The 144,179-nt window shown below is 34.3% G+C and overlaps 5 protein-coding genes, 1 long non-coding RNA gene and 1 pseudogene across 8 annotated transcripts; 3 read left to right on the forward strand and 4 right to left on the reverse strand.

The window, feature by feature from the left end:
• Positions 1 to 12,586: 12,586 nt before the first annotated feature.
• Positions 12,587 to 14,136, reverse strand: LOC133182663 (uncharacterized). Its single transcript, XM_061317517.1, has 3 exons — positions 13,942 to 14,136; positions 13,647 to 13,827; positions 12,587 to 13,503 (listed from the first exon to the last, which is right to left on the reverse strand). Exons 1-3 carry the CDS (start codon positions 14,134 to 14,136, stop codon positions 12,587 to 12,589), a joined length of 1,293 nt encoding a protein of 430 aa, XP_061173501.1.
• A 650-nt stretch (positions 14,137 to 14,786) lies between these two features.
• LOC133183607 (putative nuclease HARBI1) lies at positions 14,787 to 16,446 on the forward strand (annotated as a pseudogene).
• A 150-nt stretch (positions 16,447 to 16,596) lies between these two features.
• LOC133182664 (uncharacterized) lies at positions 16,597 to 18,733 on the reverse strand. Its single transcript, XM_061317519.1, has 4 exons — positions 18,444 to 18,733; positions 17,802 to 17,890; positions 17,440 to 17,684; positions 16,597 to 17,172 (listed from the first exon to the last, which is right to left on the reverse strand). The coding sequence occupies exons 1-4, from the start codon at positions 18,731 to 18,733 to the stop codon at positions 16,597 to 16,599; spliced, it is 1,200 nt and encodes a 399-aa protein (XP_061173503.1).
• Positions 18,734 to 25,673: 6,940 nt separating this feature from the next.
• Positions 25,674 to 41,352, forward strand: LOC133182239 (gigasin-6-like). Of its 2 annotated transcripts, XM_061316999.1 has the most exons (6): positions 25,687 to 26,196; positions 27,201 to 27,400; positions 27,781 to 27,951; positions 28,303 to 28,563; positions 39,302 to 39,561; positions 40,641 to 41,352. In XM_061316999.1, exons 1-6 carry the CDS (start codon positions 26,092 to 26,094, stop codon positions 41,219 to 41,221), a joined length of 1,578 nt encoding a protein of 525 aa, XP_061172983.1. In that variant the 5' UTR covers positions 25,687 to 26,091; the 3' UTR covers positions 41,222 to 41,352. The 2 variants fall into 2 exon arrangements, with proteins under 2 accessions (XP_061172984.1, XP_061172983.1); XM_061317000.1 differs by lacking the exons at positions 39,302 to 39,561; positions 40,641 to 41,352 and adding an exon at positions 28,767 to 29,721 and having other exon boundaries at positions 25,674 to 26,196.
• An 11,552-nt stretch (positions 41,353 to 52,904) lies between these two features.
• LOC133183608 (gamma-glutamyl hydrolase-like) lies at positions 52,905 to 61,316 on the forward strand. The gene is made up of 10 exons (XM_061318542.1): positions 52,905 to 53,102; positions 53,871 to 53,999; positions 55,374 to 55,488; positions 55,726 to 55,782; positions 56,072 to 56,156; positions 57,772 to 57,913; positions 58,017 to 58,123; positions 60,415 to 60,508; positions 60,619 to 60,756; positions 60,872 to 61,316. The coding sequence occupies exons 2-10, from the start codon at positions 53,918 to 53,920 to the stop codon at positions 61,009 to 61,011; spliced, it is 960 nt and encodes a 319-aa protein (XP_061174526.1). The 5' UTR covers positions 52,905 to 53,102; positions 53,871 to 53,917; the 3' UTR covers positions 61,012 to 61,316.
• Positions 61,317 to 63,403: 2,087 nt separating this feature from the next.
• On the reverse strand, positions 63,404 to 108,568 carry LOC133182240 (DENN domain-containing protein 4C-like). Of its 2 annotated transcripts, XM_061317002.1 has the most exons (37): positions 108,503 to 108,568; positions 106,145 to 106,443; positions 104,290 to 104,479; positions 104,120 to 104,176; positions 103,753 to 103,822; positions 103,459 to 103,628; positions 102,557 to 102,801; positions 101,056 to 101,122; positions 100,099 to 100,154; positions 99,755 to 99,899; positions 99,536 to 99,629; positions 99,007 to 99,088; positions 98,808 to 98,850; positions 98,476 to 98,616; positions 96,914 to 96,940; positions 96,113 to 96,254; positions 95,594 to 95,739; positions 94,753 to 94,808; positions 94,157 to 94,219; positions 93,882 to 94,023; positions 93,703 to 93,743; positions 93,319 to 93,463; positions 92,785 to 92,913; positions 92,250 to 92,565; positions 91,693 to 91,869; positions 89,417 to 89,545; positions 86,753 to 88,081; positions 80,876 to 81,095; positions 80,716 to 80,767; positions 80,204 to 80,504; positions 79,789 to 80,008; positions 78,425 to 78,575; positions 77,107 to 77,193; positions 76,174 to 76,276; positions 76,006 to 76,063; positions 67,604 to 67,776; positions 63,404 to 64,974 (listed from the first exon to the last, which is right to left on the reverse strand). In XM_061317002.1, exons 2-37 carry the CDS (start codon positions 106,438 to 106,440, stop codon positions 64,838 to 64,840), a joined length of 6,000 nt encoding a protein of 1,999 aa, XP_061172986.1. In that variant the 5' UTR covers positions 106,441 to 106,443; positions 108,503 to 108,568; the 3' UTR covers positions 63,404 to 64,837. The 2 variants fall into 2 exon arrangements, with proteins under 2 accessions (XP_061172986.1, XP_061172987.1); XM_061317003.1 differs by lacking the exons at positions 102,557 to 102,801; positions 103,459 to 103,628; positions 103,753 to 103,822; ... (2 more) ...; positions 106,145 to 106,443; positions 108,503 to 108,568 and adding an exon at positions 102,424 to 102,487.
• Positions 70,729 to 75,213, reverse strand: LOC133182241 (uncharacterized). Its single transcript, XR_009720527.1, has 4 exons — positions 74,743 to 75,213; positions 72,489 to 72,586; positions 72,097 to 72,184; positions 70,729 to 71,170 (listed from the first exon to the last, which is right to left on the reverse strand). It is a non-coding gene; the product is annotated as an uncharacterized LOC133182241 (long non-coding RNA).
• Positions 108,569 to 144,179: the final 35,611 nt, after the last annotated feature.

Genomic DNA, 144,179 nt, shown 5'->3' on the forward strand with positions numbered 1-144,179 from the left:
GTCCTCTTAATGGAGATTAGAGGAATTACAATCTCATATTCGTCATATAGAAAGAAAGAAAAAGATAAAGAAGAAGTCTTGTTAATTGCACAAATAGAGAAATTAGAGGCAGAGAATATATTGAATCTACAGTTAATAGAAGAGAAAAAAACAAATCTTGAGAATTTGAGAAAAGAAAAGCTACAAGGTCATGTTATAAGGTCTCGAGCCAGATGGGTTGAAGATGGAGAAAAGCCATCTCAATACTTTTGTAAACTAGAATCCCGTAACTATTTAAATAAGATTATCAAAAAGATTAAAACAGACAACGAGGTAATTTACAATCAATCAGAAATTTTAAACAGAATTAGGATGTATTACAAATCACTGTATACTTCTGCAGACGCAGAACTTCTCGATATAGATCTGGCAGAAATTATTACAGTTACTGAGGTTCCAAAACTTGATAATCATGTTGCCAAATCACTTGAGGGAAATATTATGGAAAATGAAGTCTTACAGGTGTTAAAAAATATGAAAAACAATAAATCACCGGGAAGTGATGGTTTCACTGCTGAATTTTTTAAATTTTTTTGGTCAGATTTGAAACATTTAATAGTACCTGCCATAAATGATGTATTTCAGAAAAAAGAACTCCCTATCTCTCAAAGACTAGGGATAATTACATGCTTACCAAAAGGTGATAAGCCAAGAGAATTTCTGAAAAATTGGCGGCCTATTACACTTTTAAATGTGTTTTATAAACTTATATCAGGTTGTATTAGTTATAGAATAAGATCCACCCTGGACAATATTATATCAAATACTCAACTTGGCTTTTTAAAAGGAAGATACATAGGTGAAAATACCAGATTTCTTTATGATCTTATGGCTTACACTGAATCTAGAAATATACCGGGGTTGCTTGTACTTATAGATTTTGAAAAAGCTTTTGATTCAATATCCTGGACCTTTGTGTATAAAGTATTAGAATTTTTTGGATTCGGTAAAAACATTATTGAATGGGTAACAATTTTAAATACAGAATTTTGTGCATCTGTTCTTCAATGTGGATTTTTATCTGAACAGTTTAATATCCAAAGAGGATGTCGTCAGGGAGATCCTGTAGCACCATATCTGTTTCTTCTTTGTGCAGAAATTCTTGCAATAATGATTAAACAAAATCAAAGCATTAAAGGAATTGTAATTAACAAGACAGAGCATAAAATATCTCAATATGCAGATGATACCTGGCTTGCCCTTGATGGTTCACCTGAATCACTTTTTGCAGCATTAGATACAATTGATTTTTTCTCAAAGTTCACAGGACTTAAAATTAACAGCTCAAAAACAAAAATTGTTTGGATAGGTTCAAAAAAATTCTCTAATCAAGTTTTTCACCATTCTCGTTGGAAACTTGAATGGGGTTGCACAACTTTCAATTTACTTGGAATTAATTTTTCAGTAGAACTAGATAAAATTATTGATATTAACTATAATGTTCAAATACCAAAAATCAAAGCATTAATTCAACAATGGAGAAGAAGAATTCTTACTCCTATTGGAAGAGTCACGGTGCTGAAAACATTGATTTTACCAAAACTTAACCATTTTTTTATATCCTTACCAAATCCAAATAAAGAAACCTTGTCACTATTGAACAGAGAAATATTTGAGTTTATATGGAAATCAAAATGTGATAAAGTAAAAAGAAAAATTATTACTCAAGATTTTTTACAAGGAGGATTAAAAATGTTGGATATAAATAACTTTATTATCTCTCTTAAGTGTTCCTGGATTAAAAGATTAACAAAAAGCAATCAACCATGGTTTGATATTTTTTCGACAATAAATGGTAAAGACATATTGACTAAACTTTTTGATTTTGGTGAAGAGTTTGTATCTTGTTTGATTGTAAAAAATAATGATTTTTGGAAAGATGTGTTTAATTCATGGCTATTTTACATGAAGACACTCGATAACAATTCATATATGAAAACTAAGTATCTGAATTTACCTGTCTGGTATAATCCCAATATAAAAATGGGAAATAAAGTAATGTTTATAAAAACCTGGTATAAAAATGGTGTTAAAAGTGTTTATGATTTCTTAAACAATGAAGAAAATTTTTTAACTCTCACTGACTTTGAAAATAGATTTCATTTGTTTAATGTTTGCATTATGCAATACAACAGTATTATCTGTGCTATATCCAGGTATTTAAAAACAATGTCTATAGACAAATCATCTGTTAAGAGACAATGTACACCTTTTATTCCTTTTTATTTTGAAAATATTATTGTATACGAGAAGTGCACAAAAATAATTTACAAATATTTGAATAGTAACCTTGTCACTCCTACATCAATATTTAGATGGAACCAGGAACTGTCAGTGTTTTTGGAATCTGATATTTGTGTTCAAGATGTTTTTAAGGTTTGTTTTAGAACAACTATGGATACTTCTGTTCAATGGTTACAGTATAGAATCCTTCATAGAATCCTTCCAGTGAAGTATTATTTGAAGAAAATAAATATTTTATCTGATGACCACTGTACTTTTTGTAAACAGGAGATAGAAACAATACAACATATATTTTTGAATTGCACAAAAATCTCTTCATTATGGAGTAATCTTAGTATGCACATTTTTACAAAAACTTCTAAAAGAGTTGGGTTTAACATGTGTAATATTATTTTTGGTGAAACTCCATTATTTTATCATAACAGGGTGATGAATTTCATTATTCTTTATACAAAGCAATATATATTTTCCTGCTTGAAGCAAAACAAAATACCTATGATTAATGGGCTGCTACATTTTTTAACTCTTAAGTACAAAATAGAAAAATGCATATCAATTCAACAATTTGAAATGAACAATTTTGAAAACTTATGGTCACCACGGATTAATATTTTTGAGTTATAAACATTTATTAAAGCACCAACAATAATTATTTTTTCAAATGGAATACTTGTACCTCATTGTTAATAATTTTCTTTTATTTCATTCTTGTTTAAAGTCAGAAGGGGAAGTGTGAATGTGTGAAAGAATGTGAAAAAAAAGTTTCAGTATGTTACTTGATATATCTCTTTTTTCTAATAAAAAAAAAAAAAAAAAAAAAAAAAAAAGAAAAAAAAAAAAAAAAAAAAAAAAAAAAAAAAAAAAAAAAAAAAAAATTCCTTTTGATGTGTTTTATGAATTGTTATTTTACAAATTCTTACCAAAGCTTTTGTTGTTTCACGGGGGGGGGGGGGGATGTGCTTACAGACAAAAACCTGCAAAAATGGTCATTTTATTACCGATTCCAAATAAGATTACAAATAAAACAAGGTCTTTTATCAATTTTTTGTGTTGAATTGTATATAGTTTAAACATACGAAGAGTTCTAAGAATTATTTATCCATTTCCATGCGTTTTTGAAAATCTAGCGATTTTAAAGCCTGATTTCAATGGATAAAATTTTCAACCCCCCTTTTGAAAAGAGTCGTAAAAAGAGCAATCAAGTTTTTGACGCTGGTTTTAAAATTATTAATCAATTAATAATGAACTCTTCTTTGCATTCAATCAAGTTTTAATGGCCAAACTGCCATTAATATTGAATTAAATGGGTGTAAAATGTAGGCGGGAATAGAGAGTTAGTGTGCGTGGTTCTTAAAGATATTAAGGGGTAGGGGGTAATGAAATTTCTGAAGGACTAGCCGATTACCTCCATATGCATAAACTTAAAATAAAACAAGGGATCCGTGTTACCTTGGAGAATACTATTTCATTTACTACATATATATATAAGGAGATCTCCCTCCCACACTCGATCTTCTTCTGAACAAAAGAAGTAAAAAGGCAGTTCAAACTAGAAAAGGGCGCTAAAGTATGGAGTGTAATCGTGTTCAAATATCCAGACTTGTAAGTTTGTAAATCCGAACTTGCAATCGTAGAAGCTTCTTAGTCTACACATGTAAGTATTTAATTCTGATTAATTTTAGCATGTAGTTCCGAACATATAACTTCAGAATTTGCAGTTATTTTGCCCCGCTTGATATCATATTTGTTCACTTCGTCTACTTGTAGTAAACAAGACCTTAAAGTTGCATGTGTTGTAAGTTATCCTTTCATCCCATTACATGTTTTCTACTATCTATATTGCCGAGCTCTTTAAACAAAAACAAAGATAATTCACAATTCTATAAATGTAAGTCTACATGTTTGTCAAATTTTGATAATGAGAAAGTATGGAGGAGTATCAGTACCGCATCTTTAATGTTTTATTTTCTAGCTATATTCTAACGTCTTGTTTTTCCAAATATCTATACCCCCTAAAAACGTTGTCACGAACCCGCATTTATTGGGTGGCTATTTTTAAAAATCTGATATCATTGCAATTAAATTAGTTCTTAATAACTGTGGCACTGATCACAGTAGCCTAGAGTCTATGGATGATAGCTTCGTAGGCCATGGGAGCTCAGCGTTCCATTGTCCAATCGTTGTGGTGCCGTGTCAAACCAAGATATTTTAACATACATGTAGGTAGTGACTATTCCTTTGGCATTTAAAGTCAATGGTCTGCTGGGACCTTAAAAACCGAAGCCCATCTAGATTCCCGCATGCCATGCATAAGCGGGAAATAATTCATATAATGAAATTTGGTGATAAAGAACAGCATTCAAGCTCAAAAGTCCATTCAAACAATAAAAATCAGGAGCAGAACAAACAAGGACCTCTTAAACATCAAAGATGGCATGAAGAAGTGAGCATCCCTGCCGACCGGTCACACACATCGGGAAATAACGGTAAATTCAATCGACAATTCAGTGTGTAAATAATGGCCTAAAAAATTGTATGAAAAACGTCAGTCAGCATTTGGCTTGATGATAGATTTTTTTGCTGACAAGGTCGTTGTATCGACCCTAGAACTTACAAAATGATGACTTTAAACGAGACTGTTGATACTCTTGTTTCATCAACTTGTTTGTCAATAACTAACCTCGTTTTAGAAATTGTTCATACGTAGATCATGCTCTTGCGAAACAAATCAACTGAGAGATATAAACCCCATATGCAGGGTATATTGCAACATAAGTAAGGGGATTGAAAAGTTAAAGTCATCACGTTTATCATGAAACTTTGTTGTTAGATTACCATTAACGTCTTTTTCTAGTAAAATATCCAGGTATGAAACAGATGTGTCAGACTTTGTGGTATCTTTAATTTCAAGCTCACTGGGTTATATCGTGTCGACATCTGAATGGAAATACATGTAACTATTGTTAATTGATAATCTAAATGTCGAGTTGATGGTCACAGCAAGTGTTTTCTTCTCATGTTTAAGATTTTAGATAAACTCTGCTTCATATGAATACAAAAATAAGTCTGCTAATAACGGGGCGCAATTGTTACCCATGGGATCTCAGACATATCGTTGGAAGACCTGGTCTCCAAAAACCACATAGATATAGAGTCAGTCAGAAACTCAAGTATCTCTTTAATATCAACATCAGAGTACTTGTGTTTACAATCAGAATATTTTTAACAAAATAATTTTGTAAATGACCCATGACAAGGTAAATAAATTCCATTTTTGTTGAGAAAGCAGCTGTCAATAATGTCAAAAAGCCTGGATTTTAATTTATCATTGGGAATGGTCATATATAGAGTTGAAAAGTCGTAAGAATGTATGTTATTTTGGTAAAATTTTGTTATTTAATATTTTTTCGAAAGTTTCTTGGAATTTTTAAGTATCCACATTTGATTTACATAACTTCTCGAATATATTGTTGCACGGTACTCCTGAAGTTTTTCATTTACTGCTGTTAATATTTTAGTGAGGAGTAAAGAAAGAGGTTTTGAAGAACCTTTACTGGAAGCCGCTAATCGTTAAATAAAATGACATTAAGAAAAAGATATAAAACTGGAAAATTTTAATCTAAAAGTTAGAATTAAAATAAGAAATAAAAATAACATTATTGAAACAAATTTGGAAAAAACAAGAAATTAGAAACTTTTTTAAAATTGTGGCACGGTTATCTCTCCATAATTTGTCATTATCAAATTCGACAAACTTGTAGAATTTACTTTTGTGAAATTGTGAATTGCGCGACTTTTTATACAGATACTGGAAAAATGTAGAGAACTGATCTGTAAGTTGCAACACAATGAACACATTCAAGTTAACATCTTGTTTTATACAAGTAGAAGAAATACATGTATACAAGTATGATATCAAGCAGGTCAAAATAAGAGTAAATTTTGAAGTAACCATACCATAGAAGCAAAGTTTACAACATAAAAAATACAAAAAAAGTCAGCTCAGTTGTATATCTGCAAAACCACTGACATAACTTTAATATGAAACTGAAATACCACTCTCTCTCTCTCTCTCCACTTTATCCCTCCACTCAGACTTACTACTTCTCTACCCACCCACTCTCTCCACTCAATGTCACTCTTACCCCCAGTCACTCTTCCCTGCTTTCTACTCGCTCTCCCCCTCGCTACCTACTCGCTCTCTCTCTCCCGATTCACTCCCACTCACCCTCTTTCTCCCCCCTCCCCCTCTTTCTCTCCCCACTCATTCGCTCTCTCTCCCTACTCGCTCTCTCTCTGTCCCCACTCGATCTCCATCTCTTCCAGCCTCCCTCCCCACTCTCTCCCTCTCTCTTTATTTATTTCTTGTCCGTCTGACTCAGTTACAATTTATCCTCGTAAAATAAATTATAGATATGCCTAATACTTAGATGTTTCATAGTTTTTTACAATAAAAATAATTAGGAAAATACTTATTCTTTAACAAAGAGAAAATTTTTATCGTTATTTTTAAATAAATTATAAAATGTTTATTCTTGATCTTTTTACTTTAAAATGGATTCAGCAGAAATGTTTATTTATGCAAAAAATTAATGCAATGTAAAAATATACGGGCGATAACTTCACACAACAGAAAATACTTCTTCCCAGTTCACAATTAGATCATTGCGTTGTTTGTTTGCGTATTTTATGAAGATATGTTTACTAACATGCAAGAAAGATGATATGTCAGCTTAAATTCCAGTTGGATATTATTTGTTGTACTGTTATGTAAAGTATCTCAATTATCCACAAGCTGAGAGGAGGTCTATAAAATATTCTTTATTTGACCAAGTATGTAATAAGGTTTTGACATTCACTTTCCCTTTCCCTTGTATGCATTCAGTTTACTTAAATTTTATATATTTATAATTTTTGTCATGTTCAGATATCGTGTCGTTGCGTTGAATGTTAACCAAAATGCATTTGCACCATGACTCCCTCGTTGTTCTACGCATTACGCGGCATGTCATATTTTCTCATTGCATATGAATGTTCGTTTGGTGCTTTATTCAAATGCGAACTGTTAATAAAACCTACATGTAACCTTTACTTGTTGCATGGGTTCTACTCTACATTCTACTCTACTAATCATGGCTGTTGAATGGATGGTGTTAAATGATTTACCGTTGGGCCATCAGTGTAATTTGAGTAATATTCACCTTATAACAGGTCTTAGCCATGCCTCTGGGGAAATTACAATCATTCCATTAAGCAGTATAGCCATTCAATAAAAAAGAGAATCATGCAAAATGTATGCTTAAAAATTGTTACAAGGTTGCCGCTGTCGCACTTACCGCCCTCCTCTAGCCAAGTAACATTATAGAGATAAAATTTATAAATCGTAATGAATTTAAAACAACCTGCATTATTATGCACATATGCATTCCTTGTAAGATTTCGGTGAAAGGGAAAAGATTCACTTTTATCCTAAATAGATTCACTTTCATCCTAAAAACCCTTTTATATTTTTAAACCTCGTTTAAACAAATTAAGCATTCTTGCTGCCTGAAACGATTGATTGATTGATTGTATGGGACGTAAAACAACATACAATCAATCAATCGTTTCAGACAGCAAGAATGCTTAATTTGTTTATAGGAAAGACGTACATGGCCAGAAGGGATTTTTTTTTCTATAGGCTACTAGTAAATTCAAAGAGTGGATTACAACCCCGTGACCCCTTCAAAACTCGCCACTATAGATAGGCTTATACGAATCTCGCATGATACTTAATTGATTCTAATACAATTTAATGTTTTACAATACTTATTTGTACAGGTCTATATTATTCCTATATTTTTTGCACACGCACCTTCGAATGTGCTAATATTGCCAATCATACTCAGAAAAAAAATTATGAAAATAAGAATAGGAAGCTTTTTTTCATAATGCAATGTTTTTAGCTCACCTGAGCCGAAGGCTCAAGTGAGCTTTTCTGATCACATTTTGTCCGTCGTCCGTCTGTCTGTCTGTCCGTTCACATTTTCGACTTCTTCTCAAGAACCACTGGGCCAATTTCAACCAAACTTGCCACAATGCATCCTTGTGTAAAGGGGATTCAAGTTTGTTCAAATGAAGGGCCACACCCTCTTTCAAGGGGAGATAATTAAGAATTATTGAAAATTTGGTGGTATCTTTTAAAAATCTTCTTCTCAAGAACCACTGGGCTGTAAAAGTTGAAACTTATGTGAGACCTTCATTACATAGTGTAAATTCAAGTTTGTTCAAATCATGACCCCCAGGGGTAGGGTGATGCCACAATGGGGGATCAAAGTTTTACACAGGAATATATAGGAATAAATCTTTAAAAATCTTCTCCTCAAGAACAACTTAGCCACGATTAGTCATATTGATATGAAATCATCCTCAGGTAGTGTAGATTCAAGTTTGTACAAATCATGACCCCCGGGGGGTAGGATTGGGCCACAATGGGCGATCAAAATTTTACATAGGAATTTAAAGAAAAAAATCTTTAAAAATCTTTTTCTCAAGAACAATAAAGCCACAATTAGTCATATTGATATGGAATCATCTTCAGGTAGTGTAGATTAAAGTTTGTACAAAACATGACCCCCAGGGGTAGGGTGGGGCCACAATGGGGTATCAAAGTTTTACATAGAAATATATAGGAAAAAAATCTTGAAAAATCTTCTCAAGAACAACAAAGTCACAATTAGTCATATTGATGTGGATTCATCCTCAAGTAGTGCAGATTCAAGTTTGTATCAAATCATGACCCCTGGGGGTAGGGTGGGGCCACAATGGGCGATCAAAGTTTTACATAGGTATATACAGAAAAAAAACTTGAAAAATCTTCTTCTCAAGAACAGCAAAGCCTTGTTAAGTCATGTTGATATGGAAGCATTCTCAGATAGTGTAGTTTGAACTTTGTTCGAATCATGACCCCCAGGGTTAGGGTGGGGCCACAATGGGGGATCAAAGTTTTACACAGGAATATATAGGAAAAAACTTTTAAAAAATCTTTTCAACAAGCACAGCAAAGTCATGTTCTGTCATATTGATATGGAAGCATCCTCAGGTAGTGTAGATTCAAGTTTGTTCAAATCATGACCCCTGGGGGTAGGGTGGGACCACAATGGGGGATCATAGTTTTACATAGGAATATATAGGGAAAAAAACTTGAAAAATCTTCTTCTCAGGAACAGCAAAGCCATGTTTTGTCATATTGATATGGAAGCATCCTCACGTAGTGTAGATTCAAGTTTGTTCAAATCATGACCCCTGGGGGTAGGATGGGGCCACAGTGGGGGGCATAGTTTTACATAGGAATATAGAGGGGGAAAAACTTGAAAAATCTTCTTCTCAGGAACAGCAAAGCCATGTTTTGTCATACAGATATGGAAGCATCTTCAGGTAGTGTACATTCAAGTTTGTTCAAATCATAACACCCAGGGGTAGGGTGGGGCCACAATGTGGGATCAAATTTTACATAGGAATATATAGGAAAAAATCTTTTCAACAACAGAAAAGCCATGTTTAGTCATATTGATATGGAAGCATCCTCAGGTAGTGTAGATTCAAGTTTGTTCAAATGATGGGAGGGGTAGGGAGGGTCCACAATGGGGGATCAAATTTTTAACAAGGGAATATATAGGAAAAAAATCTTTAAAAATCTTCTGCTCAAGAACAGCAAAGCCATTTGATATACATGTATTGATATGAAAGCATCCTCAGGTAGTTCAAAATCCAAGCCCCCCCCCCCTTTAAACTTTTCAATACTGAAGTGATTTGGGCTTTTTCCTAGCCAATGTGCTCAGGTGAGCGATGTGGCCCATGGGCCTCTTGCTTCTATTGGTAATTTTTTTTAAATAAATACATGTAACTAGAAAGGGGACAGACGATACTACCGTGTATAAACTTGTGTCAATTCTTGGTATACTAAACACCTCTTTTTTTAAGCAATCAATTTTTTTTATGTAAAAAGCCTCATTTTGTTAAAGATTTTGTTGACACTAACAAATAACAAAAGACATTGGTTAAAGATTTTGAGCTAATCACTTTTTGTGCCCCTGATATCGAAGGTAAGAGGCATGTTGATTTACACAATTTAATTTATCACAAATGTAATCTTCCCTATATCTTTATGAGAAGAAGTTTGAGACTTTATTCATAGAAAATCAGAGATATTTACGAGTTCGAATTTTCTTATCAATCTTCCATTTTTTATCACGCAAATTTATTTAGGTAGGGTTCTAAAACGTTAACCTATCTTATAACTTCTAAAGAAAAAACGAAGACTATATTTTTATTTGTTGCACATTATTTTCCCAGAGTAAAATCAAAGAGAATTACAATTATGGAAGCTATACATTTTTTTTTATTTATCTGTTTCTTTTTTTTACACCAGCTAAGAAAATGATCTTGATTTTTTAAGTAATTACAACTTTGGAAACTTATTTTATAAACTGTGATAAAACAAATCAAAGAATATACGTACATGTATTCTTGCTCTAATACATGTAGTAATAGAACATCATTATAGCCTTGTTAGGCTTTCCTTTAACAGGGATAAGACATCTTGTATTTTTAATGTAAAGTATAGTATAACCTTTTAATTTTAAACTTTAAAGCTTTTAGAAATGAACACTTCATATCATAAGGCTGCGTGATTTAACCCCTATGTATTTGCCTAACAAGAATTTTCCTACCAAAACCATGCAGTTTTTTTCTTTCTGGTATCAAAAAATGACACAGGGTCATTATTTTACAGGGTCATTTTTATACAATCCACATGGAGAAAAATGACCCCAAGGCCATAATTTCTACAAAAAAGTGGGTCATTTTTCTACGTAGAATATTGACCAAGGGGACAAATTTCTACGTAGACAAATGATCCCCGGTCAATATTCTACGGGGGTCACTCTTCGTCGTTACACCGGCCAATAGGAGAGGTACATCAGAATTCAAAATTCCCAGTCAAGAAAAATGGAAAGTTTATTTTCACACACATCAAAGACATTTCTTCTTTTCCTTTCACATTGTGTGGAAATGCCCTGAAATAAATGTTTCACTTTATTGATTGATTTATAGTTTGTTGCTTATCGCCGAGTCGGTAATATTTCAGCCATATTTCGGCAGATGTTCATAACTTAAAATGCATTATAAACTTTCATCCATATATACTTAAAACAAGATTTTTCACTTGCGAAATTAAATGAACTGCTTGATCTCTTCTACTGGGCTTTAAAGCCGTTTCCTAATAGCAATGGTAAAATAATAGTATAAAATTTTAAAAACTGGCTTCAAATACTACTGACTAGATCCGTTTAAGTATGATTAATACAATTGATTGTCCTATTTAAATTCCATGAAACGAAACACTATTTTTGTACTACATCTACTACATGTACATGCATACTTTGCACTACATTCTGCAGTAAATTTTCATTTCTCACCATAGGTATATCTTCGTGTAGAATACTAGTTAAGAATTTCATCTAATTAAAATTACATAATGAGTCAAACACATGTGTTTCTTTTACGATATCTGTATCATAAAGCAAAAGATTTATGAAAAATATGAGTATAGCGAAGATATGACAAACTCAACTACACTGTAAAGCAAGAAAAGACTGTATAATGTAAGTGCCAAAAAACAAAGGTTGTATCTACCGTTTCGTTGTCATCGTGCATGTCAAGGTCAACCACTTTCTTATTTTTAGCGTAAAATTGTAAACAACATTCAATTGGAGCATGCATAGGTGAGAAATATGTTCTAATAATCTTTTTTGAAGATTGTATCAAAATTCTTGGTCTACCGACATTCATTTTTTGGTACTTGAGACCATGGTAACGTCTACAACTTTTCTGCGCACGCGTACAATAAGGAGGAAGGGGTTTTTATATGTCTGACCACGCCATGTGCGTTTTTCCAACCTTTTCTATTAAACTGATTCATACACGAACATAACAAGACATAAGACAATACACATACAATCAAACGCATCAGGGACGCTGAGCGGCATAAGGTAAAAGTAGAATACATTACATCCTTCTCCTTAAGATAAATATTATTATTCAAATATAAAATTGATACAAGTAAGAAATTCAAATTTTGAATCTTAACTTTGATATAACCAGTTCAAAATACAATTAACAAAATGTTCTGAAGAATCAGAATTTTCCTCCAAAATTCCAGCTCCTGAGAATTTTGAGACTGAGACATCACTGAAAAACACATACACATATACGCTACACATATAAACACTTTTTCACTGATACACCAAATTTCACAACACGATCAATTGGCGAAGTCCTCGAATTTCTTTGGTGGCTTCACGACATGTCCTGATCTCGAAACAATGCAAGATGACGACTTAACTGTTTCAAGATATTTTGGTAAGTCTGATGATTGTGGTGTACTTCCGGCTTTCGGTAGAATTTCATCAGATGACTCTTTGGTTATTGTCAAATTGGATGAGTCAGAGATTTCTGGTTCTTTGGAGTCTTGATAACGTTTAAATTCAGCTGCTGTTGGTCTGATATGTTTACGGTTTCTTCTGTATATGGTTCCATCACTGGTCTTGACTAAATAGGACCTGTTGCTGTGTTTATTCATCACGTTTCCGGGTATCCAATCGTTTCCATGTTTCATGACTATTTTTTCACCTGATTCAAGTGGTCGAAGTTCTCTGCCTGCATGACGGTCAAAGTATACCTTCTGTTTGGTCTTTCTGGTTTCCATTCGCATCTTCAGATCACTTGACGATGTTGCTGCTGATAAAAGTAGAGAAGCAGTAGGGAGTTCTGTTTTTAGTCTTCTGCCTAAGAACATCTGTGCAGGTGATAAACAAATTTCTTCAATGTTGGTTTTACCATAGTCAAGCAAAGATTTGTATGGGTCTTTGGCTTTACTTAACAAGTTCTTGACTGTTGTAACGGTTCTTTCTGCTTGTCCACTGGCTTGCGGGAAATGAGGTGATGAAGTCACATAAACAAAACCGTATTCCTTGCTAAAATCTCTGAACTCCTTGCTGCTGAACTGTGGTCCGTTATCTGTAAGGACTTTATCAGGTAGTTCATTTCTGGAAAATTGGGACTTCAGACATTGTATTGTAGCATAACTGCTAAGTCTTGGTAACTTCACGACTTCTGGCCATTTTGAGTAATGATCGACTGATACCAGGTATTGTTGGTTCTCAAATTCAAAGATGTTTGCTGAAATGTTGCCCCATGGTCTGTCAGGTACTTCCAGAGGAATACATGTAAGTGGTTCCTTTGGGTTTGAGGTAGAGTGCTGTGCTCATATCTCACACTACCATTTTCTCGATGTCTTTAGACATTCCTGGCCAATACATTACATCTTTGTAATCTTGGTGGAGCAGAATGAAGAGACTTTCTGAATATGCTCTGTAAAGGTTTGTGATCACTTTCAACAACCATATGACGTCCAAAGATATATTGGTGAAGTTTGGTACAGCCAAAAGTGATTGCCAGTGTCTCCTTTTCTATTTGGGCATAGTTCTGCTGACTGTCAATGCTCTAGAACCATAAGCAATAGGCTGATTTTCTTGAAGAATACAGGCGCCAAAGTACCTTTGAACTTGCATCCACTGTTAGTACTAAGTCTTTCTTGAGGTTATAATATCTAAGTACTCGTGCTTCTGTCACTAGCTGCTTCAATTTCTCAAAACTCTTCATCTGTTCCTCTTCCCAGTGCCATGCAACGTCTTTGCTGAGTAAATGTCTCAATGGTGCACTGATTTCAGATAAATTTGGAATAAATTTTCCCAAATATTGCACAAATCCAAGAAATGTCATTAGTTCTTTCACATTTCCTGGCGGTTTCATTTCTTGTACTGCTCTTATCTTTTTGGATCTGGCCTCACACCGGCTTTAGAAAGTTCATGTCCAACATATGTGACTTTTTCTCTGCGAAATTCACACTTTTCTGGATTAAGTTTTAAGATGAATTTCTGCACACGATCCAGAACATGTCGTAGACGTTCATCATGTTCCTGTTGATCTCTACCCCAAATAAGAATATCATCTATGATGGCTTCTCATCCTCCAATGGCTTTCACCATGTCGTAGATAGCCCTCTGGTAGACTTCCGAAGCAGATTTGATGCCAAAGGGCATTCTGGTGAAGCTGTATCTCCCATATGGTGTGTTAAAGGTGCATAGCTTTGTGCTCTGCTCATCAAGCTTGCGTTGCCAAAATCCGGATGATGCATCAAGTTTTGTGAACATGCTCGCATCTCGAACTTGCGTAATTACTTCGTCCACTGTCTCGCATAATGGCTCTATTAAGGTCCCGTGGATCTACACAGATTCGAATACTTCCGTTGGATTTGATAGGTGTGACCATTGAATTCACCCATGGGGTAGGCTGATCCTGTCTTATTGAGCTTTTTTATCTGGAAACTCTAGTCTTGACTCTAGTTATAACAGGACGTAAACAATTCATGCGCACGCAACTCTCCAGATAAACGCGTTTTGCAGCAGAGTCTGTACTCGCAATATGGAAGTTATTTTGATGCAATACTTTTTGGACGAAAATGACAATGACATGACAGTATACCTTGCGAGAAATTTAACAATTGCTGCCTTGCTGAATCATAACCGAGTTATTCCGAGGATAACCAACTATGCCGAAAATATTGTGCCATTGTTTGATGCAGCATTATTTAGATCGCATTTTCGGGTAACACCAGCTGTGTATGACATTATACTTCGTGAAGTGCAAGGCTATATCGTATCAAAGCATGGCGGGGGAACAGAGCAGATCGAGCCAAGCAAACAGTTACTTATTTTCCTTGCATATATGGCAAGTCAAGAATCTTTGAGGGAAATAAGTGTGCAGTTTGGAGTTGGGATCAAGACGGTCCACGACGTGGTCAAATCCATATCATACGCCATAAACACTCTCTTAATAAGAGTAAGTAAATAAACTTGAAAATGATGGTCAAAAACCATGGGTACAGGTAACCTAAAGCGGATATATGTATACTGTAAATCAAAATTACAATGATATTGATAATTTCATGATATATATTTTTTTTTTATAAAAATCTCATTGTTATGTTTTATTCTTACCATTAACCGTTTACAGAAATGTTTCATTAGATTCGTTTTGCACACTGTTTGTTTTGCAGTTGACCCCCAAAACAGACTGAATATACTGTTTTGTTATATTATGCTGCATTCCCCCTCTAAAATTTTATATTTTGTTTTTATTAGATAATTGACTGACCTAGTATTCAAACGCAGCAAGCCATATCCCGTGATTTTCAATTACAAAGTGGAATTCCTGGCATAATTGGAGCCCTGGATGGAACCCATATCCGACTTCACTCAGCACCAAAAGGGGACCGAGATTACTTTAACAGAAAACAGTTTCCATCCATTCAGTTGCAGGTATCGTATATTTCCTGAATATTTAATTCAATGCTTATTTTTGGGATTAATTCTTGTGAATAATTTCATTACATGTAAATATCAAACTGATACCACTTATTTTCAGGTAGTATGTGACAGTGACATGGTCATTCGTCATGCATACACTGAATGGCCAGGCTGCACTCACGATGCCAGGGTTTTGCGCAACTCATCATTATTTGAGGATGAGGAGCAGGGAAATGCTATTGGTCAAGGCAACTTTATCATCGCAGACAGCGCATACCCCTTAAGAAATTGGCTAATCACTCCATTTAGGAACACAGGACACCTTACTCCAAGACAGCACAGGTTTAACAGGAGACTGTCGAGTGCCCGGCAGATAGTTGAACGATGCTACGGTCATCTTAAGGGGAGGTTTCGCAGGTTAAGGGAAATTACTGTCCGGAAACCACCTCAGATAATTGCAATTATTATTTCCGGATGCATACTCCATAACTTGTGTGTTCTTAGCCATGATGATGTGGAAGATTTTATAGAGGAAGATCATGATGTGAATGCTAATTTTTATCCAAACATATACCTGGATGGAGGGTGTGGAGCAGCCAGGAGAAATGAAATAATGAACGCATTACTGTGAATTTGAGAAATATTAAATAGAAAAACAACTGAAGTGTTTATGTTTTAATATTCATAACAAGTCAACGTAAAAATCAATACACTGCTTGTGCATAAATAACATAACAATTGTAAAAAAAAAGTGTAAACCACAAAATTAAAAAAATATCACAAAATAAAATACTTTGTTTTAAGTAATATGTATCAGTATATACCTATATTCTGAAAAAAAAAAAAAAAAAAAAAAAAAAAAGCAAAGTCTGACAATCATATGACATGTGAGATCAGTAAATTGTTATTTTTTGTCCAATGATCTTTCAAACAAATCGAGCATTCGGTCCATTCTCTCAAGTTTGTCTCTGTGCTGTGTTTCCATTTGATCCATCAGTTTTAAGTTCTGAGCATCCAACTTTTCAATTAAATCGCTTTTCAAATTAGATCTAATCTTCTTCTTTTTTGGCAATTCAGCTTTTGTCTCCACTGCTTCTTCCCCATCTCCCTTTTCAAGTTTTCTTTTCAAACTCTCATCACTTTTTGTTGACTCCTTTAGTCGACCTGTGTCAAAAGATGCACTTAGTTTTGTAGATGCCTTATTCCCATATGCCCTATCAAATGCTTCTTTATGTTTCCAGTCCATACGATCTGTCCCTGTTTTTGAGTTGTGGTCATTTATTTCTTTATATTTTTTCTTTAAACTTTTCCACTTGTTAATTATCTGCTGTTTTGTCAATTTCATCCCCTCACCATTCAATTCCTTTGTAATAGCTTGCCACAAGGAGTCGTGCGACTTGTTACTGCAAAAATCTTCCTCTTTTGATAATCGGCAGTCTATAAGGCGCTTTTCTTCTGCAATCGTCCAAATATGAATAGACTGAAATATACATTAATCTAAATGTAGCTTATCAAGTTTTTCAACAATAAGATTGTGAAATTCCTCCAAAGAGACACACATATCATTTGACACTTGAATACTTTCTTTTGACATATTTTTTTCTTCTTTCTCCCAAGGAGAATAAAGTTCAGAAAAACATTTTGTGCTTTCGGGTACTGAGTCAAAAAAAAATATATCTAAATTTTTTTCAGGGTAAAATTTATCCCTGTGATGTTGTTCTAAATTTGGCCAGAAATAGTCGTCTACCTGATCTGATGTTGAATTTGTTGATGATGAGGCACTGGTAGACTCTGGTGTGGAGAAACTTGACCTTGAAGAGCTGCAAGGTGATTCGTTTTCAACAGGTGTTTCATTACTGGTACATGGCCTTTCATTACTGATACATGGCCTTTCATTACTGGTACATGGCCTTTCATTACTGGTACATGGCGTTTCACTCCCAGTATTCTGAGCTCTTATGGCATCTGCTAAAACATTTCTAGTCTTTGGATCTAAAAATTGGGATTACATAATGAAGAAATAGAAGAACATATATTTTTCACATTTTAAAATATTCATATTTAATTCAAAATACAAATGTAGTAACTTGTAAAAATAATTTTTCTTACCACACTGGGGGAACCTGTACAGTTCTGCTAACTCCTCACTCATTAAGGCAGTGTAAGTGGTACCATCAATGTTTGCAGTTACAAGAACACTGAAAGTTATGACAATTGTTAATTATGATTAAAATGGAAAAGTTCATATCAAATATCAATAATAAATGAAATTGAGGCTTCGTTAATTATTTACTTTCTGATCAAATCTTCAATATTTTCCTGTATTACACTTATTAGTACAAGCACAAGCCTCTGAATTTCTATCAATATACCGTTAAATGTATGGGAAGAGATATCTATATATATTTTTACCCTATCTTTATTTTTTTATACTACAATAATAAATTCCAGTGGTGTCGGAAGCAAATTGAAAGTATGTACGTTGTTCCTTTGCCAATAAAAGTATGTGTGTATTGGGGGGGGGGGGGGGGGGCTAGCCTGGTAAATATTGTCTCGAAAGCTGACTGGAGTTACTTTTGATAATCTGAGTTGTGAAGTAAATGAAATTCTTTCGTCTTTTGACTATAATTAATATATTTTCGGAATAGTTGTAACTGTAGCAATGTATTATAAAGTAATATCATGTTCAATTCACAAATTCAGCCATTTTAATAACCTCTGTATTACATTTTCGATAATTTTAAAACTTACAGATTTTGACTGCTGCCGCCGTCGGCCATTTTGAATCCATACAAACCCTGCGCCAGAGCAGGGTCGACCTCGATATCAACCCCAGTCGGAACTCTCGCGTTTTTACCTGGAGAGCCTCGACTCGAGACGGAACTCGGGTCCCAGATAAAAACGCTCATTATGACACCATTTGCTTCCATCTTGTCCAGTTCTACTTTCACTTTATCTTGAAGTGATAGTAGTATCTGACGAGGTGCGTGAATGACCGGTGTCACATTTGGGTCCACTTTTATAGTGTACTCTCCCGGCATGCATCATAATCCTTGAAAAAGTTCACTGTACTTCTCTTGTATGTCACTTGATATGCCACTGTTTTCAAGTTGATATACTCTTGACACAAGACCAAGACTTTCACAGGAATTTACTCCAAGAATTGGTTTGACATCCATTTTCACCAAATGAAAATTTAGATCAATTGTTCTGTCTTTGTGTTTGACTGGTAGAGTCACAAATACTGCTGGCTTTATAGTGTGACCTGAATATGATCTCAATGGTACTTCAGATGGTTTTATAATGTCTGTGCAGTGCATCTTCTCTATTTCATGAAATGGCAACACATTGCACATTGCTCCAGTGTCAAGTAGGAAAGTAATCTTTCTCCCATGAATTTCCAATTCTGTAGTCCATCTGTTAGAGTGTTTATCTATCATGTCAACATCCAGGCTTCCCATGAATAGAAATTCACCTCCTCTTTGTGTGTCACTTGAATCTGAGCAGTCTTCTTCCTCCACTAGGCGAACAGACTTTGATTTGCTTTTATTGGTTTCAGTTCTACAGACTTGTGCAAAATGGTCTCTTTTGTGACGCTTCTTGCATATTTGTCCTATAGCTTGGCATGGTTTCCCATCATGTTTGTATCCACATCTAGTACACAGCTTTTCGTGTTTACTTTCACTGAACTTGTGATTGGGTTGTTGACTTCTATCAGATTTTGTGAAACTTCTACTGTGTAAAGATGGTTTTCCTTTGTGAACATAGTTAACTAAAGGGTCTTTTCCTGCCATAGATTTGGCTTGGGCCTGTGAAAGTTTGTGAGTGCGTGCTATTTCCATTGCCTTCTCTAGCTGCAGTTCTGAGCCGACTTGAATGAGTTTTTCTCTGATTTCGGGGTTACGAACACCTATCACAGTTCTGTCTCTAATTATTTCATCTGGCTTGTCATAATTAGTCTTTCACTAAAATTTTCAACTGAGTAGCAAATTGTTCAAATGTCTCACCTGTTTCTTTAATTTTACTGTGAAACTTGTAACGGCTGAAAATTACGTTTGACCTGGGCTTCACATATCCCTCGAACTTCTCTACGTAGTTTTTAAGTTTCTTCTGTTCCTCTTCTGAGAGTTTCCATGTGGAAAATATCGTCCTTCCTTTTTCCCCTACCCACAGCATAAGGTACGAACATTTCTCTGGTTCCGACTTTTCTTTGAGGGGTCCCGAGAACATGAAATCTGCATGCTGTTTGAACGTTTTCCAGGCGGATTCTAGATCCTGCGCCTCACAGTCCATCCTAGGAACTGCACCACTTAACATATCCATCATTTAATGGTTGTTAGGACTCTTTATTGGCTCTTAAACTTCTGACCACGCCATGTGCGTTTTTACAACCTTTTTTATTAAACTGATTCATACACGAACATAACAAGACGTAAGACAATACACATACAATCAAACGCATCAGGGACGCTGAGCGGAAAAAGGTAAAAGTAGAATAAATTACAGGGGTGAAGCAAAATTTTCGTCTTGGGTCATACAAAAGTTATTTTTTTTTCTCCATAAAGGTATATTTTTTAGGTTCCGAAACCTGTAATTTTCTGAAATCTAATACTTTCAGGGATTGAACAGAATTTGCACGGATCATGCAAAAATTCTATGTTTGTCAATTTCCCGTTTGTGCGTTACGGTGTCGCTTTAAAAAAAGATACCGTGTGGGTGTGACATGATCAATCTTTATATATACAAACATCAAGGTTAAAATAAAAATACAATTATGATGCTTTCTGGGTATTCATTAAATTACCAAGGAACCTTGTCAGCATTTCCCCACATCTATGTGAACGCCAGGAGACACATCTTGCGGGGACAACAAAAAGAAATGCTGGGTTTTGTTTTGACACTCAAACACCATCTTTAGATGTAGAGTTTACATGAAACTTTTCCTGACATATTAAACCAAATAACGTTGATGAAGAGTATACAAGTCATGGAATTTTGCAATGACACTGTACACTTTGTACACTTTTACTTTTAGGTGTTACGTGTCAGTGAGTTTTCCGTGAAATGGTGTACATGTTACATATATAACGTAAGTATAAAAGTAAAGGGTTGGCATATGCGCGTCGCCATTGAACGGTCGATGCCATGCATTCTGTGCTTGCACAATCGGAAGGCCTCGAAAACCAGACTAGGATGGATGAAATACACGCCTGAAAAGGTTGGATTTTAACATTCTTTTGCTTTGTTAGTTCCTTTTCTACTGTCCCTAAAGTAAAGAGAAGATTATCGAATTTCACATATATCTATCATTTGAAAAAAACACATTATACTTTCTTCAATGGAATGTATATACTCATATCCGCACTGACCTACAATATCTTTTTCACATAGAGGGACAAGATATTCAGAAAGAAGACCGGTTTCCGTTGTTATTTGTGTTTAAACAGAAATAAATTGCTTATTTGTATATGAATACGGTACAGCGAAGTCGCCAATTACAGGACGTCTCCAGTTCCGGGTCACTCATATGTATTTTATGCCATATTGTTTATATTAAAGCACAAAAAAAAAACCCTTAATTTTATACTGGTCGTGAAGAATTGGTCTTTCTGTCTGTAGTCAAGAACAACATTTTTAAAATCAACGTTAGCAGAGTCTCCAGCAAACGAAATTATATAACAAGCACATTGAATACGCAGATATTTGCGCTTCGTCGACAGAATATACTTTTGTTTTTGTTTACTGCAGCATGGCTGATATAAAAGTTGTAGATAAACAATAATAGCTGCAAAGTATGGCACATGCATTCTGTTATAACTCAGAAATCATTCATAATGATCATTGCTCAATAAATTTAAATGAGAAAAAGAAAACACTTGCTGTGGCCTTCAACTCGACATTTGGATATATCGAGGACGTGTTTTCAATGAACAATAGTTACGTCCATTAATATGTCGAATCGATGTATCCCAGTGAACTTAAAATAAAAGATACTACAGAGTTTGACACATCTGTTTCATATTTGAATATTTTACTAGAAAAAAAACTGTAATGGTAACCTATCGACAAAACTTGATGATAAACGTGACGACTTCAACTTTTCTATCGTCAACTTCCCTTGCTTATGTAGCAATATACCTTTATCACCTGCATATGGGGTTTATGTCTCTCAGTTGATTCGATCCGCAAGAGCATGCTCTACGTACGAACAATTTCTAAACGAGGCAAGCTTCTGACAAACAAGTTGATGAAACAAGAATATGAACAGTCCCGTTTAAAGTCATCATTTCGCAAATTCTATGGTCGATGCAATGACCTTGTCAGCAAATACAATCTATCATTAAGTCGAATGCTGACTGACGTTTTTCATACTAATTGTGAGGTCATAATTTACACACTGAATTGTTTGCGGGTTTTTTCTGTTTTCCCGATCATAACAAGGGGCACACGGCGGGTGTACCCGGTCGACAGGGGATGTTTACTCCTCCATGGCACCTGATTCCACCTCTGATGTTTTTAAAGGTTTATCCATTTATCCATTTCCATGCGTTTTTGAAAATCTTGCGATTTTTGAAAGCTTGATTTCAATGGATAACATTTTCAACCCTCCCCCCTTTTGAAAAGAGTCGTAAAAAGAGCAATTAAGAATTTTTGACACTGGTTTTAAAATTATCAATCAATTGATAATAAACTCTTCTTTGCATTCGATCAAGTTTTAATGGCTAAATTGCCATTTATATTGAATTAAACGGGTGTAAAATGTAGGCGGAAATCGAGAGTTAGCGTGCGTGGTTCTTTCTTAAAAAAACTGAGATATCCCTGTTTGATATTATATTTTATGTAGAAAAATGAATAAAATAATTAAGAGATACATGTGCAGTGTAACAGAGTGCTTGTTGAGAAAAATGATGTGCAACATGTAGGTGTCATCATGATGCTTAGCATATAGAGCTGTAAATGCGAAACTAAGACATGCTGTCAGTTGCCGAGGAAATTCAGCTGGAAAGCAGTAGGGCTTGGAAGAAGGTCTGCATCTCACAGGGAAGGTGAATGGGCCCAGATCAATTGGTGAATTTTCCTTAGGGCATGCATTCATCTACAGAATTCTGGGTGTTTTATCCCCCTAGCTCGGGACTGGGATGGGCTGTATGGGTGCGGATGAGGCCCAAATCATGGGAAAATAAGCCACAATCTGGGGAAGCCCCAAAGTCCATTTTCGGTACACGAGCACTCTATGTAGATTAAATGCTATATGTTGACATGTGTTTTGAGCTATTGGTATATAAAGTGCAATTCAATAACCCCCAAGAAACTGTCACCACGTATCTGTTTTTATTGACCTCTTGTTTATGCGTACCCCTCGGCACATGTTTGTCATTTTAAAAAAAATGTTCCCTGCCACCTGAATAAATACTTATTTGCATACTGTACATTCAGTAATAAATTTCTAAGTTGAACAGTTGCTGTTTCGGATGCGTGAGAAAGGACTGCAAATTGTGCAATATATACACTACGCTACGGATGACTCCATACCATATCATATTTATTTTTTAAATATCAGGTGGTTTATAACTGGGGGAAAATACCTTGTGATGAATATATTTATTTTGTATATGACCAAAAAATACTTTATCATATATGTAACAAGATGTGTTTGTGAAACACTGATGCCCCCGTATGGCAGCTTATGGCGAAGGTTAAAGTTTCTCAAATGTAAGTCAAAATCCAGGCCAAAAGTACCCAAAGAAAGGTCTTGTCTCGGGGAATATACCAGTGAAATTTGAAAGCCCTAGCTGCAACTGTTCAGAAGTTATGGCGAAGGTTAAAGTTTTTTTAAAAGTAAGTAAAACGTCAAGGTCAAAGTTGTTGGTATCCAAAGGAAGGTCTTGTCACAAGGATTACATATGTGAAGTATGAAAGCCCTAGCACCGACCATTCAAAAGTTATGGCCAAGGTTAAAGTTTTTCAAAAGTAGGTCAAACTCGTAGCTCAAGGTCAAAAGGTCAAAGTGGTTGGTATCCAAAGGAAGGTCTTTTCACAAGAATTACATATGTGAAGTATGAAAGCCCTAGCTCCAACCGTTCAAAAGTTATGGCCAAGGTTAAAGTTTTTCAAAAGTAGGTCAAACTCGTAGGTCAAGGTCAAAGGCTCAAAGAGGTTGAAATCCAGAGGAAGGTCTTGTCACAAGGAATACAAATGTGAAGTTTGAAACCCCAAGCACTAACTGTTCAAAAGTTATGGCTAAGGTTAAAGTTTTTCAAAAGTAGGTCAAAGGTCAAGGTCAAAAGGTCAAAGTTGTTGGTACCCAAAGGAAGGCCTTGTCACAAAATATACACATGTGAAGTTTGAAACCCCAAGCACCAACTGTTCAGAAGTTATGATCAAATTTAGAGTCTCATAAAATTTTGCAAATGTGGGTCAAACTCCAAGGTCTAGGTCAAATATGATGGTACCCAAAGAAATGTCTTGTCACAAGGAATACACATGTGAAATATGAAAGTCATAGCTCCAACCAATCAAAAGTTATGGGCAAGGTTAAAGTTGACAACAGACGGACAGAAAAACAGACAGACAGGACAAACACAATATACCCCCGGGATCTTTCGATCCAGGGGCATAAAAATAGATAAATTATGCAAACTAATAAAATCAGGGAAATATAAATACGACTATCATAATGTGTAAACGAAAATCAACTTGATTGATTGATTGTATGTTGTTTTACGTCCCATTCGAGAATTTTTCACTCATACAGAGACGTCACCATATACCGATGAAGGGCTTCAAATTTTGACCTTTACTCGGCACTTAGGGCCATTGAGCAATGAGGGATCTTTATCGTGCCAACGCCTACCGTGACACGGGGCCTCGGTTTTTCAAAGTCTCATCCGAAGGACCCGCAACTTTCACTTCAAAGTGCCGAGCGCATGGCGAAGGAACAGTCTGACACATCTGTTTCATATTTGGATATTTTACTTGAAAAAGACGTTAATGGTAATCTAACAACCAAGCTTTATGATAAACGTGATGACTTTAACTTTTCAATCGTCAACTTCCCTTACTTATGCAGCAATATACCTTCATCACCTGCATACGGGGTATATATCTCTCAGTTGATTCGATACGCAAGAGCATGCTCTACGTATGTACAATTTCTAAAACGAGGTAAATTATTGACAAATACGTTGATGAAACAAGAATATCAGCTGTCTCGTTTAAAGTCATCATTTCGTAAGTTCTATGGTCGATACAATGACCTTGTCAGCAAATACAATTTATCATTGAGTCAAATGCTGACTGACGTTTTTCACACTAATTGTTAGGCCATTATTTACACACTGAATTGTCGACGGATTTTTCCGTTATTTCCCGATCATGACAAGGAGCACACGGCGGGTGTGACCGGTCGGCAGGGGATGCTCACTCCTCCATGGCACCTGATCCCACCTCTGATGTTTGGAGGTCCGTGTTTGCTCTGCTCCTATTTTGTATTGATTAATGGACTTTTGAGCTTGAATACTGTTCGTTATCTCCATATATTTCATTGCTATCCATTTTTTTATCGACTTAGGTCAGTCGCGGCCGAGATTCGAACTCACGACCTCCCGAGCGCTCTACCGACTGAGCTACCGTGAACGGTAAAATCAACTTGACTTTGATACCAAAGAATAACACCACTTTTTAAACGTTACAGAAAATGGAAGTTGTTATACAAAGCTTTTATTTCAGCTGCATATTGTGGTAATCAAGATATCTGGTTATAATGCATCTGCTTTATATTGTATGGTGGTTTAATATGAGGTGTATTTTTTCTATCAAGGTAGATGATTCTTCCTTATTAAGGTTTTGCTAAAGGCAAACTTTTGTTTGTAGAAACAGTTTTAAGAGTGTCCAAAATTTTTTAATGTTCCTATAGTCTGTCCCACGACGGGAACGTCACCACTTTTTGCAAGATATCTCAAAATATATAAATACCTTAGCCTTCAACTTAGGTTCGATCGGTAGATTGATTTATTTTCCAAACTTCCTGCATTTATATAATTTTTGTGGCTTTTGAGTTTCACCCCAGTATACCTTCATAAACATATTTGAAATAACTTAATATCATCCTGCCTCTGAATACTCGTGGAGAAAAGGGCTAGATTTTTTTTTTAAAATTCCGTGCTATTGCAAAAGGCATTTTAATTTGTTATTTTGTACGTAGAATTTCTCTTTCTTGGCAAAAATATTAAGTAAAACAGTTTTTTGACAACTTCATTACTATAGTTTACAAGGGTGTAACTCTCAGGCTTCAACAATTAGGAACATCAACAAATTTTGGCCACTGTTAAAACTGTATCTACAAACAACAGTTTGCCTTTAGCAGAACCTTAAGACCGCTGATATTGGGACAAAAAAGATGGAACGACCCCTTGTTCTGTGTGTTGTGGTAATTCTATTTACAAGTATAAATGCTCTGACCTCATCTGAATTTGAAGCAATAATAGATGGTACCATCAATAAGGTAAGAGGGACGTATATTCAACTTGAGAAAAGATAGATTCATTCAAATATATCCGACACATATAAGGATGTGTATTTTGGGAGATATAATGTTTTTACAATAACTTCAACAACAAAAACAATTTTAATTTATTATCCCTCCCAATGACAAGTCTCACTGTGCCTACATTTGCCCCATTAGGTGGGCATTACTTATGGCATCAAATGCATGCTGATAGTCAAAGTAACCCTGACCCATTTTGAAAAGAACACTGGGGGACACTATTTAATGGCCCCTCTTATTCGACCAGTTTTGATGTCATGAAGACTGAATAACACAATCGAACAATCGTGTTTGCGAATTGACGTTTCTGTAATGTATTAAGGTCAAGATCTAGTAAATGATTGTAGACTGCATTTTTGATGCTAGATCCATTATGACGTCATAATCAAATTATACTTTCTTTTTTCCCGTACTTTACAGCTGTAATAGAATAATGTAGAAAATAAAGTATTTTCCTGGAATTCAATTTGAAATCATGTGAAAAGTAATCCCGAAACCTATATTCAATTTAATGTTATTTTAAAGAAGAGGCCAAGAACATAAAAATTACCGTTTTCTGAGAGACTGTAGGCAATCTGGATACATTTAATTTGTCTGATATGGAAAAAACTCCTATATTCATGACTGATTTTCTTAATTTTTCAACAAAAATGACAATTTAATATATGATTTTTCGTCTTGTTTACCTACAAATTATGCCCCGAAACACCTTATTTGACCAAGCTATATTTATAAAGCTTCATTCAAGGAATTTATTTCTCAAATTTGAGAAATCTGTAGGCTCCTTTTATTTACTAGATCTTGACCTTAAACTGTCCCATATTTCTAAAATGACTCCATGTACATTGTACGTTATAATTAATGTAGAATCATGTCAGCAGGTAATAAAGTGGACGATATATAAATGGGGCAAGTTGTGGAAAATATATATTCATTTAGTAAACTGATTATCGGTATTACAGGCACTAAAATGCCATCCTAAGAATCCAGGATTGACCATTAGTATCGTGAAGGATGGAAAGTTATTTTTTGCCAAAGGATACGGAGTCACAGACACCACCTCCAATGCTCCAGTTACGAATGAGACGCTTTTCCAAATCGCCTCCATGTCGAAAGCATTCGCTGCAACACTTCTTGTTAAACAACTACACCAATATTCGAAGTAAGAAACTTCAATTATTTAATATTTATTTAAAATCTCAACCTCTCTATTATTTATCAACTGTACCGAGTCAGTAAGCCAAAAATACGACACTTACAACGAAGAGGAAAATTTTTCCATCATGTTTTAATTTTTTTGCTAAACTTCAAGGACCGTGAACTTTCTCAAAAGTTGGCTTAAAATAACTGAGCATATAATTTGAAAATTCCTGATTGTTTTGCATTCGGTAATATTTTAAAAGACATCACATTTTCATGTGTTAGATTTTTTAAAAACAATGGAGATACAATAAAAAGATGTCACACCAATTCTGCATGCACGTACACAGCTTTATGAATGCCAACCCTGTTTTTAAGTATAACGGCGTCTTTACATTCCAGTTTAAGTATTTACACAAAAGTGAAAGACTTGATGGAACCAAGCTTCAGATTCTCCACACATGTAGGAACGGATAACGCTAATTTAGTGGATCTCATGTCCCATACTTTAGGCATTCCTAACAACAACTTTCTGAGATTTGACTCCAGTCTCACAAGCGATAACTTGCAAAGGTATGATTAAGGAAATTGTACTGCCATTCTCAGCTTGGTTGTCAAAAAAGGTTCTGCATCTGAAATATTCTGAATCAAAATTTTATGAACGAGCAAGGAAATATTATTGATCTAAAAGGATTAAAAATATCTTAAAGCTTAGAAAATTTGACACTTGTAATTCTAATTTGTGCACTTTTATGTTAAAAGTATCTTCAAACGAACGATAGAAATTTATCACAGCATAACGGGTATATACTCGTTTTCATTGTTACGATATACAATTTTTTTTATCAATTGCACATATTAACAAATCATTCTCTTCATTTGTTGTATTTTTTAAATCATTTCAAAATAACTTCATTTTTTTAGACGGATACCATATCTAAAGTCCATACATGCTTTTCGGACAAGTTTTATCTACAGTAACCTAAACTATGCCTTGGTTACTTACATATCTGAGAAGCTTGGTGGTAAGAAATGGGAAGATTTGATCCGAGAGGAACTGTTTCAGCCTCTGGGAATGGACAGTTCTAACTTTGTAACAACTATTTCTGACTTTTCCAAAGTGGCAACAGGATATGAGAATGGTCCGGGTTCTCGTATAGTTCCAGTCCAGCGTTCGCTTAGTCGGTAAATATATTGTAATGGCCATAGAGTAGAATTTAATTAATTAGTTTATTTTTTTATATGACTGAAATGTGTTATCATTTATTGGGATTATTATCAGGGTGGACTTCATTATGCATAAACTACACTGCTATCTGAATAATAACAGAACGTGGTATCGTCTATTTATAGCACATTTGACTTATTTGTTGCATTCATTTATACAGGAAATCCTCCATCCTATGAATTGAAGTACATACCTTTAAAACCTTTCCATGTTACTGTATTTTTCCAAATTATATTTGAATTAAATACGTGCCTAACATTGCCATAAGTGCACACGATTGCAAGAGTCATGGAAGTTGTTTACATCCCGCCGACATCTTATTTGTGTTAGCCATAGTTTCGTATTTGAACAAGTTCTACTTTTTCATGCAATTCGATGTTATAATTGTTTGTGAATATCCACAAAATTGATGTTTGAAGATGTTTTACTAAGATTTATCAGCGGTTTTACTTTAAACGGGATTTAATAGTAGTTACACATTTTTATTATGACAGAGCTATTTGAATATCGTCTGCTGTACGATTGCAGTTTTCTATCATGAAATATACGTTTAATTCACATGAAATGCTTACTTACAGTTGATGAAAACATCCTCCAGATCCATATCATATTATTTATTATTGCAAATGTAAATATTAATTCCGTTTTGTAGCTGTAATCCACATTGTACGGCAGCCTTGTTTGACGTTGTTTGGCACTGTTTGACAGATCTCTGTTTGTACGGCGCCGTACAATGCTGTGATTGGTCGAGCGTCACCGTACAGCTTTTTCATTCGTTAATTTGTGTCACATGACTACTTCAGAAACTTATAAATATAAGCGCCTCGCCAGTTTATGGCAGATAAGTTGCAGCAGCAACATCCAAATTCTAAATTCTAGGTGAGGAAAAACTGCCAATTATCTCCCAACACACTGGACACCTGATATTTGATATTTAGAGCTTTTAAATTCCAAATCAACTTTTCTACCCCTTTTACCCTTGAAAGTACGGTTGACGCCACAGACCATAACAAATATTACTTGATATATCTATATGTATCCAATATAGACTTTTGTTTACCATACTATCCTTTCCTGTTGTAAGATGAATTAATAAACCAATATTTGAACTGATACCAAGCTTTGTCCTTACTGAGAATCATGAACCAAGAATATAGGAGTGACCTTGAGAAATGTTGTATAAGTACATTGTATGCCCCCCCCCCATTTCAGGATGGCCATCCGTGGGGAGCTTACAATTTTTGGTGTCAGAAGTGGGATGCCTATTTTTCTAAGGCATCCAGTGATACAAACCCATTCACTGTTAAGTAACCGCTCAGCTGTCCAGTGTGTTGGTATTACCTGTATATAATATACTTGTTAATTTAATATTTATGGTTTCACATTTTAATTAAATATTAGTAAGATGGCAACGGCTCCATCTCCAGACCCTGAAGTGCACTTCCGTGTTGATGATAATGAGTTAGGTCAAGGTGACCAGTTCTTTGACTCTTCCCCCTCTCCTAAACGTCCAGAGAGACCTAGCCACACCCCAACTCCCAATGTTGAACCAGAACTTCCCAATAGAGATAGATTTGTACCATATCCTGAAAATTTTCCTCCCAGAATGCAATATGATAGATTGGTTGATGTGTTTAGACAGTCCCCCGATACCCATGTGGTTGTAAAGCCAGAGTCCTTTAATGGTAAAGATGATTGGGATGAGTACATCTCTCATTTTCAAGATTGTGCTGAATTAGGCCAATGGTCTGACCGCACTAAGTTACTTTTCCTTGCTGCAAGTCTTCGCGATCAAGCTAGAACTTATTATATGAGTTTATCCCCTGATGATAAAGAATCCTTTCAGTCTCTTGTTCACAAACTGAATCAGAGGTTTGGTAGTACTAGAAATCAGAACAGATGGCTTTCTAAACTTGAGATGAGGCGACGCCTCCCAGGCGAGTCCATAGCAGAATTGGGTGATGACATCCGGCAGATGGCACAAAGAGCCTACCATAATTTAGATGCCTTAGCTCAGGAAGCATTAGCTCTCAATCAGTTATATAAAGTTATCTCCCTTGAAATGAAGTGTCGGTGCATTGACAAAGATTGTCAGACGGTGGGCGAAGCAGTTGATGTTATCGAAAGGTACGAGTCCATTCTTGGTGACAGTTCCGAAAAGCGCAAGTTGAATGTTCGTGCAGTTGAGTCTAACGCGAGAGCAAAACGGTCTTTTGGTGAGCAGAAGCCTGAAAAAGAAGGAAACAATGAAATTAATTCTACCCTTCAGAACCTTATTACAAGATTAGATCGCCTGGAACACAGCTCCAATAAGAACCATAGACCCTTCCCAACACACAAAAACTGCTTTATATGCAATTCACCAAGTCACTTTATGAGAGCTTGCCCTCACAGATTCCAAGCATACCATAACCAATATCAGCAAAAATTTAACCAAACCACTGCTCCAAGCCAAAACCAAAAGACACAGGGAAACGAGAAACCGCTGACTCAATAGGCCCACAGCCAGCGGAAACAGGGTGGCCTACTTTTGACTTCGATACAAGAGGAGGCCATATTGGGGAAGTGGGTAGTCAATGGGACAATGGATTTTATACTTGTGCAACAGTCCATGGTTGTGAAATAAATTTTCTGATTGATAGTGGATCTACAGCATCCCTCATTTCCAAGAATTTCTATGATGAGCTGAATTCAGCTTGTGCAAGTGAACCAACAGACCTCCATATTGCAAATGTTAATGGGAACAAAATAAACACCTATGGTTCTTTGTGTCTGTCATTACTTTTAGGCAAAAAGACTTACAAACAAAAATTCATTGTATGTGACATCAGTCAAGATGGCATCCTGGGCCAAGATTTTCTCCTAAATTTTGTACAGAAAATAGATTACAAGCGTTCAGTGCTACACTCCTTCCAGCAAGATGAGATACAATGTTGGATTGGTAAGAAAGAGAACCATACATGCAGAGTCCTAGTTTGCCAGACAACCACAGTACCACCGAATACTGGTGCTATATTATCAGTCAAAATACCAGGTTCTGAATACCTAACAAAACTGGGACTAGTGGAATCCAATACAGAGAATTGTGACACCTATGTTATTCCAGGGATTGTTGATTTACATAAACAACATGACAAATTGACCCTCAATGTACTGAATACTAGCCCTGACCCTGTTACACTTTATGCCAATCAACAAGTGGGTACATGTGAGTCTTATACAGATCTGCAAATTGACAGTTCTATTAGAGCTGTAACACCCATGACCGATACCGGAAATACCTTGCCTTCTCATCTTAGGGAATTACTGGAAAGAAGCTCAATACATTTGAACAATGATCAAACTGGTGCCCTGCAAGACCTATTGACCAGATACAAAACAGTATTCTCTGAATCATCTGAAGACATTGGACACACTAATTTAGCTCAACATAAGATAAATACTGGAACAGCTCTTCCTATTAGACAACCCAGTAGACGACTCCCCATAGGAAAGAGAGAAATAGAAAAAGAGGAGTTACAGAAAATGATAGACAGGGGAATTATTGAACCTTCAAGTAGTCCTTGGGCTTCAAACATTGTATTAGTTGTAAAGAAGGATGGCAAGGTGAGGTTCTGTGTAGATTACCGACAACTAAATGACGTCACCATAAAGGATGCATATCCTCTCCCAAGAGTAGATGAGTGTCTAGACTCCCTTGCAAATTCAAAGTGGTTTAGTTCCATGGATCTCAATTCAGGTTTTTGGCAGATTGCTATGTCACCTGACGACAAAGAGAAAACAGCATTTAATACTAGCCTTGGTCTATACCAGTTCACAGTTATGCCTTTCGGCTTAGCCAACTCCCCATCTACCTTTGAACGTCTTATGGAAAATGTATTGAGAGGACTACAGTGGCAGGAATGTCTCGTTTACATGGATGACATCATAGTCCCAAGTCAAAGTTTTTCTGAAAATCTTGAAAGGCTTGAGCACATATTTCAACGTCTTTTGTCAGCAAATCTCAAACTTAAACCTTCAAAATGTACCTTCTTTCAAAAAGAAATAAAGTTTCTAGGTCATGTAGTGTCAGAGTCTGGCATATCAACAGATCCCGATAAAGTTCAGGCAGTTGTAGATTGGCCAATTCCAAAATCTGCAAAAGAAATGAGAAGTTTCTTGGGGCTATGCTCATATTACAGGAGATTTGTCCAGGGATTTGCCCAGGTAGCCCGCCCATTTCATGCCTTATGTGAAAAGAATGCCAAGTTCCTATGGTCAGCAGAATGCCAAACTTCATTTGAACTACTTAAACAAAGATTAACAGATACTCCAATTCTTGCCTACCCTTTACCAGAACTAAGTTTTATATTGGATACTGATGCCAGTGACAAAGCAGTAGGAAGTGTTCTTTCCCAAGTCCAAGACGGCTCTGAAAAAGTTATAGCATACATGAGTAAGGCAATGAATAAACATGAGCAACAATACTGTGTCACCAGAAAAGAATTACTGGCAGTCGTCATGTCCCTTAAAGCATTTCATTCCTATTTATATGGCCAAAAAGTACTTCTACGTACAGACAATGCTGCAATAACCTGGATGAAAAATCTTAAAAATCCTACTGGGCAAACAGCTAGATGGCTTCAGGAGATTGAAACGTATGACCTCACCATCACACATAGAGCTGGGAGAAAACACTCCAATGCAGACGCTTTGTCCCGTAGGCCTTGTCGTTCATGTGAACGCCAGGAGCTGAGAAATTCACAGATTGACAGTGATGATGAGGCCAGTCATTCCATTCCAGACATACAAATATGTGCCGTCACTAGAAGTGAAGCATTAAAGAATACCATTACCCCAGAAGGTGGCATAGTTCTTGATGGTTGGCAAGTAGATTCTATCAGGCAAGCTCAACTAGATGATAAGGATATTTCTTCTATTTTGGTAGCCAAAGAGTCCCATGATTCCCGGCCTGCTTGGAAAAAAGTCTCCCCTGGTTCTGGAAAATTAAAAACTATATGGAGGTTATGGGATAGACTAGAAGTAGAGAATGGCTTGCTTTATCGCAGATTCCTCACTGAAAATCATGATTTAGGTCAACTCCAGTTAATAGTTCCTACTTCACTACAAAATCAGGTACTAAAGCACTTTCATGACATTCCTACAGGAGGCCACTTAGGGGCAGAGAAGACCTTGGATAAAATAAAAAACCTTATGTAGTGGCCCAAAATGAAGGAAGATGTAGAAAGATATTGCTCACAATGTGACCTCTGTGCAGCAAAGAAACCTTCCAAAACATCAAATAGAGCCCCCTTACACCAGTATTTGGTTGGCGAGCCCATGGAGCGTGTGTCTGTGGACATATTGGGTCCTCTCCCTCTTACTGAAAAAGGAAACAGATATATACTTGTTATATGTGACTGCTTCAGCAAATGGACAGAAGCTTTTGCCATACCTGATCAGGAGTCTCAGACCATAACCAAAGTTCTAGTAAATGAATTTATATGTAGATATGGAACTCCTCTTCAACTTCACTCAGACCAAGGTCGCTCATTTGAAGCAAAATTATTCAAAGACATGCTTACCATGTTTAGAATACAGAAAACCCGCACTACAAGTCAACGACCTCAAGCCAATGGTACAGTTGAACGGTTCAATAGAACTCTCATAAACATGTTAACTATGTACTGCCTGAAAGACCAAAGGCACTGGGATGAGGTTTTACCACAGGTTATGATGGCCTACAGAGCTGCTGTCCACTCTAGTATTGGCGTTTCCCCTAACAAAATGGTATTTGGGAGGAACATAGTCATGCCTTTAGAAGCTGTTATTCCAAGACCCAAGGAAACAGATGAGAGTGACACTCCAGACACAGATGCATATGTATTAAAATTACAAGAAAATTTAGTTAGGGCACATGAAATAGCTAGAAAGTATTTAAGACAAAATTCAGTTTACCAGAAAAAGTATTATGATTCAAAAGCCGAGGTCAGAAAATTTCAGGAGGGTCAGCCAGTGTGGTTGTACGATTCCTCGAAGAAAGTTGGCGTCTGCAGCAAACTAACCTGTAAATGGAAAGGACCCTACGTTATTACAAAGAAAATTGATGATGTCACCTGTCTGGTCAAGAGGTCAGAAAAACAGCCAGCAAAAGTTTATCATACAGACAGATTGCTTCCTTACAAGGGTAGGAATCCACCGAAATGGTATCAGCAGAGGAGAATTGAACACTAAAAAAAGAAAAAAATCCCCAGATTTTGGAAACAGATACATACCTATGATTGAAACTAGATGCAGGGATATTTTAAAAAAAAAAAAAAAAAATTTTTTTTTTTACTTGCATGTTTTGGTGCTGGTGAAGGGAGGTGACGGATGTGTGCGGTCTATGGCCCACATCATGGGTGATGGGAGGGGACGGATGGTGCACCATCTAAGGCCCACACCTCTGATGTAGGGAGGTGACGGATGCGTGCAATCTATGGCCCTCACCAGAGGTTGATACCGAGATGTAGCTGGCCAGTGCATCTCAAGGGTGTAACCAGTGTTGTTGGTTTAAGTTTTACCTGCATCTGAATATTTGAAATTAAATTTTAGTGAATTGCTATAGTTGTTCTTGTTGTTTACTAAGCTTTGGTGGCATCCAATCTTTCCCTTGATAGAATCCTAGATCCTCCACTCATCAATCACAATTACCTCTGCAATCCCCAGTCCCTTGTACCCCGGCCAAATTCCTTGATGAGCCTAAGAAAGCCAAGATAAAACTATTAGACCAATCTAATTTTACTAATTGTTCTCACTTTAAAAATACAAGTTAGATGCAAAAATTTACATTTGAGTTGAAATAAAGTATTTACCTTACCCTGTGAGTCCTTTCCTATAAAATGTATATTGGCCTTGCAGAATGTCCTTCATATGTGTCCTTGAGGTGGATGGCAAACCATGTGGGCTTAAGTTCAACAGTAGGAGGAAGTTGAAGGAACATTTGGCCCCAGCCCCCCACCATGCCTTACGAGTTGTCTGCCCCTTTTGCACCGACAGGGAGGTTACCTTCAACAGAGCGGCTGACCTTAAGATCCATGTTTTGAAAAGACATAAGGATGCCGTAGCTTCTGCTAACGTACCAGCTGATGAGCTCCTGTCAGAGAATAACTGCTTCTGGCTCTCTTACCATCCAGAGCACTATCGGTTTCTTGTGGAACCAACTGACCGCAACACCAGGGCCTCCTCTCGGTTGCGTTCCTTGCTGCTAGAGTGGACCAGGAAAATTTTAGCTTCCTCTGCGGGGCCAAAGGTTCGGAAGACCAGAAGTGCATGGCTGGAGGGGTGGGAAAGTGCAGCTACAGATTTTAGAGCTCCTTCCGGCCCATCGGTTGACCAGCATGCAGTGTACAGCCCTTCTTCCCCTGGCATCTTCACTCCATTGACCATCAACTTAATACCGGGAGAGATCCAGGCAGTGCTTGAAGATGCTGATGTCTTCTTCAAAGTTGGACTAGATGACAAGGTCCTCTTTGATCCGAAGAGTGTAGCTAGTCTAACCAGGAAGATGGCCGTCCAGAAACGACATCTAGACCTTCAGGAGGCTCAGTTCTCCCAGCTGGAAGAGGGACAGTGGAGGCGACAGGCTCCTCACTTTGCCACCTCCCTTGGCATTGAGCCAGACTATCTGAAAGCTGTGTGGAGGGCTGTTAAACCGAAATTGCCTGAGGAACCGGAGATAGAGCTTTTTGCGGAGTCCGACCTGGAATCTTCACCTTCCCCTTCCACTGGCCGCAAGGTTGTAGAGAGGACACCACCCCATGTGACCATCGATCCAGAGCCGGCCAAGAAGAAGCTGAAGTTGGTTGAGGCCTCCATCCCCAGGTTACCTGTGAAACTTCCTCTACCTCCACCTGTAACCACAGTCCTCCCTCCATTAGACAGTATTCAAGTCACATCACTGGCCCAGACTTTATCTGCTTCCGCCACTCCTTTGACCGCCATCCTTGCCACAGCTCCCACCACCCCACTGGCTTCCATCCCTTTAGCCACTCCAACTACTCCATCAGGACCGCTACCAGTTCTAGCAGTTTCCATGGACTGTCAACCTTCTTCCCTGTCTCCTGTACCAACTCTTGGCCCACTAGCCACTAGAGCCCAGTCCCTCCTGGCCAGGGGCTGTATGCCACTTCTACCACCAGCCAGGAGGCAATGGGATAGGGAGGAAGCAGTTGTGTTAGCATCTGGAAGTGTCTCCATGCCATGGCCTCCCAAGGGATTTAAGTCCATGTCCCCTGATAAAAAGCTGATGGAGTTAGAGTTTGCGGCCCTCTCGCTACGAAGAAGCCAGCCGGGTGGATGTAATATTGAGCGCCCCAGCCTTTTAGACGAGTTCAATTTCATGGCCTTGCCTGGAACTCCCACTTTGTCTCCCAAGAAGTTGAGTGCGCCACATCTCAAAAGCAGAGTTTACCTATACAAGCACTTGCGGAACATAGCTACAGGGCATTCAACAGGGGAGGAGGATGAGGAGGTGGTGGAGTTTCTAGAGTCTGGCAGCAGTCGGCGGAAGAGGCGGTGGGATGATTTCATTCGTATTATCGACCAAGCTGGAATTCCACTTAGATTAAATGACTGAATTAAAAAAAGAAACGTTTATTAATAATTAATCTTACAAATTTAATTGTGTGTTCATTATCTTGTGCAAAATATTGCCTTAAATTTATATTTTTTTTATGCAGAAATATTTTGTACTTAATTCAGGAGAATTAAGAGTTTTGGGTGAGGGAAGTGTAATGGCCATGGAGTAGAATTTAATTAATTAGTTTATTTTTTTATATGACTGAAATGTGTTATCATTTATTGGGATTATTATCAGGGTGGACTTCATTATGCATAAACTACACTGCTATCTGAATAATAACAGAACGTGGTATCGTCTATTTATAGCACATTTGACATATTTGTTGCATTCATTTATACAGGAAATCCTCCATCCTATGAATTGAAGTACATACCTTTAAAACCTTTCCATGTTACTGTATTTTTCCAAATTATATTTGAATTAAATACGTGCCTAACATTGCCATAAGTGCACACGATTGCAGGAGTCATGGAAGTTGTTTACATCCCGCCGACATCTTATTTGTGTTAGCCATAGTTTCGTATTTGAACAAGTTCTACTTTTTCATGCAATTCGATGTTATAATTGTTTGTGAATATCCACAAAATTGATGTTTGAAGATGTTTTACTAAGATTTATCAGCGGTTTTACTTTAAACGGGATTTAATAGTAGTTACACATTTTTATTATGACAGAGCTATTTGAATATCGTCTGCTGTACGATTGCAGTTTTCTATCATGAAATATACGTTTAATTCACATGAAATGCTTACTTACAGTTGATGAAAACATCCTCCAGATCCATATCATATTATTTATTATTGCAAATGTAAATATTAATTCCGTTTTGTAGCTGTAATCCACATTGTACGGCAGCCTTGTTTGACGTTGTTTGGCACTGTTTGACAGATCTCTGTTTGTACGGCGCCGTACAATGCTGTGATTGGTCGAGCGTCACCGTACAGCTTTTTCATTCGTTAATTTGTGTCACATGACTACTTCAGAAACTTATAAATATAAGCGCCTCGCCAGTTTATGGCAGATAAGTTGCAGCAGCAACATCCAAATTCTAAATTCTAGGTGAGGAAAAACTGCCAATTATCTCCCAACACACTGGACACCTGATATTTGATATTTAGAGCTTTTAAATTCCAAATCAACTTTTCTACCCCTTTTACCCTTGAAAGTACGGTTGACGCCACAGACCATAACAAATATTACTTGATATATCTATATGTATCCAATATAGACTTTTGTTTACCATACTATCCTTTCCTGTTGTAAGATGAATTAATAAACCAATATTTGAACTGATACCAAGCTTTGTCCTTACTGAGAATCATGAACCAAGAATATAGGAGTGACCTTGAGAAATGTTGTATAAGTACATTGTATGCCCCCCCCCCCATTTCAGGATGGCCATCCGTGGGGAGCTTACAATATGTAATATTATTACAGTATACTGCAATTTACAGAATCAACAATTGTAGTAGAAGAAAGAAAAATATTGATAAAAATCTCTTACAATTGATGACTGTTTTGGATACAGATTGCAGGTTTATTTTTCCTGTTTTCACGGTCAAGTCGCAGACCAAAAAAAAGAATGAGAAACCATAGAAATAACCGCCTTGTCCTAGTTGTACACAGTTTGCAGAATTTCCCCCATCATTAAGCATATCCACCCCCCACCCCCTTCCCAATGTCCAGTAGAGAATAAAATCGCAATGTGTTTAAATGGAAGAAATCAAATTGCATGTAGTTGTTTCTCGGCAGAAAGTGCAAGTCAAACGAAGCTTAGGTACTGAATTTTGTAAAAACAATCTATACTGTACTCTTAAGATATGTATATTTTACAGACAATTAAGTGCCTCAAGAACTACAATACTTTTTGATTATTAATTGTTCCACGGGTTATCTTCTTGAAATGCAATGATTATTACACTGAACGTGAAGCTACGCCATTCTTAAAATGTATACAGATAGGCATGATCAAAGCCTAGCAGAAAATTTGGCTTTGGTCATTTGGTATTGAGTCACTGACCTTTTACATAATTTAGATATTTATCAGAAATTACTTCGTCCATTACTTTCAATTTGTTCGTTAAACTTAACAGAAAATGGGGTGTATGGGTCGCATCCAATAGTATCCTAACAAATGGCGTTGATTACGCTAAGTGGATGAACTTTCATCTGAATGGCGGCAAGGATAAAACAGGGTCACTACTAATGGATTTCCACTCATTTGCTTATCTGCATACCCCGCGGAATTTGATTCCGGCATCGGCAGTGGAAAGATACTTCCGACAACCCAAGGTCCCAGTGTCTACCAGTGAAACTAGTTATGCGTTTGCATGGAAGAATGGTCATTATAGAGGTATGCTCATTTATGGATTTCAGGTATGTTTTATAGCATTTTGCCTGCTGGATAGTTGGCTTAAGACTTGGGTTGGTCAGCTCATTACTTCTGGGATAAAAGTAATGTTCCTCTTCCAAATGCTTGGATAAGATTCAATAACCGAGACCTCTTGTCAAGCTAAGCCACAAAGAATGCCTCTTGCAAATACCAAGACACATGTTTCATTCCAAAAAAATATCTACGCAGTTATAATAACTTTGTAAACTCTCTGCAACCACATATATATAATCACATTTTTTTTTTACCTGAATTTGATATTTACTGACTATTTCCATTTTCTCAGAATAAACAAAAATTTAATGTAATATTTTCAAGAGCAAGATTGTTGATCGTGCTGCAATGCATAGATATTTTATGAAAATGACGCTTCCCCCCCCCCCCCCCCTTTACACCTTGGGGCCATGATTTGAACAAACTTGAATCTGCATTGTACCTGAAGATGCTTGCATATTAATGTGATTAATAACGTCCCTGCTGTTCGTGAGAAGATTTAGGATTTTTTACCAACATATTCCCGTGTAATCCTACCCCCCCCCCCTCCGGGAGGGAGCAATATCTGAACAAAGTTGAATTTGCACTACATGTACCTAAGAAAGATTTTTTCCTCATATATTCCCATGTAAAACTTTGATCCTCAATTGTGATTCCACTCTACCCCCGAGGCCGTGGTGTACATGTATATAATTAGAATCTACACTTTGTCAGGAAGCTTTCAAATACTTTTCATCTTTTCTGGCCCGGTGATTATATATTGAGAAAGACACTCCATCTTCTCTGTGCCCTTTTTACAAACCATTGGAAGGGACCTGACTCTTCATTTGAACAATTTTGAATCCCCTCAACTAAAGGAGATTCTGTGCCTCTGTGCCTTATGATTGAAATTAGCCAAGTGGTTCTAGGGAAGAAATTGAAAATGTGTAATATATTTACAAACAAACAAACGGACAGACAGCCGCCGGAAAATTGATGATCACTTGAGTTTTTATCTCAAGCGAACCAAAACACTTTGTATATATACATGTGGATATCTTTGTCAGGAAACCGGATTTTGCGGCATACTGGGAGTACGTTTGGTTACTGTTCATTGGTTACACTTTTCCCGGATCTCAACATGGGCATATTTACTTCGATGACGGGCGATGACGAACATTACATCTTCAGAAACCTGCTCCATAATTATATTTCTGACACACTTCTTGAAGTGACACCATGGTTAAATTCAACCACATTCTGTAGTTTTCCAAACCCATGGTATTCATCTATTTCATACGATCAGTATGTTAAAATAGAGGACTCCGTGTGTGCATTACGTCCTCTATCAGAATATGTTGGTACTTACCACAACGATGCATATGGGGAAGCACATGTTACCATGGGGAATGGACATTTAGTTTTAACATACGGTGTTGCTTCTTGGAATCTGTGGCCCAAGGATAGCCATGACCAGTTTCAAGGCGAAGGAGTTGGGATGCTGTATGAGTCCAAAGACATTCACCACATCAAGTTTCACACCAGTTACTCTACCATAGTCTCGATTGAATTGATTAGCTTTCAGTCCAGTGCACCTCCTATTTTTAAGAAAATATTATCTTCATCTTTTCCTTCAGTGGTAGGATAAAAACATGACAAAATGTGTTTTTAAAATAAATTCATAACTTTCTGGATTTTTTCCCGAGTATAGATAATTCGTATGCTGTACTAGAGGCAAAAGCATAATATCTATGAAGCTCTGAACTAAATAAACTCAAACAATTGAAGATATATTTGAAAATGTTCAATATGTTTATTTGGTGTACGCATCGATTCAATTAAAGATCTTTTCAATAATGAATTATATCTGTATTTCTGAAATTCAGTTGTTGATAGCATTAATAATTTGCTGAATTGTTGCGAGCAATAACTGACTTGCTCTCTTCAAGAAACAATGAATTATACGTGCAGTAATTCAATTGAAGAGAGCAATAAGTCAATTAATGCGTGCAATTTCTTGCTTTCTTCAATTAAATTAAAGTAACTAATTTAATATTTTTAGAAAGAGCATTAATTCTTTTCACAAACTTGTAAGATTACGATATCTTCAACTGAATTAAAGAGATCAACAAATCATTTATACCGAGCTCCAAATCAATTTTTGCAATAAATCCACCCCGTTGATGAGCTCAACTCAAATTGATGAGATCAATAATTGATTGATATCTGCATGTAATCAATTGTTAATCCTTAATCAAATTAATGCATTATCGGTTTTGTAGAATAGATTTTACCCCATGAACAGCCCCACCCCCCACCCCCCCAATATGTACTCTAGAGTAGGATTTCCCCCCGAGGGGAAATCTTAAAGTAGAGCCAAATTTTCCCCTCTTTCTTTCTCAGAGTAAGATTTCCCCTAATTTATCAATTGAGAGAAAATCATATATGCAATATTTTGGATAAACAAAAATTATGAAAATCAACTGATTTTTTTTCAATGGAAAAATGAGTGTTTTCGACTCAAAAATTGTTCTTTAGTATGAAATCTTAAAATGTGTAGTTCAAATCATTGCGTCTCAACCCAAAATTTTAACTCATATGAAATTATAAAAAATCGTAAGACTCGATATTTCAAAACCTCTCTTGGCGCAGTGGTACATGTACCCGTTTGTTCACGAATTTTAAAATGTATATAAGGCCAACTCTTGAGATTTACATGTAATTTGTTTGTCCTCTATCGGCCCAGTATTTTGTTTTGAACATATTTTATTGACAGTCAAAAGGACCAGAAACAAGTTCTATCAACTTACTAGTTCTTCTCCTTAATAAAACACATCACATATTAATAATTGTTATGCAAAATAATAACAAAAACTTAAACAAATAAAATTGTCAATTATATATCTATCTAAACCTACAGGATTCATTTATGAATTTATGGACAGCGCCAAAAATGCCAGTGTTTAACTCTAATGAAAAGTTTTTATTGCCCAGAGTAGTAGGTGTACATCAATGATGTCTAAATCAAGTCGAAAAAGGTAGTCAGAAAGATTATTTCGAGCATTAAGATATTTTTTTCAATCAAAGAAAAAATGGTAGGCGTCTTCTTGTTTACCACAAGATTGATTGATTGATTGTTTGTTTGTTGTTTAACGCCCCTCTCGAGATTTTTTCACTCATATGGAGACGCCACCACTTGCCGGTGGAGGGCTACAAATTTTGACCTATACTCGGCACTCGGGGCCATTGAGCAGTGAGGGATCTTTTTCGTGCCAGCACCTACTGCGAATGATATGTTCAACATAACATTTAATGAGTTTTTGAATCAATTTGTTATTCAAAGGGAAAAAACCAATAAACAAAAATAAACAAACAAGAAAAAACACAGGAAACATTGGTTTTGTAAGCTGTAGCATTTATAAGTATGTCCCCTCGACCCCTCGATCTTGATATTGGATTTGAAAGCATAGCGCAAATACTCTCTTAAAGTGTTGCAATATTTCATATTTTTAGGAATTGGCCTTTTATTTTATTTTTTTTTTTTTGTTCCATGGTAACGCAGCTATTTTGGATATTCAAACTCCAGAAACTTGGAGAGACATTTACACATCAATATCATGTACATGTTTGAAGCACAATCGCAGAAAAAAATCCATTTAAAATAAAATTCCTCTTTTTTCTATGGCTATAGTTTTTAAAAAATTCTCCAACCGATTACATTGTACCATAATTCATATATTATTATTATTTCATTTTATCTATTTATTTATTTTAAATTAATTAATTAATTTTTTGCAGAAACCAGTTTGACCCGATGAAAAGAATAAGACTTAAATGATTCAATAGAATTAGTTGGGCAGTTACTGAGAAAAATGAGATTTACGATTTCCAATTTTCATACTTCGTATGTTTCAATGGAACTGGTCGCCATTTTAAAAATTTAACACGTTGCATGCAAAAATTTTGCTTTGATTATAATTTTTCTGAAGTTTTATTAAGATTCTTAACTGCGAGAGCACCTTTGCAAAAAAAAATATATAGAAGGGACACTTGTAACAATATGTCGCCCCTATCCCCTCATATTTAAGTACTGGGTACAGGCATTATAATTTATTTGGGGTTGGGGGCACTCTATAACTATAACACAGTGTAGGATTATCCCCACCCAACCCCCTCCCCGGAAATTTGAATCTGATTGGGATTTCCGTAGGGGAAATCTTACTCTAGAGTCATTTTTCCCTGGGTAAATCCTACTTCATAGTCCATTTTCCGGGGGAAATCATACTCTAGAGCCATTTTTCCGTGGGGAAAGATTTTAGAGGAGAAAGCCTACTTTACAAGACAATGCCAAAATGACCATCACTGCTTTTAGTATATTTCATTTGAATTCTATTTTTTATAAGTTTGTAATTCCAACTTTCTAGTCGGTTATTCCAACTTTAATCTTGGTTTTTCGTATGAATAGCCATGCATAAAAAGTTGGAAAAGCCAAAATTAAAGTAGGAATTACCAACTTTAAAGTTGGAAAAGCAAAATTAAAGTCGGAAAAGCTAACTTTAAAGTTGGAATTACTAACTTAAAAAAAATATTACGTGGCAATTATACACTTCCGTAGAATTCTGAGGGAGAAAAAAATATTTGTGTATTTGAAATGTGGAATAAAGCTTATAAAAATTCTCAGATTTATAGACTTGAACTATTTTGAAAAATATAACAGTTAATGTCAGAAATTTGAAGGAAAGGGCGCACTTTTGTTGAAACTATTCTTTATTAGTGTTGAATTCAATTACTTGTAGTTAGAAACAATGGGAATTTGAATGTGAAAGTGCGCCGTCAATCTATACATGTATTTATTCTACTAAATGTAATAAATGACAGTGACAGGTGCCTGATTTGTCTTGAAGTCTATAAAGTTCAAGTTCATTTATTAAACTCGCACCAGCAATCAGTGATATATGAGGTACAGTATATACATAAGAAGTTGAGATTGGTGCAAAGCATCAAACCGGCCGAAAAAAAATTAGCATTTTCAGAGTATTTTCACAAGAAAGAGTCTAAGAAAAGCACAACATTTCCAAAGTAGACAAAAGTACAAACATATCTATTTCAAAACTGTATATAGAGCTTAAAATGAAAATACACAAATCGCAAGATAAACAGAAATGGCACGTAGCTACTTTCATATTTAGTACAGTTTTTAATCAAAATAAATTAATTCATTGAGGTGAAAATCATTGATAAATGATAAGAATGTATTATCATCAAAATGCAAATGTAATATACAGTTGTAATCAGATCGCCAGATGACAAAAAGGGTAAAATCTCCACGTACTAATTAATACCCTGGGGCCCGTTTTACAAAAGAACTTACGACTATGACCAAAAACTTAAGTTGATTGTAAAATTTTGCAAAATCAATGATTCTGTTGAAAATTGCTAGAATAAAAAATATCTTACTACATTCCTTTTAAAAAGATTAAAACCATGTTCAATATAATGTAAATTAAAAAGTTGTAAGCAGAATTAAATTTTGGTCTTAGTCGTAAGTTCCACTGGCCACTGGATCTTTGTCATGTGATGCTGCTGATGTTTTCTGCAGATTATAAACCCTGTCCATAATTTTCGCTTTGTCACAAGAAGATATCTGAAAATATATGGCGGACTTTCTGAAACTGAAACTTTCTCTAGTTTTTATGCGATGGAAATAAGTCCTGTCTAAAATTTTCACTTTTAACAGAATGATACATGCAATTGTATATCAAGAAAATTTCTCGAATACTACATTATACTACTAACATTATAGTGCATTTTAGGGTCCGCCTGAGATTTTCCCTAGAATTTTCACCGCATCACAACATAATTTATTAGGTCAAGTGAAGTTTACAATATGTTTGATATGTTCGATGCATGAAGAGCAGACGGGAGAGATAAAATTTAAAGGGGCTTATCGCCGACCCCGCCCCCCCCCCCCCCTTGATGTGCATTACATATTGCATCACTGAATTTTTTTCTTACCAATACCGAAAATATTTAATTTATATCATTACCGAAATCTCCGAATCAACACATGTACTACAATGTATATACATTTAACATTTTACATTTAGCAATGCTATAGCATTTCTGAAAATCGAACTTCAATAGTTTTGTATCCATGAGCCAGATTGTATCATCCCCCGAGCTTACCACGGAGAGTAAATCGGGACTTTGAAAAGGATATAATTTAAAAGAATTTTATTCGCTGATAGGCAAAAAAGATCACCAGACGTTATTATCTGATTACTGAAGGGCCCAACTGTAAATATTAGCTTTGTTTTCAATTGTTTAATATATGTTGGCAAAATAATAGCCCACTCCCTACCCCCGCCTCCAAAGTTCATACAGGCCTGAGATATATGAATGACTTGTATAAAACTGGGCATTGAAATACTACATGATAAATTATAGGTAATGAAATATTTCTTTGAGAATGAAATAAAATAATTTTTTGGTAATGATAAGTGACAAAATTTATCACTTTATTTATTTTACCCCTGTAATTGAAGATTTGGGGGCATATAGATTTTTCCCTGTCGTCTGTCTGTCTGTTTGTCCGCAAAAACTTGCCAATAACTTTTGATTGGTTAGAGCTATGGCTTTCATATTTCACATGTGTATTCCTTGTGACAAAACCTTTTTTGGGGTACCATAAAATTTGACCTTTTGACCTTGACCTTGGAGTTTGACCCACTTTTGCAATTTTTTTTCAGACTTTAACTTTGGCCATAACTTTTGAATAGTTGGTGCTAGGACTTTCAAACTTCACATGGGTATACCTTGTGACAAGACATTTCTTTGGATATCAACAACTTTGACCCTTTGACCTTAACCTAGGAGTTTGACCTACTTTAAAAAAAAACGTTAATCTTGGTCATAACTTTTGAACAATTGGTGCTAGGGCTTTCATACTTCACATGTGTAATCCTTGTGACAAGACCTTTCTTTCAATACCAAAAAACTTTGACACTTTGATCTTGACCTTGGTGTTTGACCTACTTTGAAAAACTTTAACCTTGGTCATAACATTTGAACGGTTGGTGCTAGGACTTTCATACTTCACAAATGTAATCCTTGTGACAAGAATTTCCTTTGGATACCAACAACTTTGACCCTTTGACCTTGGAGTTTGACCTACTTTTGAAAAACTTCAACCTTGGCCATAACTTTTGAACGGTTAGTGCTAGGGCTTTCATGCTTCACATATGTAATTTTTGTGACAAGACCTTCCTTTTATACCAACAACTTTGACCTTGACCTTGGAGTTTGGCCTACTTTTGGAAAACTTTAATCTTGGCCAAAACTTTTGAACGGTTGGTGCTAGGGTTCATACTTCACATATGTAATTCTTGTAACAAAACCTTCCATTGGATACCAACAACTTTGACACTTTGACCTTGACCTTTGATCTACTTTGGAAAATTTTAACCTTGGCCATTACTTTTGAATAATTGGTGCTAGGGCTTTCATACTTCACATATGTAATCCTTATGACAAGACCTTACTTTAAATACCAACAACTTTGACCCTTTGACCTTGGAATTTGACCTACTTTTGAAAGACTTTAACCTTAGATATAACTTTTGAACGGTTGGTCAAGGGCTTTCATATTTCACACGTGTATTTCTTGTGAGAAGGCCTTTCTTTGGGCACCATTAATTTTGACCATTTGAACTTGACCTTGATGTTTGACTTACTTTGAAAAACTTTTCCATATCTATTCAATGGTTGCTGCTAGGGTTTTCATATTTCACAGGTATATTCCTCGAGACAAGACCTTACTTTCGGTACCAACATATTTAATTTGCATTTGTGAAAGTTTAACCTTTGTTATGCGTTGCTATACGGGGGCTTCAGTGTTTCACAAACATATCTTGTTCTGGTAATACAATGCAGTCTGCTAGATTATTCATTGATCTGGCTGTAATCATAATGCACCTGACTGGTGTAATTTCTTTTTTTCTACTGACAAATTACAAATTCATTTCATATGTAGTTCATTATAAGGAGGACTGATATTTTTATAATAAAAATTTACATCTTCGATTACAATTTGATTCTGGTGTACGCTAGGAAAATTGTGTTACCTGCTGTTGTGGGCTGAAACATTACAAGTGTTTTGTTTCAATAGTAGACATAGACCGAAAATATGCAACATCAGGCAATTGATCCTTGCCACAAATACATCGCTAACTTATGGATTATAGACTTAAAATATAGGGGAAGTGTTAAAAAATGCAGGCATAATAATACGTTTATTTTTTCCTTATCTTAAAGTCAGTATTTTATTGTGAATATGTTTTTGTAAATATTTAAGGCCTAAAAAAATTAATAACTTGGTTCTCAGGCCCGCTCGCATCTCATTCAACAATGTAAAGTGTAGATATTGATTAAAATCAATTGTGAACTGAGGTGTCCCCTGAAATCCAAGATGGCAACTGTCATACCTTCACTCTTTTTATATACAGTAACATGATATTTTTTAAACGTGCTAATTTCAGCGATTTTGTAATTTTATTTTAATGAGTGTATTCAGACACACCTAGAAAAACACAAAATACACCCTCTAGAAACCAAGCGCCTATGGTCAACACCTGTATCCACAACTTGTACTGCATTAGATTCGGACTATTTTCTCGGCGTTTGTGACAAAACTTTTTATACAGTGCTAAAATTATTTTAATTTAAAAAAAAACTTACATTATTATTAAAAACACTTTAAATAACTTCCTTTGATTTCCTCAGATTTTTCGGAATTTTACTTAGGAAAGAACAACTACTCCCTTTGTTGCAACCACTACTGAAATAACGACCACTATTGAAATAATTATTTCAATAGTGCAACCACTATTGAAATAATTATTTCAATAGTGAACATTGTTTCAATAGTGGTTACAACCTGTGTTTGATTTTGAAATGCACTCTCAACCACTATTGAAATAATTATTTCAATAATGGTCGTTATTTCAATAGTGGTTGCAACATCCCTTCATAAACTGGTTCCCCGCCCCGAAATCTAGACGCTAATGGACGGCTTAACCATGTTAAATCCTCGTTGAATTTGAATTTGCCGCCGTGTGAATGCACTGGTTGACCTCAAGGGTTCCTATAAATGCAGGAAGTTTGGGGGGGGGGGGGGAACAATCTACCGATCAAACCTAGGTTGAAAGCCAAGGTATTTATACATTTTGAGATATTTTGCCAAAAGTGGTGAAGTCCTGTTCGTGGGACAGACTATAGTACTTGTCTGTGTTATTGCGCTGGAAAATATACATATTGCTATTTATTATATGACCTAAATATTTATAATCGAGAAACTGTTTCTTGCAAACTCCGAAATATAAGCAAATCCTCAGATTTCAAAGAAGAAAACTTGAAGCACAAGTTTGCATTATGGTGTTCTTCATTAAAGACATTGTTAAGATGTAGTCCCTGTTTTAAAATGTATGTCGTCATCCATGGTGTTGCATTGTAAAATGAATCAATTTTAAGAATTGAATAGAACTAAACTGTCGCAATGCGGATAAATAAGATTAAACAAAGTTTATCGATATATTCCTACTTCTGAAAAACTGTAGAGTTAAATTCAAAACTAGTTTCTTTGGTCTAACTTAATGGACAGTGTCAGATAAAGTCATCCAAGCCCAGTTTATCTGTAACTGTCCAATAAGTTAACAATGGGAGTGTTCGACATTGGTGAAATTTGGTGAGGGGAATAGTTAAAAAAAAGGATGTTCAACTGAGCAAAAAAGCACAAGGATGTGCGTAAGTGAAGACATGCACCTGATTCGTCTTTTGTGTCCTCGAGATTCTGTGAATATTCCATGTATCAATAATGTGAAATGAAAAATAATGAACGGCGAATTAATGAAATTTAAGATCGGTGCTACGGATTCTTCTACCAACATTCAGTTTACCGTGGATTCAATAGAATTATTTTTTTAATTGTGAATATTTATTTATGCTGCTAATTTCCTGCATTGCTCATATTAAATTGTTTGCTTTTTCAGTGCTGTTTATTTATCAGCATCGCCCTTTCTTTTCATTTCAATGTTACCTGTATCTGTCCAATAAGTTGAATCTTATTAGACACCTACATGTAACTTATTGGACGGAGTGCTGGATAATAAGAAATTTACTAGACCAGGTTTTACTAATGATGACGTCACAAAAATGTTTTTAGTAACGATTATAAGCCGAAAACTGTCCATTATGTCAAATATTAGACGGTTCGAGGCGTGTTAGCTTTTAAAATACTTAAAACATTTCACCAATGTCGAACACTTACTGGACAGCTACAGGTAAAGTCACGTTCTGCCTGGATGACTTTACCTGGCACTGTTCATTAAGTTAGGCCACAAGAATACTAGTTTTTGAATTTTCCTCTGGAGTTTTTCATACTAGGAATCATTAAGCAATGTTTTATATCGATAAATATGAATATTAACTTTGTTTAGTCTTATTCACTGTGTAGAAACGGACTAGGGTAAAGTGAGTTACCCTAGTCCATGATGGCGTCAGGCAAATACGCTTCGATTACTTTGCACTTAGTTTACGCATTATATAGGTTTAGATTATAAAATTGAAATATTTTAAACAGAAGTACGTAACTATTGCAAAAATTTTGCATGATCTGCGCTGATTAAAGCCAAATTGCGGGTAGAAAATTTGAACAAGATAAGGGTAACAAAAATTTACGACCATAGGATAAAGATTCTGTGACCACTTTGAATGATTAGGGTAACGTACATGCATATGTAAAATGTCATTTTGCTTGTTTCAGGGTTAAAAAGATGCTATTTCAGCAGACTCAAAACGAACTCTGTCATGCAGCCAATTCATTGCACCAAACACTATGTAATTGAAAAATAATCAGAGCGCTGACAATTTCAGAAAGAGCGCAATGGCGTACTTTTGTTCCAATCAGTTCATGTTCCTGTTTATAAAACAGATTGAGTCTGGAAAACAGCACTCTGTTTATTTAGAAACGGCGAAAAACTTGTCAACTATCTGCAGATCAATTAAAGTATCATCAATGACATGTGAAAAAAACGAACAGTAATCAGGCTCAGAATCCAATTTGAACAATACAAAATATAAGCAGAGCAAAGATGGACCTCTGAAAAGTGAAAACAGAAGTGGGATAAGGTGTCATGCCATGGAGGAGTGAGCATCCCCTGTCGATGGTTAAACCGCTCAAACTGTGCTCTTTGTCATGATCAGGAAAACGGAAAAATTGGCTTAATAACTTGTATGAAAGATGCCAGTCAACATTCGACTTAACGATAGATTGTTTTTGCAAACAAGTTCATTGTATTCGACCATGGAATTTGCGAAATGTTGACTTTAAACGAGATTGTTAACATCCTTGTGTCATCAACTTATTTGCATATTCACGAGAGAGAGAGAGAGAGATTGAGAGATTACTTTTTTGTATTGACATTTGCATATTGTACAGAAAATGTTATTTTACTAGCACTTTACGCTTAATCCTAGATGGAGAAAAACGGACAAAATTAACCTTGCTGTACCTATTGAGAAAACTTTGGCAAAGCATTTGCCCAAGAGTAATATAAATGCTGATTAACCTGGGCTTAGATTCAGAAAACATGTGCAAGTTTTTTTCATAAAACTTGCACTTAAGTACTTAAAATATTCTTAACTAAGAAAAAAACATTTGGTATTCCATCATTCAATAAATTATTCTTAGAAAATTAGAACATCTAAGTTAAATCTCCTTGGCAACGCATAGAAATTCTTTCCGAACAAAAAGTGCGCTCTTTTTGTGATGGAGGTGTTTAGTTCGACGACTATATTGCATCATATTTGTCAAAATAATTTTGTTGATAGAGCTATGTCGTCATAATTGCACATTGTCAATGCATGTATACTGTTTACTGGATTTTGTTTACTGGATTTATGAGATTGGTCAATATTCGATATCTTCACAATTTACATTGTTATACTTTAAAAAAAATCCGACACTTGTTTCCAAGTTTTCGATGCAGTGTACAAAAAGAAGTCTCTTGCTGTGGCCTTCAATTCAACATTTAGATATACTGATGATGTTTTGTCAATTAACAATATTCATTTTCATTCAAACATTGACTCCCATTAAGCTGGAAATAAAAGACATCACAGAGTCTGACACATTTCATATTTGGATGTTTTACTGGAGAAAGACATTGATGGTAAACTAACAACTAAACTTAAAAATTTATGATAAACGTGATGACTCCAACTCTTTTATCATCAACTTCCATTATTTATGTAGCAATATACCATTTTCACCTGCATATAGGGTTTATGTCGCCAGTTGATTCGATACGGAAAAGCATGTTTTCGTACAAACAATTTCTAAAACGGGACAGAAACCGTGTGTTCGATTTGTCATTGAATATTTTAAGTTTCATCTTCAGCGTAGCTGTAATCATTGGTGATTTGAGGGTACTTCTGTTCCCCGCCTTGTCCTGACATTTAGCAAGCTTCTTCTCCACTTTCGCATGATGGTAATATGTTTTTTTAATTTTTAATTTTTTGTTTTTGTTTTACCATCTGAGAAAATCCAGTTTGTTTTGTGAATCTTCTTAATTGGAATGGTTTCTCCCAACTTTTTCGATACTCAAGAGCATGCTCTGAGTGCCTGCAATTTTTAAAGCGAGGCAGGCAACTGATATATAAGTTAATGTTACAGGGATTTCAACAACCTCATTTAAAGACAGCATTTCTTAAATTCTGTGGTCGTTATAATGACTTTGTTAGCAAAAAAATTTCTCATTTAGTCGTATTTTGGCTGACGTGTTTCAAAACAATTGTTAGGCCTTTGTTTTTACACTAAAATTTGACTACGGATTGTTCCATCTACCCGATCAATACATTATAGGGCTCACGGTAAATACCGGTAAATATAGGGGATGCTTCCTTCTAGGCACCTAATCTCACTTCAGGATTTTACGGGGGTCCGTGTTTTATACCTGTTCACAGATTTGTATTGTTTGTTAGACTTTTTAGAGATCGATTACTGTTCGTCATCTTCACTTTTTTTCATTAAATCAACCAAGTATTGTATTTTTTAATTTTTTTTTTTAAGTTTGTTTTTGCTTTATTTTTATTTATTTATTTATTTTTACAAATATATTAACATGTCTTTATGTTTTCCAGTCTATATGTTTTATAGATCACTGTTGGGCTTGTAGTCGAAACATTTATAGAGAGAGTTAATAGAAAGACAAATTTTTCTTCCCTACTTTCACTTTAATGTTTTGATTGTTAACTATAAGATAATAAGTGAATTTTGTCCATTTATGTTCTAAATAATGACATGACAGTGAAATCTAACATGTAGGTTTCAGAGTTCATTCTTCAGTTCATGTTTACTTCTCCCCTTTGCCTGTTTACTTTTACGAACCATCGAATCAAGGCCAAAGGAGACAGAGCAATAGAAATCAGCTGGAAATTTGGGGGAGCCTGTTGCAACTGTAAATTAATATAGAGTGAGTCTGTTAAAGATCATTAAATGTTCAATGTATAATCTGTTACAGGGAAAAACACAAATAATTGGTGAATTTGTTTTAGGGATAGCTTGTATTAGTGTACATAGGGGGAAGTTTTGTAGGGGTGATTGTACAATGGTTCGATCTCGCTCTGAACAATACAGAAAGGAAGTTATAAACAATGTTTTTAAAATATGTGATTCTGTTGAATAAGTGAATGAGGAAGTACTTGGTATCATTATTTTCATTGTAATATTGAAGGATAATCTGCAAATAAAGGTAAATATATTGCATTAGTTAAAAGTAAAGATACATTTAAGGGGCCTTTCATTTATATTTCTTTCTTTGTGCCATGCATTAAAATATAGAATGTTACTAGTGACATGAATAATTCAGGAATAATTGTTCAGAATTTGGTTTGATGATGTGCTCACACAGTTTGCTCATGTGATAGTTTGCATAAACGCAGAGTAAAATCACAATGAGCAATTATATAATTAAACTGATCAGTGATCACCAGCATAAAACAAAAAAAAATTATTTTACTTTTCTTGATTCAAAGACATTATTTTTATGCAATAATTAAAAACCTAAGATTACAAGCGTCAGTATATTACTATGCTTCACACAGCAAGAAAGCTGTTCTCAATGCTGTCACATCTTATTTGTAGTTTTATCTCAGACAAAGACAATTAAAAATGTAAATATTGATGTACTAAAGATTTTAAAACATGATAATTTCCATTATAAACATTTGTTTTTCTTTAGTGCTTGTTGGATATCTTATAAAAGGGGTCTGATAATTCTGGAGGAGGATGTTTACAATCGTGTTGTCTATACTTGTACAGTTAAGTGTGTCATTATATGGTCACCCAATCAATAACAGACCTATTGTAGGTAAGTAAATTGTTATTCTGTTGACTATTAAAGTGTCTTGTTTCCTATACAAAGAAAGGGATCATTAAAAACAATCAAAAACCAGTAATACGAGGGTCATTCAAAAAATACGTAGACGTTGTCCCTCATCATATTATTTTTTTTACGAGATTTAAGATCAACACATTTTCATATGTAAAACATTTATTTTGTCGATGTGTGAAGTTTCATTCCATTTGATTAAATGGAACTCCTGTTACTCAGTTTTAAAAGCAACATGTTTTGTCACCATGGAGCACGCTTAACAACATTGTAACATCAAAAGCAACATCAAGAAAGTTTCTCAAAATTACTCTGCTTTTCTTTTCACACGCTTTGTAGTGTCTTACCCATTCATAAAAACATATCCTTAATACTTTGACACCTAGTTTACTTACAATTGTTCGAATAGCTAAAGTTAGATTGTCAGTATTTTCAAAATTTTTACTGCGTAACTCAGCTTTCACAAGTTCCGCAACAGTGAAGTGCACATAACGTTTCATGATGTTACTTACTCTTTTAATAGGATTTTAACTATAATCTGTTTCTTCGCAGACCGTCCATCATCCGATTCAAAGTCTCTACCACTCAAAAACTGTCTTATCCATGTATATACAAATGCACGGCTCATTTTTGATATATTTCCTGGTTCCTCCATCATTTTCAGTTTGTTTAGAGGTTTCCTGTATGCAAAATGAAATTTTATCGCTACTCGCCGCTCCGTGACATCCTTTGACGTCATCGTTTTTTGCTTTTTTTAATGAAGTCTATCTGTCTTTAAAAATTGATATCTTTTAAACGAAGCGATGTATTACATTACATTTTAGCATTTGAAGTAATAGAACAATACAAAATTTGAACATTTAAATTTTATTTCGTTTAAGCACCATTTATTAGAGATATGACTATAGACATATAAAGTGTATAATTATAAATAACTCAATTTTGACCCTACTCCGTGATCCCATTTTTGCTGTCTTAAATCTTTGATAGTTTAGATATATATCAAGATATATTCCAATTTTTTGACTCAAATTATTTGAATCTATTGTTAAAATAAGTGTACCAAATTTGGTTATAATAGGACGTTAAATAAAAAAGTTATGACAAAAGTCTACAAATTTTTTGAATGACCCTCGTACACTGGAGATGATGAGCTGAAGAGCACTACACACTTTTAAATGGTTGTTTTTCTCTGAAAGCTTAGTTTAAATTTACGCACAACAATAATTCAGCTATAATCTAAACTTGATAATTTCAGATGTAAGGGTGATTTATTTTGAATGAAATTAAATAAACATTGATTTAGCATTGTGTGTTGTGTCGGTATCTAAAATGTTCTATATTTGATTTCAGGTGTTTTGGCTCAGGAATCCTCTAAAGGGGCACCTGCTGCTACGTACATCCCTTCTCCTTACATTAAATGGCTGGAGTCTGCAGGAGCCCGAGTCGTCCCAGTCCGTTTATTCAGGTGGAATGCTGTAGTTAGAAAGTGTTAGATTAAAAAGTTTCCAATTTCTTTAATGATAAAAATAATACATGTATATGTACATGCAAGTGATCTTTTGACATTGGTGAATTTTTTTGTTTCTTTGTTGGCAGTCAATTAAAAAAAAATTAGGTGTATTTGACATATACCATCCATTAGGTCACTATAGTGTATTTGTTTTTGTCACTTAATAAATATGGTTGTTTTAATTCTTTCTAGGGAAAACAATGTAAAAGCCATTTGTTACTACAAGAAACTGTTCAGTTCTTTAAATGGGTAGGATACACATTTTTTTTTTTTATTTGAATATGAGCAAAAAGTGAACTGCATCTCATAATCATGTTCAAAAAGGAATGTATGTGACATGTATAAGGGAATATTGCTTTTCGTCATCTTATTATTATGGTTTTTCAATTTGGCTGGTATATTGAAACACATATACTTCTGCACGATATTCTATTTACCTTTTAGCTTACTGTGAAAGTTTGAATATAAACAAATTTATTTCAAATAAGAACACTACCAGGGAGTTTTCTGTATGGTGTATTCTTTTTTTACATTGAAGGATTTTATTTCCTGGAGGTGGGGTGGACATTCTTAAATCACAGTTTGCAAAGACAGCTATGATCATCTACAACCTGGCCATTACTGTATGTTTACTGCAATAAATCATTTATGTTTTGTTAAAATTGAATAAAAAGGAAGGAATGTACATATAATATACAGCACATATTTATAATCAGCAACAGTATAGTTTTTGTGGTCAATATGATGATTTAGCCACCAGAGGAGTACATTAATATTCACTGAGCCTGAAGGGTGAGATAAATATTGTACTTTGAGGATTGCTAAATCACCCTATTGACTGAAAAAAAAACAGCATTAATTGATTTATTACATGATTCAATGGTACAAAATTGTTAAGCACACCTTGCTTTTTATGCCCCCGGATCCAAAGATCCCGGGGGTATATTGTTTTTGTCCTGTCTGTCTGTTTATCTGTTTGTCTGTTTGTCCTTTTGTCTGTTTGTTTGTCTGTCTGTTGTCAACTTTAACCTTGCCCATAACTTTTGATTGGTTGGAGCTATGACTTTCATATTTCACATGTGTATTCTTTGTGACAAGACCTTTCTTTTGGTACCATCATATTTGACCTTTTGACCTTGACCTTGGAGTTTGACCCACTTTTGAAAAATTTTATGAGACTTTAACCTTGGCCATAACTTCTGAACAGTTGGTGCTTGGGGTTTTAAACTTCACATGTGTATTCTTTGTGACAAGGCCTTCCTTTGGATACCAACAACTTTGACCTTTTGACCTTGACCTTGGACTTTGACCTACTTTTGAAAAACTTTAACCTTGGCCATAACTTTTGAATGGTTGGTGCTAGGGCTTTCATACTTCACATATGTAATCCTTGTGACAAGATCTTCCTTTGGATACCAACCACTTTGACCTTGACCTTGACGTTTGACTTTTATTTAAAAAACTTTAACCTTCGCCATAACTTTTGCACAGTTGTATCTAGGTCTTTCAAATTTCACATTTGTATTCCTCGAGACAAGATCTTTCTTTGGGTATCAACATTTTTTTTCTTTTGGCCTGGATTTTGACTTGCATTTGAGAAACTTTAACCTTCGCCATAAGCTGCCATACGGGGGCATCAGTGTTTCACAAACACATCTTGTTTTATTTATTGTTTACATTTGTTGAGGTTCCTGTCAAACGCAGTAAGAGAAGTGGGATTAAAATAAAAATAAACCAGTTGTATTAATATCCAATTGAATTATAATTTAGCAGTTTAGTCCAATGAGAAAAAATAAATGCATGTTCACCTGGAATGTCTCATGCAGATGAACATAACTTAGTATGATATGAATGTCAGCCAATCGGAGGGCTAGGAATTATTCAATCATAGAATTACGTACTTTGACTTAATTCCAGTCAAAATTACATGTATGATCAAGACACAATATTAATATCTCATTACATGTGTCTTTGATAATGTAGATATGACCTTGAGTCAAGATCTTGTTACACCTTTAGGACTTGAGCATCAATATACTAAAGTTTGAATTTCAAAAGTTCAAAGATTATACAGCAGACACGATTATATTACAGACATCCTACTAAAACTAATGTCTCGTCCTATCGAGAGAGACATACATGTATTACATATCCTTACGCCCTGTAATTACAGACTCTCTGACAATATGAAAACTTTGCAATATTGTACAGTATTTGTCATTTATACATATATTTCAGGCAAAAGATAAAGATGGGGACAGTTTTCCTTTGTGGGGCACTTGTCAGGGTTTCCAGTTAATATCTGCTTTAGTTTCTAAGCAGAATTTGTTAACAGCCGTGGATGCAGAAGATCTTCCTTTACCACTGAATTTTACCACAGGTTAGATATACATCCTACATGACAAAGGGTCTCAGTGATTTCTGATTTAACCAGCTATAGTGATAGCTTGATAAATCTAATTATCATGTTTCTTTAATTGTAGAGGCTGCAAAGAGTGTCTTGTTTGGCAATTTACCAGAGGATGTGTACCAACCCTTGAAAACGGAAAATGTCACTGCTAACTACCATCACTGGGGCCTCACTCCATCAGTAAGTAGAGCAAAATTCATTCAATATACTGTAAATGTACTTACTTCAGTGGTAATCATATGTTCCTTGATTTATGTACATACTTAAACGATTTAAACAAGCACTTGTCATTTAATTTCAAGACTCAAATGTGCCATTAATTTATGATTGCCTAATCAGTTAAAGAGGAGGATTCCACTATTTTTGAGTGCGCTAATTTTTGTACACTTACAGTATACCATATGATGGGTATTTTCTGCGGGTGGAAATTTTTGTGATTTGACCCCTTAAAGGTAGCAAATTAATTTCTTCGTTTTTAATTTCTATGGTTGCAGTAATCCACAAAAATCATTTACTGGGTATGACTACCAAATATTGAAGATTTGGTTAAACACTGCAATGTTTTACGTATTTACTATAAAATATAATTGACATGCAGACTGTGTTTAGGGAGAATCAACTAAAAATTAGCCCAGCTGCTCTACTATCTTTAAGGTAGTATTCAAAATTACATATCAATAAGTATTAAACCAAGCTGCCATCAGGTATACTCCTACAAGTAAGAGCCTCGGTTAACGTCCCTACGCTCCTTAAATAACGCGGCAAGAAGTCAAAAGTATCTCGCCGTTAACCTCTAGCATGCTGGAGTACCATCAGGTACAATGTATTTCTAAATACAAATATTTAATACATTGTAGAAAAAACCTGTTACAACATGTATCTGAATTAAGACTAAATTTTTATCTAAATACACTTTCTCAAATACTTTCACTTGTCATTTTCACAGTCGTCATTTCTTCTCCAGATGCCAATACATGTATGTAAATCATCTAAACCATAAGGCCATTAATATGTGTCTAATTACAGGTAAATTGTTTACCAGTGACTGATACACAGTTGAAGTCTCATGAGCATAAGTTAACATACATAATGTACTGCTTTCTATATAAATGTTTTTCTGAAGGTTTATTTATGCACCTATGGTTGAAATGTATAAGAGATATTTCGAATTCATGTTCTGTACTTTTATGTATGGATGAATAAAAATTTCTTAAGTATTACATGGTTAAAATCTATAGATTTTAACCATGTAATACTTAAGAAATTGATGTGAAAGAAACATTGTGAAGTCAATTTTCACAAGACTCGGGTTTATGAGCATAGAAAATTCATCTAAATGTTTAAATTATAGGATTTTTAAGAACACTTTTGGTTGAGAAATGTACCTAAGTAAACTCCCAAAAGATTTAGGGATTATATCAACAAAATTTAGAATTTGTAACCACAGACTTCCCATCGAACCTGATAGATAGACTAATACTGACAGATCTTTAAGAATATGTAATTTATGTAATAAAAACACTCTAGGTTACAAATTCCATTATGTAATGGAGTGTACATTTTTTTTCCTCATTACGTATGAAACATTGGCAAGAAATATTTTCCTAATGTAAATTCTTATAAATTTGAGAATCTTATGTCCACCACAGATGTAGACTCACTGATAAAGTTAAAAAGATATTGGCATGTTTTCAGTAATACTTTTAGTTTATGATACTTTTCCTTACTTGACTTTGTATTTTGTATAGATGTAAATCTGTTCATGTACCTAATATACCATTGTATGGTTTAAGAGTTATAAACAAACAAACAAGCGATAAATCTTAATTATGCAATTTTGTGCAACCAAAAAATCCAATCATGAAAAAAAATTAATCATATTTTACATCAAAAGAAATTTCAAAGCATGTGGACATCTGTCTCCCAAATTACATGTATGTTAAGTATGATTGAATTCAAATAATTTATAAATTATCTACAACATCAAAAGAGGGTCTGAGCTATGACACCAATAGACCAGCTGAAGAAAACTCGAGATTTATTAATGACTACCGTATAAGTGGAATTTTTAGCAAGACACAGATTTAGCGGTTTTGCCTAAAAGATCAGTATTAATTTTTAGCGAGAAGTAATTTTTGCGATTTAATGATGCCTAGGAAGACAACAGTAACCTCCAATGCAGAATGAATTGTTAGCGATATTCAATTTTAGTGATCTCAATACCTTTGCTAAAAATGCCAAAAGTAAATCTTTGCTAAAATTTCTACTTATACGGTGTTAAAAAGCGCATATTTTTCAAGTGACTAAAAGTTAAAAAAATATTTAGTCGATAGTTGGTAAGACCAAGTGATAGTATATGTATATGAAGTATATGTGTATAGGAAGTGTTGTATATCACTATAATGAAGTGATAAAATTATTTCGTTCACCATTAATATTATTCCTATCATTGTTTCATTGTGCATTCCTAGACATTCTCCCAGAATAAAGAATTAAGAAGCTTTTTGAAAGTCTTGTCAACAAACATGGATAGAAATGGAAAAGAATTCATATCATCAATGGAAGGTACATGTAATACCATAATATGTGTAAATGTACACATAATTCAGAGAATGTACGTGCTCTGATGTTTACTGGTTAAAAATATCTTTAATTTGTTTTCTTACATTTTCCAGGTTACAGATACCCTGTATATGCAGTTCAGTGGCACCCAGAAAAGAATAATTTCATATGGACTCCAAAAGCTCATATAGATCATGATGCACATGCTATCAGGGTATCACAATATTTTGCAGACTTTTTTGTAGCCCAAGGTACACATAGTTTACTTTTTTATTATTTAATTGTGTTTCCTTTTTACCAGACATATCATATGTAATGCCAATATAGGCATGCTCCATTTCTACATTTTTTATTTGTTAATTTCAGCTCGAAAAAGCCAACATAGATTTCCTGATGCCAGAGCTGAAAGCCAAGCTGTGATCAGCAATTATCATCCACAATTTGATAGAAATAATTTCTTGGAAAATTACTATTTTGATTTTTTAAATGATACAGCCACCATTTGATATAAGTATTTAAAATCTATTTGCCATCAAGTGATATTTTTTTTTCCTACCAAAAAATTTTTTTTGTTAATTTCCAGTATTTAAATTTGTGAAATTAGGACTGTTCATGTATCAGTCTGTAGATTATGCAAATAAAGGGAACACAGAATGTATCTATAAACTAATATGTAACAGTGGACTCACTGCGAATTTTCTGTGATCAATGGATTGTATGTTGCATTCCATGAATATGTTCAGTTATATCAAGTTTATCATTTACTTAATGTGCTTAATGTGTAACTTTATACATTTTAGCAGAACTATCATTTCTAAGTTATTTATGTTTAACTATACCCACACTTCTTAACACACACACACACACACATATATATATATATATATATATATATATATATATATATATATATATATATATATATATATATATATATATATATATATATACATATATGGGTTTTTTTTTCTGAACTGTTAATGTTACAAATATACAATGTATATCTTCTTTAAAAAAATGAAAATGGCTTTGTCTTTATTCCAAAGTGAATTAACATCAAAAGACAAGAGAGTTGTAATCTTTTCCACTATTTGATATCAACAGATAATCACATTTAAAAACATAGGTAATCCAAGATTACCAAGCTCACCTCAACAAATGTTATTTAAGTAAGGCAAATTTAAGTCTCACACCAAACAGATGTTCTGGAATTGTGCATCCATGGATACAGGTATGGTCCAGGTAGGATTAATAGATATTTGAAAATGGACCTGCTCTAAAATCTTCAACTGTTCAATCACCCTGTGAATGTAGGTCAGATCCAGCTTCCAAAGCATATCTGGTAGTGTGCATCCCTAGTAAAATGCAATCATCAATGCAAATGCATTCACCATATCATCAACTTGAAATGGACCAGCTCTACTTTAACTAGTTTAGCTGGAAAATATAGGTCAATAGGTCAGATCCAGCATCCAATACAAGTCTGCATCCCTAGATGCATCATTCCTTCAAGTTTAGTCCACCATATCATTAACTTGAAATGGACCAGCTCTACTTTAACTAGTTTAGCTGGAAAATATAGGTCAATAGGTCAGATCCAGCATCCAATACAAGTCTGCATCCCTAGATGTATCATTCCTTCAAGTTTAGTTCACCATAGGGCTTATAGTTACTTAAGAAATAATTCCTGTGTTGTAGGAATTGCTGGATAATATACCCCGATAGTCGAGAGATTTTGTTGGCAAATAAAAACCAAGCCCAAAGGGCAAAATCTGGAGACTGAGGGGTATATTCTCCAACGATTCCGACAAGGGAATTATTTCCATTCTGCTATAGTGAATATTTAAACATCTATATAGAGAAATAAAGAAGCTAGATTTGGACGTCATCATAAGTGTCTTATGACGTAACAATTGAATGCTATCCTCGTTCATTTGTATCTCAAGGATTAGGAAAAATGCAATGTAATCCGAACCCAAAGTAAATTTTTTCCTAACAATTTGCATCACACAATCAAAAGATACCTCTATCCTACACACAAAAGTCACTGGAACTGTACACTTCAAATGTCAATGTTAATACAACCAACCACCTTAAAGAGCTCTCACTGTACTGTTACTGGTAATTATAATAAGGGATGGCAATCGAATACAGAATTGCCAATCGGTTAACCGCAGGACGTTCTGACCAATTGATTGGTTAATTGTATCAAAAATTCTCAACATATTTTATCATTGTAAACTCTGCTCAAATTAACAAGACTATAAAGATGTTACACATAGTAATACTATGTTTATATTTACCTGATATATGCATTACTTCAATTTTAATAGGAAAAAAATTAAGAAACCCTTGAAGTATCAGTTTAAAAAATTCAGAAGAAATGTAACGCAAGTTCATTCTGCATTGTAATCATAATCAAAACTCAGTCGGAACTGTCACTTAATTTACAATGTTTGTTTAATAATATAATTTGATAAGTAACTGCAAAGGATAGAAGAGGCAATCTACAAATTACAATCATTTCACAGTACTCAACGATCATTTAATTAAAATCATTAAAGAAACAAAGGACAAGTTGGGGTAATGACATGGTGTTTAAAGAACAATGAACATCTCTAAAACTGACCATTTACCCCCACAATGTCAATCTAGAGAGCCTTAAGTAATTATCTCCGAATATGCTTAAATAGATAGGTGAAAATGCTAATATTTTGGATATTTTTATTTGTATTTTTTTTAAGAAATTGTGTTGAAATTTACACATATTTAATTTTCACGACTACCCGATTACAGATTTTCTATCTGATTACCATCATTTCGATCATGTAACCGGTTAACCGATTACAAATTACCATCACCAATTATAATCTATTAATTTGTGACACAAATAATCTCTCAATATTTTTTAATCACCCAATATCTTATTTTATTCATCTGTGAATATTTCATACATAAAATATATACAATATACATGTACAACCTACCAAATTATATGTCATTCATGTACTAGTATTTACATAGTATGAGCCTGATCATAAAATATTACACAAAGCATAAGCACACATTGTAATTAAATACAAGTATTTAATGAGCATTTTGTATTTCTAATATAGCTTTCTCCCACTACAAGACATCTATTTAGCACAAGATCATCTAGAATTTTACATTATCCCTAAAATCTCATAATAAATTATGCTTTTTCCAATCTGTTTAAAACCGCACACCCACAAATAATTCTATTTACATGAAATCACACCTGCATAACACATATTTATGTATGAAAAGGAAAGCATCATTGAACATCATTAGCTCTGAGAAGACTGTAGAATTATATATATTAAACACACACAATAGATGTGTACCTTCTGGTAGACATAAAAAAATGAGAAGTCCGAGTTCTGGGCTCCTTGTTCACGTTTTCCTTAAATCATGTCTGTGTGATATTTTCAAGAATTGAGAATTTTTTCTTACATCTAAAAACATTTATCAGCAATTATTTACATGTAATATTTATATGTAACATTTGGAACTTTAAGATATTTCAGTAAAATACCTGACTTTTGTATAATTCAATGAATTAATGTAAATGTATATGTAGCAAATGACTTTTATTTTACTCTTTCTAAGTATGTTTTGTACTTGAATATATTAGAGATGTGCATAAATTATACTAAGTAACAGAATTAAACAATTACTATGTCTAAATACATGTATTATGATACATGTAAATACATGATTCCTTTATGCATTTCATAAAACATAATTTTAAACATATCTTTTGCACCAGGGGATGGGGGTTCAGATTATTTACACAATTATTTATATCGGTGAAATAATAAATAATAACACACCATAACAACTGTGACGTATATCTACTAAAAACATTCTATATTGTATGTAGTGTCAAACTTATCTTGTTGTCAGTAGAGGTGTGAATTATAATAAACTTGGACTACTATAACTCATTGTTCAAAATAAAATTTAACCACTAAATTGAGCAAACATCAACTTTTTTAAAAAAGAGATAAGCTATGAGAAACAATGCATATCCTTGCCAGTAATTATTCAATACATACACTTTGTTATAATACATTTTAAGTACATTACCTTTAATATATCTTCAGTCCTAATTCATTTGTTAATGAAGAGAACACATTTACATATTCAATGACCAATGATCTTTAAAAGATCCTGCATTACAAAACACATACCCCCAATAATTCAATAGAGTCCATGTGTGCTGAAGAAATTTACATCAATATTTTAGAACATGTCTGTTCCCCATACACACAAACACCCTCTATGAAACGGAAAACATCTTAAAAATATCTACACCTCTAGATCCCCAAACACTTTTCGACACCAGATGATCCTCGTTTTCCTTGGCCGATCGTCTCTTTGAGTGCGTTTTATTTCCATGTGGGAGAGCTTGTTGAATGCTTGTCTATATTCTCGATCAAAAGCATCTGTAATAAAGAAAGGAGCAATTAAGTGATGCAGATATTGATCATTTCTTTAAAAGTTCTCATTATCATAGCAATAAGGCATCAGGATATTATTTCCATCATTGAGATATTCGAAAATGAGGAAAAAAAATTGATTTCTAGAAAAAATCTAGTATCAAAGGGCTAGTATTATACATTTATTGACTTGTGTGAGACCCATAGTCATTTAGCTACTCCAGAAGGACAAGTACTCTCATGGAACATGAAGGGTGAGTTTAATACTTTTATACTAGATTAGCTACTGTAGATTCCTAAATATACGTAAAGAATTAATTATGTAATTTCGTGAGAAACACCACTTGCGAAAATAAATTACTCGCTTTTATTTTTTTATGCTAAAATCAATGCAAAATCTATTGATCAACCATCCACTAGCGAATAATTGTTCTCGAGATTTGACATTAAAGAGCCATTTCGAGATAAAAGTACTTGCCAAAATTAGAAATCTACCATAATTAAATGACTGCATTAACATAACAGAAGATGCTCAACAGTGTACAAATTGATCATATCATTTCTCCAAAGAGGAAATTTCGGCCAATATAGTGGAGGGAATCATTTATAAAATACTGTGAATTCACTCACTTTCAAAGGGGGGGGGGTTCGTTTTGTGGATTGAAGAGACCAACAAATTTATGTTGAAAACAACAGTATCATCAGTCACTCTAAAGCTTTTTAGCTATGAAATCAAATCCCATGGACCAAATTTTTTCCCAAAAGACAAAAATTAAGATTCCATAGAAAATAAGTGATTTTACAATAAAATAATAAAGTGCCCCGCCACAGCATGATACGCCCGTCAAATATTGTTCAATTATCACAAACAGTTTAGAGTGCAAGAAAATCAAGTCAACCTTGATACACGGATTTCCATGATTTTTCCATTCCTTATAATATTTGTTTATACATTTCCTGTAGTGTAGGCATGAATTATAACAAATATTACATTATAGATCCTCAACTGGTTGTGTTAGAGCTTGACAAATGCCCATCTGCAGCCCCCCCCCCCCCCCCCCCACACACAGTGACACACACATCTTTCATATTTGTGAGACATGATGCTCTGAAATTTGTCAGTTGATATTTTAAAAAAATTAAATAAAAATATCATATTAAACAATATGAATTTAGTCTTAACAACTTAATCTATACCAAATTAATTTTAAAATAAAAGACTGGCCATCAAATGAAATATGCTATAAACTGACCAGCAGTTCTGTTTAATTCCCAAAGGATACAGATAAGAACTGCTTCATCAGATATGCTCTAACAGAAATGATTGAGACAGCTAGCCTTCCTACACTGAACTCATTAATTAATCTTTAACTGGATGCATGTCCAGTCATTACTCCCAAGGGATGAATGGATCTGCGCTATCTGCTTTGCAGTGCAATTAAAATGCATATTTATGTCATACTGAAATTAAATTTGAAAACAAAGATTTTTTTTTCAATTTGTTACAAAGATTTATAAAAAGAAAAAAAAATTGTAATCTTGATGCAACATTTTTAATAAGGTTTCTGCTTGACTCTTAGATTTGTAGGGACTATCTACCATAATTAAAACTTTTTTTTTGAAATACTTGATTTTTTTTTTTTAGACTCAATGTCAGACTGGTTTTAAGCTGCAATTCATATGGACAACCGGCATGCTAATTCCAATATCCCCCCCCCCCTTCCGAGTATAATTAGTTTTAATAATTAGTTTAATATAAGATATCAAATTAGTTTATTATACAATATCAAATTAGTTTTAATTACTTTTCACCAAATTCATTTTAAAAGTTAGGCTAGCCCACAAAAACTATGTAATCCAACATGGCTGATTCCTCTGCCCAATTCCCAAGAGATATAGATAACACCTGCTTGATCAGAGATGCTCTACCAGTTAGCTCCTCACACTAAACTCATTAATTTCTCTCTAATTTGACATGCAATTTTCTGTTATCAAAATTCTCCTTGACCAGTGCTTGATAATTACACCTATGGGAGAGGTGGAATTTCTCTTGTAACATTATATTTGTTATAGATTGCTGTAAAGTATATAATGAAAAAAATAAGTATTTTCTTGATTTAACATTTTTTTAATAAGGATACTGCAACACTTTTACATTTTTTGGGATTGTGTAATTTAACAGTAAAAAGACAGGTTTTTTTTAAAATTTCACTTAAATTAAAGGTCACAGTGACCTTGAAATAGGTTGCGACACACCTTCTACCTAAGATGCATAAACTGGCCAAGTTTGATGATTCTAAGTCTTAATAGTTTTCTAGTTATGAGCCGGACGGGATTTTTCCATATTTGGCCATAGCATCTTAATTAAAGGTCAGAACGACCTACTTTTCGTGCGCGACACACCTTCTACCCAAGAAGTATCAGCTGACAAAGTTTGATAATCCTAGGCCTAATAGTATTAAAGTTATGAGCCGGACACGAGAAAAGCTAACAGACAGACAGACGGAAAGACGGACGGACATGAACGCCATAACATAATACGTCCCGTCTAAAGACGGGCGTATAAAAATATTAGAAGTTTGCCTGTTTTTTTTTTTTCAAAGTAGCTAAGGTGTACTAAATAGCACTTAATTACCATGATCAATGTTTTCCTTCCCACAGGCTACAAAAGCCAGGAACATAATGTCTCTGTACATGCCGCGATGACGTGTCTTTCTCAAACGAAGTCTTCGACGACAGTTCATCACCAGTTTGACAGGGGTCAGGAGGTCATTACACATAATGCTCTCAATGATCTGATGGAGAATTCTGCAATAATATGCCATATTGAAATACAGTCAAACCTTGTTATCTCAACTCGAAAGGACCAAGAAGAAACTTCAAGATATCCAAGGATTCGAGATATCGATGTTAAAATACATAGAAAAGATACACTGGGATTTCCAAAATATCCATGGTATTTGAAATATTAGTGAAATACCAAAGTTCAACTGTATAAAGAACTATTTGTTATCTAACACATTCTTTTGACATAAACTTAAATGTTTCAGCATACTGCATGTACAGACTACACAATGTCATTTAGCCACCAATTCACATAAACCAAAAAGAGGTTGTACCCCCAATACTCACACATGGCAATTCTGAACATAAGAATCATTGTGACTCCTAATTATCAGATGCTTACATGGTGAAAATAGACAGATACTGTAAATCAGCATTCCTGAGAACATTACTTGGCAAAATTATGCAAGACTATCTGCTCGTGAAAATTTTTATTCTCACATACATTTTTATTATTTAAGATTATATACAACAATAACCAGAAATTTTGACTTGATTTAAAATACCATATGACTTTCTCATGAAAATAAGGTGTTGGGAAAATTTGGTGATTTACATGCTCAATTGTCGAAATGATGTCTTTAATTCAATGGGGAGTTTTCATTGATAAATAAAAAGTCAGTTGTATACAGTAGACATAAGGATGACATTTCATTTTAGATGTGTGTCAGAATGACATGAAGAAAAAACAAAATGCACTCATTTTTGTTTTCTTTTCAAGTTTTCTTGAAGAGTACTTTTAAAGAGTCATTCTCTGTAAAAACCAAAGAATCCAAGGGAGCCGTTAAAACGAATGTCACCGAAATACGTAATTTTTTGTTTATAGAGTGTACTCAGGTGTCTAACTGAGAAAACCACCTTAGTTTATGTTTCGGGATGTCCGTTGCCATGGCAACCGGAACTTATGGAAATATGGTCATTTTGACAGGTTCTATTTCGTGAAATATATCATTTTTAACCCCTATATTTTCTTTAAACACGAAAAATATGAACACTTTCAATTATATAATTTATTTTAAGAATTCTTATATAATTGAAATGATTAGGATTTAAATCTTTAGTCTGAATTGTTTCAAGCTGATAGGAGGCTAAAAATATCAAATTTCGTCCTTTTTTCAAAATGCAGAAAAACCCATTTTACCCTCTATTTCAATTATATTTATCTTTAAATTCCAAGATAGGTTTTTAAAACTTCTTGTTTATTCAGAATATCTATACTATGGTTTGTCATTTCATTTAGATTTCCAACATGTGTATTTTAGTTAACTCAAGAAATATCAAAATGAAAATGTACCCTAATCCCGAATTTCCTCAAATACAGATTGGGAAATCTCTGTTATACATTGAAGATGGTATATTTTGTAGAGTTTGTTTTTCTCTTTTGAGGACATTTTTATGTAAAACAATCTTCAGATAGAATTTAATGATAGAAATGAATAAAAATGTATCATTTTAGGAGAGGATAGCAACATAGAAGGGGTTACCATGGCAACCATTCCTTGGAATATATTTTTCATTTCACGTTTTTTATCGGTACAAAATCACATTTGTGGCTGAATTTTAACAACACTGAAGTGTATATCAATCATGCTACTTATCCATTTTTAAAATGAAATGTAGGTAGTGAAGATATAAAAGTGAAACACAGATATTTCAATTTGACCCCCCCCCTTTTTATGAGAAAAAGACGGGGGGGGGGGGGGGGGGGGGGGGCGTTAATACCATGTTCAATGACTCAAATTCTATCTTCTTCAGGTATCAACAAACGTATTTGTTACAAATTTAGCTTAAAAACAAAAAGAGTCGATGAACAGTTAACTTATTGATTCTATCAAAACGTAAAGCTAAGGTCAAGATTCAAAGTAAAGTGAAGAATAGTATGCTTATTCATATTTTCAGGATATTGAAGGATGACATTTAGTCAGGATTTCAGATTACAGACACGGAATGCTCTGAAGTACAAAATGTTTAATCAAAAATGGTCAAAATGGACAAAATAACCAAGTGATAACTCAAAATCAATTTTAAAATTAGATGATATTTATTTTTTGAAGAAAATATGAAAGATCTGATGAGCAGAGGAAATTCGAGCTAATTTTTTTTTTTTTTTTTACTTTTTTGTATCAATACTTTTATTTCTTGGAATATGTCATTCATAAAGTAAATTTTCTATGTGTTTTAAAACACCATTTTGCAATTATTATGTATATTAAAGATCTCGTTTTTTTTTTCAAATGTTAGTAATTGAATGACATGCAATGAAGAATTTCAAAAATATACATGAACACAAACCATTCACAGTCAACATGTCTCAATAATTTGATTATTGAGCTCATATAATTTTAATACCAGTAGAATGTGGACAAGAAAAGTAAAATGAGGCTATAAATAATTAGAGTTCTTATCATCCATGTTTTCAAATTGATTACAGGCCTGTAGGAAGCAATTTCAGTGGTTGGGAGGGGGGGCACAGCCATACATTCTCAGTGAAAATTACCCAAAAATTCTTCAAAGCAAAAAAAAAGGTCAAATGGTCATTTACTGAGGGACAAAAGCATACAGTAGCTATGTTTTTAGAGTATTCTATATATCGGCAAAATTAATGGGGCGGGGGGGGGGGGGGGGGGGGTGCAAATATTGGTCATAGTGTGATTAATTGAGATATTTTCTGTGAAATACTCAGGAGCCACTAGCAGGAAAAGTAGATCACTGGCATACTTAAATGAAGATGAATTATTACACAATAATCATAGGTGTACAATACTTAATTTGTGGTTTTTCACTCTTATCATAGACCTAAAGCTGTAGCTCTATAATAATAGTCAGTTTTGACATAGATTTCTTTAATTTTTCTGTCAATTATATAAAATTCAACAATTGCAACTGATAATGTGTGACAAAGGATGAAATTGTACATTCAATGAGATTACTTTTATTAGTTTTATACACTTATTACATGCATATTTTATTTAAGAATGTACATTATTATAAGCTTTTAAAAAATGATTTGAAGCATATTGGAAGTAGTGCAGAGTGGAGTCATGTTTCTGAAGTTTGATATGCATGGCCATGGATCACTTTAGGATAAGTGGTCAAAACTTCCCTCAGGTATAATACTGGGCAAGACTTGAATTTTCTTCACATACTATAAGACTCTTCACTATTTCTTTGATGTTCTTTGGGAAAATAACAGCAGTCATTTTGGTCGTTATATTGTTGTACATGTAGTATGATTTAGCTGACTTAGTGTAGGAGTCCCACTGGTATCCCTCATCTTCTGAAAACTCTCTCCAATTTTCTTGAGATACCCATTCATTTGCTGAATGTCATGACTAAATGTAAAACTCTGGCTTTGGTTCTGTAATAAACAATATAAGTATTTAGATTTAGATAATACAAGACTTTAGTTTATATTAAACAATGACTAATGGAACCAAATGGAACATGAAAACTATTACATGTACAATAACAGAGCATACATACATCCTCTCTACACAAGTGCAAAATGTTTTTGTTTTTTTTTTGGATTTTGAGAAAATTATATTGAATAAAGGTGTAAATAATAAGTTTATCTATTTAATTTTCAATATATGGTACATGGCATTTACCCCGAGGAAAAATGTTCAAACACAATACAGTAACAGTGAACAGAAATCATAGCTATTTACTTCCAAGGAGAAGATACATGTAAATAACATCTTCAATTAATTTATCTTGTTCTTTTAAAATGTCAAGAATACTTGACTTGATTATAAATTGAGTAATATACTGTAAATTTCTATTTATTGAAATTTAAATCTAAGGGCAGATCACTCCTAACATTCTCTCACTAAACAGTAATTGTGTTTTGATAAAAGTTATGAAAAGTGGGTCCAAATTTTAGACAACTTTATGCTGTATCTTTCTTCTATCCTTCAAATGTTATTACCAATGTTTAATTTCTTGAAAGACATAGAAGTCAAGGCCATGGGGTCAAAATTATAGTTCATGGACATTAGAGAGACCTTTCATAGTGAATGTATCTGTGAAATATAAAAGCTGTATCTTCACTCAATCAAAAGTTTTGTTTCTGTGACAGACTGACAAACAAATGAGATTATGTGAAAGTGGTGGACAAGAAAGAAGTCCTTTATGTGCTGGGTTTTTTTTCAGGCCCATTAGGTCTTAGGATCCCTCCAAATTTTTACGAATTCTTGTATTATATCTCCCCTTGATCTTATTTGAGCCTTTGGCTCAGGTTTGGCTAAGGTGAGCTAAAAAATATATGTACTCTACTTTACTAACCTGAGAAAGGCATTTCATGCTAGTTTCAACACGTTCACAGGAACTCCGAGTCTTGCTAATTTTAACAAGGAAGGATATCTTCAATAATCTGAAATTCAATCTGAATCATTACAAATATGTAGCTCATTTGCATTTTCACAGGCAAGTAAAAAATTGATATTTTGTAAAATTGATAGTAGTGTGAAATTGTAAATGTCGAGGTAATATTTTAGGGATAAGTATTTTAAATGATATAAATGTAAAATTTATTTCAATAACTCCATTTCCTTAACTGTGTGAAGAAATCTATTTATAGTAACAGGTACTTTCCATTAAAACATGATTTAGTAGGCAAATTATTGGGAAAAGATGCTATACACTGTACCTCTTTATAATTTTGTTTTAAAACTTACCTCCTTGTTTGATGTTTTCAGAACACTCCATGAATGATCTAAATATCTTCCTCTTGAAGGCTCTTCCTTCTTCCACACATGGTGCATGCAGCAGCGTGCTACAATAAATTATATATTTTTATTTGAATAATTCAATTCCTTACTGGCATTAAAGCACAATTAAAGTGCCGCGCCACAGCATGATACGCCCGTCAAAAAATTACAATTTTCTTGAACAGTTTAGAGTGCAAGAAAATCATGTCAACCTTGATTCTAAGATTTCCATGATTTTTCCATTCCTTAAAGTATTTATCCATCCCCTGTGATGTAGGCATTAATTATAATATTATAAATATTGCATCATTGATAGATTTCTATGCTGGTTGTGTTTAGGAGTGAAACAGTTCACCGCGGTATCGATTCACCGCGGTATTTTTTCTCGGTTTGATACGCGGTGCAAAATCTCTAATTTTCGGTTTGGTTCATTTTTCGGTCGGGATCGTTATTCAGTCGGGTTTGGCATAAGGTAAAACACGTTACTCAGTATAAATAAGTATACTGTATAGAAAACGTAAATTTTTGATGACTGATAGATTGTAAAATAATTTTTGACAGTCAAATAATTTTAATCAATTTCTTCTAGTCAATTTGCAAATAAAATTCGTAAAATATGTGACTAGATTTAGAAAAAGAGAGCATAAAACAACGTTGAATTTGTTTCCTTCTATCAAAATGTATCGTATCGAAAATAACCGAACCGAGACAAAATTATACAATACGTATCGAACCGTGAAGGAGGTGTATCGTTTCACCCCTAGTTGTGTTAGACCTTGTCAAATGCCCATCATATTAAAAAATATCAAATTAGTCTTAACACCTTAATCTATACCAAATTAATTTTGAAAATAAAAGGCAGGCCATCAAATCAAATATGCTATAAACTGACCAGCAGTTCTTCTGTCTAATCCCCAAAGGATACAGATAAGACTGCTTGATCAGAGATGCTCTAAAGAAATGATTGAGACAGCTAGCCTTCCTACATTGAACTCATTAATTAATCTAAAAGTAACTGGATGCTTGTCTACTCATTACTACCAAGAGATGAATGGGTCTGCACTATCTACCACAAAATTTTTTTAAAACATATAATTCATAAAATACTCAAAGATTTTTTTTTGTTGAGATAAAATGTCCGACAGGTTTTAATATGTAGATCTAATTCATATGGACATGCTGATTCCACCCCACCCCATAAAATTAGTTTTTAAATTAATAATATTATATAATATCAGATTAGTCTATTATGCAATATCAAATTAGTTTTAATTACTTTTCATCAAATTCATTTTAAAACTTAGGCTAGCAAACAAGAGCTATTTTTTAATCCAACAGGCTTTAACCCATTTGCCCAATACCCAAGGGATATAGATAACACCTGCTTGATCAGAGATGCTCTGCCAGTTAGCTCCTCACACTAAACTCATTAATTTCTCTCTAATTTGACATGCAAATTTCTGTTATCAAAAATCTTCTTGACCAGTGCTTGATAATTACACTCATGGAAGAGGTAGGATTTCTCTAACATACATTATATTTGTTATAGATTGCTGTCAAGTATATGCTTAAAAAAATAAGTATTTTCTTGATTTAACACTTTTTTAATAAGAACAGTGCAATACTCTTACATTATTTGGGATGTGTAAATGAATAGTAAAAAGACACATTTTTTTTTTAAATTTCACTTAAATTAAAGGTCACAGTGACCTTGAAATAGGTCGTGACACACCTTATACCTAAGATGCATAAACTGTCCAAGTTTGATGATTGTAAGTCTTGTAGTTTTCTAGTTATATGCCGGAAAGGATTTTTCCATATTTGACTATAACTTCTTAATTAAAGGTCTGAGCGACCTACTTTTTATGCGCAACACACCTTCTACCCAAGATGCATTAGATGACAAAGTTTGATAATCCTAGGCCTAATAGTATTAAAGTTATGAGCCGGAAACAAAAAAGCTAACAGACGGACAGACGGATGGACATGAAGCCTATAGCAATATGTCCCGTCTTAAGACGGGCGTATAATAATTATATAGGAATGTGTTGTTAGCCATTCAACCACACATTTGACATATTTTTTTTATTTAGTTTTGTATGTTGACAGGTCTAAATAAACAATAATTGGAGAAACTCTTAAAGGGTACATTTGATTAGCATGATCATCTACTCTATAGGAATAAATATAACATCGTATATAAGAACATTTAGTTACTTACGTATAAATGGTAGCGTTGCACCAGCTTGACCAATAAAATGAAGGATTTCACACTTCTTCAAACCCCTGCTTTCACATTTCACGTGTTCTACTTGGAAGGGAATTCTTAGTCCATCTTCTCTTGGGTTTTCAATAAGTAAGTTGGAGCTAAGAAGACTTGGAATTTGACATAGCTTCCTTCTTGACTTCTTTGTATTTAATTTTAAAGAAAAGTCAAAATAACTCGTGCACATTCGATAGTCATTCACTGTATTTAGCAAGTGCAACACATGGCATATGACCTACGTAAGACAAACTGATACGAAACTGGTCAACTGTTGAATGTCTTCAGAACAAGCATTATCACATCTTCTAAGGAAGCTGAACTATATAATCTAGGCACTTTTGTATAAAAATATCAATAAAACACATGGTTTGTAAAAAGGAACTCCAGACGTCATGCTTACAAACTTCCGCCAGAGTTCGTTTGCTCTCTGTAGATGAGGCCTCGACGGGGAGTAAATATAGTGTTGTTTTTACCTCCTTTCACTGTTGGAACTAGAGAGTTTTACAAAGGGAGATAATATTAGGTGAAATGGCAGGTTTTTCTCATTTTTCAAATGCATTTTATTTTTTTAAATCAAAAAACACACCCCAAAATAATTATAAATAAATAATCAAGTATGTTTGCTTTCAAAATATTGTTAATATTTTATAAACCTATCTTGGGATTTTTCATAAAATGGCACTGAAATTATGGTTATTTAGCCTATTGGTTAAGGGTTAAAAAGGTGAGGAAATTTAAATTTCTTTAAAATAAAAAAGAGTGTTAATGATAAATCAAAATAATTTTTTATCTTTACTTCACACCTTGTTTTCACAATTAAATGCACTTAATCCAACCATAGTGCATTATTTATTTTGAATATTTGATGATAAATTACGAGAAAACTGGTCATTTCAAACATGGGGGTAGCCACAAAATGTGTTAGGGGCCATAACCTGGAGGATAGGTCACATCCCAAATTTTTTAATATACATAATTAATCTCATACACATTCATAATTTTTTCATATATGTTTTATTAAAACCCGTGATATTCGTTTGAACGGCATCCGAGGTCCTTACAGAGAATGACTCTTAATGCTCATCCTCTCTCATGTTTTTCTCACCTAAACAACCACTCAAACATGTAAATGTATTTTTATAAAACGGCTATAGGTACATTGCTGTATATTTGTATGTATAAGTTTACCAAAAAATTTACATTTATCAGAATACTTACGCCCTGTTGAAAGGCTGTGCCTCAGTAATTAATGCATCTACAGTATGTGAACTTTTTCCTATAAAATAAAGATTACAATTATATTAACCTGAGATCACCCTAAATAAGAATATAATCACACACTGAATCAGAAACATCCTCTCTACTTGGACAGTAGAAAATGTTTACCTTCATTCCATAATCTGTACATAGGTAAACCCACTTCTTCATGAATACGGACATTATCCCACAGGGGTCGTATCAAAACATGCTTACTGCTGTATATCCCAACCTGCAATTACAATAATTATTATTATACCTCTACACTTATTACTCTATATAAAATTAATAGCATAAAACTGTCTATTTCCACGAAAAGATACTATTTCCCCCATCTGAGGACTACTCCCTGAAAAATCAGAGCTACTCCCTGGGACTACTCCCTCATGAATATTTATTATTAATTTTAACCAATTAAAATGAACAGTGGGCGGAGCGTTCAAGGAATCTCGAGTCCGTGACGTAATGTTATTAGCAATGGAACTATGACGTCAAAATATTTCGACATGCGATGTCAAAATCATACTGGAATTTCTAAGCAAAAAGAGGACAACGATAATCCTTCGAAATGTTTGTGATATTTTTATTTTTTTAAATAATTTTATTTTTTCCGTATTGATGCATTACATATTTAACAAAATTGGAATCATTTTTGATTATTTATATAAATGCCTCTATATTGTTTTTAAAATGTCTAAATCTCTAGTTAATAAATCCCCTTTGTTTGTTTCGGTATAATAAAACAGTTATGGAATGGGTATGAGGGAAATAGCAAATTTATGGTTCCCAATGGGTATGAGGGAAATAGCAAATTTATGGTTCCCCGAGGGAGGAAACTATTTCCAGAGGCGGCGAAGCCGCCAAGGGAAATAGTTTCCTCCCTTGGGGAACCATAAATTTGCTATTTCCCTCATACCCATTCCATAACTGTATAATATTATACTGGAAATACGGTATTAAATCTACTATTGCACCTACTTTGAAAAAAAAAATATGGTGTGATACTGCATGGTTATATCTGAATGTAATTTTAAGCCTGAAAAACCCTGAGACAGAACTCACGTTTCCGTCCTCGCCATTGATAGACTTAGCAGTCAACAAAAATCCTGGTACGTGGCTTGGTACTTCCAGTCTCTTAAAGTACCACACCTACAATATATGTATTAAAAATACATGTATCACAATCTAAATGTATCACACATGCTTAATCAATCTACTGCTTTAAGTATGGTATTTAGAAGATCTGATTTCTTACCCAAGACTGTCAAAGAAACCCAGGGGCCACAGTGTTCACCTAAGTTACCATTCTTATCCTAATCAATGTATCCTGTAGATATACTTATTTCTTATTTTAATATGTTTTTTTTTTCAATTTATTTTAAGTACAAAATTCTGCACATTTTTATGGAGTTATAATTAAATACTTAGTAGATGTATATTGTACCTTGCAGATATTTACTCATTGTCAATACTAAATTACCGGTACTGTATGCCGTTATATTCTCTGTACTGGATATGAAATGTTCAATGTGCAATTCATTCTTTTCTTTTAAGTATTATCATGCATGCTTCCATTATACTACCAGTAATGAAAAATAGAGAAGATTTTTACAGAAATTGTGCATATACCAGTACATGTACTTCAATATTAATTTTAATATTTAATCAACCCTTGCCTCAGGAACTATGATTTGAACAATCATGAACCTACACTTATTACATGATGTAGCTTTTGTCCTTAATTGGTTTTGATGACCCTGTCTTATTTATGTATTTCTTTTTTATATTCCCTTGAAAAAGGGTGTGAATAAAAATGAATCCCGGCCGGCTCTTCAACCAAGAACACACAAGGGAGAGATGCCAGACACTCTTTGTTCAGAAAAGTTCACTTGAGCCTTTGACACAGGTGAGCTAAACATTTTACTTTCAATATCCAATAAACATTAGCATATTGACAAATAAATGAGAAATATACATATATTAAACATGTACCATGTGCAAACTGAATTCATTTCATTGCATTGATTTCAGTTGTCTCACAAAGTTTATCCTGTAAAGCCCAGTCCACAAATCCTACTAAGATTAAAAAGCTTAAGGAACCTGCAATGCATGTCACAACCTTGATTCTAGATCCCAATCAGATTTCTGAACCTTATGAAGGTTCATAAAGATATGTGATAGAAGAAGCCTCTGACTATTGGTGTGAAAGCAAGTCTCTTCCAATACAAATATGCAGGAGTCAAAACTGTTCACACTCTGTCCACCTGCAAGCTGGATACTCAAGATGTGTTTCACTATTTTTCATGCTCAAAGTTTTAATGAATTAAAAATGAATGTCCCCTACAGCAATTCCTTCTTGAGTTTGATAATTCAGCCTTACCAGATTCCAGAAGATGATTGGATGTTGGTCAAGGAATTCATCGGACCCAACCGAGAGATCTCCCTCATTGGCCAGAATATTATCCAGCTCCTTACGCAGCACCAAGGGAGATAAGTAAGGAACTGTGATAGGATCTACAGATGTTGTACATCTGTAAAATGTAGGAATCAAATTAAACATGTGAAGACATGACAAAATTGATGTTGTACATCTGCTATATATAGGAATCCAATTGATGTATTGAATGTATTGAAGACACAAAAAAAATGATTTAATTGCTAATGGCATCTCCGTGAAAGATTAAAATGCCTAAGGAACTCTTCTGCCAGAATGTACGCTAATTTGTATAACTATGCTTTAAAAACTGCTTTATAAACCCTAATTAAAGGTAATTATCTAGTTAACAACCACCAAGCCTTCAACAAGAGGCCCATGGGCCACAACACTCACCTGAGTAACTATGGCTTTTCTTGTTCTTCCTCAGCAGATTCTTTTACCTATATATTCCTATGTAATACTTTGATCGCCAATTGTAGTCCCACCCTACCCCCCCCCCCCCCCCCCCCAGGGGGTGGGGGGTGTGGGGGGGGGGGGCGTACATGATTTGAACAAATCTGAATCTTCACTACCTGACAATGCTTCCACATAAATATGACAGATCATGGCTTTCCTCTTCTTGAGAAGAACATTTTTAAAGATTTTTTCTATTTATTCCAATGTAAAACTTTGATTGCCTATTGTGGCCCCACCCTAACCCTGGGGGTCATGATTTGAACAAACTTGAAATCTACACTACCTGACAATGCTTCCATATAAATATGACTATTTATTTGTTTGCTTTTCTTGAGAAGATTTATAAAGATTTTTCCTTTATATACCCATGTTAAACTTCGTTCACTCAAAGTATCCCAACCCTACCGCTTGGGGGTCATTATTTGAACAAATTTGAATCTACACTATATCAGGAGGATTTCATAAATTTTCATCTTTTCTGGCCAAGTGGTTCTTAAGAAGATTTTTTTTAAATGACCCTACCCAATTTTTACTAATTCTAAATTATCTCCCCTTGGAAGACGATGTGGCCCTTCATTCAATAAAAGTTGAATCCCCTTTATCCAAAGATACTCTGTGCCAAGTTTGGTTTAAATTTGCCCTGTGGTTCTGGAGAGGAAGATGAAATTGTAAAAAGTTTATGATGACAACGCCAGTGACAACAACAACAACAGACAAATTTTGTTCAGAAATGCTCACTTGAGCCTACATATATGTACACTGTACATAAAGTAATATCCAATACCTCTACATATATGTACGTAAGTAATTTGTACAATACCTCTACATACATATACATAAAGATATCTCACCTTTCCATGAAGTCTTTCTTCATCTCAGGTTCTGGATCTGGTCCTACAGGTAACTCTACATCTTCTCCAATAGAAATACGAAGAGAAGACCTGAATCCCCCGTAATCCTCCATAGAATCAAACGACGACCCATACATCATGTTGTCTGTGGAGTTTGTGAAGCACTCACTGGCACAGCGTCTCCGAGAATTCAAAGCAATTCCTTCCAAGTCTAGAGAACCTGCAACATTGTGGAGAATGCTTGTACTTATTCATTGTGCTGTTTAACACTCCAGTCTCTTTTAAACATAGAAAATTTTGCCTCAATATTTGAAAGAAAAAAGAAGTGGACATACCATTATCTTTGTAGCATATATGTAATAAGATTTTACTTGAAAAAAAAAGAAAGAACTGGGACACAACATGATCTACTCACCAGAAGAGCGTGGACTAACAGTGTTAGAAAGGGCTGCCTTAGCCAAGTGACTGTCTCTCTTTGCCCTTTCTGGGGACTCTAGCACATTGAGTGGTCCCTCACCCTCCAGATGCTCTTCCCCAAAGAAGAAGTCCACATTGGAGTTTTCTAGACTAGAGTTGGAGTGAATCTTTTCTTGGAGAACCCATGGATCATGGTTTGAATGACTAGAGTGTACATCAGGGTCTGTATTGGTGGAGTGTTTGTCAGCATCATCATCTTTACTCTCTCCCACTGAAGAAATGTTACCACCTCGCCAGTCCTAAAATAAACTCATATTGTTCTCAATTTCATTTATGAATATTCCTATTTCCCCAGGAAAAAATTGGTGATTGTTTGGTTAAGTATGCTTGGACAATCTAATCAAAATAGCAAATGCATTTTGCATTATTAAGAAATCATTTGTTTACTGGGTTTTGCCCCCTAATATTACATGTAAGTGCACTAAAAAATAATTGTACATTAAATTTTACCTTCACATAAATCTGTAATTTTGGCACTAGTTTATTCTGGCAGAAAATGCAACTACAAAGAAACATTATCCAATTATAATTTTTAATTTCAATACATGTTTAGTCCTTATGAAGGAAAATCTTGAACTGAAAAGAAAAGATTTAATCTTGACATGCTTACGAAGTATTAAGATTTGAATCATCTGCTGACCATCCTGCCATAATTTCCTCATCATACAAAAGAGCTCGACACCTGTTACACCGGAAACAGCTACTTATCTCTATCTCCATGGCAATGTTTTGTAAAGTGTTTTCTAAACTGGCAAATGTGACAGATTTGTTTTCACCAAATTCTTTTAGAGGAACATACTGCTCCATAAAAGAAGAGGATGGTAAGCTACCTGCAAAATAAAACGTATCATTTTATGTTTTGTTTGTTGAAAATTAATGTTCATACATGCTTTTTGCATTAAAATTTCCTAAAATATACCTTTAAATTTGACTTTCATTTGAAGAGTATGTGATACTGAAACAACATATACATGTAGAGTATGAAGAATGACCTGTAACCTTATGACCTTCGTTTTCTCTATCTGTCCTTGAATACAATAATAGTCTATTAAGAAGAACAGTTCCACGTTGTACATCTAAATCATTTATACTGTGCATTTTAGTGAAACAAATTATTATCATTGTTTTTATCTACAGTACATAATTTTCATTAATTCCTATAACTACAGTTACCTCACATTATCATCAAGGAGTACTTGGTGTATAAATAGTTTTCATGGATAAAATGTGTTTTACAGAACAGTTTACATTTCCAAAACTTAGCCCTCATGGTTTGAAAAATATAATGGAATGTGTCAAACTTTGACATAAAGAACCAGAAGACATCAAACTTTCACTATTGGTTGAGGGTTCCTTGTTTATCACTGTCATGAAAGCAAATTGTCTGCTAGATGTGCAAGAGTAGAAATTTTGAAATTTGAATTTTTTTTTCCGTTAAGGTTTTTGCCCCATACCTGAGGTCTCAATATGGGCACAAGGAGCCTGAAGTTCACATTATTTTCATCTACCCCTAAATTTATAAAATTTAATTAAAATTGGCTTAAAAGTTTTAAAAAAGAGGGAATATGTCAAAGAGCTTAAGGAACAATAAATCTCCTGAATGACTCAGGTGACCTTAACATAAAGGGCAGATAGAGGGACAGAGGACACACACGTATGATATTTTGGTGTTGCTCAGCAAACAGTACAACAAGAGGCCCAAGGGCCTTGAATCGCTCTTCTGATAAATTGTACAACCTATCACTTCTATTTGATGCATCTAAGTATCCTGTATATTAAGATAAAGCCTTGAAATTCCAAAAGTAGGTCTTCATGACTTACATTTTGGTTAAAACACTCTGAGAACCCAAGATGAATCAACTGACAAAGTGTGATGATTCAAAGCCCCTTATTATCTTAAATATTTAAATATAGCCATGAGATTCCAAACTTTTCAGTAAACAAACTCCTAGACCCAAAAATGCATAAACTGACAAAGTTTGATGATTTTAAGACTCCTATTATTTGAAATATTTAGATGTTGCCTTGCAATTCTAATAGTAGGTCACTGTGACCTACTTTTTAGTTGACACATTCTGAGGACCCAAGATGCATCAACTGACAAAGCTTGATGATTCTTAGCCAATAAGGACCTGAGATAAATATAACCATAAAATTTCAAAAGTAGGTCATTGTGACCTAATTTTTAGTTGACGTTCTCCGATGACCCAAGATGCATTAATTGACAAAGTTTGATGGTTCCAATCCAATTTAGTTCTTGAGTTATATAAATATAGCCATAAAATTTCAAAAGTAGGTCAGTGTGACCTACCAAGATGCATTAATTGACAAAGTTTGATGATTCTAAGCCAATATGAACCTGAGATATTTGAATATAGCCATAAATTTCAAAAGTAGGTCACGGTGACCTAATTTTTGGTTAACATTCTCTGAGTACCAAAGATACATCAATTGACAGAGTTTGATGGTTCTTAGCCAATTAGGACCTGAAACTATATAAATATAGCCATAAAATTTCAAAAGTAGGTCAAGGTGACCTACTTTTTGGTTGACGTTCTCCGAAAACCCAAGATGCATCAACTGACAAAGTTTGATGATTCTAAGCAAATTAGTACCAGAAAATATTTAATTATAGCCATATAAATTGAAAAGTAGGTCACGGTGACCTACATTTTATTCAACCTACTCTGAGGACCCAAGATACATCAATTGACAAAGTTTGATGATTCTAAACCAAATAGTATCCAAAATATTTAAATATAGCCATAAAATTAAAAAAAAAAAAAGGTCATGGTGACCTACTTATTCAGTTGACGTTTTTTTTTGGAACTCAAGATGCATCAACTTACAAAGCTTTATGATCATAGGCCTTAAAATGTCGAAAATATCCTCTAAAACTCTTTGAAATCAAATGCCTGCAAAGTTCAAAAAGTAGGTCACTGTGACCCTTTTTTAATAAATATGTTTCATGGCCCCAAGATGCATCATCTTACAAGATTTAATGATTCTAAACCTCTCAGTATTTGAATTAATGACCTTAAATGTTTTGAAAAAGATTAGCCATAAAAATTCAAATTTTAGTTGACATACTCCAAGGACCCAAGATGCATCAACTGACAAAGTTTGATGATCATAGGCCTTAAATTGTTCAAAATATGCCTCTAAATCAATCTGAAAAAGAATGGCTGTAAATTTCAACAAGATGTGTTTGTGAAACACTGATGTCCCTGTATGGCAACTTATAACAAAGGTTAAACTTTCTCAAATGCAAATCAAATATGTTGGTACCCAAAGTAAGGTCTTGTCTCGAGGAATATACCTGTAAAATATGAGAGCCCTAGCAGCAACCATTGAATAGATATGGAAAAGGTTAATGTTTTTCAAAAGTAAGTCAAACATCAAGGTCAAGGTCAAATGGTAAAAAATAATGGTGTCTAAGGAAAGGCCTTCTCACAAGAAATATACTGGTGAAATATGAAAGCTGAAGCACCAATCGTTCAAAAGTTATTACCAAGGTTTAAGTTTTTTAAAAGTAGGTCAAACTCCAAGGTCAAGGTCAATGGATTACAATTGTTGGTATCCAAAGGAAGGTCTTGTCACAAGGATTACATATGTGAAGTATGAAAGCCCTAGCACCAACGGTTGAAAAGTTATGGCCAAGGTTAAAGTTTTCCAAAAGTAGGTCAAACTCAAAGGTCAAGATCAAAGGATCAAAGTTGTTGGTGTCCAAAGGAAGGTCTTGTCACAAGGATTACATATGTGAAGTATAAAAGCCCTAGCACCAATTGTTCAAAAGTTATGGCCAAGGTTAAAGTTTTTCAAAAGTAGGTCAATCTCCAAGGTCAAGGTCAAAGGGTCAAAGTTGTTGGTATCCAAAGGAAGGTCTTGTCACAAGGATTACATATGTGAAGTAAGCAAGCCCTAGCACAAACCATTCAAAAATTATGGCCAAGGTTAAAGTTTTTCAAAAGTAGGTCAAACTCCTAAGTCAAGGTCAAAGGGTCAAAGTGGTTGGTATCCAAAGGAAGGTGATGTCACAAGGATTACATATGTGAAGTATGAAAGCCCTAGCATCAACCATTCAAAAGTTATGGCCAAGGTTAAAGTTTTTCAAAAGTAGGTCAAACTCCTAGGTCAAGGTCAACAGGTCAAAGTGGTTGGTATCCAAAGGAAGTCTTGTCACAAGGATTACATATGTGAAGTATGAGAGCTCTAGCTCTAACCGTTCAAAAGTTATGGCCAAGGTTAAAGTTTTTCAAAAGTAGGTCAAACTCCTAGGTCAAGGTTAAAGGGTCAAAGAGGTTGATATCCAGAGGAAGGTCTTGTCACAAGGAATACACATGTGAAGTTTGAAACCCAAGTACCAACTGTTCAAAAGTTATGGCCAAGGTTAAAGTTTTTCACAAGAGGCCCATGGGCCACATCGCTCACCTGAGTAACTTTGGCCATGCTGTTCTTTACCAGATTTCCCCCCTTTTAATATATCTATTGTGGCCCCGCCCTACCCCCGGGGGTCAAAATTTGAACAATATAGAATCTACACTACCTCAGGATGCTTCCAAATATGTCTCAGCTTTATTGGTCCAGTGGTTCTTGAAAAGAAGATTTTTAAAGATTTTTCTTATATATTTCAATGTAAAACTTGGATTCCCTACTGTGGCCCTGCCCTACCCCCGGGGGTCATGATTTGTACAGTTTATAATCTACACTACCCCAGGATGCTTCCATATAAGTTTCAGCTTTTCTGGCCAAGTGGTTCTTGAGAAGAAGATTTTTTAAGATTTTTCCTGTATATTTCAATGTAAAACTTGGATTCCCTATTGTGGCCCCACCCTACCCCCAGGGGTCATGATTTGAACAATTTATAATTTACACTACCCCAGGATGCTTCAATATAAGTTTCAGTATTTCTGGCCAAGTGGTTCTTGAGAGGAAGATTTTTTAAGATTTTTCCTATATATTTCAATGTAAAACTTGGATTCCCTATTGTGGCCCCGCCCTACCCCCAGGGGTCATGATTTGAACAATTTACATTCTACACTACCCCAGGATGCTTCAATATAAGTTTCAGCTTTTCTGGCCAAGTGGTTCTTGAGAAGAAGATTTTTTAAGATTTTTCCTGTATATTTCAATGTAAAACTTGGATTCCCTATTGTGGCCCCATCCTACCCCCGGGGGTCATGATTTGAACAATTTATAATCTACACTACCCCAGGATGCTTCCATATAGGTTTCAGCTTTTCTGGCCAAGTGGTTCTTGAGAAGAAGATTTTTAAAGATTTTTCTTATGTATTTCAATGTAAAACTTGGATTCCCTATTGTGGCCCCGCCCTACCCCCGGGGGTCATGATTTTAACAATTTAGAATCTACACTATCCCAGAATGCTTCCACATAAGTTTCAGCTTTTCTGGCCCAGTGGTTCTTGAGAAGAAGATTTTTTAATGACACCACCCTATTTTTGTCTTTTCTTGATTATCTCCCCTTGTAAGGAAACTTGGCCCTTTATTTTAACAATTTACACTCCCCTTCACGCAAGAATACTTTGTACCAAGTTTGGTTAAAATTGGCCCAGTGGTTCTTGAGAAGAAGTTGAAAATGTGAAAAGTTTACAGACGGACGGACGGACAGACGGACGGACGACGGACAACGGGTGATCAGAAAAGCTCACTTGAGCTTTCAGCTCAGGTGAGCTAAAAAGTAGGTCAAACTCCAAGGTCAAGGTCAAAAGGTCAAATATGATGGTACCCAAAGAAAGGTCTTGTCACAAGGAATACACATGTGAAATATGAAAGTCATAGCTCCAACCAAACAAAAGTTATGGGCAAGGTTAAAGTTGACAACAGACAGACAGACAAACAGATAAACAGACAAACAGACAGACAGGACAAAAACAATATACCCCCGAGATCTTTTGATCCAGGGGCATAAAAAGTAGGTCACCATGACCTACTTTTGAGTCAACATGATATGACGTCCTAAGATGCATCAACTGACAAGATCTGATAATCCTAGTCCTTATAGTAAGCAAAATATCAACATTTTAATAAAATGTAATTTTTGGTCAACTTTGAAGTGACCTAGAGACCATGCCCTTTGCCCCAGGGTAATGCCTTGAACAATTTTTAATCTTCAACATACCCTCATCCTTTTGTGTAAGTTTGGTGATAATCTGTCCTGTGGTTCTTGAGAAGAAGATTTTTTAGCAACCAGTACTTTTGGTTTTATTTACCTAATTATCTCCCCTTTTTTAAGGTTCACAACCCTAGTTTTTGTATAAACGGGAGTCCTTGGGCCAAGGATACTCTTTGACAAACTTGACAATAATTGGCCAAGGGATTCTTGAGTTAAATATTGGCCCATACTCTAAAAATTTACGCACACTGCACAAATGGCCATAGCATTAGCTCTTTGAGCCTTTGGCTCAGACAAGCTAAAAATAAGGTACAAAGAAGTTCTCTAACAGTTGAAGGGCATATAATAACATACTATTAGGATATGGATGTAAGTTGTCAAATTCTTCTAAAGGATTTCTGTGTTTTCTGTGGTGATCCAAAGATCTTGCTGGCATGTCTCTTCCTCTTTTCTCATCCCCATCCAGATTGTCACTTGATCTTCCGAGTGACTGATTAGATCCGTACTTTACTGGGGTGGATATTGTTTGTTTTATTTCATTCATCTTATTCATCAGAGCACCTGCTGCTGACTTAAAAGCACCGCTTAACCTTTCTCTTTTTCTAAAGCTCCCTAATCTTGAAAATCTGGATTCTGAAGGCGTTCCCCCAGCTTCATCCAGAGAGTCCTGGGATTTTTTTGTGGGTGACTGGAAAGACGTAAGATAACTAGTAACAGCACTAAGTCTAGATTTACTGGAGCGATCCTGTTCATCCAGGTTATCTGGGGTACTCTGTGTTCTTCCCATTTCCTTTAACCTTTTCCCAATTTTCTCCATTTGAGATAAAGGTCTTGAGTCTCCATATAAATCATTTGACGACAAGGAGTCATCAAGGCTCAAACCTGAACCAAGTCTAAAGGAAGCCTTCTGATCATCTGGAATATTCCTATTGCACTTAATCCCTGCCTCACTGGGGTCTATTTCTCTAACTGTATACACAGAGTCAGGATCATCTGGATCAAATATAATTTTAGCATCAGGATGAATATCCGCATCAAAATCAGCACTATGACGGACATAACTCAACCTCTCTGACTCAAAAGGTTTAGTCTGAATGTTTTTTCTTCTCATGACCACTTTTTCTTCTTCCTCTCCTTGTTCTGGACTTTCATCTTTGAACAATCCAAGTGGATCATTCTCTGTGACTGGGGAACTTAAGGAATGTACAAAATTACTAGATCCATCAAGCAAACTCCTCCTCTGTGGAATATCACAAGGCTTGGACTCCATTATAACAGGAGGAATAGTTCTGTTTTCCAGATTCTGAGTCTGGGGTGTCTCACTGGGGTGACCTGCACCTTGTGAGTCCTCTACAATCACTCCACTATCCACTGTCTCAGTAATTCCCTCCAAATTCGGTCCAGAACTTGGTTCAGCTTCCTCTACAAATATATCATCATCTAGCATGTCTTTGGAAGGCCTGGCCATACAACTTGGGTCACCACTAATGTGTCGTGGCCGCCAATTATTGAACACACTATTTGATCGTGTGGTCTTTGTGTGGTAGTCTCCAGCACTTTTATGGCGTTTCCTTTTGCTGTCACCAGCATTAAAGCTAGACTGAAGATTGACCTCCTGTGGAAATGATGTAGAATCCAAGGAATTTTGACTCAGCATCAATAGTCCCGCTTGTGAACTTGTCACTGAAATATATGAAACATAGCAGTCAAGGAATGGACACAGCATCATTTAAATATATGATGGAATATGCTTGATATTAGGCAGTCAGTCAGTGAATGGCACATTCAGTTCCTTTCCCATAAATTATTTTCTGATTTCGAACTGCTTCCTAATAAGATATGCATAATAACAAGGTGACTAGTAAACGGATTGTTGTAAATACATGTAATTGAAAGTAGATGAAAAGCACTATGTTTTGATTAAAAAGGGAGATCAATTTCTTTTTGCATTTAGATTAAGAGCTTTAAAACTGTGTGAATGAAATATTCTGTAAAGTTAATGTCCCTGACAAATACATAAAATTACACGTAGTTGATCATTACTGCACACAAAAACATTTCAGTGGGATCATTCTTTTTATGTCCATGACACGGTATGGAATGCTTGATTTTACAAATATTTAGAATCTCTGATTATTCACTATATTATCAGAATACAATTTAACAAAAATGTGGGAGTCATCCCACAATACTTATTCATGTTAATACAGCATTGCATAATCTTTATACATACATGTATATTTTAAGTATTAAAAAGTTTAGATTAAAATCACTTTTGCTAATATTTGGCAACACATATTTTCTTTAATTAATCCAGAAACAGAACAAACAGAACACTCAACTCCATAAAAAGACAACAACCAAATTCAAATCAATTAGCTTCAATGACCAGCAATACAGAGAAGTCATTAACCTTCATGTCTGATGTTCAAATTCTTCCTATGTTTTTCTATACTGCCAACTTCGAAAAAAAATAAAAAGTGCAATTTTATCTGTACATGTATATCTCTACATATCAACATAACTAATGAAGCTGTAAATGCAAGCCTTGTCTGTTATACACTGATATCTAAGGGTGCTAACCAATGAGCTATGCATTAGACATTAATTCTTATTTAGTCACATCATGATTACTATAGGTAAAAAAATTCACAATATAGTGAGATTTGTTTTAATTAATATCCAAGAATATCTAGCTGATACTTGTCAATATTATTTATTGCAATTTAAAAAAAAAAAAAACATCAGCATAAAATTACTACAATTTTGTGAGAATACTGCACACAGAATGTGTATCTTTTATGCATTAACTATAGTTACAATAACTTTGGAAATGGATCTACAAAATGAAAAAAGAACTTTTTAAAATTTATTACTTTTTACAAAATAATTTTTTTAATAATCTATTGATCTAAATTTCTCTTGTTTAAGTTACCGATAACTGATCTAACACTAGTTTAACCATATAAAAACTAATTCATTTAGTAGTCACTTGTATAGAAGAAATTGTTTACATACTCATACTTCCTTTGAGAGTCTCGTGACTTCCAGAACTACTGACGCTGCCCAGGGATTTCCTCACGATACTACCCACTCTGTGTCTGAAGTCTGTCTCCACCTCAGAAAATGTGATATCTTGATTTCCACCTACAATGTTTTTACACGATATAAAGGAAACCAGACTACTGATAGTTGTATCTTAGTACATATATTTCTTCACAAAAGAGAGGTTAATTAAGCAAACCATGTACACACATGTGTATGTGTGGCCCGGAAATCTGTGCATCACGTCATCAGTTTTGTTAATGATAAATTTCTACACCTATCTACATATGTGTAGATCTCTGAGAACCCATAAGTGCAAACTTTTGGGTTACATTTGCAGTTTATTTTGATAAAGGCATGTTTTTCTAAAACCCGAAGATTTAATGCAAATACTGATATAAAGAACTTAATGTTTATTATTCAAAAAATTTCATTTATAGAGTATTAAATATACAACATCTTGACTTTCAAACCATGCCTTGACAAATCAAAATTATGAGAGCTCTTTTCAAATTACATGTACTTCATTTAAATGCATATAACCTAAAACATAGGTAATCAAAGATTACGAAGCTCACCTTGACGAATGTTATCTAACATAAGTAAGGCAAATTTCACATCATATTTTTTTCTAGTTAGTGTACATCCCAAGATCAATATTCATGCAAGTTTGGTTTAAGTAGGACTTACAGTTACTTGGAAATAGACCTACTCAAAAAAACTTTTGACCTGTTTACTAATCAAGAAAATTTTGGTCAGTTCCAAAATCCAAAGCTAGTCTGGAAGTATCCATCCCTAGATACATCATCCATGGTAATTTGGTTAAAAATATGACTAAAATTAACTCATGTGGAAAATCTAGGTCGGATCCAGCATCCGAAACAGGTTGATTATTGTACATCCCTAGGTGCATCATTCAGGAAAGTTTGGTTCAGGTAGGGCTTATAGTTACTTGGGAATGGACCTGCTGTAAAAACATTAACCTGGTCACTCATCTGGAAAATCTAGGTCAGATCCAGCATCCCAAGCAAGTGTGGTAGTGTTCATCCCTAGATGCATCATCCATGCAAGTTTGGTCCAGATAGGGCTTATTGTTACTTGGGAATGGACCTGCTCCAAAAACTTTCACCTGGTCACTCGTCTGGAAATTCTAGGTCACATCCAGCATCCGAAGCAAGTGTGGTAATGTCCATCCTTAGATGCATCATTCATGCAAGTTTGGGCCAGGTAGGGCTTATAGTTACTTGGGAATGGACTTGCTCCTAAAACTTTAACAGGGACGCCGATGCTAACGCCGACGCCGTGGGTATAGCATAAGCTCATTTCGACTTCGTCGAGGTGAGCTAAAAACTGATAGACATATTAAATTTCCTGTGCGTTTTCTTAAATTAAACTAAAACACTCACAAGTACACCTACGTTATACATTGCTAACTAGGAAACAATGTAAAATCATATGCGTAATTCAAACTTGTAATTTACAAGTACAAGTACACGTTTTCCTTGGTTTGCTCAAGTTAACCTCTATAAAAAAAATTATTTTTAAAAATTTCTCTCTGAGCTTAATGCCATTAACCTGCCATATTTAAGGAATGTTTTTCAGTTCTGTGTGAGTTATTGGTGTGTAAATCACACAAACTTGTCACGTAGGCATATTTCATGAAGCGCACTAGCGCTTCATGAAAAATATGCCTATGTGCAAGTCTGTGTGATTTACACACCAATAATTCACACTAAACTTAAAAACATTCCTTATATTTACATTTTACAAGTTCAAAAGCAGCAATATCATGCTCAATATTTGAATTTCTTGCTGCCCTATATCGTTACATTTTTATTAACGTCTCTGTAGCCCAATTGTGACGTCACTTTACCGCGAGTTTCACCGTGTATATTTCTACGCGTGAGTATACACAAAAATGAACTTCAAATCAATTGCACAGTTGGTTTAGTAGAAAAACATAGCAAATGTAAATATTTCATAATATACAGGCAGAAGACAGAATATAATTTTCTGTATATAGTACATATTGTAAAGTTGAATGATTAAAATGAATATTCTTGATTGTTAAAAAGCATATTGACTTAAGGCTATAAAAAAACAATTTCTAGCCAATACTAAATGTCATATAAATAAATCAACATTTTTATGAACATATTATAACAGTGCTACAAACAACTAACAAATAGTTTTTGCAGGAAAATTTTTGAACATCTTTTCCTTGACCTAGAAGTATGGAGAATACTAACCATTAGTTTCCTTTTTCTCCTTGACTTTGAGCGTATTAGGTAAAGTAAATCGTAAGCTGCTTTTATCTTTACGAGCTTTGTCGTGATCCTGCTCAGATTCACCATTGGACACGGGATGGCTGAGTGATTTCAGTTCTTCTCGGGACATTGAGTTATAGCCCTTGTCTGACACCCCACCTGTAATATAGATCACTCAATTACTATTAAGCAAATTTTGTTTTTATATATTTCCCCTGCTTAATTAAGATATTACTGTTAAAGACACATAACAATCTACAGGTAAATCAATGTTTACGCAATAGATGAATTTCAAAGCTAACACCTTCCTCAAAACAGAGTAAGCAATCTATACAATACAAATTCTTACAAATACAAATCTAGAAGCAGTAACATATTTGAAGTTTATATACATGTATAAGCATTGTATTTAGGAGTTCATGATGCAATTTCAATTTATTATACATGTACCTACCAGAGTTTTTACAAAAAAAACCCCTAAAAAATAAGCCAGTAGAGCCTCTACTGTTGTATTGTTATAAGGGAGATGACTCCTGTACCTGTACTGTTGCTCTCCTCTTTAGCTGTTGAGGATACTGTGACTTTACTGGCCATACTGATCTGACTAGAATCACTGAAAATGTCTGATTTCAGCATTATTGTAGGATTGCCTCTGTCTGTGTGGTCCTCTAGGAAACTGTCAATACTAGTACGACTTATCCTGTCATAATCACTCCCCGAGTTAGAATTAATGGACATGCTTCTACGGCGTAAACGTCTTCGAAATTGAGCAGCTCCAATAATGACATTTCTGAGTTTTCTCCACAGAATGGTAGCATTACTTCGTGTAGAAGGCCAAGTTCCTTCAAATACTGCCTAATTGGAGAAAATGCATTCAATTAAAAATTCATACCAGTTAATATGTTTTTACATCAATACTTTAAAGTTCTAGAAAGTGAAGTTTCTTTACTTTTAGAATTTGATGTTTGATGATACCATGTATTGTTTTTTTCTGTTTTACATTGTCTTATGCTATATTATGTTGTATTATGTTGATGTTCTATTTTAATAGGGTTACGAATTTCCACAACAAACCTTGTTGTAGTAGCCATAAGTAATGGCATTAGGCTGGACATTAGCTCGCTTCATTTGGTAGAAGACTTTGACGGCCATCACAGGCTGATTATACAGACAACATAACTGTAGCATCACACGGTAACACATCTAGAGAGCAGGTAATATTTACTGATAAAACACCATCAAAAATAATCACATAAACTCAAAATACCAACAAAAATAGTCTCATAAATTCAACATTTTTTTTTTAATTTATAACTTGAAAAACTCTTTCAACATAGAAGCTGGATTAAACTTTATGATATATATTTTTACAAGAAATTCAATGAAGGTGAATTTAATTTCAAGTACATGTATGTGCTAAGAAACAAAAGCACACCACATATAATTTTTGTTCACTGAACTTCTGTTTCCTTTCTTAGGCATATACATGTATTAATACAATTTTAAAATTCCTCCATCATTAAGAATGAGATCCAACTGGAGGGAAAAAGAGAGATTAATACAGATATTTTCTATTGTACAGAATTTCTGTCTGCTGATTTATTGTACCTCATCTGGGGGCTGTAGTTTGGCCAGCTGCATCTTCTGAAGTACATCGTAGGCCTCTTTCATACATTTGTTGAGTGCCTTGGAGTGGTCGATGTAAGCTGGCAGATGAATAAACCAGAGACTGTAGCAGTGACTCAACAAACACCTGTAATCAAACAGACAGGTGGTATCTATTCATGTGGGGATAAGAACACTGCAGGTAAATAGGATAAAGTGGAAATTAGAAAATATCTCAACACCTAAATTATATATACACTGAACTGTTTTTATGCAATCAAATATTACTTATTAAAGCAATAAACACATTATATTGTACTTTTAAACTTAAATTAAATTGATTTGTGAATATCTTTATTTTCAGAACTTGACATATTCTTGACTTACTTAGCCCATAATTGAGGGTCATTTGCATATTGGTGTGCCATCTACAAAATATGAGGAACTGGTTATATTGCATTCAAATTTATACCTTACTTTAACTTATATTTTTGAATATGCCAGAAAATTCAAATACAAAAAAACAAAACATTTAAATCACTACAAATATTAAAGTGCACTGTCACCTTTTGGGCTGATCTGACTTCCTGCTTGGTTCTACGTGACAAAGGTTCATGCACACTTTTGGTAGGTTTCTCATTTAAAGACACATTGGAGATCTGTTTTCTGAGAAACAACTCTGAACGCAACTCAGGAAAGCCATTATAGCTGAAATCATTAGTAAAATTACTGAAAGTAGATGTTACTATTCTTTTATCAATTACACTGTAACTGGAAAGTTACTGATACGGAGGCACTACTTTGTATCTCTCAATGAAAATCATCAATACTGAATTCGTACCTGTAAGTTTTCCCTTCTGGTAAGCCAATTGGGTCAGGAGGCATTATGAAAACTGTTCTCTCACTGTTAAAAAAAAAAAGTTACAATTTTTACCCTCAAAAAATCCTTTTGAAAACTTACACGAGAAATGTGAATAGACTCAACTTAAACAAAAAATTTCAACCCCACTATACAATAGGAAAGGAAAACACATTTGTACCTTCATATTTTTATGATAAAATTTGAAAAATTCAGATTTAAGCTTTTTCATTTTTAAGTTACAAAAATGTCACATGAGCACTAATAGGTTTTAAATAATTTGTATGCACATTTGTAAACCCTATGCACATGTACATGTTTGTAAGCTTTTTTTCACTATTATATGTCTCATGTAAATTAAAAACACTATTGTAAATTTTAGCTATTTTGACATGATGGAATTCCATTGTTTTTGGCCAAGTTTGCTCCATAAAAAAAGAATGTCATTTTCCCCCATATTTACAGTACATCCATTTCTAGGTAAAAAAAAAATTGCTAAGAAACAAAAAAAAGAAAATAACAATAATTAAGTATGCTCCTGTATACTTGATATCAAATTGTAGTACAGCAAACAGTACCTGTTCTGAGACTCGTCTATGTCTATCAGCTTAGGTTCATCCTTTGTTTCATCTACCTATAAAACAGAATTTTAATTTTGTTTGTAACGCATCATTTGATTGGATAAGAAATTAATTTGTGTTGTATACCTGTGTTGCCTATGTCACAATGCCTTACATCAAAAATGTATTAATCCGCTTGATGTTACATTTGAAATATACACAGTTCCAAGACATTTTTGAAGGAGATATTGCCTTATTTTTTAAATTTAATGATGGAAAATTAAATTATAAGGAATGAATTTAATAGCTACCCAAGTTATACTGGTATAACCTGGGATGGAACAGTTTACGCTTTTTTATAAAACACTTCATGGTTTATAAAGCGTAAACTGTCCCAACCAAGGTTATACAGTATAACCTGGGTAGCTATTAAATTCATTCCTTAAATAATATTCTGATAAAACTGTAGTAAACTGAATTGAATAATGTTTTTAACACAATCGCATGACAGTAAGATTAAAGCAGGAAAGGTGTATCACAGAACTTAACAAAAGAGAAGTTTCAATATACTAGACAAATACTACAATGTAAATCAAGTTTCCTGTGGCCATTTCTTTTTTGCAATTTTGTTATATTTCTCCTGATTTTTCAGTCTAAAGTTGTCTTTTCTTTCAAGACATATGAATTAAGATAAACTTGTTTATGGCTACAAACAGTAATTCTTACATACATTTCCTCAACAACCTTGCAAATTAAGTGGCACTTTAAGAAAAGCTGGTATACAGTTCATGCATGCAGAGTAAAAATTGATTCAAAATTTTGATGTGTAAGATTTTTAAAGCAACAAATATCAACAAACCTTTTCCATGCATTCATCAAAGAATGCAATACTGGCATCTTTGTCTGACACAAATGATCTCTCTGATATAAAGCTGATAAATGTTTGGGTTTTTATCAGTTGCTGAAAAAACTTTAAATTTGCCTTGTCCCTGCTTCTTAAGAAACCTGGTTAAAAAAAACAAAGCATATATCCTTTTCATTACTGCTTAGACTGTGAAAAATTTTCATATAAGAATGGCAATAAAATTATTTTCTTATTATATACTAAACACTTCTACAGATTTCTTCTTTAAATTTTACTTAAATTTTTACTGAGAATGTCTCCTGTTTATAAACATTGCAATTACCGGTACATTATTTTAAATTGCCAACTCATACAGTTTAAATATCAATATTTACAATACTTAACAAGCGTATATCTATAATTATTGCAGCTATTTAATTTTAACTGCATCACAATGAAATAAGGAGATATGATTAATAAAGAAATGAAATCTATACATATCCAAGTGACATGTCATTATAAATGTAAACCTACCCTGAATATCAAACAGTGAGGAGGGATCAGTGGTGGATTCTGTAGGGGCTTTGGTGATGGGTTTTAGAAAGTTTTTGTACCCCTTCAGTAGACAGGCCATAAATCTCAATAATGCCTCTTGGATGGACAGCTCTAGTAGAGTCTGAAATGGATTAGACATCAGTACATCATTTTTATAAACCCTACCCTGTATACAGTTACATGTACCAGTATATGTATATATATACAGCCAGATTTCGAGGAGATTTGCATGTTAGTTGTTTAAAAGTTCTATCTTGAAATAAAAATTACATCAAAAGAGTTTTACAGGATAAGAAATGTCTAAATTCTGGGATAGGTTTTGAATATAGTTAATTCTTGGTTGACTTGTTTAGAAGGAAGCATTACAGCCATTTAGCAGGCTATATTACTTATTTTACTCAAGCTTCTTAGTGTTTAAATCTTTATATTGCAAATTTCACTTAGTAATTTTCCTCTTGTTTAACAGATGCATTATCAATTTTCATTAAAAAAAAATATAGTATAATTTAAAAAACAGGGGAAACACTCCCATTGACTGTGGATCAAAACATCTGAAAGACCAAGATTGTCTGAAAGATCCAGACCATGCAATAATTCAAAGTAAACATACATCTGTACTCATTAAATTTACAAATGACAACACACCAGGTGTAAAGAAAATTAAATGACTTGTCCAAATGATGTCCAAATGCATTTTAAAGGAAAGTATGGCATAACAGGAATTAAAAATTGTTATTGTTTAGAGGAATTAAAAGTTCTAGAACATTTAAAATCACAAACCTTTTTTTCAATTACCACAGAAAGATCCTGGAAATTTACAGACTTTTTTTAGAATTTAATTTTATCTATTTTCTTTTCCTTTCACAGCTACATATTGGAACAAACTTTAAAATGATACCCCCATCTCCAAAAAGAAAAAAAGAAATTAACAGCAGTGTTTTTCTTAAAATTTACATGTATGTCATTTAAAGAATTGAAATGGTATACTGAGTTATGATTTACTTACATAACATTTATGTGTACAAATAGGATGTTCCCTTGTAACTTAATTACCGCTAACTACAACACTAACAAATACTACAGGGTCCAAAAATAATTAGATCTTTTGACACTGACTTTAGAACAACTACCTTAGAATATAAAGGGGTCTCTTATTTGTGGAGACCTATCACAATGATCACTCCAACAATCTCAACTTTAACCTTTAACCAAGCGATTGTGTCTTTTCCTTTCTCCAACTATAAAGATGTCTGTAAGTTGGGGAGGGGAGGGGGGCGGGGAGAACTTTTGTCGATTTCAATGATTGAAGAGAACCATGAATACATGTCCTCCATGAAGTATTAAATGTAATCAAGACAACACTTCACTTCTTCAACCATGAAATTAAATCCCCACAAACCAATATGTTTTCTCAAACCACGAAAATTAAACCCCACGAAAATAAATACAGTATCCAAGTTTTTGCATCATAATGGTCATATCATAATTTCAATCTCAGTCCTTGACCTTTGACGAATGATGCAATATCTTTATTGTCTTCCTCTAAATATTCTATACCCACTCAATAATTATTTAAGTTTAAAATCCTTAAAATAAAAAATACTTATTGTATCACAAAAATATGCAACAGTAATAATTGTAATGTTTGATCTTGACCTTCAACTATGGGACCTTAAAACTGTCATGTCTTCTCTAACAATCCTATACATGAAATCAGTATGGTGAAAGGTACATGTAATGAAGTTATTGCATCACATGAAAGTGACAGATACACAAACCTCCCCATTCAATAGGACATCCATATTTTGATGATGTGGGCCCTAAACATATGCAAATTTTGAAAAATTATGCAATTTCAATTTTCAAAACAAAAGTAAAACCAAAAGCAAACGTCAACAAAGTCACTCTGCTGGAAAACAAAGATCAAATGCAGAAAAGTAACTCAAGTTTGATTGTTAGTATGTATCTCTACACTCAACAATCTGGTAAGTTTTGTCAATGTTGGACAATTAGCCAATTCTCAATGGACCTCTCAAAAATCTTTCAGTATAGTCACTTGTTCAGAAAATGTTCAGATCATGTTGCAGTGGAGTACATGTAATGACAGGCATTTTGTATCCCTACCTACTTTACAGCTTTGAGTTAGTTAAGACCCAACATGTACAAAGGTTGAAGTTTCTTGAGAAAAGTTGTGCACTATTTTGTTAGCTACATACAACAGATATCAAAGCATAAAATGAAAACTACTTTATGACACTGAATGACATTGCAACAAAATTATTCACAAGTAGAACAAGTGGAATATCATTTTACAAACTCAAATCATCAGTCGCAAGTTCTACCTCTTTCCTCTTGCGTTTGAAGTCTGTATCAATGGAGCCCATCTCCAGGTTCACTTCATCAATATTGTGTCCCAGACCTTGCCTCGTGGACAGCTCATCAAACAGTTTGTGGAGGGTGTCCTGTAAAACTCGCGCTGGCTTCTGTTGAAGAGGGAAAACAATTAGGTAAAGATTTCATTCTCCTGCTGTATAAACGTGTTACACATAGTCCTTTATAGGTTACACACACAATTCAATGGACTCTCTATTTCTATGCAATTTATGCTAATATTGGATATACTTTGTACAAAAAATATGGGTATGAGAATTAAATTTTTTTATGTTGGTATTACCTTTGGTAAACTCCTGTAATTAACACCCTTCTTATCATCAGGCCTAAAATGGGAGAGAAAAGTTCATTCTTATAACGAACATGAATATCTACAATAAATTTCTTTTAAATTTTTAAGATACATGTACTTCTTTTTTTACAGCCTGCATCATGTTAACGTTTACCCAATTTGCACACAATTGTAAAAGTCTTTGACGTACAGACTGATAGTGATTGTGTCCAAGTCCACACACACTACATCTGGGGGAGGGTCATATAGATCAAAATACCTAGAGTCAATCCCTGTAAAAAAAAAATTTAAAAAATCAAAATTTCTTCTGTGTAATTTTGTCTGGCTAGTTATTAACTAAACAACTGTAAACATTTTACAGTGATAATCTTTTGTTCTAGAGACATTTAAAATTAAGATACTTTATGTAAAAACATATGTATTACATATTACATTTACATGTACGGTACTTAAATAACATTTTTGCAGGAAAGCTAATTTTGAGAATTTTTTCTAAAACAAAATCCACCCAAAATGTCATCCACACATTTTTACACTCATAGCTTTGGGCAATATCACTGAATGGGGTTTTTATCTTTTTTTGTTCTCAATCCATAAAAATTGGGCCTTAGATTTGTCATAATATATTTGTACAACTTTACCAATTTTTATGAATTTACTACACCAGACTCCTAAAGGTGCATCACTGATCAGTAATAGACCTTTTCTTCATACCTTACCTACAATATATGGCACAGGGGCAGATAACATGTCTGACAATCCCAGTGGACAGAGAGGGATGTAGGCACACTGCCAATGTAGGGGAAAGATCATCTAAAAAAACATAAAACACTTCACAAAAAATTCCATAATACACAACACATGATTTCATAAATAATTCAGGTTTAGAACAAAGATTTTGACCCTTGTGAATGACTCTGTGTTGTTGTGCCACTTACCCCCGCCACAGCTTCAGCTACCCCCGTCAATACGGCTGGCCTCAGGGAGTGGATAAGAATCTTATACTCCAGCAGAATGTACAACAGCAGACTCATACAGTTCTCTGGGCCCATATTCTTCAGCAGGGTCACAAAAGATGCCCCACTGTAAATGAGTCAATCAACATGGACTAATGTAATTATTATCATCACAACTCAAGTAGCTTGTTTTATTCCAAAGATGTACATAGAGCAATTGCAAGTTGTAAAGTTAAATCAAATATATAAAATAGTACAAGAAAAGTTGTGCATTAACATAATGGGTTTTTACATGATTGTATGTTATTTTTTTATGTGTGGATTACCTCTGGGGCAATGGAGAATCCTCTGGCATTGACAAAGAAAGGGCATCATGGTTCAACTGCAAAAAAAATCTAAGTACTATTTTCTGTGGGTCTGAATAGACTATATTTAAACACCAGTATAGAATTATAAAATAATTGTGATAAAATAATAGATTAAAGCTAGGGATGGCAATTTGTAATCAGTTCACGGCTTACTCAGTCAGAATGATGGTACTGTATATCCACTTTTTCTTAGCTAGAACTTTAGACGAATTACATGAGACTGTCCGTTTGCGAAAATTTCAATCTCGCGTATATCAGTACTATAAAAGATTATACAGAGCAATGACCCAAATTCATGAAAATTTTCTCTCGCTTAAAAATACCAAATAACAATCTTGTGAAAATAAGGTGTCGTGAAAAATTAAGTGATCTACAGTAATTGGTTGGACAATCCGTAATCAGTTTGCCAGGGGCAAAAATATGTGTAAATTTAAACACAATTTCCCTTAAATTCAATAAGAAAAAGAAGGAAAAAACTCTGAACACATTTTCACATATCTATTTAGGCTGACTCAGAGGTAACTGTGGCTCTCCAGATGGAGATGGGGGTAATTGGTCAGTTTGTAAAATGTTTACTTCCATTAAAACACCATGTCATTGATCTGCATTTCTTTAATGATACTAATTACATCACCACTAAGTACTGAGCACTGATTATGATGTGTATTTTACCCAGTCTATCCTTTGTAGTAATTAATTTAATTATATTATTAAACACACAATGAAATTAAGTGATAGTTCAGACTTAAGTTCCGATTATTGCCGGGAGAACTTGTGTAACATTTGGTCTGAAAAGTTTTTAATGTCTCAGATATCTGATGCATATTTCATGCTTTTCTCCATTGCCATCCCTAATTAAAACTACATGCAAAATATATATTCAAACACTTCCTAAATGATGTAGTCTTACTGTACCTGGACAAGAATTCTGGGCCTTTGAGGTGAGGGGTACGGAACATCAAACATAAAATGAGATATATGCCTACAATCACAACAAAATGCTTAGAAGATAATGCACATATACATGAAGGGAACAAGGAAAAATGTTTGTTTTGAATGTGATTATTTAAAAGAAAAAAGATAAAATCATGATTTTTCTATGGACTCAGAAAGAAATGAACATTTAACTAAGACTGAAAGTAGAATTTCTTAGTCTTTAAAGCTGAAAAGGACAAGGCATGGTAACGGCCGAATCTGGCCCCTTATTTGATGTAAAAATCAAAACACAGTTAAAATTGTGATAGTGTGTAGTTAAGAACTTAAAACGATGCTTGTTTTAAAACCAGCATTAATTTTGATTCAAAGCTTACACGGAGGCCACAAGAGGGGGCAGAAGTAGGGCATTTTCCCGAATTTCCTCAATTCTGGTGGAATTTTTTCAAATTTGAGTTACATTTCACTTCGGAAAACATAGAGCACAAGCTTGCCTTTCTGAGATTTTTATATATAAGATGCATCTGATACTAGTGTATGAAATATATAAATTTGGTAGATAGGCAAGGTTGTGCTCTATGTTTTCTCAAACAAAATGTGCTGTAAAATCGATGAAAATTGCATAAAAATGAGAAAATTCGGAAATTGACATATTTTCTGACCTTCCTGTGACCTCTGTGTATCCCATAACCTAGAACCAATACCCATTTTTTGGCAGGGGTGACAACAGGTTTTTATTGATAAACTGTTGCATCATTCTAAAAGACAATGCAAACCAGGGGCCAAAAAGGGTCTTAGCCTATCTTGTCCTTTATGGTCAGACAAGTTATAGTAAGACAGTGCAAAGAAAGTCAACTTCTAATCTAGACCTATATACCTTGTCTTACCACTGTCATAACAGAGTAACATTAGTATGTATAATTTCATAATAACTGGGTATATATACACACATTTGAAAAATACAATATGCAGGTAATGATATCCTCTGAATTTGATTTAACAGTGATTGAGATTAAAACATATCTGTCATCTTCAGAGGATTCAGTATGGATTAATATACTATTATATTTCTGGTATATCTGTGTACAAATTCATTTCCATAAAAGAATCTGCATCCCACCACAGTTCAGCTTATACATATCATATCGATTCTTTGAGAATGATTTTTACAAATCAATTTAAAATCCAAACAATTTAACAATCAGCAGTGAAATCACCACCTCTCAATAGGTACAGGATGTGGTCCTGTTATAGATACATGTATCCTATATAGGTATGTCAAAAAACTTCTAAAATGGGGAGGGGGAGAGAAGAAATGCATTGTCTGTAGAGTTTGTTTAAGGTACCTACCTTTCAATAGGTACAGGATGTGGTCCTGTTATAGATATCCTATATAGGTATGTCAAAAACTTCCTAAATGGTGGAGGGGGGGGGGGGGGGGGGGAGAAATGCATTATCTGTAGAGTTTGTTTAAGGTACCTACCTTTCAATAGGTACAGGATGTGGTCCTGTTATAGATATCCTATATAGGTATGTCAAAAACTTCCTAAATGCATCAAAAAATGGCCAGTGAGAGAGCAGACAGATACTTTTATTGGAATGTACAGTTTTCAGTATTCTGTATTGTTCTCTTATGTGTTTGTTTTTTAATCCTAAATGTCTCATTTGTAAATCAGTCAGTTTCTCTTCTTCAAACTCCTCATAAAATGTCACTGCTGCTCCATAAACCTGAAAAATAAATACATGCATGATAAAAGGTATATTTCTTACTTATTTGTAAAAGGAGATCTGACTTAAATTAATGTAACATTTATTTCAAGAAGTGAATCAATAAATTTTAAAATTGCTAAGAAATCTTAATCTTTAACTGAAAATTGCCACCCTAATTAAAAGAAAATTGAATTCAGGTGAATATGACTTATGAGATAAATTTTAATAGAACGAACAGTATATATGTGTACCTCATATATGTATAAATGTGTACCTCAACAAAATTACTTTGTGTGTTTAGTGGTCAAATGAATGAGTCAATGAAATATGAAAGCCAGACTAACTCAACTTTTTTTAAAATCAAAGAATTTATAGCTAGTCGATTGAAATTTCTTTTCCTCATGAACAGCCAAAGGGGTTTAACTTTTGGAACTTCCTGTCCAAATATGACTTGAATGATTTTGTCCAAAATGTGCATACACATAGAAGATATAGTCATGTATAAAATATACAAAAATAAAGAAAAATTAAAAGACAGGAATTTTTGGGGGTTGATGTGTTGTACATCCTTAAAATACAAATGGATGCATATATGTGTACCTGGTATGTAAAATATATATTGAAATAGTATTAAAAGACACATTAAACATAATTTTTAAAGAAAGACAGCAGCACCTTTTCATTATTTGATAATGTTAAAACAAATGTAGAGAAGACTGGCAGAGGATGCTGTGCTTTGGCTGACCAACATTCTATTGAGGCTCCCATGGGGAGACAAAACTGAGGCACCTCAGGGGGCAATGGAAAATTCTCATAATCTTCTTCAGGGTACCTCTGTATTAAGCCTACAATATTTAAACTTCAATTTTATTAATTCATACAAGTAACCATTAAAATTTTAACCCTACATATTAACTAAAAATAGATTTCACAGTACTGAAAAGATACATTATAGGAATGAGCACCAACCAGGTTTGTAGGCAAGGATATCTGCCTTAACCATGGCCTTTTTGTAGCACACAAAAACATCTGATCCCACCTGTCAAGAGAAACAACTGAACATTAACATCAGTGTACCAAACTTCAAACTGTCAGAAATCCCAATTTTTGAAAAAGACCTCATTACAAATGATTTTGAAAAAGAAAAATCTTTAAACAATGTCAATCTAGTGTTTTACAAGCCTTGGATTAGGTGTAGACTGAAATATCCAACAACAGTCAATGCTACCAATAACTTATAGATGGTTGAAAATTAAAAAATAAAACAACTTTAAAAAAAACAGTACACCAAACAATAAAGCTTTATGCACTACTCATCATTTATAAGACGTCTTACCATTCCTCTGTTCAGATTTTTCTCTATTTTGTGATAGGCATGTGGAGCAACTTCATTCTGAAAAAGATAATTACATGTAACAAGTCAGAGAAATCATCTTGATGATGTTTTTCGTTCTCCCTGAATCTACAAAACTCAAATACCAGGATGATTAAGAGTTCACACAATACCTTGTTTTGTAATATAATGACAACATCTACTACAGCCAGGGTATCACTGGCTGCCGTTTCTCGAGCTCGACGATACGTGATATAGATCCTCCCATTACTGCCATTATTCACATTAGCGGGACTTCCCCAGGGGGTGGTGTGGACGATTTCACATTCTGACATCAGTCTTTCCTTTCCTTCATAAAGCACTCTAATGCAATATAAAATCATCCCATCATATTTTCTCATGCCAAAAGATCAGAATCTCAAAATATGTAGAGAGGAGTATATGAAATGGTTTTTAAAAAAAGACTTATACAAAATCTATTACATTTCAGAATTAATTAATCTAATACTCATAATTATCCTCTAGTATTCATACTTAATATTTATAAATTTTTGGAGAGAAAAAACTACACAGTAATTTCAAATAAGAAACATGTTTCACTTCTACAAACTTGCACAAGTATATACTTGACAAATTTACTTTTTGAGATGTTGCATGAATACCCCATACCACAATCTACTAATAAGATTGTCTTACCCAATGTCTATGAGATTGCCTTACCCAACAAAAGTAGGCAAGACTGCCTTATCCAATATCAGCAAGCAAGATTGTCTTACCCCAGATCAGTAAGTGAGATTGCCTAATCCCACATCAGTAAGTGAGATTGTCTCACCCTACATCAGTAAAAGAGATTGCCTTACCCCACATCAGTAAGTGAGATACCCCACATCAGTAAGCAAGATTGTCTTCCCCCATATTAGTAAGATTATTTCATCCTACATCAGTAAGTGAGATTGCCTTACCCCACATCAGTAAGTGAAACTGCCTTACTCCACATCAGTAAGCAAGATTGTCTTACCCCACATTAGTGAGATTGCCTTACCCCATATCAATAAGTGAGACTGCCTAACCCCACATCAGTAAGTGAGATCGCCTTATCAAATATCAGTGAGACTGCCTTACCCCAAATCAGTAAGCAAGATTGCCTTATCCCAAATCAGTAAGGAAGACTGCCTTACCCCGAATCAGTAAGCAAGATTGTCTTACCCCACATTAGTAATATTGCCTTACCCGACATCAGTAAGCAAGATTGTCTTACCCCACATTAGTGAGACTGTGTTACCCCAAATCAGTAAGCAAGATTGCATCACCCTGTATCAGTGAGATTGCCTAACCCCATATCAGTAAATAAAATTCCCTTATTCCACATCAGTAAGATTATCTTACCCCAAAGATTACCTTTCCCTACATAAGTAAATGAGATTGCCTCTACCCATATCTGTGAGTCACACTGCCTTACCCAGCATGAGTAGACAAGATTACCTTACCCAAAATCAGTGCATAGGATTGCCTTACTCAGCATCAGTAAGTGAGATAGCCTTTCCCACATAAATGGGATTGCCTTATCTCAAATCATTAAGTCAGATTGCATTATTCCACATCAGTGATATTGTTTTACCCCACATTAGTAATAAGATTGCCTTAACCAATATCAGCAAGTGAGATTACCTTACCATACATCAGAGAGATTGCCTTACCCCACCATCATTAAGAAAGCCTGCCTTATTCCACATTGGAAAGTGAGATTGCTTTACCTAACATCAGTAAGTGAGATCGCCTTACCCAACCATCACTGAGATTGCCATTCCCATACAAATGAGATTGCCTAGCCCCTTATCAATAAGTCAGATTGCTTTATCCCACATCAGTAAGATTGCCTTACCCCATATCAGTTACTGAGATTGCTTACAGTAATGAGATTGCTCTACCCCACATCATTAAGTGAGATTGCCTTACCCCATATCAGTTACTAAGATTGCTTACGTAATGAGATGGCTCAACCCACATCAATAAGTGAGATTGCCTTACCCCACATCAGTAAGCGGTGGCTTATCTCTCCCTCGCCTGTAACACAGAAACATCTCATGACACCTGATACTCCCATGATTTAGATCAGCCAGGAAATTGGCCTGTGTTCTCTCTATACATGTATATCCTTTGGGGACCTTCTCTCCTAGGGTCTTGTCAATTACGGCAATGTCAGTGATGGGGTCCTGTTTATAGGTTGGTTTGATGGCTGCCTCGTTTGAGAACTCCTCTAGGGGAAGAGGGTTGTCAGGTAACCCTGCCACAACAAAATAGTCTGCTACCCTTCTGTCGTCCATTACCTACAAATAGGTTACTACCCATCAATTTAAAATTACTAATTCTAAAAGGTGATGACAGACTGACAGTGATTCAAAAATCTCGGTAAAGATTGTTTGGAGACTGCAAGCTTCACCTTAGTGCAGTGTAGATCTATACATTAACAATTCAAGTTTTATATCAAACCTACAATTTACAATTTATTTAGATTTTGGAAATGCTTACAAAGAAACTTTTCAAAAAAGATGAACAATACTCTGATTTCCTTGTGTAGGGATACTAATTTGTTGTTTTTTGCATCATGAACATTACACAATTATAAAACAAACCTTCTTAACACCGCAATTATCATAGGGCTGGCTGAAATTAATTCTATGTTTAAAGTCACCTAAAAACTTCAAAACCTAAAAGGGAGGGAGAAAAAAAAATATAAAAAAGAAAATTTCAAACAAATGAGTATTTACTCAATTACATGAATCGAAATACTGTAAATATTTGTGCATCATGTAGGCTTATTGTTTAAAAATCTTTTTTTTTTTTTTATTAATCTGTCAGTATAAATGATAGACTCATCTCAAATTCACTTCATACAGGACCCAAATGTTGTCTATTCCTATGGAATGCAGTTTTTAGCTGCAAAAAGAAAAAAAAAACTGGAATACAAACTTTAAAATTATCAATTTGTGTGTTTTTTCAAAGTGCCAATTTCTCCAATACCTATGCATGCGGGTGACAATAAACATAGAATTTACTTTGCCCAGACTAATTCTAATATATTTATTTTTTTCTTTATCATACCACCAACTGTACAAGTAAAATGAAAGTTTATCATTACTGCATTCATGGTATGTGTATAATACTACTACATATTTACATGGTGCTTCTGAAAAACTTCATTTGAAATACTTGTAAAAGATATATATTACCTTAAGTCACAGATGTTTTAAAATATTGTTTAATACCTACATATCAACAAGATATCAATGCACAATAATAAAAATACCTACATATGAATATGATAAAATGTGCTTGAAAATTGAGTAATATTACAAAATACATGTACTGCCTTTATATTGTACATTTCACAACATGATCAAACAGATGCATTGTAGACTACACAATATTAGTACATGTACCTAGTATTTTTTTTAACAAAATGTATGAAATTTAGTACAGAAAACTATGTGAAAGGTCAGACAACTTGATCACACGTGTGGTCACACTTTGATGTAGTGCACAAAATTTCTAAGTACCACCAGTACTCATAAACTACACACATACATGTACCCTAGCTTTAGCAGATCTAGACGGCCTCCGTTTTTGGAGGATAGACAAAATTAAATTAGGCAGCCAAATCTTTACCATTTATGGTAAATCATAATGCATTGTTAGATAGCTTATCCTCCAATTTTGGAGGATAACACAGGTAATTTTTAGCCAGCTCATGCCTACCTTTAGTTAAAAAAAAGTGCATGCACCAATTTAAAAGCACATGTAAATAAAAGTTCAAACATTAAACTATCAACTATCGACTGATTGTGGCAATTTGAAATACTATGTTTAGATCTTTTACAGTTTATTTTCAAAGCTGAATCTTTTTTCACTTCCTTATCATGCTTATTGCTGCATATTTCTTTTTCTTTATTAATTATTTTTTACCAATTGAAACAAATGAAAATGTACTTTAAAATTACTTCTCATATTTTCAGTTAATTTTTAAAAGGTGAAAAAAGGATACATGGAAGGAAATGCAGCTTCTAAATTTTTTTTTTCTTTTTCATGTTTCTTAATTACTTACTCCTAGCTCCATGATTTGAAAAATTAATTTCTATTAATACTTTTATCATCACTTTGTATGAACAACTTATCAATAAAAAATATATATAACCATGGCACATTGACCATATTCCAACAGGTATATGTACAGATAAAATACAGGTACATGTTATGTAAATATAAAATCACAGGTATAAATGTTCTATACACATACAAATAAAGGTAAATGTACTTCAAGAATAACACAAAACAAGTTCTCGATCTTTCTATATATTACTGTATTCTATCGGAAAAGTGAATACACACCCAGATTCGTTTGGTTATTGCAGCCTCTATAGAAGTGGCTGCAGGGTCTTCACAAAGGTCTTTACTCCATAATTATTCTTTTGTCAGGTCAACATCTTGGCTATTGGAGAATTAAGACCATGTAACCCTGAAGATATATAAATAATGAAAATAAAAATACTAATATGTGTACATATTTACTAATTCTGAAAAACATTCTTCTCATGATTCATTATCTTACCATGCTTAATACAGATGTTCACAAATAACTACATTACTACCTTGGCAGGTGAAATCTTAAAATATGTAACAGCAATCACAACAAATTCTGATGTCTTAAAGAGAGACACTTGCAATAGGAATTCTCCTTAAGAACATAATGAAATCTCTTGTCACTCACTTAAATTTACAAAATACTGTAAACCAACTTTTATTCGCGACGACTTTATTTCGCGATTTCCCGGGGGTAAACTAGTTCGCGACAATTAATTTTCACGATCAAGCCTTTTTTTGGATCTGTTGTTAATAGAAAGACAGACTGTAAGGACCGGTTCGCGGCGAGAAATATTCGCGATGACGAGGCTCTCGCGAACCTCGCGAAAATTTCTCGCACGCGAATAAAAGTTGGTTTACAGTAGACCATATTTCTCATCCTCCCTCTATACATGTATCATACACTATCTAAAGAATCCATTGATTCCTGCCTTTACTTGTGCGGGGGAGATCTCACCCCCATATCAAAATATAAAAGCAGGGGTAAGAGTCAGAGGAAATCTCAGATTAAAAAGAAGCAAAATAAATATATTCATTTTTGGAGAAGAAAACTAAATTTAGGTCATTATTGTCACTTCTCCATAGAGTAAATATACAGGTACAGATATACATGTATTATCAGAATGAATGTGCACTCCATTAACATTGTTTTTGTTTGATGCATCCAAGTGACTCAGAATAATTACTCCAACATCTGTAATTGATGTTATGTAATTAAGAAAACATGATCTCTGTGTTTTTCCTGCAAATACACAGTAATATATTCTTAAAATCAATTTATCTGATGCATAATAGAGCCCTATGCTTGAATGCAATATCCTGCAAATGTCATGATTACATGGTTAGATGCCTAACATCCATTGATCACCTGAATACAAGGGAGGTAACTGTCAAACTTCAGACATTTAAAAAAAATATCTTATCCTGTAGATTAAATCACATGGAGTGTCCTTGACTTCTGAACACTATATGTATCATGCTAGTGTGAGTCATACAGAACACTGAATGGCCAGTAAATAACAACAACAACAAACCCTCAATAATAAAGAGCCTCACCACTTCTATTGATTGTATTACATGTACTAGCCATGTAATGATACTAAGCTTATAAATCCTAGATTCAAGAAGCTGTGGTGTTAGCAGTCAAGGAAGAAGTACACATGATGAACTCTGTACCTATGTACAACAGGATGGATGCCCTTATAATTTTACAGTAAATTAACAATAAGCTTACAGTGTTTGTGATAACACTATTCAACACTTTAATCCCTTTCCATAATGCAGTCAGTTACAAATGTACATGATGATATACCCTTCCCTTATTTTATAATGCCCAAAACTATCATACTGTTTTATGGACAAAATTGATATGATGGTGACAAGTACTTGATTTATATAAAACTTGCCAGAATTAATTTAATATCCTGTAAACTAATCATGGAAAAAGATGAACAAGTCGAGTAAGTCCAGGATATTAAATAAACATAGTTAGGGTTTTTCTCTATTGAATGTTAATCAGTTATTACATAGGTTCAATTAATGAAAATGTTATAGCTTGATCAAAGCATTTATCATACCACTTGGAGAACTGAAAAAACAACTGTATACACAGAGTTAAATCTAAACAATACACATGTTTCATTGCAAATCCCAGAATTTTTTCCAGGGGTGGGTGGAGGGTGGGGGGATTCCATCCTTAATATACCTATCCCAAATTTTTTTGACAAGCCAAAAAAAACAAAACAAAAGAAAAAAACCCACATTCTCCAAACCTGAAAAACCTATTGGGGTATTGGTTGTTAAGCAACTTCCTTCACTTTATGTATACCATTCTCCTTAATACCAACTTATAAATTTAATATCTCTGAAAATGCTTGGGGGGGGGGGGGAGGGGGGGGGGGGGACGGGGACTGACCCTTCTCTAGATCCATGCATGTGGCTTAAGGTACAAAAATGACAACTCTCTGAATGTCATAATTTACTTGAAACTGGAACTGTTAAAAAGAATCAAATTAACATTATTTTACTTTAGAAATTACACATCAAATAAAAAAGGTACGCTAGCTTTCATTTGATGTCATACATGTATAATATTAAACTCTAAAAACACAGTTTGAAATGAGTTATTTTGACAAACAATTTAAAATATTGTAAAATATGCATACAGACTCTTTTACTACATTTTATAAAAATTAAAAATTCTACACTGTGTATCTGCAATTTACATATCACAAGAAAAGTTTTCTCAAGAGAATCTTTAAAATGATAATAGTACACAATATACACATTGGTACAGGTAGGCAAACTTACTATCTATGACAGATACAGTTAACATCCACACAGACATGACAGAACACAAGGCTGAATGAATCTGGGACACTGGAGTGGTTTGAAAATGTGTCAGGAAGATAGTGGATAAGGAAGAGACAGCTCAGAAAAGGAAGATTACTCTAGCATCATAAACTTCACATCAATGGAATATAACGACCATGTTCACCTTCTCAACACTCACTAGTAGAGTACCTCCTATTGCAACATGAATGATACTATGATGTTCTCAAGTGTAATCCTAATACCGCTGTCATTATATATGTAGAAATTCAGGAAATACACATGTATGTGCTGTATATTGTAATCAGTCATGTCAAAACCTGATTCGAGTCTGTTAAACTTGTTGCAGATTGAAAAATGACTGAGCATTCATGGTGAGAGCTGTGAAAGGTATACAGACCGACCGACAGTAGAGAGGGAACTAAGGGCAACATAACGGGGCATTGGGATGTTAAAATGAGAGACCCACAGGACACAATGCTCACCTGAATAACAATGGCCTTTCTTGATTTTCATCAGCAGTCTTTTTTCTATATATTCCTATGTAAGACTTTGATCACCCATTGTAGCCCCAACCTACCCCTAAGGTTCATGACTTGAACAAACTTGAATCTACACTACCTGAGGGTGCTTTCATATAAATATGACTAATCATGGCTTTCCTGTTCTTGAGAAGATTTTTAAAGAATGTTCCCATGTATTCTTATGCAAAACGGTGATCCTCCATTGTGACCCCACCCTACCCATGGGCCATGGGGGGTCATGATTTGAAAAAAAAATTGAATATACACTACTTGTGGAAAAATCAATATAAATATGACTGATCATGGTTTTCCTGTTCTTGAGAAGAATATTTCTTAAAGAATTTTCCTATATTTTCCAATGTAAAACTTTGATTGCCTATAGTAGCTCCACCCTTCTCCTAGGGTCACGATTTGAACAAACTGGAATCTACACTATTTAAGGAAGCTTTAAAGTAAGCTTCATCTTTTCTGACCCAGTAGTTCTTGAGAAGAAGATATTTCAATGATCCCATCTATTTTTCATTATTTTGCAATTATCTCCCCTTGGAAGAGGGTGTGACCCTTCGTTTGAACAAATTTCAATCCCCTTCACCCAAGGATACTCTGTGCCAATTAAGTTTGGTTGAAATTGGCCCAGTGGTTCTGGAGATTCCCAGAAGATGAAAATGTGAAAAGTTCAAGTCAACAATGACAACAGCCACATTGCCAACACCAAGGACAGACAATGAACTTATTTTGATCAGAAAAGCTCACTTGAGCCTTTGGCTTAGGTGAGCTAAAAATGGACCATAATACTAATAGAATACAAAATAAGTCAATAACAAATGTGGCACTACAAGCAAGCCAACTCCATCTATATTCAAATGATTCCAATGACATTTTTTACAGTACTCACAAATTTATTCTTTAATGAAAGCATTGAGAAATACTTCAGATTTTAATAGCATGTACATTCAGATTTACTTATATAAGTAACTGCATTGCTGTGCAGCATAAAAGGGTAACGACGGATTTGCTAATACAGCAATGGGGCTATATATAAATAAATTTACTTATATAGTTAGAAAGCAGATTAAGTCCAGAGTTAAAATCTGGAAAATCTTAAATACTTCAATAAACTAATTTTTTATGGCATCATAAATAAAGAACCCTGTAGCATAACTTATCTCATCTTCGCTAGCCAAGGGTTTCTGATACGCTACTCTCCTCATAAACCCTTGACATACGGTGCTGACAAAAGACAGGATTGTTTTTGTCACGTGATCACGATTCTTACCAGGTATGCACAGATTGCGTCATCGACAGAAATAAAAAGTGTATTTTAAAAAATAATTTTTCTAAGATTAATTAACAAGAAGGTATTGAGTTATGTTAATTTGTTATTTAAACATGTTAAAATGCAAATCTACATCTTCAGTATAGATTCTTAATCACATATTTTGCACGTAGCTTAAGATATTGGATGACACCATATAGCTATTCATAAAATGGCATGTTATCTTACGGATCGTTGTTTACTTGCGTTTTTCATTCCCGATATTAAAGAGTCAAGGTATATCCCGAACGCAAATATCGTCATTTATAAAAAACAATTGCTGACTGGTCGAACGATGTCGATCAACTCCAATCACAACTTGAGAAAAAAATCCCAACTTTTTTTAACACCGTATGCCAAGGGCTTATGAAGAGTGTAGCATATCAGAAACCCTTGGCTAGCAAGATGAACTTATCTATCATCTAAGTCTGCTTTATTGTGTTTCCCTGGGTATGATAATTCTGATTGACACTGTACATAGTCATCAGCAATATAGAAAATATATGCATTTAAAAATAATAGGAATTCTATGCCTAAAACAAGCGAACCATCTAGCCAGTAAATTTGTGAAATGGGTACTTCCCATACTAGGGTTAGATGGAAGTGAAGGTATAATAATATACTTAAAGTACAGTCTAAATAAGTATTTCAACTAGTATGTTAAAATATGAATCGAAACAAAACTCCAGATATTAATACAAAAAATGTGCAACTTTTCCCGTTTGTAAATAAAGAACTGCAGCCTCTATTCACCACTTTTACTAGATAAGCAAGCTACAGTGATTCAGTTAAAGACTATACATGCATAAAACAATCCAGAGATCTTACACGTGTTGATTTTTATATGACATTATGATACTCTATCTCTCATGTCTCAACCTCTTTGTATTTTTACACTGTTAGCTCAATTTAAATATATCAACACTTTCCAATATGAAAATACAGATTATATTGAATCTATACCTTATTCATGGAATTTATTTAATCTCAACTTGGTTCAATGTTCACTTGTTCAATGACGACTTCATGCTTCATTATTTACAACAGTATGTCATGTAATTTAACAAAAATATTACATAAATTGTAATGAAAAGATAAACAGGTAAAAGCGAAAAAAGCTCATAGATAGAAGTGCAATATTATTACAGCGTATTCTACAACTGTTACATTACTAAGTCTTACTTTTTATTTACATTTCGACAAAGTAGCCACCATTTTGAAAATATTCATCCGCCATTCGTTCACATAGAATGGCTAATTCCTGAAATGTACGTATATGCATATCCACTTTATTCTGTTGAAGATTAGTTCAGCACACAATTATATTTAATGTTTGAGAGAAATGAGGAAATACAAATAAATCTTATCGCACTAATTTTTTGTTCACAATAATTGTGCGTTCAGTATCACTGAGCCAAATCACAGCCCAATGAGGCGCGCTCGATTTACCTGCATAAGAGATACACATGAAAAATAATAGAGATTGTTATATTTCACTTTATAAGCTCACTAAAAAAAAATTCTGATTTCTGTTTATTATCTACATAGGCTACACTTTGGATACATTTTACTTGGTAAATGAAAACGGAGCGAGGGGCATTACTTTTGTAACGCAACTGAGGGTAATGTAGCTTGTGATTATAACCAACTCTGCTCAAACCTCAGACAAGTCACAAAAATATGTGGACCCTGTGCTATTCGCAACACATGCGTAGGATTCTGAGATCCTTATAGATCAATAAGAACAACACTTTGCTTTTGTAGAACGAATTGTATTATGGAAATTTACATCAACATAACATGGTAAAGCAAGAAAAAATTGGGAGAAGTGCCTACTGAGCATTCTCTCGCCCCGTATATATACTAGTTGATAGCCCAATATAGTTAGGCATCCATTAGGCTTCTATTAGGCACCCAAATAATAAGGCCTCCCACAACCTAACATGATTAGGCCACCATTAGGTGTCGGGTACCAAGTTATAGGGCCTAGCTCTTACCACCTAACATAATTAGGCATCTGCCTAAGACACCCATTGTTATTAGGATGCCATTAGGCTACCTATATCTAGCCATAAACAAAAATTTACCTTAAGTATAAAAGTTAACTACTTAAATCTACTCAAAGAGAAAACTGTATATTATGTAATAAAAAAAACTACACTTTAAACTTAAATGGATTGGTACAACTCTTGCCTGATAGGAAGAAGTGAAACTGCTTGGTGTAACTTTTGATTTTAACTTAAACTTCAATTCTCATATATCAAATATTTGTAAGAAAGCAGCTCGACAATTAAATTTGTTAAAACGTGTCGGGAAACATCTCTGTAAACTGGGTAAACTTACCATCTATCATTCCTTTATAATGTCCAACTTTGCCCTCTGGTGTGGCATTTCAGTAGTGAACAGAATTGTAAAAAAAAAAATTGAAAAAATTAAAGAGCGAGCAATAAGATTTATATATAATGACTACACAAGCAGTTATGACCAGCTACTACTAAAATCAAACCTCCCCTCACTGAAAATCAGGCGTTTGAGGGCCATGGCCCTCGAAGTTTTCAAAATTGTAAATAAGCAAAGCCCATTGTTCCTGCAAGATTTAGTTCAAAAGAGAAATTCCACATACAATTTTAGGTACCAAAAGACTCTGGAATTACCTAGGCCAAGAACTACTAGGTATGGAAAACAGTCTTTCAGCTATGCGGCTGCTACGTTGTGGAACTCTTTACCAAACCATGCCAGGGAACTTTCCACCCTCAACCAGTTTAGAACATTCATTGACACATGGAAGGTGGAAAAATGCAAGTGTAGTTCCTGCAGAAACCACAGCGTGGGGACAGCATAGCTGATAAGACACTGTTGATTGACTGATTGATTGATTGATTATTTATTTATTTATTTATTTATTTATTTATTTATTTATTTATTTATTTATTTATTTATTTATTTATTTATTTATTTATTTATTTATTTTAGAGTCACAGTCTTTTATTTTTGCAGTTTTTCATTTATTTTTTAAGTCTTTCATTTGCTTTACTGATACCTCCTCATTTTATTTTATTTATTTTTCTAAGTTTCTTTTATATCTATATATTAAACTTTGTTATTGACTTAAATTTCCAATAATAAGGACCCTGGGGACTGAAACTTTTGGAGTAACATCCTATGATGGCAAAAGAGTAAGCTCTCCAGGATCCTAGTTTCTTTTATTTTTTGCTTTTGATGTCAGCTTTTCCCTAACCTCACAACAATACATATCTTGCCTATGCTGTTAGGGACTGACCCAATCACTAGACAGGATGTGTGTTGGTGAGGAACTTCAATTTTTTTTTTTATTTTGGTTAAGCTGTATCTGCTTGAATTTTTAAGTTTCTAAGCTATCAATTTTATTTTTCTATTATTAATACAATTAGTGCTTTTTAATCTGATTCTATGTGTTTAATAGTGCTTAATCTAATTTGCTATTATGATGATGCTTATTTTATTTTTATTTTTTGTTCCTCTTAATGCAATCATTTTGCTTTTCAATTTTCTCTTCTTTTTTTCTAATTCTTAAATTTGTTTTATCTGTCATGCGTGTGTATATATGAAGATGTGTTTTTTTGCATGTTAATTTATGTTGTAAATGTTTTCTATGTGATATTTTTAGCTGTGATGGTCGGTTTAAGAGCTCTACATAGCTCATGTTCATTGTTAAACTATGTAAAAAAAAAATGCCGACTTTAAATAAAATTTACTTACTTACTTACTTACTAGATCTACAAGGCAGCATCAACCATACAAAAAAAAATCTATTCAGGATAACAAAAGATTTGACCTATGGATATGGCATTCAATATACGACGACCAATTGCTCAGTGCTACTGCTTATAGATGATAATACATATATTCATGTAGATATGTCCTATTTTCAGCACGCATGCCTAAATACAAATCTAATAAAAGAAAACAAAATTACATTTAAAAAAGGGGGCGAATCCAGTGATGTTTATAAGCTTAAGGACGATGGGAAGACAAGTGAAGAAAAACAAAACACCAAACTCTTAACTTTTCAGACAAGAATATTACCCTCAACCCCCCCCCCCCCCCGTTCCTACGGCCATGAATTGATTCTTTCAGCGAAGAATATGAAAGTAATGACCCCGCCGCATTACTAAGTTATCGTGTCTAAAAATCACAGAAGGAGGGGGATGGGTTACAGCTTACATGTACACCAACCATTTGCAGGGAATTAATATTTACGGAGTTTCAGACGAAAATGACAGTCACTGACTTAGAAAAATTCAAGATGGCGGCGATGTGTACCTTGTGAATCATTAGGTATGGAGTTATATTTTTTTAAATAAAAAATATGTAACGTGAAGTGCCTGTGGAAATATGAAAGCCCTAGCACCAACCGTTCAAAAATTATGAGCAAGGTTAAAATTTTTGCGGACAAACAGAATAACAGACAAACGGACAGATAAAAAAAAACCTATATGCCCCCGAATCTTCGATTACGGGGGCATAAAAAATGATACTAAACATATTACTGAAAAAGAAACGTCATTAGAGTTGCTTCTACTAAACAAGACGTGTTTTTTGAAACACCGATGCCCCCATATGGCAGCTCATGCCGAAGGTTAAAGTTTTTCAAACGCGAGTCAATTCCAAGGCCAAGGTCAAGAGAATAAAAATATTGGTACCCAAGGGAAGGTCTTGTCTAAAGGAATATACTGTGAAATATGAATTCCTAGCACCAACCGTCGAAAAATTATGGCGAGAGTTAAGTTTTTCAATAGTAGGTAAAACATCAGGGTCAAGGTCAAATGGTCAAAATTAATGGTGCCCAAGGGAAGGTCTTGTCACAAGAAATACACATGTGAAATATGAAAGCTCTAGCACCAACCATTTAAAAGTTATGGACAAGGTTAAAACCCCAAAATGACCTTCTCACACGGAATACACATATGAAGTATGAAAGCCCTAGAACTAATCGTTCAAAAGTTAAGGCAAAGGTTAGAGTTTCGTCTAATTTTGCAAAAGTGGGTCAAACTCCAATGTCAAGAGGTCAAATATGTTGGTATCCAAAGAAAGGTTTTGTAATAAGGAATACACGTGTGAAATCTGAAAGCCATAGCTCCAATTAACCAATCAAAAGTTATGGGCAAGGTTACAAACAGAAAGACGAACGGATAGGGCAAAAACAATATGCCCCCGAATCTTTGATTACGGGAGCATCAAAAATAGATACTGTCATAAGCCAGTCAAATCTGCAGGTTCAGAGTGTTTGCACTCTCCTTCGTACCTCAGAAACTAGCCAAGAAGCCACACTACCTTTCCTATACTCCTGTAAATTTCTTATACAAATACACATGTATCAAATTAAGCATAAAACGCCCAAGTGAGCAGATGACCCATGGAAGTGTGGTATGTTGGTGTTTTTTTTTTTTTGTTTTTTGTTTTTTTTTTGTTTTTTTTTTCACATATCATCCATTAAACAAAATTCTGGTGTTCCTTAAAGGCAACTCATCCAGATACATGAATCGTTTTAAACATTTCAAAAAATATTTTCATAATTTCTTTTTAAAAATATTTTTTTTTAAATGAATGACTTTGAAAAAATAGCATTTTTTGGTCTTTACATCGCAAATGTAAACAGACCCCACTTCTGTTAACAGTGATGAGTTACTTAATTTAATTATTAATTCAAATATAATTTAAATTATTATTAAAATGCTATTATGTAATGAAACTGTAAACTATAGATATGGATTTAATGTATAATGATATAATTTTAATATTAGACATGCCAAGATCAAGACTCAGAAATCTTTAAACAAGTAAAATTAAATTTTAAAGTAGAAATAATGAAAATTTGTTTCGAATCTACGAAACACTTCTATCTTGTGGTGTTGGGGTGAACTGGGGGGGGGGATTATAACAAATTGCTTTCTTTCAAGTCTTATTTATATGCTGTGTACTTGCCCCAGCATATTTTTTCATTAAGTGTTGCATTGTATCATGTATTGTTTTAAAGAAAACAATTTTTACCATTTTCTAGTAAATGGGGGAAGGGGGGGGGGGTAGGAAGGGTAGTCCAATCTCGATTTTTGGTTACTAGTACTTTTCTATAGATTAATAACTCTGAAAATTATAGGAGTGATAAAAATTTATTGATTTCAATTTCATTTGTATTTAAAATTGTACTCAAAACAGTAAGAGTAGCGAGCCTTTTCTAAAATTACATTGTATAACACCCAAGAAAATGGTCGAACCTTAGAAATGTTCATTTTTATAGTCCGCTTTATATGTTTATTGTGATTTGGTAAAATATGAAATCTTCTTAGATAAGGAAAAAAAAGGAGTCCGCATATTGCTGAAATTGAAAGAAAAATTTATATGAATGAAAAACAAAAACGAAAATATTTTGATTATATACATGTTACTGAATTGGCATGATTTGTCTCTAATATTCTGTGAACATCAATGAAAGGATTAGGCCTATGTGAGCGACAACCCCAAATCAAACCTATGTGAGCGACAACCTTTTTTAAATTTTAATTGTTTGCCAACAGTTGCATATTAATTTTAGAGGAAAATAATCATACGTTCAAGGTAATTGTATTTATAACTAAAATCTCGATAAATATTTTGAACATAATTCTGAATAACTATGTTATCACCTGCATTTGTCAAAAACGACACGTTATTGTTGGCGATAACCTCACATCTTTTCAAGTTTGCCAGGGGTTGTTACGATAAATACTGGCTTTTTCAGTCATTTAAAAATGTTTACACATCTCATAAAGTAGTTGAAGTACTTTGCCTGAAATTATTTTGACCTCTTCACTTAAAATTAGATAAATTGAAAGAAAAACATACCTCGAGGCGCTCGAAAAGTTCTCCATTGAAAACTTAAGCGATAACCCTATATGACGTAGTTTCTCCGCCCTGAATTAGTAGGATTTGAAATAACCCCACCTTTCAGTATGTTAAATTGTAATTTTACTAATTTTTTTCATTATTTTTACTGAAAAATACTAAAAAAATTTCTTATATTATTCTTTTTTCAAAAGCTTATTTTTTTTTAATTTTTTTATTTTGAGGAGTTGAGGAAGGAGATAGTATGGTTTAGTTATGCCGCTGTATTTCCACAATTTCCTGAATCAATCGTTGATTCAAGATCATCTAGCGCCTTTTCGTTTGTTACTGGCACGATATCTGTTTCCTCAGTTGTCAACGACTCTGACTGATCTGTCTACCAGCATCCATAGATATTTGAAGATCTATTATAGTTACCGATGTCAAATCAGCGAAAGGGAGTAGATGGACATCCAAGGAAATGAAATTTACATTATTCTGATTTATCATGTCGAGTTCAGTGAGTGGGTGCAGAATTCTTCAGAAATTGTCCTGACGACTTTTTAGTACATGCAGTTGTGAACAAAGAAGCAGGTTTATATACCACCTTTGGGATATTGTATGGTTTGAAAGGGGAAATCCCAGTAGCTGCTTTAAACCCATTTTTGATTACAGAGGGTTCTATGGCAGATTCCCATACCTCGATGAACATGCGGAAAATCTTATCATGGCCCACTGGTATGCCTGTAGCTTGCATGATGCTCACCTTGGCATTCCATTTATTTTTTTAAAAGATTTTTTTAAATCTGTTTAGAGACTTAGTCCAGTGGCTCGTGTTGCTAGATAGTTCAATGATTATGTTTTCTTTGTATGCTAATTCAATAAAGTATACACTGTTGTGCGAGCTGTGGTTATCACTTACAAGCAGTTGCGGGCGATGCTGTGTAATGAACGGCAAAAACCATAGCCGAACTATCCCATATTTAGTCTAGGCAGAATCTGCGACGGAAATTTTTGCATCCTTATTTGGGATTTTCTTCAAGAGCTCAGAACTATTCAGTCTAACTATTCAGACTACAGTTGATTTTTCCTGGAATAATGAAATGGGGTAGGACGGTAGAGTCATTTGCATTGACACATTCTATTACAGTCACAAGCTGACGCACAGTGGAAAACGTTTGGCATTAACTGTTTTATTTGCTCCTTTTCAGCTATTTATTCCTGGCTTATTGGCCAGTGTGAGTCCAGTTTCATTCATATTCCAGATATAATCTTCCTAAAGATTGTTTTCTTCAATGACTTTACCAAGTGCAAGAAAAAAACCTTTCTTCTTTGTTTCCTCACAGCAAAATGCTGTAGCTTCTGGGGACCTAAGAGAAAAGCTATCATGCCTCTTTTTCATTCGTTGCCACCACATTTCTAAAAAATGGTTATTCTTGAAAGGGATTTTTTTTATACAACAAATGACCTTGCAGCACGAATAAAATAACCCGATAAATTTACTGTACCTTATCCCTAGAGTTACTGTAAATTCACTACTTTTCGTGGGGGTTTAATTTTCGTTGTTTTCGAGGTATGAAGAGACCCAAGAATTTATGTCCACCACGGAATGTAAACTTTCATAATCATAACTACTCAACATTTCTCCAACCACGAAATCAAATCCCCACAAACAAATATTTTCAATCAAACCTTGAAATTTTGACCCCACGAAAATATGTGATTTTACAGTACCCTCTCTTTTGTTTTTTCTATTAAAATTTGTTCAAAGTTAAAAGACAATTTCGGTTTTGACCCCCACACTCTATCCTCCTTGACCTTCGGGCCTTTGTACAGTTGAGGTAAGAATTTGGAAAAATCAATCCAGAAACGAGCGCAACTTTTTGTGCGCAATAAATATACATTTTTTCTATGGGTGGCACTATAGCTCTGTGGTCGTCCATCCCTATTTTTTTTCCAGACCAGCGAGCTACAGTTCTGCAGCTATTGCCCGAGCATATGGTAAAGGTTCAACATTTTTTCAGATCATATTTTCGTCAAGTAAATTGCTAAAACATTTAAATGGTAAAACTATTTATGGAACTACCAGTGCGAAAGTTCAGGGCGTACTTCTAGGGGCTATGTTTTATGCTTTCTTCACAGATATTTATTGTTTATAGATTTTTTTTTAGATCGATCACTTTTCGTTATCTTCACTTTTTTCATTAAAATCTTTTTACAAAAATAAATCACAAGAATTCTATATTTTTTCTGCCAGTGACATTGATCTTGTCGGAATGACCTTGGGTCAAGGTCATAGCACACCCTTAGGTCATATACAATCTTTGTATCAAGCATGAGCTTCCACTGATTCCTCATAACAAAGCTATAGCCCGGAATTTTTCTGCTTGGGTTAAGGTCATGTCACACTTTTAGGTCATAAATAATATTTGAATCAAGTTTGAGCTTCAAATGATTCTTCCTTACAAAGTTATAGACAAAAATACAGACAAGATTGCACGGACTTGCACGCCGACTTCGTTGGCATGTGTATAAACGAAGATAGTCAAAGATAGACAAAATGTCTACTAAGAAAATAAGTTTGCAGATGATCAATGTCAAGGTAGGAAATTTATGTGTTTCATTTTTACTGAAGAAGCAGTTGTTTATGATGTTCACAAGTGTCGTGGGAAATGGTCCAAAGTTTTCATATTGATTTTTGTCAAATTTTGTGATTTCAAATTTTATGAAACTTCTTTGGAGTTTTTGAATTCACATTTATATAACACCACTTCTCAAATATGTTGTACAGTACTCCCGAAGTTAAATTCCTAGTTCAATGCTGTTTATATTTTCATGAGGAGTAAAGAAACAAGTTTGGTAGAACACTTACTAGAACCCGCTATGTATTTTTGTTTGCAAGGAATTTTATGAAGTTTATAAATTCAATATAGGCATGGTACTTCAATTCAGTTGTTGGGAATATTAAAATTATTTTAAACTAACATACGATTTTGAAGAAATTAATCCTTGGAAAGGTGAAATATGGAGATAACGAACAGTATTCAAGCTCAGTAGTCCATTGTCATAATACAAATCGGGAGCAAAGCAAACACGAACCTCTAAAACATCAGAGGTGTGATCAGGTGCCACGGAGGAGAGGAGAAAGCATCCCCTGTCTATCTGTCAAATCCGCCCTGTGCTCATTGTCATGATTGGGCAATCGGAAAAATCCATAGACAATTCAGTGTGTAAATAATGGCCTAACAATTAGTATGAAAAACGTCAGTCAGCATTCGACTTAATGATAGATTGTATTACTGTCAAGGTCATGTCTTAACCATAACACTTGCGAAATGATGGCTTTAAACGATACTGTTAATATTCGTTTCATCAACTTGTTTGTCATTAGCTTGCCTTAGAATTAGAAATTATTTAGCAATTAGAAATTGTTCCTACGTGGAGCATGCTCTTGCGTATCGAATCAACTGGGAGATAAAAATCCCTAAATATATATATACTAAAATACAATTAAAAATACGAGCCTTGCAAACAAAGACAATGTTGTTACCTGCTCTCTTAGCTGGGACCAGTACATGATGATCGTGTAATCTATCTAATTCTTTTTTCACTTCTTAATCACTGAAGACAGAAGGATAGATGGTTTTCATGTTGTCCCTCAATCGCTAAATACGAGATTTCAACATCCATCTGATACTTTTAATCCATTCTGACAAAGTGTCAAGGTCTTCTTTTTCATGTTAAGCCTGGCGTAATATTCCACAGAATTCATAATATTAATTAATATATGATGCCAATTGAAAGATCGGGGTTCCCTAAATTTTGGCCCTTTTAAGATAAGTGATTTAAGGTAATTAAGCTCATTATTAAGTATATTAATGTCACCGTAATGACTTGTCCAGCAGAACTATAGTTGTAGAGTAAATACGAACATGAATACGTTGGAGGATTACGTTTCAGATGTGCTATATCTAGGCACTGTAGATTTTTTTTGTAATTAAGAAGTTTTGAAGAAATTACAGTCCATGTATTTGTAAGAAATACAAGACTGAACCCTTTGTGACTAATCACAAGAATATCAAAGATATCAGAAGTGTCAAGCCAGTTTGTATGGTATTGTTCGGTTGGGTTCAATCTTCATTTTCAACATTTCAAGTTGAAATCCACACCTTTAATACATTCCTACAAATATTCATGATCATCGACTATTGCTTCCAATTTTTTTTTAATTATTGAAGGGAAACTCTAAATATCGAAAATTGTAACAATCCCTTTACGTATTCATGATCTTCAAAATCTATCATTAAGTCAAATATTGACTGACGTTTTTCATACTAATTTTCAGGCCATTATTCATTATATACTTACTACTCCATAGCACCTGATCCCACCTCTGTTGTTTTTTAGAGCTCCCGATTTATATAGTTACAATGGACTTTAGAGCCTGATTACTGTTCGTTATCTCCATATTTCATCTTAATAACATCCGAATGAGTCCATCCATCCAATCCTTGGACCTTGCCACGTACCAAATTCACTTTAGACAAGAGATGTATCTACCTTTGACGCATCTCTTATACCAAAAGACGGAATGAACCAAGATACCAAAATCATGCTACAAACATTATGAAACAAGTTAAATTAATGCGTGAAATTGTATAAAAGAAAATTCAACGGGTTTGTAAAAACAAAAACAAAAAGAGTAATATGACAAGAACTCTAGAGAAAAATTTCTTTGTTGGGCAAACTGTCTTGCCTCATAAAGTAAACCCCAAAAAGGTTTCACCAAAAGAGACTTTCACCTAAACTACATAATCTATAGGATGGACCACTTTATATTACTGCCGTGTGTCCAAATAATGTAAACAATCTCTGCAAATACTTTAAAAAACGATGTTTTTATGAAACACTGATCCCCCCCCCCCATATGGCAACTTATAGCAAAGGTTAATCTTTCTCAAATGCAAATCAAATATGTTGGTAACAAAAATAAGGTCTTGTCTTGAGGAATAGACATGAAAATATGAAAGCCCTAGCAGCAACCATTGAAAAGATAAAGTTCAAGTTTTTCAAAAGTAAGTCAAACATCAAGGTCAATGTCATATGGTCAAAATTAATGATGCCCAAGGAATTGCCTTCTCAGAAGAAATACACATGTGAAATATAAAAGCCGTAGTACCAATCGTTCAAAAGTTATGGCCAAGGTTTAAGTTTTTCAAAAGTAGGTAAACTTCAAGGTCAGGGTCAATAGATAACAATCGTTGGTATCCAAAGGAAGGTCTTGTCACAAGAAATAGACATGTCATATATGAAAGCCCTAGCACCAAACGTTCAAAAGTTATGTCCTAGGTTAAAACTTTCTAAACGTAGGTCAAACTCCAAGGTCAAGGTCAAAGTCGATGATATCCAAAGGAAGGTCTTGTCACAAAGATTACATTTGTGAAGTATGAAGGCACAAGCACCAACTATTCAAAAGTTATTGCCAAGGTTTAAGTTTTTCAAAAGTAGGTCAAACTCCAAGGTCAAGGTAAAAGCATCAAAGTTTTTGTATCCAAAGGAAGGTCTTGTCACAAGGATTACATATGTGAAGTATGAAAGCCCTAGCACCAACCGTTCAAAAGTTATGGCTAAGGTAAAAGTTCAGTAAAACTTTGCAAAACTGGGTCAAAGTACAAGGTCAAGGTCAAAAGGTCAAATATGATGGTACCAAAAAGAAAGGTCTTGTTACAAAGAATACACAGGTGAATTATGAAAGCCATAGCTCCAGCCAATCAAAAGTTATGGGCAATGTTAAAGTTTTTGCGGACATACAGACAGACGGACGGACGGACAGGGCAAAAACTATTAGTATATAACCCCGAATCTTCGATACGGGGACATAACAAGGTAATGAAATCTCGCATTCATGCAAATCGGATAATAGATCAATCACCATCAACAGACCTATCTTTCACCAGATCAACGCAATTCATAACGCACTGACGAGTTTCAGCACGATAAAGCACAACTCCCAGTAGAACCTTCCACAGAACCACATCATAATGACTTACAGGCTACTAATGATCAGCCCACAACTCAAAACTTAGCAGAATCTCACTCAGATGATCAGTAATTACCACCTAAACCTCCACAGACAGACCATGCATAGACCAGTTCATGCTGCCGAGTGAACCAGAAGATGAAAAACAAGGATATGTTGAAAAAAATGGACCAGTGCAAACTTATCAATGGAAAGAAATATTTCCTGATAAAATGGCAAGAAAGCAGCGTGAAAACATGAAAGATCACATCAATGATGCACTCATCCAGCAGTAGTAGTATTACATCTCAAGAACTCAGATGGGATGGAAGTACAGGTGCAGACGCAGGACCAGGTCGTGCAGGTACAGACGCAGGACCAGGTCGTGCTTTTACTAGATTCAAAATCTTTTCCAGTCTATACAACATTTGACCATTTTATCCGTTACCCCTTTTTCTCTGCAGACTGTATAAATTTATGTTAAACATTTAATGAGTCTATGAAAAGATTTAGTGCTTTTCACGCGGTAATGGTACCTACTGATACTAGTATAACTGTACATTGTACATAATCTTCATACTACTTTATTTCCTTCTTTCTCGTTAGCTCTGGACAAGAAAAATACAATAAAACCACTCATTTCAACAACAGAACCCCCCACAGCCAAGAGATTTATTGGACCATTCAGATCAAAAGGAGGGGATTTTGATTTTATCGGGGAAATTTCCAAATCACTTTTTGAAACGGCAATATCGAAAGACATTGCTAATCTCCAGTACCACATGCAAGTTTTGAACAACAACGGTTTAAAACACAAAACCATGGTGTATCAGGATCAACGTTTACCCTCCTTTGTCAATTCAGTAGACAAAAAATTTACAATGTTTTATCTGCAGTACAAAAAAAATCATCAGTATGCTGTTGCAATCTCCAATTTAGCCTATCAGTCAATGGATGCCTTAAGCCATGAGTTCATAATCATGAGCCAATTCATTATTAAACAAATCATGTTTCCGCACAATTAAAAAGGAGTTTGAACATTTTAAAATCAAAATACTTGACTAGGTGAAAGGCTAGCTATCTCCATTCATGTTGTCACAACATGACTTGAAGACATCTATCAACCTCGTCCAAAACATCAATGCAGAAAACTCCCAAAATATCAAATTCTAACAAAGACATCCTATTTTATTACTCATTTGAGGAATTCCTATTTACAAGACTTCATTCCCATTTATACCTGACCGTGAAAATACCAATATCTTCCTTCGATCTACCAATCTCAATGTACAAGGTGTATTCTTATCCGGTGCCAGTGAACTTCAGTTCCATGCTACTCAGATGACGAATATGCCGCCATACTTCTTACATACGGAAGACAATCAACATTATGCCACCAATACCTCACAACAGTTTTCAATGTCGATAGTGTTGGGAATCTTTCAAGCCCACAGTGTAGCAATGTGAATATGATGGACTTTTGAACAGTACAGAGACGTAAGCACAGTCATGGAACATAGGTCTTACAATAAACCTATTGTATACGAATTGTCTCCTTTGATTCACTACTGCCTTATGTAAACAAACAATTAGGCCTACACTCTGTCCCTTTGAAAGTTTTGAATAGTCTATTTGTAAAAGTCAAGGAAAGTCCATATTTGGATTCCTCAACACCAGGCTCCGGGGCCATAAAACTTAGACGAATCCACTTCTGATTCAGTCGCACTTTTACAAAAGGAATATATAATGGAAAAGTGAGACTAAGATCAAAAGTGAGCTCAACTAAGTTTTATGGCCCCGAAGCCAGAATACAGGCTCGGATCTGTGATTATGGATATTGCAAATCGTAGGCTTATTAAACCGCCACGTTCAACGGAAGAAAATACAGCTAAAACTACCCTTTTTTCCTTAAATTTCAAAATTTCAATATGCCAACAAAGGAATTGACGCAGTTAATATAAGTAATATTCTTAATCACAAAAGAATCCATTCTTGTATTCCACCATATTTCCAACTGAAGACTACACCCCGTATTTCCTATAAATATACACCGACTATTGCTTCCACACTTTTTAATTACAAGAAAACTTTACAGAGCCTGGATATTGAGCATCTGAAACGTAATCCTCCATCGTGATCATGTTCTTCTTCACCCTACAACTATAGTCCTGCTGGACCGGTGACGTAAATATACTTAACAATGAGAGCCTTAAATCACTTATTTTAAAAGGGCCAAAATTTAGAGAACCCCGATCTTTCAACTAGAATCATAATTTCATATATATTATAAAATCTGTGGAACATTACGCCAGGCGATGGGCCAGACATGAAAAACAACAAGACCTTGACACTTTGTCAGAATGGATTAAATATATCAGATGTATGTTAAAATCTCGCATTAAGCGATTGAGGAGCAATATGAAAACCATCTGTCCTTCTGTGTTCAATAACTCAGAAGTGAACAAAGAGTTAGATTACACGATCAGTATGCACTGGTTCCAGCTGACAGAGCAGGTAACAACATTGTTTGTAAGGCTCGTTATTTTAATTGTATTTTAGAAGAACTGGGATTTAATTCTACAAGAGGCAATCTAACTTATACCCATGGGTCCCTCTCTAAGGAGGAAATCCTTCAAAATCATATGTCAGTTTTGAATTTTTTTTGATATTCCCAACAACCACAATGAATTTGAATTACCATATTTTTATTGGATTCCGAAAATTCATAAAAATCCTTACAAACAAAGATACACAGCGGGTTCCAGTAAATGTTCTACCAAGCCTCTTTCTTTATTCCTCACTAAAATATCAACAGCAGTGAAGGAGAAACTTCAGGAGTACTGTGCAACAATATATCCGAGAAGTGGTGTAAATCAGATGTGGATACTTGAAAATTCCAAGGAACTTTTGGAAAATTTGAAATCACAAATTACAAGATAGGCTAAGACCCCTTTTTGGCCCCTGGTTTGGGGTGCCTTTAGAATGATGCAACAGTTTATCAATAAAAACCTGTTGTCATCCCTGCCACAAAACGAGTATTGATTCTGAGTTGTGGGATACACAGAAGTCACAGGAAGGTCAGAAAATATGTCAATTTCCGAATTTTCTCATTTTATGCAATTTTTCATTGATTTTACAGCACATTTTTGTTTCAGAAAACATAGAGCACAAGCTTGCCTATCTACCAAATTTATATATTTCATACACTAGTATTAGATGCATCTTATGTATAAAAATCTCAGATAGGCAAGCTTGTGCTCTTTGTTTCCCGAAGTGAAAAGTATCTCAAATTTGACAAAATTCCACCAGAATTGAGAAAAATTGGGAAAATGTCCTACTTCTGCACTGTCTTGTGGCCTTCATGTAAGCTTTAAATCAAAATTAGCGCTGGTTTTAAAACAAGCATCATTTTAAGTTCTTAACTACAAACTGTCACAATTTTAACTCTGTTCTGATTTTTACATCAAATAAGGGGCCAAATTAAGCCCTTACCATACCTTGTCCTTTTACCAAAATCAATGACATAAAAACGTACGACTTTAAATAAAAGTCCAGGCTTTTTGATATCATTGAAAGCTGCTTTTCAATAAAAATGGAACTCGTAAATTTACTTGCCTTGTCATTGGTCATTTGCAAAATTATTTTGTTAAAAACATTCTGATTGTACACACAAGTACTCAGAAGTTGATATTAAAAAGATGCTTGAGTTTCTGATTGACAATACCTATGTGGTTTTTGGAGGCCAGGTCTTTCAGCAATCTGTTGGAATTCCCATGGGTACCAATTGCGTCCCGTTGTTCGCAGACTTATTTTTTCTTTTATTCATTTTAAGCAGAATTTATTCAAAGTCTTATACATGAGAAAAAGAAATCCCTTGCTGTGGCCTTCAACTCGACATTTAGATATATCGACGACGTATTATCAATTAACAATTGTTATTTCCTAAATATGGTCACTCCTTCTCCTAGCTTTGTTACGAATCAAGTCTCCTTGATGGCTGAGATAATTGAAGCCAAAGTTGCTCAAGTAAAAAGCTCAAAAAATTCTACTGTGTTCGTAGAAACGACGTATGACAATTTTTGGGCATCTGGACTTGACGCAAAACAGACAAGTCAGACTCGTTCCAAGTCGTGGCCTGGAATAAACAACCTGGGTATGATTATTGGAGAAGTGGCTTCACGTCTACGCTCTAGACCATCTGCAAGGTCTGCGTCTACGTCCAGAATGCGGGGCAAAGACTCGACACAAATGGACGTTTCAGAGATGATTAAAGATCTCAAAAAAAAAAAAAAAAACACCAGGAAACCTAGCAACTCAAGTAGAAAAGCACAAAAGTCGACACGTGACGATGGATAGACCAAAGTTCTATTTCCAGACACCCAAGGTATTCTTGGTTCATAGTAAACAAGTTATGTTATGTACTTGTAATCTAATCAAACTTATAGAAATATAGAGATATACTTATATAATACGAATTATTTAAAATGGATACAGTGAAATTCATTTCTGTTAATGCACGAGGCTTGAATTCAAAAGAAAAAAGAGAAAAACTTTATACCTAGATATTAGATACAAATATAGATAATGTTTTATCCAAGAAACGCATTACATTGAGAAAAACGAATTTCAATATAATTGTAAATGGCCTGGAAAATCTGTTCATGCTTTCTCAGATTCAAATTATAGTAGAGGTGTTTCTATTTTATTGAAAAAAAATTTAAATGCTGAAATACTTGATACGCATAAGTCTAATGATGGCAGAAAACTGCTTGTTAACATCAATATTAATGATAAAACTTTTACTTTGGTCAATGTTTATGCACCAAACAAAGAATCAAATAGAATAGTTTTTTTTAAAAGGTTGAAAACATTTATTAATTTTAATGTACTTAATCAATCACATATTATTTTATGTGGGGACTTTAATTGTAATAATTAATAACACAAATGATAGGAGTGTTAAAATCCTAAAAGACTGTGTAAATATCTTAAATGTTAAAGATCTATGGTTTGATAAATATAAAAACCTAGATGGTTTTACATGGTGTGACGCTTCTGATACTCCCAAAAGTAGAAAAGACTTTGTCTTTATAAGTGATGAACTACTAAATCAATTTAAAAATATATCAATTAGAAAGATTCCAGGAATGCATAGCAATGGAATAAGAATGTCTGATCACAGAATGTTGAAATTTGAATATAAAATGGTTGAAAATAAACGGGGGACGAGATATTGGAAAATGAATACCTATATTTTAAGCGAGGATGATTATAAGAAAAGTATTATTCAGTTAATACGAAATACTGAAAAGCTAGATAACCATATCTGGAAAAATGGGAAATCTTGAAACAAGATGTCAAAAATATTTCAATTAATTTCTCCATTAAACGCCAAAAAACTTTTAAACAAAACATAGTGGATATAGAAAAAGAAATTTCTGAAATTGAAAATTTACCACATTATTTAATAAATATGAATAGGAAACGAGAATTAGAAACTCAATTAAGCAACCTTTATGATAAAAGGACAAAAGGGGCACAGATTCGATCACGTGCCAAATGGGTTCAAGGGGGTGAAAAGAATACAAAATATTTTCTAGGTCTCGGAAAAAAAACATCAGATTCATAACGTTATTAATGAAATTGAAACTGATCAAAAAGAACTACTTTCTACAAACTGAGAAATGTGTAACTTTTATGAAAAACTATACAGCTCAAAATTGATACCCGATAACAATATAAACTCATATCTAAACGAATGTAATATAGAACCCTTAACTGAAAATGATAAAAATGCATGCGATATGTTTCCTACTCTTGAAGAATGTAAAGAGGCAGTTATAAATTTAAAGACTAACAAATCCCCAGGATTAGATGGAATACCAAATGAATTTTATCAATGCTTTTGGAAACATTTATCTCCACTATTTTATGGTATGTTAAAAGAAATATTCCAAAACAACGAGATGAGCTTCTCGCAGAAACTTTCTGTTGTATCATTAATACATAAAAAAGGAAGTAAATCCTTATTGAAAAATTATAGACCAATTAGTCTAACAAACACTGACTATAAAATAATTGCTTTTATTTTTGCTAGACGCTTACAAAAGATAATTGATAATTACATAGGAGACGAGCAAACCGCGTATATTAAAGGGAGATTCATAGGAATAAATGCCAGGTTAATTTTCGACATTTTTGAACACTGTGAAAACAACAATCAAGATGGTTTACTGCTTTTTTAGACTTTGAAAAGGCATTCGATTCCGTAGAATGGAATTTTCTTTTTAAAACCCTCGAAAAATTTAACTTTGGTAATTGTTTTATAAAATGGATAAAAATCCTATATAAAAATCCTACTTTCCGATTAAAAAATAATGGTTGGATCTCCAAAACATGCGAAATGAATAGAGATGCCCAATATCTGCAATATTATACCTTTTTGTCAGAAAGAATTAAAAACAACATCTACATTGAAGGTTTTAAATATAAAAATTCAGATAAAGAAATAAAAAATATACAACACGCAGATGATATGACATTGGCACTTAAAAACATTGAATCATTATCCCAAGCTATAAGTACAATAGATCTATTTTGTAAACACACGGGATCAAAGATCAATTTAAACAAGACAGAATGTATCCTTTTAGGCTCTTTAAAAGATCAATATAACAATGTGGAAGGTATAAATATAACAAATCATGCAGTGAAATGTTTAGGAATATACCTAGGACATGATAGGATAGAATGCTACAATAAAAATTGGATGAAAATATATCATGAAATAGAAACTTTATTTGAGTCTTGGAAGAAAAGAAAATTAACACTTTTTGGCAAATGTGCTGTAATAAATACCTTAGCTATTCCTAAGTTGATTTATAAGGCCACAATACTAGAACTACCAGATAAAGAATATGTTAAAAAGTTAAATAAATTAATTTTCAATTTTATTTGGAATGAAAATGAACGAATAAAAAGAAATACTGTGATAGGGGAAATAACTGAGGGTGGCATAGGTTTGACAGATATAGAATCAAAACTAAAGGCATTAAAAGCAGCCTGGGTTCCTAGACTGCTGTTAACCAAGCATGTGATAAAGGATTTTGTAAACAGCTTTTGTAAAGCTCTAGGTATTGATTTGCAGTATCTTTTAATTACATCAGAAACAGTTATAAAAAGATTTGATATTGTTCAACACATGACACTTTTTTATAAAGAAGTTTTTTCATGCTTTAACCTTTGCAAAGAAAACACAAAACTAGATACAGCACACACATTTTTGACACAACCTATTTGGTCCAATAAGATCTTTACCTACAAGGGAAAATCATTTTGCTTTAAAAACTGGGTGAAAAGTGGAATCTTATATACAAAGCACTTATTTAATGAAAATGGAAATTTAAAATATTTAGACGATCTTTCTTGTGTTATCAAAAACAAAAGTAACTGGCTTTGTGAATATATGATAATTAAGACAGTATTTATAAAATACGAACAAATATTTGATTATTCGAAGATGAACTTCATCAAAATAGATAATCCTATCTTAACCCTTAAGAAACAAAACACCAAATTTTTCTACTCTAAATTAAAAAAGGAAAAATTACAAACTTCATGCTCTCAAAGTAAACTTAATATCGAATTCCAAATAACAAATAATTCGGACTGGGAAAATATTTATTTACATAAAATAAAATTAATGGAGGACAAAAAGTTAGGCGAATTTAATTACAAGCTACTAAATAATATACTATGCAACAATTTGTTTTTAAGTAAATGGAATAGACAAATAAACAAATATTGTAAAATTTGTCAAAATCAATTGGAGAATACAAGACACTTAATTCTTTATTGTAAAAATGTTTCTCAAATATGAAGCACAGTCAGTGAATATGTTGGTTTTCCTGTTCATTGGAAACACATTGTTATCGGATTCTGCTTTATTCAAAACAACACAATAAGACTATACAATAAACTTTTCTCTTTTATTGCATATAAAATATATAAACACAAAATGTTTTGCCGAATTGATAATATTGAAGAAAGTGAAAATTCTCTGATAAATGCTTTAAAAGACTCTGTTAGGTCCTATGCAAATGTTATGAAAATTATGAAGAATACTAATGATGGAATTTACTTTCAAAATTTGTCTTTGAAATTATAAATTGTTAACTCTTTTTAATTTTATTTTAAATGAACACTCACTGCAGGGTGGGTCAGTCATCCTGTTATAAAATCAACCTGGAGGTAGAGCAAATTTCATTAGACCTAAAGGATTTCACTGTTTGCGACGTGCTGACGCTTTGCGTGTCGAGAACTTTAAATGCTACGTCACATCGTTACCACATCAGAGGAAGTAACCGAGATCGCTTCTCTCCCACGCTAAAGTCGGTCAACTGCAATACACATCGCCGACGTTTAACGGGTTTATAAATGGGGACACACAGTCACAGCCGTCCTTTCATCGAATATTCCCTGCACAAATATTAAACAGTATTTGAAAATAGAGCATTATCCATTTTTTAGAGTCCATAATAAATTGAAGTTGAGGTGGTTATTTTATTCCATAACATATTTTACCTTTTTCATATTTGCGTATAAAAAGTAGTGCATGATAATCAAAAATTTATCAGTCATGCGTGTCAATACAGGTCATGCATTCTGAGATTGTAGCAATTTATTACAAATTACTGCTGAAAAATGGAGCCCACTCTGTACGCATATACCGGTATTCGAGAGAGATAGTAAAGACGGAAGGCGTGTACATTTACGTTCAAATTTTATCGATTGAGAATTCAATACATTTTAAAGTTTTATTACATTTTGTATTCATAGTATAATTAATACCGATGGACAGAATGTAAAGCTTTTGTTTAAATACACATGCACCTCTTGATTCTGATAAAGATAAAGGGGCCTGGCGGATTTCGGAAATAAATAAGCTGAGCCTGTCCTCGAAAATACTGAAAATAAGTAATCTGTCCTCGACCGGCAAGAAAATAAATAGTCTGTCCTTGACTAGTACTTCTACCCCCCCCCCCCCTTTGACTGATATGATAATAATTTGACTCAAAATTGTTTGCCGTCCCCCTCCTTCAAAATCAAATGGTCGTTCCATAATTGGACACGCAATGTATGCATGCATTTTCTCAAGATCATGATGTATATATTATATAGGATATAACAAAGAACAATTAATCGTCTCTACCTCCTTTTTTCTTTCACTTTTCCCGCTTCCCTCCTCTAATCTATTTTTTTTAAAACCAACATTCATTCCAGATATGTAGCATCTTTATTTCAAAGGAACTTAGGTGAAGCAGCCACCGAATGAAAATTTCAATACATAAAAAAGTAACAGTGAAAAAACTTTTCGTGAAAGGGGGGGGGGCTAATGGAAATTACCATTTAGAGTTCCATAGCTAATCAAGAACTCTGGACAAGTGAGGTGAAGGGGGGGGGGGATGAACCCTTATACTTCAGGCCTTTAGCCCCCACCCCTCACAACATAAAATCTCCATGAGAAATGTTAAGTTAAATATTAAATTTTTAACTCAATAAAAAAATGGATTGTTGCATTACAATTAATGATATGAATTTATTTCAGTTCAAATTAAGATATTTATTTATCTCCTTCCTTAGCAGTTAACAATTTCGGTTGCATGGAAAAATGATCGAGTGTCTGCTGCGCTTACTTCAGAAAATGCTTTAAATACAGCCACTTTCAGACTTTTTTCCATATGCACCATATACCTGTCACTTTTTAGTAAAGTTTTTACTTTCCGGAAGCACTGTTCGGCAGGGTTCATATCTGGCGAATACGCCGGTAAAAAAAGATAACCGATCCCCATAGTCGGTAAAAAAGTGCGAAGAATTCTTTCCGATGTGTTGTGATGGGTGGGGGCGTTATCTACAACAAGACAATCCCCATGAGAAAATACTGCTTCACCCTCATCGGTATAACTGTTAACAGCTTCGCCTACAAATTTTAGAAATTCAGCAGTATTTGAAGCCCCATAAACAATGCTGACATATTTAACGCCAGTTAAACCTACTATGACACTGACAGTTAAGTTTGTGTGACGCTTGTACCTAGTGAGTTCAACACAACGCTTGCCCTTTACTGAATGACCATAGTTGGGATTACCGCTCGAAAGGCTTATTCCCATCTCATCCATAAATTTCAAAGTATATGGGTTCTTATGGTGAATATAATTCAAGAACCGTTGAGTGAAGATCAAGTTATTCAGAGTAAATCTATCTTTGTCGTATTTTGTGATCTTTTTGAAAGTCATGGACAAGTCTTTTTTTAAAGTCCGACACACGGTCGAGGTGCTAACATTTTGTACAGTGTTCGAATATTGAATTACTTGGTCTCTGATAGTTTCTAGTTGAATACTTGGACGTGCTGTTTTCAGAGCTGAAATAAATTCTATGTCTTCTTTATCAAGGATTTTTGGTCGACCCGTTGACTTCTTGCTAAGTTGCTCACCCTCAATGTGCTTGAGCCAAACTCTCGTGATTGTGTCAGGATTAAGTTTGTACTTTTTAGCCAATTCCCTTTTCACACCTTTTGGTACTTTTTTGGTTATAACATCTCCTCCCATCTCACAAATGTCTTGAACTATTAAACCTCTTAAATCATTGGATAATGACTTCCCATTCACATAAACACGACCATACCTATTTCTTTTCTCCATGTTTTGTCAACGCGCGTTTATATCAAATATTATAGCAGGAGGGGTGTATAGTCTCTATAGATCATATTAAGCCTTATATTAATCCTTTAGTTACTCTTCAACCCCACCCTTACCCAAAGTTTTATGTTACCCCCCCCCCCCTCTAAAAAGAGAAAGAAACAAAAAAAACTCAAAAGATCAGAAAAGCTAGCATTTTTGCAATTTTGAATGTGGTTACAAATGACTTGAAATCCCCCTCCCATACAATAGACTTTTCCAAAATCGGCGGGTAAATATGTCATAAGCTTAAAACTGATTGGTTCTACTTTTTTCCCACCGACGTCACGATCAGCTCTGTACAGTAAGAAAAAAAAAGATGGCGTTGTCAAAACCCACCAGTGATGACGAGATCGACATTAAAGTGCATTATAAATATTACGGAGAGGACCGGTGCACTGTTATTAGTATGGAGATTCGAGAACTGCTCTCTATTGGTTATGCTGGTTTAGAAAGTATAATCAAGTCACATGTACAGTACCTGGGCCGCATGCCACTACTTAGAATGAGTTACAAGGACGAACAAAATGATTATGTTGATTTATGTGATTACAACTTCAACCGATTTATCCGTGTCATTCGAAATTCAAAAGCAGTATCAGGTATACCTTTAACAAACATCCGAGTTGTGGAAGGGATATCGCCGTTTAACAAAGGTAAAACACCGCAATTTTTAACCCAATCCAGTTGTCGCGCAGGCACAGATCCCCCAGCATGCAAGGGTTTAGATTTTAGTGTAAAAAATGTTGACACCCCTCCCTCAGCGACCAAAGAAGGTGTCGTGTCAGTTGATTTGCGTTATCCCTGCGAGAATTACAATTCAACGGCATTTACAGACTTTGAATTTAAAGAGGAAGATGATGAAAAAAACTTTTTGGATTCATTTACTTATAAGTCCCCGTTAGACCATTCTCTAGACAGCAAGAAAGAAGACATAGACTCAATAAACACAAAAATTCTGAGCGCTAAAGACTACCTTCAGACTCTGAAATCCAGATATCAGAATAGCTGTAATAATGGTGGGCGCGGGAAGCAGTGTTCGAATTGTCATCTTCGTCTCGATCACACAGCCCGGCAGTGTCGATTAGAGAAGTGCGAAAGTGCCGAGCAATGTGGTGACGTTATGAAACATCCAGATGAGAGAAAATTAATTGATGAAGCTGATGATCAACTACGGAAGTTGGAAAAGGAATTGAAAGCTAAAAATACTGAGTATGTATCACTTTCTAAGGCCGCAACTTTCGCAAATGACTCGTTTTCACAACGTGTGCGTGTCCATTTAATCAACAGCAACAAGAAAAAATATCTCCTGCAAACCAGAGATGGATTATTTGTTCCTAAATCTTGTTTAGTAAATTGTGATTTGGCCAAGCTCGAAAAATTTTATAATCGAAAGGTTCCAGACGACATTGAAGGTGCCAGCAAAACTTTCCAGCAAATTATAGAAAATTTCGACAGAGGAGGCAGTAGTAGTCAAGTATATACGTCGAAGCGCCCCTTAAATCCTGCCAGATCTTTACTGGAAAACAATGAAATTTTCCCAGTAAAATTTCCTCGAATAAATCAACAGGCCTCATGCACCCAAACTCAGTCTGATAAAGGTAAATAGTTGGTTAAATTTACTAAATTACAGACCTGTAGGAAGCACTAATGGGAGGGGGGATGGACACAACCAAGCACGAACAGAAATTCCTTGACACCCCCCCTTCCCAAAAAAAAAAACAGTTGTAAATTAGCTTTGTTTTCTATTTAAAGTACATGTATATTTTGGCAAAATTATTGAAGGGAATAGCATACCCCCACCGTGCCCCAAACTCACCTTGCTTCCTGTATTTATGTCATTAAATATGTCTTCTTTACTATTTTGGTGAACACTGAACTAATGGGAGGGGGGATGGACACAACCAAGCACGAACAGAAATTCCTTGACCCCCCCCCCCCAAAGCTTCAAAACAATTATCATTTTAACATACATGTAAATTACTAGTATATTGAATGAATTTTGGTAGCAAGTACGTATTTTATTGCATTATAATAATTTTTTCCAGGATCTGATGTCCAACTGTACCCTTTATAGAAGAGGTTTTAGGGGGGAAATTGCCAAACTCCCGAGTTATACATGTACGACGCAAGGAAGCGCGCTAGTGATTTTATTATTATACCTTACTTTTAAAAAATGATTAAAATATTTACTAGTATCTACATCGAGTTTCTTTAGTTGGTTTTCATTTCGATGCTGAACTTCCCTGTACATTTGTTATAGCAAAAAGAGGTTTATCATTATGGTTTGTACTATACAAACTTTAATAGCAATTTCTAAACGGGTCCATATTTCACGCATTAATGGGTTTTTCTTGTATTTGATTCGAACTTTGTACTTCATCCTATAGTGAGTATAAAGTTATACAGACTGCTGTAACATTAGTGTATTGCGTTCTTGAATTTTTACGACAGTCTAATGTACAATTCACAATTGCAAGAAGTGATTCCATTTTTTAAAGTTTTATTAAACAAGAAGACGTTTAATCAGCCAGGCACGTAGTATGGTGTTTGAAAGGGAGGGCTGCCAGAAAAAAAGTATTTGACATTTTACATGAAATTAAACTTTGCCAAGCAAAAATTAAATAAATAAGAGAAAAAAATGGGAGATTGTCCAGACGTGAAAAATCCTATTTCGGTGTGGAGTGTAGGTTCCAAGTTTTTCAAAACTAGATTTCATAAATTCATTTCCTGATTTGACTGCAACAAGGGGGGGGGGGGCAGTGAACATTTTCAGCAGTAAAAGATTATGCTATGTTGGAAAAAAGGCCGCGGGGGCAGGCTAGCACTCTGATATTACTTGCCTGTTTAATGTATCCCCCCCCCCCCCAAAAAAAAAATAAAACAACTAATCGGATTGAAATGGGAGCATATTTTTCCCTTGCACTTATAGCCCTCAAATAATCAGTATTAACTGATGTTGTACATCGGAAGTATAGAATAATATCATTTAAGTTAATACATGTACAAGATAAACTTTCCATTAATTTCAAGTACGAATCGGTGATACATATGAATTCAGGAAGCAGTTTTCTCAAAACGTCATATTAGTTAATTGAAGCATAAATTAAAAGTATGAAAGCACGCATTAAGAAAATATTGCATCGCATAGTCATTAAAATAAATGTATTTAAATGTGATGATTTCATCCTGCGGGTGCTGAAATTGCGCCTGGTTTCTTTATACCCCCCCCCCCCCCGACCATTTGGAGGGGGGGGGGGTTTGCAAATTCAAGTAAAATCGGATTGCGATCTGATATGACTATACATATACTTTTTTCATTCTCATGTTTATATAGGAATGCGAAATAATGTTTTGGCGTACCTTTTTTACATCATACGAAAGCCTATTAGGATCAAACTACGGTAAAAAAAAATTTAAAAGGCGTTATAAAAGGCGTTATAACGCGAAAAAAGGCGTAATAACGCCTTTTGAAAAGGCGTAATAACGCAAATAAAGGCGTAATTACGCCTTTCCAAAAGGCGTTATAACGCGAACAAAGGCGTTATTACGCCTTTCCAAAAGGCGTTATTACGCCTTTCTAAAAGGCGTTATTACGCCTTTCCAAAAGGCGTTATTACGCCTTTCTAAAAGGCGTTATTACGCCTTTCTAAAAGGCGTTATTACGCCTTTCTAAAAGGCGTTATTACGCCTTTCCAAAAGGCGTTATTACGCCTTTCTAAAAGGCGTTATTATGCCTTTCCAAAGGGCGTTAAAACGCCTTTCCAAAAGGCGTTATTACGCCTTTCTAAAAGGCGTTATTACGCCTTTCTAAAAGGCGTTATTACGCCTTTCCAAAAGGTATTATTACGCCTTTCCAAAAGGTTTTATTACGCCTTTCCAAAAGGCGTTATTACGCCTTTTTTTCAATACATGACTTACTTAGCCACCCTGGGCAGGGGGCTGATTATAATTAGATTTCTAGGAAAAAAGATTTTTAAATGTGTAAAATATTTTCAGTGTTAAACCAACTTAGTCCTTCTCTGATGCCAGACGCTTCTACCAAGGTGTATGGATTTCAGAAATTTTGTTGAAGGCTAATTGCTCATTATATATCTATGCAAATACTTTGCCAGTTTTTTACCAAGAGGAGAGAAAAATATTTCAAATTTGACATGAATTTTTAATACGTGGCTAGCAAAACCCAAAGCTGGTTCTGCCTATATCCTGGATTTTCAAAAGTAGAGTGTTGACTTCTCTTAATATGCATGCAAAATGCAAACAACTGTCTGCGAGATGGGCAGGAATATAGAAAATACTATAATTTATAAAATAATTTATAATATTAAAACTATAATCTAAATATTGCCTAAATAAAGATGGCTTTGGTTCAATCTTTCATATATTTACTATTTTAAAATAACGCCTTTCCATTTTTGGATACAACTCCTTTTCAAACAGGCCGGTAGTACGAATGTGAGTGGGGGGGGGGGGGGGGTCCCCACCCCACTTTTTGGGAGAATAGTCTTGCTATAGTTTAAATATAAAAAATCATTAATTGATTGCTTGGTCCCTTAACATTTTGTTGCAGTATGGTTAAACTCGGGCAAGTCATTGCATTTAAAAAAAGTTTTACCGAAAAGTTAGAAAAAGTTTCCCCTCAAGTTTAGGCAGTTTATTTTTTTTCGGGGGGGGGGGGGGTCTTGGTTTTTGTTTGCTTGTCAATTTTATGGGACCCCCCCCCCCCCAAACACACACACTTTAAAAGCACGGGCCTGTCAAAGACATAATAATTTAATGGCCCTTCAAAAGGCATAATAACGCCTTTTTGAAAGGCGTATTAATGCCTTTTAAAAAGGCGTAATAACGCCTTTTGGAAAGGCGTAATAACGCCTTTTGAAAAGGCGTAATAACGCCTTTTAGAAAGGCGTAATAACGCCTTTTGGAAAGGCGTAATAACGCCTTTTGGAAAGGCGTAATAACGCCTTTTGGAAAGGCGTTATAACGCCTTTTAAAAAGGCGTAATAACGCATTTTGGAAAGGCGTAATAACGCCTTTTGGAAAGGCGTAATAACGCCTTTTTTCGCGTTATAATGCCTTTTGGAAAGGCGTAATTACGCCTTTATTTGCGTTATTACGCCTTTTTCCGCGTTATAACGCCTTTTAAAAAGGCGTTATTACGCCTTTTTTCGCGTTATAACGCCTTTTGAAAAGGCGTTATAACGCCTTTTAAATTTTTTTTTTACTGTGGTTTGATCCTAATAGGCTTTCGTAACATCAAGCATTGTATTGTAAAAAAAAAAAAAAAAAAAAAAAAAACATAAAAAAAAACATGCATCTGTCTGCCGTGGAAGAGGAGGTATAATTGGTTTAAACTTTGCCTACTCTTTAAAAATTTATGTGATTAAAAAAATTACAGTGCCATTTTTTTTTTCCCAAAACGATTTTCCCCTGGAGAATTTTTTTTGATTTGTGTCAGTTTGATATGTGGACCATGGGACATATATTACCTATCAAAAATAAATTTAAAAAAAATCCCAAATCAGATATACTTTACATATGATAAAAGAGTGAAATACCGAAACATTCGTTATAACGTAATGAAAAAAAGAAGAAAGAAACGATAATACACGCGTTTGTAAGGAAAGATATGGACGTGTACATGATTTTGTTGTTTTTTTTTAAGCATTTTGACATAAATAGATCTATATAAATATTGACAATTATGAATACGATTTCACTTCTCGACAGAAATGTTCGTTACTCTATGCAATCTTACAGTACGTGTGCAATAGATCTAAGCTAAATCAAGCACGCCCATGCAGTCAATTGTTTAGTTGATGTAAAAATACGAAAAGGAAGAATTCTTTGAGTTTTGCACATTATAAAGACATCCCCGTACAGTAGGAACCGATTATTTTGACAAAATGTGATAGAAATAGAAAACAAAGCTAATTTACCGTTGTGTCCCTAAATAATAAAAAATACTGAGATGTAGTGACTTTTTATGCTTGCCAATGAATTTCTGTTCGTTGTTTCGCTTTAACACCCCCCCCCCCTCCGTAATTGTTTCCTACGGGCATGTACTACATTAACTCCATCTCTTCTTGAATAATTTAACCCTATTTTTCAGCAGTGATTTGGGAAAAAATACTACAATACAATTAAAGGATAACCCGAATTGATACGTTAAAGTCCAGTAATCAATGAATCATGTATTACTTTTCATATGACAGATTGAAAAAGTGCAAAATGTGCTATAGTATTAAATAATTACATGTACTTATAAGTACTCTATTTCATTATTTATTTAAGACACAAATTGTGCAAATTTATTCGATAAAAGGACGGCTGTGACTGTGTGTCCCCATTTATAAACCCGTTAAACGTCGGCGATGTGTATTGCAGTTGACCGACTTCAGCGTGGGAGAGAAGTGATCTCGGTTACTTCCTTTGATGTGGTAACAATGTGACGTAGTATTTAAACTTCTCGACAAGCAAAGCGTCAGCACGTCACAAACAGTGAAATCCTTTAGGTCTAATGCAATTTGCTCTAATGTGGATGGACTCTTTAGATGTTATTTTACCTCCGGTTGAATGTGAGTGTTTCTCCAATGATATATATTTATAAAATCATCATTATAGTCAATTTTACTATTTACAATTGACAAATATTTTTCTTTGTATTTAATATTATGATTTTTTCAAATTTCAATATGATCTATGTGACTATGTCCTCAGAAAATGTAAATTGTGTTAAGATATATGTAATAATTGCATTATTCACACAATGATGTTTATCTGTCTTTTTTTTCTGCTGTTTTCAAATATATTATGGAAATATTCAATAATTTATAAACGAAATAAATTACCAATCCAGGGAGCTCCTGGCACTCCAGGTGAGGTATCTACGGAGGGCTTCTGAGCAAGTGTTGCCTCAAAAATATGTTGTATGTTATTGAAAAATAAAAATATTTAAAAAAAACAAACAAACAAACAAACAAAAATTGTTATTTCCATTCATATATCGACACGATATATCCCAGTGAGCTTGAAATAAAAGATTCTGACAAATCTGTTTCATATTTGGATATTCTACTAGAAAAATCTAACAACAAATCTTTATGATAAACATGATGACTTTAACTTTTCAATTTCCCTTACTTATGTAGCAATATACCCTCATCACCTGCATATGGGGTGTATATCTCTCAGCTGATTCGATACGCAAGAGCATGAGCATGCTCCACGTAGGAACATTTTCTAAAACGAGGTAAGTTATTGACAAAGTTTATGAAACAAGAATATCAACAGTCTCGTTTAAAGTCATCATTTCGTAAGTTCTATGGTCGATACAATGACCTTGTCAGCAAATACAATCTATCATTAAGGTTTTCCATCCCTAATAGGACCAACTTCTCTATCCTTAAATGCCCATCACATACGTAATACTCTGATATTAATTCAAAGCATTTTACAGTAGAAAAGGATTTACTAAGAGAAATTTCAAAAATGTAATTAACTAAGCAGTAATTAATTAACAAAGATTGCATTGAAATCTACGGGAACAAGTGATTTTTTAAAAATAAAAATTCAAATAATAAGAATATCAATAAATACTGTGTTGGAAAGATGCATAAAAACATTAGAAATAGAAGAACAAGTGAAAACGATTTTTTTT

The sequence above is a fragment of the Saccostrea echinata genome, unplaced genomic scaffold (genome assembly GCF_033153115.1).
Source record: "Saccostrea echinata isolate AGI-Se365-2 ecotype Australia unplaced genomic scaffold, CSIRO_AGI_Sech_v1 ptg000009l, whole genome shotgun sequence".
Taxonomy (NCBI): domain Eukaryota; kingdom Metazoa; phylum Mollusca; class Bivalvia; order Ostreida; family Ostreidae; genus Saccostrea; species Saccostrea echinata.

Bases quoted from the DNA above. Each gene is read 5' to 3' on its own strand.
- LOC133182664 (XM_061317519.1), bottom strand. From the start codon at position 18,733: ATGCCGGGAGAGTACACTATAAAAGTGGACCCAAATGTGACACCGGTC. The intron at 17,685-17,801 runs GTAAGAAAAATT...CCCAATTTTTAG, and splicing joins GTACAGGTTCCCCCAGTGTG to ATCCAAAGACTAGAAATGTT. The intron at 17,173-17,439 runs GTAGACGACTAT...TGTATATTTCAG, and splicing joins CAAATTCAACATCAGATCAG to TCTATTCATATTTGGACGAT.
- LOC133183608 (XM_061318542.1), top strand. From the start codon at position 53,918: ATGTTTACAATCGTGTTGTCTATACTTGTACAGTTAAGTGTGTCATTA. The intron at 54,000-55,373 runs GTAAGTAAATTG...ATTTGATTTCAG, and splicing joins CAATAACAGACCTATTGTAG to GTGTTTTGGCTCAGGAATCC. The intron at 60,509-60,618 runs GTACATGTAATA...TACATTTTCCAG, and splicing joins ATTCATATCATCAATGGAAG to GTTACAGATACCCTGTATAT.
- LOC133182240 (XM_061317002.1), bottom strand. From the start codon at position 106,440: ATGGACGACAGAAGGGTAGCAGACTATTTTGTTGTGGCAGGGTTACCT. The intron at 101,123-102,556 runs GTAGGTACCTTA...TTGTGATTGTAG, and splicing joins CATCCTGTACCTATTGAAAG to GCATATATCTCATTTTATGT. The intron at 99,089-99,535 runs GTAAGGTATGAA...TTTTTTTTACAG, and splicing joins CCCTGTGCCATATATTGTAG to GGATTGACTCTAGGTATTTT.
- LOC133182663 (XM_061317517.1), bottom strand. From the start codon at position 14,136: ATGAAACCGCCAGGAAATGTGAAAGAACTAATGACATTTCTTGGATTT. The intron at 13,828-13,941 runs GTACTTAGATAT...TTATGGTTCTAG, and splicing joins AGCTAGTGACAGAAGCACGA to AGCATTGACAGTCAGCAGAA. The intron at 13,504-13,646 runs GTAATGTATTGG...GCAACATTTCAG, and splicing joins TCCACCAAGATTACAAAGAT to CAAACATCTTTGAATTTGAG.
- LOC133182239 (XM_061316999.1), top strand. From the start codon at position 26,092: ATGGAACGACCCCTTGTTCTGTGTGTTGTGGTAATTCTATTTACAAGT. The intron at 27,401-27,780 runs GTAAGAAACTTC...TTTACATTCCAG, and splicing joins CAACTACACCAATATTCGAA to TTTAAGTATTTACACAAAAG. The intron at 27,952-28,302 runs GTATGATTAAGG...TCATTTTTTTAG, and splicing joins ACAAGCGATAACTTGCAAAG to ACGGATACCATATCTAAAGT.